The sequence below is a fragment of the Dromiciops gliroides genome, chromosome 1, assembly GCF_019393635.1.
Source record: "Dromiciops gliroides isolate mDroGli1 chromosome 1, mDroGli1.pri, whole genome shotgun sequence".
Lineage (NCBI taxonomy): Eukaryota > Metazoa > Chordata > Mammalia > Microbiotheria > Microbiotheriidae > Dromiciops > Dromiciops gliroides.
Window position 1 is genome coordinate 673799421 of NC_057861.1, and position 118653 is coordinate 673918073.

Below are 118653 nucleotides of genomic sequence, written 5' to 3' on the forward strand. Positions count from 1 at the left end.
ATGTCTAGATCTCCCTGAGGTGCCTGCTTTCTTTTTTTTTTTTTTCCCCAGGGCAATGGGGCTTAAGTGACTTGCCCAAGGTCACACAGCTAGTAAGTGTCAAGTATCTGAGGCCAGATTTGAACTCAGGTCCTCCTGAATCCAGGGCCGGTGCTCTATCCACTGCGCCACCTAGCCGCCCCAGGTGTCCACTTTCTTAAAGGGGCCACATGATTGTTCCTTCCTGGGAAATGAGTCCATATCTACATGAATGTAGCCCTCCTCTTCTTTCAGTTCAATACCCCTCTCTGTCAGTCATCTATGTCTCTGTCTCTCTTCCCTCTCTCAATCCCTGCCTGTCTCTGTCTCTTCAGCTCCCCAGTATCTGTAGTTAGTTTCTTACTTACACACACACACACACACACACACACACACACACACACACTCCCTTTTAAAGGCCAAACACAAGGATCTCCTTTAAGTGTGGGACCCAGCAGTGAACTCACCATCAATATGGTGTCAGAAGGACATCAGCGGGGCAGCTAGGTGGCGCAGTGGATAAAGCATTGGCCCTGGATTCAGGAGAGCCTGAGTTCAAATGTGAACTCAGGCACTTGACACTTACTAGCTGTGTGACCCTGGGCAAGTCACTCATTACCCCGCCAAAAAAAAAAAAAAAAAAGGGACATCAGGTACCGAAGCAAAGGCAAATTCATGCTTTGTTTCATGAGTTTCCCTCATCTAAGGAATTTCATACCTTTTTCAGGAGAGAGACAGAAGAGAAGGAAAGAGAGAGGGAGGGATGTGGGGAAGAGGAAGGGCTCCTCCTGAGGCTGACTTGGGCACATGTGTCAAAAAAAGAATATGATTTCTCTTTTTCTTCATGGAGAGGACTTGACTATAGGAACAACTGTTAAGGACAGCACTATTTTAGGCTGTATTTCCTTAACATGTGTGGCAAGCATTTAGCAGGTATTTGGTTTTATTGAGGGCTTTTGGATTCTGAGGAACAACTCTCTCCAGGAGGCTGAATATGGAAGTTTCAGATGGCAGATTTCCTGGGCTGGGCCTTTCTTGGGCAAATCCTCCTCCTCACCCTTTATAAGTTTTACTTTCGTTTTTGTTTTGGTTTTTGTATAAATTCTACTTTCAATCAGTTTCCTGCTAAACTCTGGGATCCCCATGTCACTTGGGTTCATTGTGGGGAAAATAATTTGGCCTGATCTCCTTTCAGTACACACTCTACTTCACAGACCAGGCAGGTACACAAATCAGATAGCTTTAGTTTAAACGTGTAAGCATACAGGGAAAATCATGAAGTAGAACCAAGTTTGTCTCTCAGAAGTAAATAACAACATCTCCCTGACTCAGGCATTAGTGGGGAAGAAGAGCAAAGTCTCTTTCCTCATCCCCACCCAGAGGAGACCCGCATTGCAGTGAGGGAGGTTTGCCCTGAGGTGTGGATGGGACTGTCCTTGCCTCCTAAGTTGTCATTTGCTAAAGAGCTGCCTCTAACCCTGTCCCTCGAAGAAGCTTAGCCTCCAGACTCTTCCTTTGTTGCTGCGCCTCACCCCCAGTTGGCTTCCCTACCATGGCTACTTCAATTTTATTACCACATTTCTCCTATTCGTCTCCTTCTCTCTGCTCACACAGATGCCACTTTGCATCTGGCCCTCCTCACCTCTCCTCCAATTATTGCAGGAACCTCCTGGTCAATTTTCCTGGCCCTCCAATCTATCTGTCCTTCACACCTACACTCTACTCTGGCTCTTCTAGTAACAGCTGCCTCAGGTAAGTATTATTGTGCCTGGGGACTGCCCACCCCTTGTGTTGGTCTTTGAAATATCTTCTTCACCCGTCTTATAGCAGGTGGTGCCCAAAGTGGCCCTTCAAGCAGCTGCTGTGCCACAGTTCCTCTTCTCTCTCCCCAGAAGGTCAGAAGCCTTATTCTCAGCTCGATTAGAACCACAGCGTGACTTGCTTTTTACCACTTCTCTGTCTCAGGAGGCAGGCAGAAGGCCTCCTAACAATGTCTGTGCCTTACCTTATGGATAAACATACATAAATCTTCCCATTGGCCCTTTGGATTTCTGTTATGCTTCATTCACTTCCTATAATCAACTCCCTACTGTGCAAATTCATTTAGACCTTGTATAAGCCTCAAAAAGCGCATCAACACCTGATGTGAGGAGAGGAACTAAAACTGCTGGCCACTGCTTGCATATCAGTAATGGTGGCAGCAAAGCCTTTGTCCCTCTGACATATTTATTCCTGTAAATACAATATCCTAGCCTGCAGAACACACTCCTGGGCCTGCAGAAGAGAGACTAGGCCCCCATGGGGGAAAGCTGTGGAATCGGAATACCAGCTGTGCCACATCCCGTATGACCTCAAGCAAGTCATCTCCTCATTCCCTCCTTTTCCATTTCAGGCCTCAGTTTCCTCCTCAGCAAATAAGGGCTTCAAATAAATAAACTTTAAGGGGTTTCTCCCAGCTCTAGACCCATTGACCCTGTAAGAGGGGTTCATGGACCTGGCACTGGTGTCAGAGGTCAGAAAGAAGTAACCTCGTTATTCTGTAGAGGAGGATAGTAACTGAAGTAGGTAAGGGAGCCAGATGCTTAACCTCAGGGATAGGGGAGGAGAGAAGAGGCTGATGTGACTCGGAAGGAGTCTACTGTGGGTTATTCTTTTTTTTTCTTTTTCTCTTTTTCTTTTTGGTGAAGCAATTGGGATTAAGTGACTTGCCCAGGGTCACACAGCTAGTAAGTGTCAAGTGTCTGAGGCCAGATTTGAACTCAGGTCCTCCTGAATCCAGGGCTGGTGCTCTATCCACTTTGCCACCTAGCTGCCCCATGGGTGATTCTTTATAAAGGCCTAGAGCCCTCCCAAGTACCCAGTTTGATCCCTGGGTTGCCAGGTTGGTGCAGTCCAGCATGTCAAGACCCATACATAACCCCATGTTTTGCAGTGGAAAAAGTCTCTGGTTCAGGGATGTTGCCTTTCATTCTTTTCTAAAATTGTAAGGTCCTTCCTTTCCTAGGGACAAGCCCTTTGTGCTTCTCAAATGAATGTCTGCTTGTTTCCACTGAAATATTCATAGCAACACTTTTGTGGCAACAAAGGATTGACAACAAAGATGTCCATTGATGAGAGAATGTCTAAACAAATTGTGGTACATCAATGTAACAAAATATTATCACACCACAAAAGTCATGAATATTTGAATTTAGAGAAGTATGTGATGATAGATATGAACTGATGCAGAGGGAAATAAGAAGAATCAGGAAAATAATGCACTCAATGCCTCCAATGATGTAAACGGAAAGAAAGACAACAAAACATCAGACTGAACTCTTATAGTTTAGACCCAGGCAAGAGGTAAGAAAATGGAGCCCCATCCCTTCTTTGCAGAGGTGGAGGAGGACTGTGGGTCTGACAGGTCCTGTCTGATTCTATTGACGTGTGGTTTAGTTTTGCTCTTTTGCTTTTTTTTTTTCCTTCTTGGTTACAAAGAATGACTCTGGGTAGTGTAAGAGAGATATGTTGGGCAATAAAGATGATGTAAGGACAAAAGATATAAAAAATTATGCTTGTGATGTGATGAAAAGAGAGGGGGCCCTTTTCCTACCGTCATCCCCACCCTTCTGACTATAGTTGGCACTAGATGAGGATCTTATCCTCCTGCAGTCAGGCTGGAACACAGAATATAGTAAATGCTAGAGGCCTTTCTCTGGATCTTTTAGCATTTTAAATTAAGTTGAACATCTCTTATTCCTTGCTATTCCTGGTTCATCTCCTTTTCTCGTCAATATGTCCTTGATGATATCTTCTAGGATATTTCTTACACAGAAGTCATCATTATTATATCCCTTAGTATGTGGCTCTAGCCCCTCTCCAGTGACTCTGGGTTCACAAGGACTGGGTCCAGTGTTGGGGTATCTGATCCCCAAGGGGTCATTAGCTCTGGTTACTGCCCCCACCAGGACTTCTCCAAGAAAATCTATAGGCTTAATTCATGTCAAGGTTTCTCCAGATTTGGTAACGGCATCCCCAACTCCCACATCAACATTCAATGTACAATGTGGATACTGGTTATGGAACTGCCTTTTTACTTTTACCCATAGCAAATGCATAAAATCCAAAGGATTCACATGAATGATTTCAGAAAGAAAAAATATTCAAAGGTGAAGACCCTTTGGGAGTTGCTTAGCAAACAATTCCCATTCACCTTCTACCAGCATTGAGCAACTCACAGCAGTATTGCAAAGGGTTGGCAAGGCCCAGATCTCCTGGTGATAGAGCTCCTGCCTCCAGCTGCACGGACCGCAATTTGTTTAGACATTCTCTCATCAATGGACATCTTTGTTGTCAATCGGTGTTCCTCTTCCTTCTCCAGAAAACATGCTGTTAAGGAAATCTCCTTTGAGGAGGCCTGTTGCCCAAACAATTAAACTCATTCATTTTCAGAAACTCTAGTCTCTGACCTGTGCCCAGAAAAGGGAACAAAAAGACAGAAGAAGACAGTCAGGAACTGAAGGTCTGGGAACACCTCATTCAGGCTCGCCAAATGCTTGTCCAGAAAGTCATCCTCGTCACTTGCATTTCCTGGAAGTCCAAGGCAGACATAGCATGAAAAAAGAAAGGGGATCTCTTTCATGGAAATGGGGGCAAATCGCCAAGGAGTATGTCCCACCTGCCCACCCCCCTTCACCAGTCATCTTGGAGGAAGCCACATTCCCTGGGAACCAAGAAAGGAGTTCACTGTGTCCTCTCAACAGGGGGGTAAGGCACATCTTCCTTCCATTGCAAGGTGTGATGGGTCTTCAGACAGAAATCATCATCAAGTTTTCAGGAATTCCCTGATCGACCCCCTTTCCATAACAAATATGCAGCAGCCTGCTTAGGCCCACCATGCATCTTTCCATTGATCTTAGATTTGGGAGAGAAGTGGAAGGGATTCAGCATTTACATAGCATAATGCTGTGTTAAGCACTTCATCAATATTATCTCCTTTGATCCTCACAACTTCCCTGCAGAATAGGTGCTATTATTATCCTCATTTTACAGTTGAGGAAACTAAGGTAAGCAGAGGTTAAATGACTTGCCAAGGGTCACGTGGCTAATAAGGATCTGAGGCTGGATTGAAATCCAAGGTCTTCCTAATTCTTTTTTTTACCCCCCAAGTCTGAATGATATAGCTTTATTAACAGAAAGAAAATTCTGGGAACAATCTTAGCTGATGTACATTTCAGATGAAAGAAAGTCACAGAAGGCAAAACAAATTTGCCTTAGGGGAAGAAATCCTAAACTTGTTTGGCTCAGTTTAAATACCTATTTAAAAAAACTTTTTGTATTTGTTTTAATTAGGAAAAGTACAAAATATATTTTTGTCATCATCATCAAACAACGATTAATTCTTCTGAGATCATATTGTTTAATGATTTCTGGCCGTATAGAACTGTGAAGGACCTTAGAGATAGTCCACCAATCCCACCCCCATTTTACAGATGAGAAAACTGAGACCCTGAAGTTGTGACTTGTCTAAGGTTACAGAGGTAGTAAGGAGGTGAGCCAGGATGAGAAGCCAAGTTCTCTGATTCAAAACTCTGTGGAGCAGTGGATAGAGCACCAGCCTTGGATTCAAGAGGATCTGAGTTCAAATCTGACCTCATACACTTAACAATTACTAGTTGTGTGACCCTAGGCAAGTTACTTAACCCCAATTGCCTCACCAAAAAAAAAAAAAGAAAAAGAAAAAAAAAAACTCTGTGCATTTTCTTATATTGTCATGATGTGGTTCCTATTAGCCCCCTCTATCTACTGCCCCAAGTGCAGGTAATACTGATGCTTCCCAGGTCTCCTAACTCCAGACCCAAGGCTTTTTCTCTCCACAAGCAAATTCTTGCTAAGTCTAACCTGAAACACCTTAGTCTTTCCTCTGGTCAGCCCCCAGGACCCTGAGTACTTAGAGACCTATTGTAGGAAGTCCTTGACAGAGCCTGGCTCTATGGAAGGTTGGGTGTGGAGCTGACAAATTGCAGTTTCAAAATCCCCCACTTATTCCCCAAACCAACTCACTTCTATTTTGATTTTCAAACCTAAATTATGCTTCAGTGTTTCCACAGAAACAAGTCTCTGATTGTCTGGCATGCCAAAAATTGTGTGTGGGGGTGTGGCACGCTCAAATGACATAAAACCATTTATAGCATTTATCAGATATTACTGAGGTTGACAGTTTTACATTTCAGGAACTTAACATGTCCCAGATCCCTTTAAAAAAAAAAAAGAAAGAAAAGATTTTGAGATACATTGTTCCAATCCCACATCCTCTGAGGCAATTTGTTCAGGTTTAAAAGGTTAGCATCACAGACAATCTGGAGGGGAACTTCTGATGGGTCACCACAGGGGCTGAGGTGGAGAGGCGGGGCTGAGGGAGGCTACCGTAGCCACTCCATCCCCTAAACCTCTTTATCCAGGTATGCATTTTGGACCGGGCTCAGTCGTAGGGAGGCATGGCCTGTAATAAGTGGAATCAGAGGCTCTCTTTGGCTCATTAAGCCTTTCACTCCCAAAACTCTGGGGATGATTTTCCTTATGGCTCACACCTAAGGCTTCCTTCCAAAAAGGGGAGGAGTAAAAAGACACTCAAAATACAATATGAAACAAGTATGGCACAGGCAAACTATTCTCTTACAAAAGAAGAATGGTAAGAAGTACACTCACAAGCATGCATTGGCAGAACAGGATTCAGTTAATTTATAGCTCCTCATAATTCTCCCGCAGGTTGATCTTAAATCTCATCAGTGCAGTGGCAAGATGACTGATCTCATCACTTACATTTTACCTCGGCATTGCACTTCCAGTACATGTCTGCTGGTAAAATGATCAGGCTGTTAAAAGATAGTTCTCTGGTTGGTGGCACACTTCCATCTCAAGGCTGTTGCCTTGTCACCTCTCAGGAAAGGAAACATAAAGGAAGACAAAGTAGCCAGGGTCGTTAATTCACAGCTGGAAAGGAAGAGAGAGCCAGGGAGTTAGTCCTTCCCATTTGTACATCCACTGAGTCATCAGGTCTCATTTAGAGAGCACTTTAAGATTTACAAAGTACTTTACATATATTAGGTTTTTTTTTTGGTGGGGCAATGGGGGTTAAGTGACTTGCCCAGGGTCACACAGCTAGTAAGTGCCAAGTGTCTGAGGCCAGATTTGAACTCAGGTACTCCTGAATCCAGGACTGGTGCTTTATCCACTGTGCTACCTAGCTGCCCCTCTTTTTTTTTTTTTAGTGAGGCAATTGGGGTTAAGTGACTTGCCCAGGGTCATACAGCTAGTATGTGTTAAGTGTCTGAGGTCAGATTTGAACTGAGGTACTCCTAACTCCAAGGCCAGTGCTCTATCCACTGCGCCATCTAGCTGCCCCTATTATTTCATTAGATCCTCACATCAATCACCCCTCCCAGATAGGTGCTATTATTATCCCCATTTTTAGGGGGCAGCTAGGTGGTGCAGTGGATAAAGCACCTGCCCTGGATTCAGGAGGACCTGAGTTCAAATTTGGCCTCAGACACTTGAAACTTACTAGCTGTGTGACCCTGGGCAAGCCACTTAATCCTCATTGCCCAACAAAACAAAAACAAAATGTTATCCCCATTTTAGTTCAGGAAACTGAGTTTAAGAAAAGTTAAGCCGGGGCAGCTAGGTGGCGCAGTAGATAGAGTACCGGCCCTGGAGTCAGAAGTACCTGAGTTCAAATCCAGCCTCAGACACTTTTAACACTCACTAGCTGTGTGACCCTGGGCAAGTCACTTAACCCCAATTGCCTCGCTAAAATAAATAAGTAAATTAATTAATTAAATTTTTAAAAAAAGAAAAGTTAAGCCACTTGTCCAAGGTCACACAGCTGAAGCACTCTATCTACTATGCCATGTAGTGTCCCCTTCTAGCTCCACAGCTAATAAGGGGACTCACTCCATCACCTCACAATGCAATGATTTATAAAAGGGCAGTAGCCCTTTTATTCACCCTTCACATTTCCAATTGTTTGCCTGGAACAAGGAATGGTGACTATGGGAAAACTGGTCTTGGCTACCTTTAAAAAAACCTTCACTTGACTCTACCATGCACACAAATAATCCTTTTGTCCAGCATTAACTCCTCCCTTTCACAAACACTCTCAACACTCATTGTCTCACTTCCTTTCCTCTCTTTTTTTAACCCTTTCCAATCTGACTTCTGATATTATCACACACCTGAATCTCTTCTCTCCAGAGTTATCAATAATCTAATTGCCAAATGCAGTGACCTTTTCTCAGTCCTCATACTTGACTTCTATGCAACATTTAGCACTATTGACCATCTTTGCCTCTTGGTTACTCCTTCTTGCCTGGATTTTTGTGGTAGTTCTCTTTCAACCATTCTTTCTCCTTTGCTGGCTCACCATATCATACCCCCTAACTATGGTTGTGCCCCAGCACTGTCCTTGGGTCTTTTCCTGCTCTCTTATTTGGTGACCACTTCATTTACCATCCCATTTCCTGATTTCCCCAGATCATTTAATTATCATCTCTGTACAGATGACTCCCAGAGCTATCATTCCAAGCCTAGTCTCTCTTCAGAGCTATAGTCCTGCATCACCAACTGCTCATTGGCTATTTCAAACTAGATATCTCTGTAGGCGTCCCATTATCCCCCACACAAAACAAACAGCTCTCTTCCACACTTCCTATTTCTGTCATCCTTCCATTTACCTAGGTTCACATCCTAAAAATAAATAAATACAAATAGGTATACCTAGGTTCACATCCTTGGTATCATCTTTGACTTCCTCACCCCCACCCCCATATTCAGTCAGTTTCCAAAATTTACTACCTCCATAACATTTCTCTTATCTGTCCTCTCCAACTGTGTTGCCAGTGTCCTTCTCTTTACTATAGTAGATTTTTGTCTAAAGAGTAGAACAGGGGCAGCTAGGTGGTGCAGTGGATAGAGCACTGGCCCTGGATTTAGGAGGACCTGAGTTCAAATGTGACCTCAGACACTTGACACTTACTAGCTGTGTGACCCTGGGCAAGTCACTTAATCCTTATTGCCCCCCCCCAAAAAAAAGTAGAACAGATGGTAGGAGAGGTGTTGCTTGGCCCTAAATGGGAGGTGAAGAAGACTCTATCCTGCTGGAAAGGTATTAATGACAAGGAGGATCACCTCCCTGAGAAAAAAGCAGCAGGCTTTGGATGGTTACTGGAGAGACAGGAAGACTCCTGGTGCAACTTTAATTATCAGGTGGCCTTTAAGGGAATGTTTGGGGAGGGGGACACAAATAGAGACTCTATCTAACTTTCTCATAATGCAGAGCTCAAGGTGACACCTGGGACAGGGGCCCCAGGTGTACTTTTACACAAGGTGCTTCCTTTAGAAAGTGTCAAGAAGATCAGAATTCTATAAAATGAATTCTAAGAGAATTAGCTAGATTTAGGAATCCTATTGTAAATCATTTTTGTGCAGAAGATGATCCTTTCTATAGAAAACTAATTACTTTTCTTTATGTCACTGTAGCCCATTAATAGAAAGTGAGATGTAGGTCCCAGTCGTTCTGCAGTGCCTGTCTCTCCTTCTCATCTGTTTCCCCATTTTAATCTTGGTGTTCTCCAGTTCTGGTATCAAATGAGATCATGACCATAAAAGCTCACTGTATGTCTTCAACCACCATATAAGTATGAACTATCATGACTATTTACTATTTACATGACTATTTATTGCCCCATTGGCAATAGTTGTCTTCTACCTCTGGGGGAGGGGGGGAAGCAGGAAGGACGATTTAAAAGCACTTCCATTTGTGCCACTGAGGGGTGAGGAGAAATGCTCAGAGATTCACAGATGGTTTGAATCAGAAAGCCTGGAGAAATCAGCCTAGCTCCACCTCGTTTTATAGAAGAGGAGCCTGAAGCACCATCCAGCTGGGACTCACCCCCAGGTCTGTGCTGCTTCTCTAGAATTTAATTTAATAACCCTTACACTCAGTCCTCAGCCTCTTTCCTTCTCCCTCTCCCCCTCCTCCTCCTCCTTCTTCTCCTCTCTCTCTCTCTCCTCGCCCCCTCTGTCTCTGTCTCTTTCCCTTGCTCTCTCCCTCTCTTCCTCCCTCCCCCCTTCTCTCTGTCTCTGTGTTTCTGTCTCTCTCTGTCTGTTTCTGTCTCTCTCTGTCTGTTTCTGTCTCTGTCTCTCTCTGTCTCTGTATCTCTCTGTTTCTGTGTCTCTGTCTCTGTCTCTGTCTCTCTCTCACTGGCAGCCCTCCATGGAGTGGTGAAGTCCTAACCTTCAGATGAAATTTCAGTGCCTTACATATCTTAGTTGTTCATAAATATTTCTTAAATGGAATCACAGAGAAAGCTCTGACTGTGTACCAAGCTTAAGCTTTGTAGGTAGGAAAATATTTTTCTGATCCCTGGCCTGTGAACAATTTAGGCTGATCCTCCAAATTGAAAAAGATACTTGTATGCCCTTCCCCTCCACCTTTTCCCCCATTGTTTCTTTTCCTTTCTTTTTATTTTTTGAAACTGAAGACATTATGACGACGTTGCTTGTTCTTGACAAGTCAAGGATCCAGGCATTTCATCCATCAGCCACCTTTGTTTCAATGTCTCCTCTGCTTAATCAGGAAGCTATGCCAGGGTAGCAGTGGCTGACTGATTAGCCCCTTGCCTCAAGTGATTTTAATTCCATTTTATCTTTCCTTTGTATGGCGCAGAGGCTACTCCTGCAATAGGCTGCCTTTGTGAGTGAGGCCAGGGGATCTCAGAGGGAAAGTTTTTACAAGAGTGCCATCTACTGCCTCTTCTTATCCCCTTCTAGGAGAAGAGAAAGAAGAGAAATCTATTTTCAGCCAGTGTAGGGAAGATTCAAAATGAAGGCATCACAGGGAAGCTAGGTGGCGCAGTGGATAAAACACCGGCCCTTGATTCAGGGGGATCTGAGTTCAAATTTGACCTCAGACACTTGACACTTAACTAGCTGTATGACCCTGGGCAAGTCACTTAATACTCACTGTCCCGCCCCCAAAAAAATATATTCTCAAAATGAGGGCATCAGTTTCTTATCTCTGACATGTTAGCAGCCACTTCTGATATCTTATGTTCTAAGGTCACTTCCAATTCTGATATTCTATGAATTCATTGTCTCTTCTTTGTCGATGGCTCAAATGGATGCATTTTTTAAGTTGCTTACCCTTAGATATGGAGACCAAATATTGGGAATGGCAGTCCAAAAAGGGAATTGGAGGAGGAGCAAAGAAAGGTGGGAGAGATTCATGATGGATCATTAGGATACTTAGGGATCAGATTCTAAACCTCTCTCCATTTATGTTGCCAGTATCTTTCTCCTTGCTGCAGTAGCTTTGTAAGTCTAAAGAGTGGAACAAGGGGCAGCTAGGTGGTGCAGTGGATAGAGCACCAGCCCTGGATTCAGGAGTAACTGAGTTCAAATCCGGCCTCAGACACTTAACACTTACCAGCTGTGTGACCCTGGGCAAGTCACTTAACCCCAATTACCTCACCAAAAAAACAAAGAGTGGAACAGATGGTGAAGCTTGCCCAGAAATGGGAGGTGAAGAAGCCCACATGTCCTGGAAAGCTATTATGACAAGGAGTATCACCTTGGGCTTGCAGCAGCAGCAGCAGGGAACCCTGGGAAAAATCAGCAGGATTTGGATGGTCACTAGAGACATAGGGAGGCTCCTGGCACTGCTTTAATTATCAGGTGGCCCATCTTATAAAGGAAACCGAGGCCCCAAGAAGTTTGCAGTCTAACCACAATGCCTTCTTCTATTTCTTCCACTCATTTATTTGGGGGGGGGGCAGGGCAATGAGGGTTAAGTGACTTGCCCAGGGTCACACAGCTAGTAAGTGTCAAGTGTCTGAGGCCAGATTTGAACTCAGGTCCTCCTGAATCCAGGGCTGGTGCTTTATCCACTGCACCACCTAGGTGCCCCCTATTCCACTCATTTATTTAGAATTTTTCCCCACCTTACATGCAAAAACAAATTGTAACAGAATGCCTTCGTATAGGAAGTGAAGCAAGAGGAGGGAAGGGTTTTCACTTTCCCCTCCCACCCGCACCTAAGCTTATGGAAACTTGAAGGAGAAGCACATAGTAATCTGCATGTGTTTACTCAGGTAGCCTAATAGGATCATAGATTCAGAGTTGGAAGGGACCTGATCCAGCACATTTTATGGATGACAAAAGCAGATCTTCTAGAGGTTAAGTGACTCCTATGTCAGGCAAGTTTTGAACTTGAGTCCTCCAACTCCAAAGGTCCCAGATTCTTTCCACTGTAACACCCATGCTGAGTTCCTGGACCTCAACTTCCTGCTTCCTTTTCTTAGCAGAAATCAGAGACTAGAGTTCCTAAGTAATAACTGCCCTGAGCTACATATGACAGCAACTTGGGCCTTGGTAGAATTCCTGAAGGATCACACAGAAGATGTAAATATGTATTTGCACATAGCTTAAGAGGTCCTAAAAGTGTGCTTTTCCAGTCATGAGGATTACTTTATTTTTTTGGTGAGTTGTTTCGGTCATGTCTGACTCTCTGTGACCTCATTTGGGGTTTTCTTGGCAAAGATGCTGCGGTAGTTTGCCGTTTCCTTCTGCAGTTCATTTTACAGATGAGGAAACTGGGTTCAGTGACTTGCCCAGGGTCACATAGCTAGTAAGTATCTGAGCTCTGATTTGAATTCTGGTCCCCCTGACTCCAGGGCTTCTCTCTATCCACTTCGCCACCTAGTGGTTCAGTTACTTCATACTCAAGCCCAAAGTTAAAGAGTTACCAAGTTGAAGACTTCCAGCACCAACATATGAATCAGAGATTTATACAATAGTAAGTCAACAGGCTTTGAGTGTTTAGCAGGCACTGAGTTATGCCACAGGACACAGAGAAAGGCAAAATCAGCATCCCTGCTTCCCCCCAAGGGGGAAGACAACATGAAAACACCTTCATCCTGTAATCTCCAAAGGAAGGCTGGGGGGGGGGGGAGTAGAGGGAGAAAAGACTGGGAAATGCCCCTTACAGAAGGTGGGATTTGACCTTGAAGGATGTCAGAGAAGCCATGAGGCACAGGTGAGGAGGGAGAACATCCAGGTATGGCGGACATCCAGTGAAAATTAACAAAGAAGAGAGATGGAATGTGAAGTTCCAGGAACATCTAGGACATGGAAGAGAGCGAAGTATGTAACCCCAATCTCAAGCCGCATCGGGATGGAGCTGGCAGTCTCCTCCCATGTTTGTTTCTTTCAAGAGTCTTTTCCTTCAACATTCTAAAGTGAAGTTGGCCTCTTCCATCTTCTGTCTCAAAGCTAGAAGCCAGAAGTGCCCAAAAAGCCTCAAGACACTGAAGAGACTCAAAACCATTAGAGGAAACTTAGAGCAGCAGGTCTAGAGACTTGAAGAGGCTCAGAATAGAGTCTGAGGAGCCTGGAGCTTCCTTCCCTCCTCCTCTCACCAACTCTACCCTGTCCCTCACAAAGGCACAAGCCACCGATGAGGAGAGAGTCCTATATCAATAAGCTTCAAGACTCTTGTTACAAGAACCTGAAAAGGTAGGAAAAGGGCTAGGTTGTAAAGGGCTTTAAAAGCCAGAGGATTTATGTTTGATCATGGAGGTACTAGGGAAATGTTATAGTTTATTGCGTAGGGGTTAGGCCATAGTCAGCCCAGCACTTTGGGAAGACCACCTTATCAACTGAGTAAAGAATAGGCTGGAGTGGGGAGACATGTGAGGCAGGCAGGCCAACCAAAAGGCTCTCTCAGCAGTCCATGGGTCAGGTGATGAGGTCCTGTGCCAGGGTGCTGGCTCTGTGAGTGGAGAGAAGGGGATGAATGTGAGAGGCATTGTGAAGGTATAAAAGACAAGACTTAGTAACATCCTGGAAATGTAGGGTGATTGTGAGCCTGAGTGATTGGGATCACAATAATGATGGTAGCTTACATTTATACAGTGCCTAGTATGTACCAGGCACTGTACTGTTTTATAATTATCATCTCATTTGATCCTCACAATATCCCTGAGCGGTGCTATAACTATAGTACTCATTGTACAGATGAAGAAACTGAGGCAAGCAGAGGTTGTGACTTGTTCAGTGTCACATAGCTAGTGTTAGAGGCTGAATTTGAACTCAGGTCTTCCTAACTCTGGGCCCTGAACTCTATCCATCATGCCACCTAGATGGTGGTTCATTCAACAGTAATATAGAAACTAGGAAGGGGGGCGTGGTTAGGAAGGAAAGATAATGAGTTCTGTTTTAGGCATGCTGAATTTGAGGTGTCCAGTGGCTAGTTAGTGATGTGAGACTGGAAGTCAGGAAAGAGGTTAGGGCTGGATAAATAAATCTGAAATTGTCCACAAAGAAATGAAAGGTAAACCCATGGCAATTAATAAGATCATGAAGGGAGATAATAAAGAGGAAGAAGAGAAGAGGGACCAGGATAGCGCCCACAGTTATTGGGTTTGACAAGGATTAAGATCAGGCAAAAAGAGACTGAGGAGTGATCAGACAGATAGGAGGGGGACCAAGAGGGAGCTGTCACAAAAACCTAGAAAGAAGCGGGCAGCTAGGTGGCGCAGTGGATAAAGCACCAGCCCTGGAGTCAGAAGGACCTGAGTTCAAATCCAGCCTCAGACACTTGACACTTACTAGCTGTGTGACCCTGGGCAAGTCACTTAAGCCCCATTGCCCCGCAACCTCCCCCCCCAAAAAAATAACAAAAAACAAATGTTGAAAATTATCTCTACATGTAACTAGAAAATAAAATATTTTTATGATTAAAAAAAAAGAATTTGCATCATACTTTCCTTTTACTAGAGTGTAAGTTCCTTGTGGGCAGGGAGTATCTACTTTGTATTCCCAGTGCTGAATGTAGGACCTTGTACAGAGAAGAAATTAAATATTTGGTGAATCAAACTGAACTTGGATTTGCAGGCATATGACCAGTGGAGACTGCCCCTCATAGCTGCTGTTTAAGTGACTCACAGAAATGGTCAGTACCTTCATTTTGGAACATATGTATTATCTTAATTGCCACAGCACATAAGGGAGATTAGCAAATTTGTGGATTGTGGGCTTGTTTATATTTCTATTCCCAGAACTTCATTCTCTTTTATGTGGCTCTTTCCATGTGATTGGAATAAACACCAGTAGTTAGCAATGGTCATCTAAATCCCTTTAGATACTCAACCCTGGACTTAGCTTCCTGCTGGTTCAAGCTTTACAAGAGCCACGTGCAACTGAGAAATAAGTTTTCCCCCTCCTTGTATTTCCTCTGGTTCCCTCGGGTTTGTGAGCTTCCAAAAACAGCAACAAACACCACATTACCATATTGCCAACACACTCAGGAAGGAAATGTTCACACCCAGAAGCCACAGTGGAAAGTCACAGAGTCCCAGACAGGTACAAAGAGCCTTTGATTACACCTGATAATTTCTCCCCAGTGCTCCCCACCAAGGGACTTGCTACATTGGCTGTGGAGGAAATGGTGACATTTCATTTGCCTTTTGAGCTTGGATGTTGTTCTCTGTAGGTTCAGGAGAATGGGAATCCTGAGATGGGATCATGGGGCGTTTCCCCTCTAAGGAGGAGAAGACCTATCCTCTTGCTATTTCTAAGCCCTTGGATGCATTTGCCTCTTTGGTTCTGAGGGTTGGGGATGGGGAGTGGGGAGGGCATCAACCCTGCCCTGCAGGTTCAAATAATAAAAGGGTGTCTGGAAAATTGTTTCTGTCATGGGGGAAATTGGGGGGGGTCCTTAGGTATTCCTCTTTAAACAATTACATCCTCTTGTACACAAATCCAATTAGAATAAAATAATCTTTTATTTAGGCACTAGAGAAAGGAGACCAAGATAGAAGTCAAACTTGGGGGGGGGGGTGATGGTTCTAGTAGAGACATGATTCTCCGAGATAGCTATCTCCTTGAATAGGAGAAAGGCAAAAGCTTTTATAGAGGGTCAATGGGGGTGATCACTTGAGGGTGGAATGTCCCTTATTGGGGGTGAGTTGGGAGAAGTCAGGTGAGAGGCAGTTCTGATTTCTGGAGCTATCTCTGTCCCTTTGGTGCCACTCAGGCAGCAGCCACACCTAATGGGCTTATTTCTCTATTGCTTCTCAAGCTGTGTTTGTTCTTCAGTTTAGCTTCTCAAGGAGAGTTCCCCCAGACCCATGTCCTTTAGTTTATCTGGCCAGTTTAATCTTTAATCGTCCCAATTCCCAACCCCATAAGTTTCCCTTTTCTCCTATCCTCTTTTACTTAAGAACTCAAGGAAAACCCAGCAACACGACATCATCCCCAATGGGATGGGCCCATAAGCAGTATGTAGAAAGCTGGGAAGAAGCTAGCTCCGCCTAAAAGGACATTGACTTGAGATACTCGTGTCCAAGGCTTCACTCAGGCCTTCATAGTAGTCAACGTTTCCTTACTCCTGATTCTCTGCACAGGTAGTGGTGGCACTTCCATCCTGTTCCAAGAGTCCCAGTGACCTTTGGGTTTGTTTTCAATTTTAACTTAGCCTGAACTTTCCCACTGAAACACCTGGCCCTGCTGTGATACCACTACTCTCTATGCCCCCAAACCTCCCAGATGCCTGGGAGAAGGGGCCAAGGACTTGAAGTTAAGCTAAGAGGATGGATAAAGGCCTCAAACTGCTAAAAGGGCCTCAATTGGAACCACTCCTAAGGATCCAAGTTTAGGAAAGAGTAGGTAGGGCTCCAATGGGAGAGTGAGCATAGGCCACTGTGCTTTCCAGGATCTGTGGGTGCTTCTGCCTACCTAAGAGGTCTTTATGGGGTGGCCATAAGCAAGAATACTGGACTTGGGAATGACGAGACCTGCTTCTGAATATAAGTTGAATACTTCTGCAAACATTCTTTTGCCTTACCCACTTTACAGGAAAGGTAAACTTTAAAGTTGCTAAAGAGATGTTAGGTGTTAATGATTGATCCTGGGGGGAATGAAGGAATCACTAGCTCTGACACTGTTGAACTCAGAGGCGAAACTTTTCTTTGCTACAGATTCCCAGAGGGGAAATTCCCAAGTGCTATTTCCCAGGACATATGTGACTATCTGAATTTATCAACGTTTTCTTCCCAAAGGAATTCGCAGTTTTGATCTATTTATCCAAATAAACACCCTTCTGTAAATCTGTTTTTGTGGGGGTGTGGGTGGGAGCTACACATGGAGCCTGGGTCTGCCCATGGATTGGGAGCATTCGGTGAATCTGGAGGACAGACCCTCTGGGTATTGCTATTCCTTGTTTCATGCTGGTCTTTGGGGTGCATTGTGAGTATACTCTGCCCAATGCCTCCTGCCTTGGGGAAGAGGAAAGGCCCCCCCGAAAAGCCAGACTCTCATTTCTGTGTTCTGGACTCACACCCAGGCTCTTTCCCTCTCTCCCTGGTCCTGTCTACTCCCTTTCTCACCATCAGAATCCAATGGGGCAGTGCTTTGCCCTTCCTTGCTCTTTGGGGGGAGGGGCGGCAAAAACACTAGCCTGTATACAGTGGAGGAGCCTGGCACCAACTAAAGGCAAAGGCTGAGCTTCTTTGGGCACTTTGCCTTTAGATTTCCTGAGCTCTGTCTCTGCCACCCCCAGCCCGCCCACCCGGTGCCTAGAAGACTTGCAGATCTGCTTTTTGGCTTGCTGTCCTCACACCATCCCCTCCCATCCATCGCCCCCAGCCCCCCAACAAGCTTTTACCTTACAACATTCCTGAGCTCCAGGACATCCCCTCCCCATTAGTCTTGCCTCACATCTCTGAGGCCCATAGACAACTCTGCTGTGACCTTATCTCCAGGCTGGCCACCCATTGGAACCAATCTCCCTCCCTCCCATATACCCACATACATGGGCCTTGAGAACTGGACTGAAGCCAGAGCTGCCCCTGATGGCACAAGTGCACCTGCTAATGAGGCGCATGTGCCTATAACAAAAGCATGTCTGGGTACACACCATGAGCACATGTGTTTGCCTGTCCTCACTGTGACTGCCAGTCCCTCTAACAAGGAATCCTTTACCTCCTTCTCGGGTAGCGCCTCATTTCACTTACTTCCAGAGCACGCCATATGCCCCCTTAGTAAGCGGCGAGCTCCTACAGGGTGAACATTCACTTTCATCATTGTGCTGCCGATGCAGTGGCAGCGCGCTCCCTATGGTGGGGACCTAAGGAATATCTGCTGAATCTGGACCCTGCGGTCAGCCATTTACTATTTCGATGCCGCCCTCGGGGTGCCGGGGAGTCCCTTCCCATTCTGGCCTCCCAAGGTGACCATTCCAGCTTGGGGTCACTCACTGTTCCTGCTCCCAGGTAGTGAGAGAAAGTGACGCAGCAACGCGCTCAACAGCCAAGTTGTAGCCTCAGAAAGCCCGCCCTGATTGCTTGGCGATCTTTTTATTCTTTCACACATGAGAGATGGCCTGGTGAGAAGTTGGGCACTGAGGTAAGTACACTGCCAGGGCAGGGGCCCTGATGGGGAAGGCCTAGGTCTAGGAAGGGTAGAAGGACCGAACAGAGGAGACTCAGCTCATGTTCAGTCTTACTTGGTACCCCTGTGACCTTGGGCAAGTCACCCGACATCTTGGGGTCCAATTAGCACTCTTCCAGCTCTACATGCTATGATTCTAACAGTCTACGGTGGGGGATGGTGGTATATGGGTCCTGGGCAGCTTCTTTTCCCTTCCCCCAAAGAGCCAGGACAGGACTCAGCAAGCCCCACAGGCAGGAAACAAGAGGGGATGGGATTAGGAGCCCTTCTGCCCAGCCAGCCTCCTACTGACAGGGCTGTCTTGGGAAGGGTTCTCTCAGCCACTTTCCTGTCTGCTCAGACTCCAGACTAGGGGGTTTCCTCCCCACCTAAGGAAGCAGGATAACCACTCTGTTTCCTATCCTGGGATCTCTGTGCCCTCCTCTCTAGGCCCAGAAAGGTGGGCATGTTACCACTGAGAAGACACGCTAAGCCTCAGAACACTGCTGAGCTTCCATGTCAAGGTGCTGGGCCTCAGTTTCCTCAGTTCTAAATGGGGTCTCTTCCAGCTCTAAATGCCATGATCTTAAGTGTGCACCAGGCTTACTAGGGATGCAGCAAACTGGGAGACAGCTGGCTCACAGGCCCTCAGGCACTGGCTGTATTTATAATCGATTATTAAGGAAACAGATTTTAAGATGTTGAGGAAAGTAAGTAAAACCAAGAGTAAGAAAAACACTACTGAAAAAGAAATGTAAAACTAAACTTGGGTGGAAGAAGGTTAGGGATGGCGAGACCTGGGAAAGAAAAGGTGCAGGAACTCACATGACAGTCCGACACCCTTTTAAGGAGCTGGTTGTCAAAGGCCCCGGTGTGTTCCTGAGCCGCCTTCCCAGCTAGTACTGACTGAGCACTGCAAAAATCAGGGGGGAAAACTGAAGCTAAAATGAACTACTCTTACTTAACATGGTATTTAAAAGAGGTCATCAAATTATAGTCCTCTTCTAAATCCAGGACGGTTTCTATGATATTCTGGTCATCCAAAGTTGGCTTTAGGCAGCTTGCTTCTGCTTCTGTGGCCTTGTGTGGGCTCTCATCCATGAAGAGGGCCAGGACTTCCTCTTTAAAGGGGGAATCTTCTGAGCGACTGCAAACCCGGTTTAACTCATTTTCAAATTCTAGCTTTCCAGCCAATTCTTCAATAGTTCGGATGCTTGTGTGGTCTTAAAAAAAAAAAAATTCTGTATTCAAATGTGTACAATAGGCATTCAGAAATTCTTCACTGCTAATTAAGAGCTCTGAGTGGTTTTGATGACCTGCTGGGATGGTGAAACACACCTGGCCAGCCTTGGCCCAGGCTCTGGAGCTGTTACAGTTAGTGCCAAAATACAAGGGAGTTTTTGCTTGGCACAGAAAAGACACCAATGGGCTATTTAGAGTCACTGACGTTTCTGAGGGTCATTGTGACCCCTTTTCATGGATTTATATCGACTTAACCATCTACATTTGAGAAAAATGGGCTGCCATTTGTTTGTGAACTGCAAGGACAGAATAGGCTGGTCCAGGGATCACTCAGGGCAGAATCATGTCCTGGGGAAGTCTGTCTCTGTCTACTTCCTGGCTTCTTTCTGTCCCCTTCTTCAGTCCTCTCTCCCAACACCTTCCCCAAGCATCTTTCCCAGGGCAAGGCCTCAGACTCCAATATGGGGCCTCCACAAAACTCCCAACCCTCCTGCCTCACTGCTTTTCTAGGGTTGCAGGATTTAGAGTTAGAAGGCACCTTAGAAACATCTAGTGCAGTGGTTCTCAGAGAACTTTGTGGGACTTACACTGGCAATCCCATGCACATGTGGGAGCATACCCCTTGAGAAAGGCTGATCTAATCCAATTGCCTCATTTTACAGTGAAGAAACTGAGATGTAGTGAAGTGAGTTGGTGTTGAGTTGGAAAGACTTTTTTTTTTTTTTGTGAGGCAAGTGGAGTTAAGTGACTTGCCCAAAGTCACACGGCTAGTGTTGTGTCTGGGGTCAAATTTGAACTCAGGTCCTCCTGAATCCAGGGCTGTTGCTCTATCCACTGCACCACCTAGCTGCCCCTGGAAAGACTCTTAGAGACCATTTAACTCCCTCATTCCTATAGACGAGGAAATGAAATTTGAGGGTTTATTTGTGGCATTCTTTTTTTATCTTTGTGTCTGTCCCACCGTGCAGTTGGTATACAAGGACTAGGTATGAGGCATGAGATTCAAACCCAGTCCTTTTGTTCTCTATCCAGGCCTCTTTCCTCTACACCAAAGCTTCTTAAACTGTGGCTCTCAACCCCATTTGGTGTCGCATAACTGAATGTCGGGGTCAGGAAAAATTTGACAGTAAATGTCTGATTTGTATACCTATTTTATAAACCTATATACCTGGGCTGAGTAAAAACTCCGGCCAAAAGGGGTTACAAGTGGAAAAAAATTTAAGAAGCCCTGCTCTAGGGGGCAGCTAGGTGGTGCAGTGGATAGAGCACTGGCCCTGGATTCAGGAGGACTTGAGTTTAAATCCGACCTCAGACACGTGGCACTTACTAGCTGTGTGGCCCTGGGCAAGTCACTTAGCCCTTATTGCCCTGCCAAAAAAAAAAAAAAAGCAGCCCTGCTCTACACCATCCTCAGTCTTTCCAACCTAATGTCTCACAGGGAAGTAGAAAAGCTGCCAGATCTTTTATCTCCCACGCACTACACCATACAGACCCCTAAGTGCTCTTTCCATGATACCACAGTCTCTAAGAGAGGAGGGGATAGACTAATTCAAAGCATAATGTGCCACCCTTTTCCAAATGAAGATCACCTTCATTTTGAAAAAGGATACGTGGTTTGTGAACAGGGTACAATAGAGAGCTAAATTTGGAACCAGAGAACCCAGATTCAAATTTGGACTCTGCCATTTACTAACTTGGTGACCTTGGGAAATCACTCAACCTCTCTGAGCTTAGCGTGTCAGTTTCCCAACTGGAAGGTGGAAGATGCATTTGGACGAGATGATGCGAAAGATCTCTTCCTTCTCTACCTCTATAATCCTTTGACCCAGAAGCAAGAATCACTTCAGGCCCTGTATGGAGGAGAGACTGTGGGCCTGGGGGTGAGGGCAGGAGAGGGAGGAGGAATAGGCTTCCTAGGGCTACTAGGATCATCTTTGCCCAAGGCTAGCTGTGTCAACTTCAGCCCCCTTGCTAATTAGCCAATCTGCTAGAAGCAGCATGTGGTAGTAGAAAGAGCATTAAATTTGGAGTATAAGAACTCTGCTACTTAACTACTGATGTAAATTTGAGGCTGACTTTATTTGTAGAAGGATCCTAAGTCATGTAACTGGTCATCCCCATGTTGCAGACATAAGACCAATTAAGTATTGAAATAAGAAACATGTTATTATACTAGAACCAAATGAAATCATTAGATTCTGTGAGGTTGAGAGCACATTGGTCGGCTGTGCTTTTGTGAAAGGAGAAATACAGCAGAGACCATTGGAAACCTATTATTTGTACTCTCCCATCTACCAACTTTTTTTATCTATCCCACACATGCTACAAGCAGTTTTCTGATTGTTACTCCCTTCATTAAAAACCATCAGTCAGTCAGTCAACAAGCATTTATTAATCAGTCATTCTCCACTGTCTACAATATAAAGGCCAAATTATCACCCTTCACAGTTCTCTGTCCTACCTGTGCAGCCTTGGAATCTATCTCCTACTTATTACTCCCCTTCACATTTCCCAAAGAGGCCCCAACACTTTTCTGACCTCTGTATCTTTGCTCATGCTGTGACTTAGACCTAGAATGCCTTTCCCCCATCTCTACCTGCTGCATCCTTTAAAAGTCACTGCCACCTCTAAAAAAACCTTCATGGATTTCCCCAACCAAGTAATCCTTTCCCCCTCTTATACCATGCACTTTATCTCTCTTACTGTACTCCATCACATTCTTCCTTTTATATTCTGGATACTGGAAATTTGTGGTCACATAATCTGCCCTACCTCAAGAACCCATCAAATTATTTTCCAAGTCATATTTCTGCTGCTCCTAAAGGACAAGGCTCCTTATGGCCTGATCAATGGCTTAACTGCATCTTATTCTTTTCAGTCTACAACTGTTAATCTTGAAATTAAAAACCAGGCTATGAACCTTCTTGATTGTCCCACTTTGCTCCTGAGAGCCAGAAAGACTGCCATCCTTTCTGAACATCAAGGAATACTCACCAATCATATCGAGTAGATCCTTTGTGATTTCTTGGTTGGAATTGTTGAGAGGAACGTTGGCTTCAACCTTCAAATATCTATCCACATCTTTCCTATGTTCCCCCGGGAAGGGGAGGGCAAAAAATGGTGATATTTTAGGTTCTTTTTCAATAATTTACTAAGGGGGGAAACCAGAGCTATCAAGTAGGGTGATGAGGCAAACCTTCTGGTGATCTTAAATTGTCAGTGATAGTCTGAATTGAACAAAAGAAGCCTTGGTAAATAAACAAAAGGGAAAGTATAACAAAAATCGATGTGTCATAAGAGTCAGGCTAGTACTGATAATGAATTTATTAATCCTAATACTTTTAGGAAAGTGTTGTCCTGGCAGTGAGGTGGGCTAGAGAGAGACACATGGGCATTAAGAGCAGTGTATAAATCTTTCAGGTCCTGAGGGCACCAAGGTTTTGTTTTGGCATAAGAGAGAAGATAGGGGGCAGCTAGATGGCGCAGTGGATAAAACATTGGCCTTGGATTTGGGAGGACCTGAGTTCAAATCTAACCTCAGATACTTGATGCTTACTAGCTGTGTGACCCTGGGCAAGTCACTTAACCCTCATTGCCCTGCCTCCCCCCCCCAAAAAAAAAAAGAATGAAGGAGAGAAGATTGAGGGGTATGGGGCAGATAGATGATGGCAATTCAGATAAGAGTTAGGAATAAAGGGACTTACAGGAACACAGGGGTAGGTGGGGGAGACAGGGCAAAGTAACTGGGGGCACAGACAGGTGTAGAGAAAACTTGGAGAAATGCTTTGAGAAACATTGACACTAAGGGGAAAAAGGAGCACGAAGATGAGGAAGAAAGCTCAAGGTATCTTTTGTGCTAAGAACAATATGGATAATATAAGTTTGGGAGAAAAACAGGTTGTGTGTATGTATTTTCTAACCTTTTGTTTCTGTGGCATGAAAAATCAGAGGTTTCAGATACTTACCACCCCTCTTTGTATTCAGACTTTCAAGGCAGGTCAATTTCTAGGATTCTTGAATAGCAAATTCAATTCAATTCAACAAATATTTATTAATCGCCTGCTATGTGCAAGGCCCTGGGCTAGGCTGGGGATACAAAGGCAAAACAATGAAATAGTCCTTGCCCTCCAAGAGTTTACATTCTCCTAAATTAGCAGGGCCAGATTTGGGAAGTTTTATTGTGTCTTTCTTCAATAGTCTATAGAGGTAAGAGTAGAAGGTTTAGACTATGCTCTCCAACACTAAATCCTATGGTCTTATTATATCTGCATTTTTTTCCAGCCTTTGCCTCTAGAGATACCTGAGGCCCTTTATAAGACATTCAATTTGTGTTTTTTGAAAGTAATAGTATCAGTTACAAAGAATCACTCAAAACGCTTAGACAGTTTTTTTTAAAGAATAGGTCTCCTCATCTCACCCAGGCTAAAAGTGAAAGGTGTACTCAAGATCCAATCCCAATATTGATTGGCATAGGAGCCTTAGCCTGCTCTGGTTTGCCCCCTGACTCCCGGAGGCTCACCAGATTAATGCTAAATTTAGTGTGGACACCTGATCAGCACCTGCAAGTAAGCTCTGGAGCTCTACCAACCTCAGGTTCCCTGATAGCTGGGATTACAGGCATGATATGGAGTTGGGACATATCATATGCCACAACACCCATAAACCCTTTCTTCCAGATATAAGAAAAATCTTAAAATGGAATAGTTAATGGGGCAGCTAGGTGGCACAGTGGATAGAGCACCAGCCCTGGATTCAGGAGGACCCGAGTTCAAATCCAACCTCAGACACTTAACACTTAATAGCTGTGTGACCCTGGGCAAGTCACTTAACCCCAACTGCCTCACAAAAAAAAAAAGCAACAATTAAAATATCAAATTAAAAATCACCTTAAACTTTCTTTTCTCCAACTTTCCCCATCTCCAGTGGCTCTCAGAAACTGCCTTTCAGGTACAAAAATCGAGGAATGTATCAACACATTTTCCTTGCTGGTCAAAGGTTTTCTTTTGGGGCATAAAGTATGTGGCTTCATATTTATTGGGATATGGTTTGGTACAAAGACAGGGTTCTCGTTTTCAGGAGCACAGGAAACAGGAGCAAACTGACCAGCATAGGAAGTGGTAGAAGGATATCTCCTGCAAAGAAGTTTATTCATCTGAATAGTGAAGGAAGAAGGTGAGGTATCCAAGTCTGGTTTTGGCTGACTTGGGCACTCTTGAGAATGGCTGATGCCTTCAAATGCACGGTCAATGGCTGCTGTCAGCTCCTTTCTGCATCTTCTTAGCTTTTCAGACATTTCACCTAGAAATGGCCATGGTTCTGTTATACAATGTGTCAAAAACATAAGAATACAGAAAATGGCAGGAAATACTTATCAAAAACCATAGCTACAACCCTCCTTCCCCCTCTCCTGTAATCACTGTTGTTTTTCCATCCATTAACATGGGCTTCACTGAGCACTCACTAAATGCTTGCCCCCACGGGCCTTAACCACTGCCTGTGCTTATAATTTTAATGGCACCAGGAAGGTCCACCGAACCCAAAACTTCTTTGTACCAAGTGGATGGCTCTACTACATGATGCTCAAAATCATTATAGAGTCATTATCGAATCACAGCTAAGGCCCAGTAAAGTTGAGTGACTTATACAAGTCACACAGGACTGGAACTCAGGCCCTTGTTAATGAGGAGGCTCCAAATGTGTACTTTCCCCAAGGAAAGTTTTCATTAAAACAGAAGACAAAACCTTCCTAGGACCAAAGAAATGAATCTCTGCCCTGCAGCAAATGGAATTTATCTGCAGCATCCCTCTGAAATCCTACCATCTCTACTTCCACTCACCAATAAACTGAGTGCTGCTGGGCCCTGGGCATAACACAGTAAGCCCTTCTAGCATTCTCAGCACAGAAATGTCTATCTAGTACCTCATCACCCCTGCCAAGGCTCAGATGCTGTACTAGATCTAGCTGACATCCATTAAGAAAGGCTGTATATGTGTGGATGTCTGTCTCCTCACTTAATTTGGGATTAGAAATCTCAAATATTTTCTGAAGAAAAAAATCCAGAGGCCAAAAGCACTTTTTCATATAGGCTTCTGCCTACATAGTCTTCTTTCCCTTAAGTCTCCCACTCCCTTTAACTTCTCCTTTTCTCTAATTCTCCATTACTGACTCAGAACCTGGGAGTCGCAGAATCTCCGAAGTGGTAGAGACCTCAGATAGCATCTAATCCAACTTCTGAATCATATTTCTAACAAGTGGTCCTCACCTCCATCCCCATCTAATCAGTTGGCCTGTCATTTCTACCTCTTACCTTCCTTTCTGTACCTTGTCCTTTCCCTCTTAGCCTGTCAGGCCCTCATCTCTTCTTGCCTAAATTCTGGTCTTCTGTGCCTCCCTTCTCCATTCTACTACCTCATTATTGAATTCCTCATTTTGGCATACAGGGTCTTTAAAAATCTGGCTCTAACCTACTTCTGCAGCCTTAAATTATATTACATATGTTCTAGAGAGCAGTCAAACTGGCCTACTCTATCCCCTTCTCATCTTGCCTTATAAAAAGGCCCTTTGCAAACCTTTGGTCACATATTTTAGTACTACCTCCCCACCATCATTTCTGTACTCTTTTGAAGCCATTTGTATAAAGCCTTCCCTGAGTATATTTCTCTATCTCCATCAAAGAGCTCTCTCCCCCAATTTCTCAAAGCTTCAACAGATCCATTTCACGTATCTTATTTTTCCTTATTTCAGTCATTCTTGTAGGCTTCCCTCCCATTAGATCGTAAATGCCTTGTCATCCTCGTCACCCACCAGTTAGTTAACAAGAATTTATTGACCACTATGTGCCAGGAATTGTGCATTATAATCGCTGGGGATCCAAAGAAAGGCAGTTCTCTGCCCTCAAGGAGCTCACAGACTAAAGGGGAAACATGCAAACACGTCAGGTACACAGTACCCTGCACAGAGTGCTTAATGGATGCTTGTGGACTTCCCTTGACTGGGAATGGATTCTTTAACGGGATTGAGGGCAGGCAGGGAGCGCTCCCTGGGAGCCCGGGGGGAAGTGCAGAGAACCCGATGTCACCTCCGGGCAGATCCCCCCTCTCACCCTTAGCAAGCCGAGTTCAAAACCCAACAAGCTCTTCCTGCCCAAACCCCTCCTGGGCAGAGCTCGGCCACGATAGTCAGCCCTTACCCCACCCCACCCCCCCGGACTCCCGGGCAGCCGGCCCAGGCCTCGCCCCTTCTCGGAGGCCTCTTGGGAGGAGCTTGAAGACCACCTTCAATTTCGGGAGGCCGTGAGTGGAAACAAAACCCTGAGGTCTCCGAGGGTCACAGACCCCGGGATCTAAGTGCCACCCCCTTCCCCGCACCCACGGGGTCCGGCCTTCCGCCTCCGTTACCTCGTATCTACTCGGCACGGAGCCTTCCCGGGCCTAGCTATGGGCATGGCATCGAGCCCCCGAGAATGGCTTCTCTAGCTCGTTTGCTGCCCCCCTTCCCGGGCCACTGGCAGCAAAGCGAGGGAGGGGCAGGGGGCCGGAGACCCCTCACCAACAGCTGGGGAATGGGGGATGAATACCCACGGGCCCCGCCTCAGGCTCTGACGAGAGCTCCCCCGGGAAGCCGAGGGGCGGGGCCCCGGACACTTGACCCCGCCTCCCGGGTTTGGGCAGGCCCAGCCCGGCTCTTCGGAAGTCTCCCTACCACCACCCCAGGGCCCGGCCGAGATCTGTCGGGGATCCAGAGTCCCGCCACAGCCGCCCCCTCCCCCACACTCACCCGCACGGCCCCGCCCAGCCCGCGCACGTCCCCGGCTGCAACGGCCGCCGCGTACGCGCCGCTCCTGTGAGCGTGCGAGGCGGCGCGCGGACCAAGCGCGCCCCCGGGCCCGCCCCGGCCCCAGCACAGGACGCCACGCCGGCTTAGTGCAAACCATTCGCTTTTATTCTTTCTAGCATAAAAACCCGGTGTTGCAGGCGGGCAGCATGGTCCTCAAGGGGTCTCGAGCTGCCAGAGACCCCGGCTCAGCCGAGGCAGGAAGGGAAGGGCTCCGGCCGCTCCCCTAGGCTACATTATGTCCCCTTAGGATTCAGGGCCCTGAGGGGCAATCGCGTTGTTTCACCACCGCGGCTCGGTCACGCGGCCGATCTCAAAGGAAGAAAACAGGCAAAGGGGCATTTCCCTTACAACCAAATGGCCCAGGCTCGGCAGAGGCATGTTTTGTTCTGGACCTGGCCGAGGCTGCGGGGTAGGCAGGTGGGAGGGCAGGGGCAGGGTCAGGGGGCCCAGGCCGGGTCTGCCCGGCCCTGAACACGTGGGATGGTCTACAAAGCAATACACCAAAAGCAATCGTGAGCTAAACAAACTACAATGTCAGTGCTTTGAAATAGTGAGTGAAGGGTTGGAGCCAAGCACACCTGGCCGGGAACGGCCAGCGTCCATTCATCAGGTGGGAAGTGGCAAAGTACCACGGGTTGGGCAGCCTCTTGGATTAAGCGCAGAGGTAAGAGAGCAGGCCCTAGTCATCTACCAACTAGGATCAGGGTTGGTCCACGTTCCTCTTCCTCTACAACAGCAGAAAACCAAATTCATTCGCTTGCCATTGGTTCTTTATATAGTTTGCATGCAAGGGACCAGCTCCTGATCGGGCCTATTTGGGGAAAAGAGAGCCAGGGACAGAACTAGTGATGTCAGTAGACAGAAGCCAAGATAGGCAGTCCTAGGCACAAGAGAAAGGCAGTGGCATTGGGAGAAGAAAGTGAGTTTGTGGACTAGAGAGCACACTGGATTAGAAGCTAATTTAAAGAATGCTGACAGGTTTTTGTTAGTAAAAGAAAAGACCTTTGGCATATGCATTTTAAAAACATGGAAACAAGAGTCTGTGTTCTATAAATTAAATGGTGACTTTGCCATCAAGAGGCAGAAATAAAATGGTGTCCAGTCCAGGTGCTTTCTGGAAGCCTCTGCAAGTAGAGGAAGCCAGGTGAAGCCAATGAAAATCAGAATACTGATCGACACCAAATGGCAGGCCTGAAATTCAGACATCAGGGAAAGACCAGAAAAGAAGGAAAAGGGTGCCCCAAACAAGACAAATGTTGAGAGTAAAAGGTGATCTGCGGTTTATCAGAGGAGAAACCCTCTCCTCCTCTCCAAGAAGAGTGTATCAGAAAGGGAAGTAGTGAAATAAATTTGTTTCCTATCCCCTCCAGCTGCATAACCAGAATGGAAAGTGGGTTGGCAAGAACTAACTTTCCTTTTACCAAATGGTTCCTTTTCAGTGTTGATGCAAATGACAAGAAATTCTTAGTTGCAGGCCCTCAGGGTGAGCAAGGAAGAAACAGTACCAAAATTAATGTTTCCGGGGAAAGACTAAGAAAACTAAGTCCTTGGCAGCCTTAAAGATGGGGAGATTGTTTTTTAGCTATAGCTAATAAAAAATCCAGCTGAATATAGAATCAAAATATTTCAATTCACTGAATACAGTAGTCATTAGCATCTAAAGATATCCCACACTAGGGGAGATGACAGGAGATTCAAATACATTTAAAATCTACACTTATTGAGAAAGCAGATGCATTCAAGTCATTTCATTCTGGAAATATAAGAGGGATCCGATATCAGAACTCAAGGGGAAGAGGAGGAATTTTTCAAGTAAATCTGTGTCAAGGTACAAGAATGGCAGATCAAAAAAGCACCCAATTTCACTTTTGGGTGCATTTCTTGTGGGAGAGGCTACAGTGGCAGCTGGCAAAGAGAAATGGGAAAGTGGAGCTCTGAGAACTCTGGAGTAGAATCTATTCCAGTCAATACAGAGGGCTCACTACTGCCAACAACCATTTGGGTGCACCAAAAAGAGCTACTTGGAAGATTTTCCTGGAGAAATATTCTCTCCCTCACTCCCTCCCCCCAGCGGCACTCAATATCATCTTTTCACCCCCCCCAACCCACTTCCCCAATCACATGTGGCTCCTCCAGCCTTGCAGCCCTTACCCTGTTGACCCCAGCTCTGTGGCATCACAGGTGTTTACAGAACTTTCCCACAACTTGTATTTAAAAATAATAATTCAGCCTCTCAACATAACCCTTCATGAGCAAACAGGGTCTTTTTTTTCTCTTCCGTTCCATAAAAAAGGAATTTCCTTTATGGATGGCAGTCTGTACATCTGGCAGCTTTTAGAGTGCAAGAGATGTTCCAGATGTGTCAAATGATATTCTTTAAGCTAGTGGCTGACTTCAGGCAGTTTCAGTTGGTATCCATGCTATACATATCATCCTCCTCCAGCCCCTCCTGGGAGCGCCTTCCTTTCTTTCCTGCATCAGAGGGGCCAGGGAAACCTGGGAGTGAGGGTGCCTTATAAAATTCATCATCCCGACGCTGGTAAAACAATACATATGCTGCTTTTGTCTGCAAAATAAGAAGAGTCAATCTGATAGATTTAATCAAATAAAGTCTGGAAAACCTCTTCTGACTATAGCTATGCATAGTAGCAACTAAAGAGGATTTTCCTCCTCACCTCTACAACAGATAAAGACCTTTTTGAAGGTATGCTGTCATTGCTCAGGGTATAAATCATCCCAAGTACAGAGATTCTCCAATCAGTTTAATTTAATAACTCTGAGCCACAGCCCTACTTTCTTATAGCTACTTCTTATTTCCTATCATGACATCCATGTTTCAAAAGTTTTCCAACTTTAATTCACAAAGGCCAATTGCAGGAACTTGGTAAACTGAATCTACTCAAAAGTACTCACCACGATTTGATCCTCAGAGGCCAGGGATACATTACTATCATCGAAGTAATACCATTTGCCATTCAGTTTGTTTTTTGCATATGCAGTATCTGTCAAGTCAGGGAAGAACATACTGGCAATTACTAAAGAGGGTACCGATGGTACATTAATCGCAACAAAGCTTTTTTTAAAAGCCTGAAATTAGCTGTTACTGAGACACACAGCAAATTGGAGTGATGTATAATGAACAGATAATATTGATTTTATAATCTGTTTCTCCACAAAGATTTGGCTTCAAGTAAATCATCAAGCAATGGAGCTCTTGGTGACTTAAGTTTAGATTTCTGGAAATTAATCCCACAAACATAGATAGCTAATATCAGGCGATAGCTTGTCAGAATATAACAATATTTCAGACTGGCAGGGCTCATAGATAGCAGCCAAAAGCTCATTGTCAGGTTAAGTAAAATATTGGTATTTAAGAAAGAAATGGAAACTGAGCTAAAATCTGTCTCTTTCCAAAAGCCACCAATGCTATTTTATTCACGTCTATCTGAATCCAGCACCATGTCTCACTCACACATGGTAACCCTAGTTAGTACTTACACAGTAGACCCTCAGTATACTCATGCAAGGAAGAAATGTTTCCCAACCAAATCCAAATGGGGCATATTGAGTTCTTTGAGCTTTACTGGTCTAGTATAGAAGGATCCCACTTAAGAGACAAATGAAGTACAACAGACTTCTCTTACTTGATGTCCTCACCACCAGTTGCATTGTACCAGATTAATCTTTCTAAACTGTAGTTCATTTGTGAGGTATTTAAGAACCTGAGCTAGGGTTGATAGAATAGAAATAATTATAGCTTCCCTCAAAACATACCTTTCATTATACTTCTCTAAACCAACTCTCTATGATCTAACCAAACTGGTACAAAATTCCTCATACTTTTCTGCCTCCATGCTTTTACTAATGCTATTTTCCCTGCCTGGGATGCCCCCTTTTATTTCTCTACTGAAACCCTGACAGTTGGGTCTTCACCTCCTTCGTAAAGCTGTGCCTAAGTACCCTAGATGAAAGAAATCTCTCCCCTTCCTCCGTACTTTTAAAGTATTTATTGCTGGACTTCATCTGGCACTTAGCCTAATACCTTAATCTTCCCCTGTGTGGGTGTGTGTAGCTCCTGATGTGCGTGCATAACACGCACACGCTGGCACACACTGTCTGTACAATTTGACTGTAAGATCTGAAAGGTAGAAATTATGTAATACTTCACTGTAATCCATAGAACACCTAATACAGTACATGCACATAGGAAGTGTTCAGTTAAAACATGCTAATATGATGAAACTGAAAAATTAGAGAATAACATGGAATTTGGTACTTACAGTGGCCCACACCCATGGCTCCATAATGATTGGATACTGCAATAAGGTCATAGACATAAGGGCCAGCTGCCGGGTCACAGACAAATTCAGACATATGCAAGTCTCTGAAGACAATACATAAGACATCCCATAAGTATATGAAATTACAGGTAAAATCTGGCAGGTATTAGGTATATCAAGATTTTACCATATATCAAGCTTCAAATATGAAAAGTCAAGTTAATAAACAAATTGGAAGAGCTAGCTAGAAATCAGATTTTTATAGGTAAAGAGTTCATGTTGGGGCAGCTAGGTGGTGCAGTGGATAAAGCACTGGTCCTGGATTCAGGAGGACCTGAGTTCAAATCCGGCCTTAGTCACTTGACAATTACTAGCTGTGTGACCCTGGGCAAGTCATTTAACACCCATTGCCCCGGAAAACAAAACAAAACAAAACAAAACAAACGAAAAAAGAGTTCATGTTCAAACAAAGGACAGAGAGAGGATTACAGAATATAAAATGGACAATTTTGACTACAAAATTTTTTAAAATTATCTCACACACACAAAAACTAGTTAAAATTAGAAGGGACAGCTAGGTGGTGCAGTGGATAGAGCACTGACCCTGGAGTCAGGAGTACCTGGGTTCAAATCCAGCCTCAGACACTTAACACTTACTAGCTGTGTGACCCTGGGCAAGTCACTTAACCCCAACTGCCTCATTAAAAAAAAAAGGGGGTCAGCTAGGTGGCACAGTGGATAGAGCACCGGCCCTGGAGTCAGGAATACCTGAGTTCAAATCCAGCCTCAGACACTTAACACTTACTAGCTGTGTGACCCTAGGCAAGTCACTTAACCCCAATTGCCTCACTAAAAAAAAAAGAAAAGAAAAAAAATTAGAAGGGAAACAGCCGGGGAAAAAAAAAACTTTGCAAGTCATATCACAAGATTGAAAAAAATAGAAGATAAGATATCTGCTATCAACAACTAACCTGGAAAACAAGTCAAGGAGACATAACTTAAGAATCAATTGGGGGCAGCTAGATGGCACAGTGGATAGAGCACCAGCCCTGGAGTCAGGAGTACCTGAGTTCAAATCTGGTCTCAGAACATTGACACTTACTAGCTGTGTGACCCTGGGCAAGTCACTGCCCCATCAAAAAATCAACCCCCCCCCCCAGAGTTGGACACAAATGAAAGAACTGAACAACAACAATAGGCTTAAAACCAAGAATAATTTACACAGTACAAAGCTGACTATGAGCCTACAAGGGTGGGGTGGGTGTGGGAAATGGACCTTTAATGAAACAGAAGACTTTCAAATATTTCTGATTTAAAGATTAGTGCTGAGCAGGATCTTTGAAATGCAACAAAAAACCAAGAAGAGTAAATTTATTTGATAATGTAGAGCTAATATTCAAATAAGGAGAGGAAAAAACAAGTATTCCTTCAGTGCCTTAATGTCTTCTAAGGGTATTGAGGAAATTTAAAAATAAGAAAACCAGAGGACCTGTGGGTGGATTCCTTCTGTTCTGAGGGTTTTAAGAGTAGAAAGAAAGAGATGGTAAAGAGGATAAACTAATATAGAAAGGAGGAAGAAGGTAGAACTTGCTATTTCTCATAACTGGGGTGTACAAAGAGTAAACAAAGACAGAGGAAAAGGTGGGGGAATGTGGGCAAATAAACCTTGCTTTTATCTGAAATGGACAAAATGGTTGAACACACACACACACACACACACACACACACACACACACACAGGCGTAGAAATACATCAAACTCAACAGGGAAACAAGCAGAGATAAAGTAATGGGGAGTGAGGGTGGGGAGGGGATACTAGGGATGAAGATAATTCAGAAGATGAGGGAATCCAGAAGAGGAGAGAATATAGCCACAGGTAAAACAAACTTGATCCTAAGGAAGGAATTAAAAGGGGGTAAAAGAAAAGCAAAGAACTAGAATCTAAGGCAGTGCTCAACAAATTGGGGCACTACCTTAGACTCTAGTCATTTGTTATTCGCTTGAATTAATAAAATAATATTGAACTATAAGAAATGAAGAAAAAGACAATTTCAGAAAATCCTGGGTAGTAGTAACTGATTCAGGGTGAAGTAAGCAGAACTAGGACAACAATTTATACAACAGCACTATAAAAGAAGACAACTTTGAAACACTTGAGAATTCTGATTAAAGCAATGTCCAAGTATTTTCCCAAAAAACTGATGATGAAGCACACTACAAGTTCCAGTCTCCTGAGAAAGAGGTGAGGGACTCAAGATGAAGAATGAGGCAAATGTTTGGACATGGCCACTGTATGAATGTTTTCCTTGACTATACTTATTTGCTACAAGGTGATTTTTTTTTTTAAACTGGGGAGGGGTAGACATGAGGTGTTCGAGAAATCAATAGTGATGAAAAAAAAAAAAAGGGCCAAAGAATAGTTTTTGAAATGCATAGAAGAGAAATTCAGAATAAACAATTCTGAAAGCAATGTGTGAATTTTATTATATACCATATATTATATACCATAAGCTATATGAAATGGAGATTCATATACCATTCTCTGTGCTCTGTTGTCCATAAGAAAATGTTCCTTTTTTGGTGCTTTCAGTTAAGAATGGATTCAAAATATTCAGAACAAATGCCATTCCTCAACTGATAAAACAATCAAATGATATGGGCAGTTTTCAAAGGAAGAAATCCAAGCTATTAATGTGAAAAAAATGTTGAAATAATTGGAGAAATATAAATAAAAGCAACCTGAAGATTCCAACTCACACATATTAGACTGTCAATGATGTTAAAAAAAAAAAGATAAATAATGAAAGGGTTTTGGGAAAACAGGCATGTTGGAGCTGTGAATTGGTATAACCATTCTGGAAAGGAATTTGGAACTATGCCCTCCAAATAAGTAAACTGTACATATTGATAAATCAGTAAGAAGTAGGCTAAAATTCTAGCTCTGACATTTACTAGATATGGGACCATGGGAAAATTATTTCCTCTATCTTCAGTATCCACATCTGTAAAATGGAGGTAACATATTATACTACCTCCTCCCCTCACAGGACTTTCAAGTCTAGATAAATGTTATATGTGATTATTATCATGCTGGGTCAAAATAAAAGAATGGGAGCTAGAAACCTGGGCTCAGATCCCAGTATCTTAGTCAGATGACACTTTTCATGCTTCAGGTATTCCACCCTGACTGTACCAGCCAAAAAGAAATAGTAGAAAGGAAAAAAAAAAATCTAACAATTTCCTGAATATAGGGGTTCTGTAAGGACAGATTAAAGTATGATTCAATTACAGTCACAGCTAAGGACACCTTTGTAAAAAAATGAATATAGGGGATGGCTAGGTGGCGCAGTGGATAAAGCACCGGCCCTGGATTCAGGAGTACCTGAGTTCAAATCCGGCCTCAGACACTTGACACTTACTAGCTGTGTGACCCTGGGTAAGTCACTTAACCCCCACTGCCCGGCGCAAAAAAAAAAAAAAAAGAAAAGAAAAGAAAAAGAAAAAGAAAGGAAAAAAAAAGAATATAGGCCATATAGTAGTAATACTTTGGCAACAAAATCCCTTGCCTAGCAGTATTGCTGCAGGGTTTCCTATATGACTGGTGATTTTTGCTTGATATAGATGTTAAATAATCCTACCTTATTGGAAATTCAACGACTGTGTCAAGTTTATCCCTCCAGTATCTGTTGTATGAAAATCGTTTGAGATGAACCACCAATATTTTTGGCAAGGACCACAAGTCAAATTTCTTTGTGGCCTGCTGATGTTTCTTACAGTTAGGACAGTACCTGAAGAGGAAATAAATATGCTCATTTAACTGACATCACTCAATGGCTATAGAGCCAAACTGATTTTATCATGAAAGCATTCAGACAAACTTTCCCTTACTACCATAGTCACAACCTTTTCTTTATAACAATGAAGATTGCTGGTCCCCCCGCCCCTCCACATACATACCCTCAAAGCACTCACTATTTCTATTCCACACACAGAGAAGTACAGAACAGAGAATTTTAGGAAATAGCTAAAGGAACTAAGATCTTTTATATCAGGAATATTGGCCAATTCCCTTTAGTAGTTCTTTTCTGCTCAAGAACCAAGCTGTCTCTAATACATAAAGCATTACTTTGGTACCACATCAAAAGTAGTAATTTTGCTATTTCCAACTCTGGAAAACACAACCAACTAGTGTAACAAATATTACTTGCCCACAAGTTATCTTCAGACTGGTATTTACAATACCCAATTTAAAAGAGAAAATTACTTGAATAGTTTACTGATGAATACAATGGCTCTGGCTTTAAGCAGTGTGGTTATCACCTCCAGTGACACAGACTGCAACCTTGATGCATCTTAGCAAACAGCCTTCATGAACCACTGCATGCAACCTGAACATTCCTCAGTCACTCCATGGCCACACTAGTGAGAAACTGCTCCAATCCCAGTAAGGCTGATCTTTGGGTTACCGAGTACATAGCTAGTTCTGTCTTGGTAGGATTTGCAAGAGTATATCCTCCGCCATCATATCTAAGATTACCGTATGTCACAGTGAAGCACCAGAGGATGCTGGTGAGGGATAATGCACATACATGCATGCATACATGCCCCTACACATTCACATGTAGTCACAGACATGCTGTACACTCCTCTTTCTTTGATCTTTTCCGTACATAAATGTGCTTAATGAACCACTAACCAAGGATCATGCTCCCCAAGGGTTTCCATGGTAGTGAAGAGCTCTATGCAATCTCGGAGGGCCACTGTGGTTTTCTTCTTCTTCTGGGGCTGGAGCATACTGCTGTGTTTATCATAAGCCTGTTAGAAACACAATGTTAAATTTGGTGCCACAAGGTTTTCCAGAGGCAAAAAGAAACTCCAATCAGACAAGGCAATATATTTTCCTTTTCAGATTTAATAGAATGAACTGCAGAAATTTTGATATTGTATTTTCATCATCAATTTGAAGTCCACATTTAATATGCTAGCCAATGTGAAAACGTATTGAGTTGCTTTACTCTCATTTGAATTGCGATGGCAATGATACCATTATCCAAAGATGAAAAAGCCCTTTTCCAAACCTAATTGCTCCACCTAGGCTTCTTTTCCAACATTTATGGCATAAAGCCTGAGAAACCCATTCTACATTGACATATCAGTTAGGCAAACTAAATTACCTACCTCTGATTCTTGTTCATCATAGTGAAGACACCGGGTTTCGGTGTCCCAATCAACAGCAACTGTGGAACGAGCTGTGGAAGAGAAGGACAAGATTTCCATTCCCTGCTCACTGGCCAGCAAGAGAAGAGGCTGCTTGGGTGGCTGCTTTCCAGGTGATGGGAAAACAGAGAAGGATCAAAGTCAAGATCTAACTTTGGCACCAGCTACTCCCTGAAATTTCTCATAACTAGGTCCCTCCCCCTCTGGCCTGCCCCTAAATCAGTCACAGAAGGGAGCTTTCTCATTGCTCTGAATATTCCTTTCTAAACGTCTGTCCAGGTCTTCACATGATCTGCATGGAAAATCAAAATGCCTGACTAGTACAGGTGAATGGCACTTTATATATGCATGCCAAATAACCTTAAAGGCCAGAATACTGATGGCCCATTTCTTTAAAAAAAAAAAATCATGATATTATAGTAAATTGAAGCTTACAAAGTGCTTTTTAGCAAAATAACACTGTGAGGAGGTGTAATATGAGCATTCTATCATTCCACAGATGAAGAAAATAAGACAAATATGTCAACTGATATTTTCCCTCCCCCGCAATTCATACGTTATTAATGGTTCTATAAACACTCTCTCAAGGACTTTCCAAATATGGACTTGTCTCCTATGTACTCATCTCTGGTTATATATGTTGTCCTAGTTGTTCACTCATTTAGCAAATATTTAGAAATCCAGATTATCATTCTTATTACTAAGTTATATGACCAATCAGAATTCTTTTTCAAATAGGCCATATCTTGTGAATATCCTTGTAGGAAAAAAAATTACACTATGAGACTTTTTCCTCAAATGAAACAGGAGCAATTTCCTTAGAAAAGATCCAAACACTGGAAGAAAGATGGTGCTAACACAGAGATCATGACTTGTTCCTTCTCTTAAGAGGGTATTAGGTATAGGAGAGACAGGTTCTTTGTGGTCCTTAGCAGTAAAATGCAAGGGTCATAGAATTCATAGCTAAAAGAGACCTTAAATGTGTCTAGTCCAATCTCCTCATTTTACAGATGAGAAAATAGACACCAAAAGAAGGGAAATAATACAGAAAGTCATACAGATAGTAATAGACCCTGCATTCAAACCTAGACTGTGCCTTACAAGTAGTATAGCCAAGAGTTAGATAAACTCTTGGACATTCTTCTAGAAGTTCCATTACTTAGTGAAGTTTATGATGTGTCTTCACTACTGTGAAATAACACACACACATACACACAGACACACAGTATTTTTCATCAGTTTTCAGATCTACAAATAAGCTATTAAATAAGTTCTAAAAGTACAGAGAAAATGCTTACAGTTCAGTTTGAGGAGTTTCCCATCTGCTGCAAGAGAATTGATGTCAGTGGTGCCATAGGAATTCACCAGGCTGAAGGTAAAAAGCCTTTTCTTGCAGTGCTGGCCTCTGACTCTCTTTGGCACATTCTGACAGGACTCATTTCCCAATTCATGTTCCACACAATCTTCTGATGCACAGGTCTCTGTTTCTGTAACTTGTCCTTTGCTTTCGTCTTGGTGTTCCATTTCTTCTTCTCCTGATACAAATACAAAATGAAGTCTAGCTTCAATACTTTAGGGCGTTTTAAAATTTTTGTTTAAAGCATCTTGTCTAAAAATCACCAGTAGCATTATCTTTCATAATATTTACCTGTACATAAAAGCAAATCATACTTTATCTTAGATTTAAATACCATCTAACTCTTTCAAAATCCACCTTCATTTGGTACTCCCCCAGGTATGTGAAGCAGGTATGGCAGATACTGTTACAATCATTTTAGAGATAAGGAGACTAAGGCCCAGAAAGCAGGAAAAACCTGTTCCAGGTCACAAAGCCAGATGCAGGGCCCAATCCCACCATAAGATTCAATGCTAGGTCAGCACTCCTTCTACCCAGCAAGAATGCCACCAGCTATGTACAGGGCGTGCAGCGCAAGTCAAATTACTTAGCAGAAAAGAAATGCAGATACCCTTTTTTCAATGACTTTGTGTTTGATTAATGAAAGGACCTGGATTGCAGTTCCACCTTTGCCAGTGACTAGCTATGTGACTCTGGAAAGGTAACTTGACCCCTTAGACCTCAGTGTCTTTATTTATACAATGAGAAGAATAGTCTTTTCTAGGAATAAGGTCTTTTCTAGCTGATAGTCTGATTCTACGACTTCCAGGGAAGAACGGATCCATGAAGAAGGAAAATTAACTTGACTCTGAACAGGTCTTAAAGTCTATAGAAAAAATCAAGAGTGTAAGACTCAGAAATGGGGCTGTTTCTTCCTAGCCAAAGTATTCTGTCAGTTTTAAGTCCTATGTCTAATAGCCAGAAGCATTCAAAGTGCTAAGTTTCTTTTCTTTTCTTTTTTTAATCATAAAAGTATTTTATTATTTTTCAGTTACATGTAAAGATAGTTTTCAACATTTGTTTTCATAGGAGTTTTAGTTCCAAATTTTTCTCACACCTTCCCTTCCCTCCCCCCTCCCCAACACAGAAAGCAATCTAATATGGGTTATATATGTACAAGAAAGTGCTAAGTTTCATAGCATAACAGAAGCGAAGTATATGCTTCCCCCTATTTCTAAGGCTATCTGGTCACATACAGGTCCCCAAAGTCACTAGCACTTACTGCAGCTAGTCATCACTGCTGAGAATTTCAGAGACAAAGGACGTACATACAAACACAGAACATCCACTAACCTAGAATAGCAGGGAATCAAAGATTCTAGTGAAATTAACACCAGTCACCTAGGAGCATAACAATAAAGAGATTCACACCTTTTCAAAGATTGCTGGCTTGTGAACTACTTCCTCCACTGACACAGATCACAAGCCTTCCATGAACTCACTTGTAATAATAGTAATTGTAACAATAATAGTAACTGAAATTTCATATAGGGCTTTAAAGTTTATAAAGTCTTTTACAGAAAATATAACATGTTCTGTTTGTTTTTTTAGATTAGGCAATGAGGGTTAAGTGACTTGCCCAAGGTCACACAGCTAGTACGTGTCAAGTGTCTGAGGCCAGATTTGAACTCAGGTCCTCCTGACTCCAGGGCCGGTGCTCTATCCACTGTGCCACCTAGGGGCCTCACAGAAAATATAACATGTTCTGTAATGGAGTTCATCTCTTGACTTGATTGAGCCTCACAACCACCCTAGGCAGTCCAGTCAGTAATACAGGTGTTATTACACTCATCTTACAGGTAAGGAGACTGAGGCTCTGCCAAGTTAGGTGTTTTGTCCATATTTATACAGCTACTAATTGTCTAAGATGAAATATGAACCTAGGTATTCCTGATTTCAACTTCAGCATCATCCCCTACAACGCCACGCTGCTACCTTTTACCTTTTTTTTGTTTTTTGCTGCTCTACCTTTTGAAAGCATAATGTAGCCCCCAAAATTCATCAGTTGATGGTCAACTGTCTAGAGCTGGCTGAAGAAAGGCTTGCAGTCTTGCCCTTATGCTTTCTAGCTCAGAAATATCTTGCAGAGCTTATGTTCTATATAACCCTATGAGAAGCAAGGGCCACCTCTACAGCAGAGGAAGACACTGGAAGATAACATCTGTGAAGATGGCAAGATATCAGAGTAAACAAAATGAACGCAACATCACACCACTTAAAATACAATTTAATCTTTTTCTAACTTAGAAGGTACTTTTGGATCTAGCAGGACCCTTTTCTAACTACTTCCTATTGTTGGAGATAGAAAAAAAAAGCTGTTGTTTGCTTAAATAAGCTCTGGATAAACAGGAGTTATGTGCTTTGAAGAAAACTGTACTTTTTTTCTTTTTCTTTTTTTTTTCTGTGAGGCAACTGGGGTTAAGTGACTTGCTCAGGGTCACACAGCTAGTAAGTGTTAAGTGTCTGAGGCCAGATCTGAACTCAGGTACTCCTGACTCCAGGGCCGGTGCTCCATCCACTGCGCCACCTAGCTGCCCCTTAAAACTGTACTTTTTTAAAAAAAAGGTATAGAGTTCCCCTACAGTGGGGCCCTGAAGTAAAAATCCCTAAAGAAAAGATTATAGCTTTAGATTAGAACACTAATTCCATCAGTCTGAATCTGACACGCCTGCCAGGGATTTCCTTCTATAGCAATGGAAAGGTTAAAAGGTTCCAAGAACAGGGTGTCTTGCTTCTCAGTTCATGACTTCTTGAGGAACTGTCTGGCTGAACCAAATGCCACCTGTGGTTTCATTGTCAGATTGAGAGATGACTACAGAACAGACTTTGTTTCCATCTCCATCTCCCAGGGCTTGCCTCCTTCCTAGCACAAAGTGCTGCTGACTCTACATCTGTGATATAAATCAAGGGGCTAAAAGAGAGCATTATGAGAAGTAGATGATACAAGACTCAAAAAGGAAAGAGTTTGGAGACCAGGAGATTCATTTTGAAAAGTTGGGATGGGGCAATGAGGGTTAAGTGACTTGCCCAGGGTCACACCTAGTAAGTGTCAAGTGTCTGAAGCTGGATTTGTACTCAGGTCCTCCTGAATCCAGGGCTAGTGCTTTATCCACTGTGCCACCTACTGTCTCTCTCATTATCATTTCTTTTTTTTTTTTTTTAGTGAGGCAATTGGGGTTAAGTCATTTGCCCAGGGTCACACAGGTAGTACAGGATTTTTAGGTAGATTGATTGGCATGGCACTGAGTCATTTTTATTACATTATATATTATATTTTATTTATATTTTATTATATTATATATATTATATTAAATCTCTTTCTTGAGATTTTCCCCTTTTGTTCTGATTCTTCTCCCCCACTCCCCAGGGCAATTGGGGTTAAGTGACTTGCCCAGGGTCACACTGCTAGTGTCAAGTGACTGAGGCCAGATTTGAACTCAGGTCCTCCTGAATCCAGGGCCAGTGCTTTACCCACTGTGCCACCTAGCAGCCCCTCTGATTCTTCTTTCACAACATGACTAACGTGGAAATAAATTTAACAAGATTGTACATATATAATCCATATCAGATTGCTGGCTGTCTAGGGGAAGGAGGAGGCATGGGAGAGAAGAAAAATCTGGAACTCAATCTTATAAAAATGAATGTTGAAAACTATCTTTACATGTAACTGGAAAAAAATAAAATACTATTAAGGGGAGGGGCAGCTAGATGGCGCAGTGGATAGAGCACCGGCCCTGGAGTCAGGAGTACCTGAGTTCAAATCCGGCCTCAGACACTTTACACTTACTAGCTGTGTGACCCTGGGCAAGTCACTTAACCCCAATTGCCTCACTTAAAACAAACAAACAAAAAAACACCAAAAAAAAAAAAATACTATTAAGGGGAAAGAGAAAGCTCCATTTATTTCTATGCACTGCATCTACTGAGATAATTACATGACTACTTTTGTTATTAATGTGGTCAATTGTACTGATAGTTTTCCTAATATTTAACCAGATTTATATTAATGGTATAAATTCCACCTGGTCATAGTGTATTACTTCTGTGATATATTCCTGTAATCTCCATGTTAGTATTTAATTTGTTTAAAAATGTTTATATCAGTATTCATTGGGAAAATTGGTCTGTCATTTCCTTTCTGTTTTTACTCTTCTTGGTTTAGGTATCAGCATCATATTTTTGTCTGAGAAGGAATTTGGTAGGAATCCTTCTTTGCTTATTTTTCCAAATAGTTAATATAGTATAGGAATTAATTGTTCTTTAAATGTTTGGTAGAATTCACTTGTAGATCCGCCTGGTCCTGGGAATTTTTGCTTAGGGAGTTCACTGATAGTTTATTTGTTTAAAATAGGGTTAAGCATCCAGTTTCCTCTTCTGTTATTTGGATAATTTACATTTTTATAAATATTCATCTATTTCACTTAGGTTGTTAGATGTATTGCCATATATATATAAATGGGCAAAATAGCTCCTATAATTGCTTTAATTTCATTTTTATCAGCAATGAATTCACCCTTTTCATTTTTTATACTGGTCATTTGTTTTTTTTTTTCTTTTTTAAAAATCAAATTAATCTGGAGTTTATCTATTTATTGGTTTTTCCATATAACCAGCTACAACTTTTATTTATTTAGTACAATGATTTTCTTACTTTCTCCTTGGATTTTCAGGATTTCCAACTTGGTGTTTAATTGGGGATTTTAAGGATTGTTTTTCTTACTGCATGCCCAATTCATTGATATGATATTTCTCTATTTTACTGATGTAGATTTAGAGATATAAATTTCCCTCTGTGTACTGCTTTTCCTGCATCCCATAAACTTTGATATACTGTTTCATTATTGTAATTGTCTTTAATGAAATTATTTCTGTGATTTGTTTTTGATCCACTCATTCTTTAGAATTAGTTTAATTTCCGATTAATCTTTACTCTGTCTCCACAACTTTATTGAATATTTTTATTGTATTACGATCTAAAAAGAATACATTTAATATTCCTACTTTTCTGCATTTGATTGTTAGTATTTGATGGCCTAATACATGGCCGATTTTTGTGAAGTGCCATGTACAACTAAGAAAAAGGTATGTCTTTCATATCAAATTTTTCTAAAATTCTATTCATCTCCTAAAGTTTTTTTCTAATTTTTTTGGGTGGGGCTTGATATATCTAGTTTTCTGAGAGGAAAGTTGAGTTCACCCACATCTCTAACAATTTTTTTTTAAGTGAGGCAATTGGGGTTAAGTGACTTGCCCAGGGTCACACAGCTAGTAAGTGTCAAGTGTCTGAGGCCGGATTTGAACTCGGGTCCTCCTGAATCCAGGGCCGGTGCTTTATCCACTGCGCCACCTAGCTGCCCCCTTATCTCTTTTAATTAGATCTATTTTTGCTTTTGGCTGAGATGATTGCTACCCCTGCTTTTTAAAAAAACTCAACTACAGCATGATAGATTTTGCTCCAGCCCCTTATTTTTACTCAGTATGTCTCTCTGGTTCAAGTGTTTCTTGTAAACAGCATACTGTTGAATTCTGGTTTTTAATCTTTTTTGCTACTCACTTCTATTTAAGAGTTCATCCCATTCACATTCAGTTATGATTACTGTGTATATTCCTCTAATTCCCGTTTATCTTTCTCTTTTTATGTATCTGTTTCTCCTATTTTGCTTCTGACCACTGCCTCCCCCAATCTGCCCTCCCCTTCTATCAGACCCCCTTTCTCTTATCCCCTTCCCCACCTACTTCCCTGTAGGTTAGGATAAATTTCTATACCCAACTTAGTGTATGTTGTTCCCTCTTTGAGCCAATTCAGATAAAAAGTTCAAGCACTGATTGACACACTTCCCCTACTCCACAAAAGTTCTTATTTTTGTACCTTTTTTATGTGAGATAATTTCCCCCATTCTTCCACTCCCTTACCTCATCTTTCTCACCCTTTTTAAAAAGTAATGAACATTTAGGGGCAGCTAGATGGGACAGTGGATAAAGTACCGGCCTTGGATTCAGGAGGACCTGAGTTCAAATCTGACCTCAGACACTTGACACTTACTAGCTATGTGACCCTGGGCAAATCACTTAACCCTCATTGTCCTGTAAAAAGTAATGAATGTTTCAATTCATACTTTTGAGCTAATTTTTATCCCTCCTTCCCTCCCTCCTCCCTGAGGTAGTAAGCAATTAGATATACATTATATATGTGCAATTATGTAAAACATTACCACACTAGTCATTTTGTACAAAAAAACTTGAATTAAAAAAAAGAATGAATGAAATTGAAAAAATAGCATACTTCAGTCTGTGTTCCAGCAATATCAGTTCTTTCTTTGGAGATGGATTGTATGGTTCATCAATGGTCCTTTGGGATTGTCTTGGATCATTGTATTGTTGAGAATAGTCAAGTCATTCACAGTTCTTCATCAAACAATATTGTTGTCTCTGTGCACAAAGTTCTCTTGGTTCTGCTCGGTTCATTATTCATCAGTTCATACAAGTCTTTCCAGGCCTTTCTGAAATCATCCTGCTTGTCATTTCTTATAGCACAATAATATTCTGTCACCATCACATACCAGTTTGTTTAGCCATTCCCCAACTGATGGGCATTCCTTTGATTTCCAATTCTTACCTACCACTCACCCATTTTTTTAATCATCCCATTATATTGAAACTCACTCCCATGCCCTCTATGTATATTCCTTCTAATTGCCCTGATAAAAAGGTTCTCAGGATTTACAGCTATGTTTCACAGACCGTACCAAATCTCTTATGATTTTTCTTTCGTGTTTACTTTGTTTTTTTTTTCGTGTTTACTTTTTGATGCTTCTCTAGTTTTGTATTTGAAAATCAAATTTTCTATTTTGCTCTGGGGTCTTTTCATCAGAAATTCTTTAAAGAACTCTTATTTCACTGAATATCCATTTTTTTTCCTCCTGAAATAATATACTCAAGTTTACTAGGTACATGATTCTTGGGTGCAATCCTACCTCCTTTGCTTTCTGGAACATATTCTGAGCTCTCCAATTTCTCAATAAAGAAACTGTTACCCACAAATAATAATAATAATAAGAAACTGTTAGATGTTGTATTATCCTGATTGTGAATCCACAATATTTGAAATGGTTTCTTCTGACTTCCTGCAGGATTTTCTCCCTTTCCTGGGAGCTTTGGAATTTGGCTATAATATTATTGGGACTTTTCATTTTGGGATTTTTTGAGAAGGTGATTGGCAAACTCCATTTCTATTTTACTCTCTGGTTCTAGGATAACAGGGCAGTTTTCCTTGATAATTTCTTGAAACATGTTGTTTAGGCTCTTTTTTGATCATGGCTTTCAGGTAGTCCAATAATTCTTAAATTATTTCTCCTCAATCTATTTTTTCAGGTCATCTGTTTTTCTCATGAGATATTTCACATTTACTTCTAATTTTTTGTTCAAAATTTTTATTGTTTTATTGCTTCTTGATGAATCATGGAGTCATTAACTTCCACTTGTACAATTCTAATTTTTATTTATTTTTTACCTTTTTTTGTTAGCAGGGCAATGAGGGTTAAGTGGTTTGCCCAGGGTCACACAGCTAGTAAGTGTCAAGTATCTGAGGCTGGATTTAAACTCAGATCCTCCTGAATCCAAGGCTAGTGCTTTATCCACTGCGCTACCTAGCTCCCCCAACAATTTTAATTTTTAAAGGAATTATTTTCTTTAGTGAACTTTTGTACTTCTTTTTCCATTTGGCCAACTCTTGTTTTCTAAGATTTTTTATTTTAGTATTTTTTGGTGCCCCTTTCACCAAGCTGTTGACTCTTTTTAAAATTTTTTTTTGCATCACTCTCATTTCTTTTCACAATTTTTTCCTATTTTACTTGATTTTTAAAATCCTTTTTGAACTCTTCCAGGAATTCTTTTGGGGGTGCTGTCCAATTCAAATTTTTCTTTGAGGCTCTGCATGCAGCTGCTTTGATTTCACTACCTTCTTCTGGATTTGTTTCTTGATCTTCCATCTCCATATTACTTTTCTTTTTATTTATTTATTTTTTTAGTGAGGCAATTGGGGTTAAGTGACTTGCCCAGGGTCACACAGCTAGTAAGTGTTAAGTGTCTGAGGCCGGATTTGAACTCAGGTACTCCTGAATCCAGGGCCGGTGCTCTATCCACTGCGCCACCTAGCTGCCCCTCCATATTACTTTTCTATGGTCAGATTCTTTTTTGGTTGTTTGCTCATTTTTCCAGTCTATTTCTTGACTTTTCCTCTGATGTTAAAGTTGGGTTTCACTCCCTGGGTTGAGGGGGCACAGCCCCAACCTTTAGATTTTTTGTGCTGCTGTTTTCAGAGCTAGTTCTAGGGGTCTGAAAGTTTTCAGTTCTAAGTCTGGCATGATCTAAGGAGATGTGGTCATTGCTCTCCTGGCCTTTGTTCTGGCCCATGAGCCTCCACAAGCATTCTTCTATACCCCAGAACCACAACCAGGGCCCCTACTCCCCTGTGACTACAATTGATAGTACTCTTCTCCACAATGGACTTGAAACAAGGGCCTCATGAGTAAATCACAAGCTCTCTTCTTTGCCCTGGAACTGTGACCTGTACTCCTGCTCTTCAAGGGCCATAAACATGAGTATATTAGTGTTCCATTTTGCTCTGGGACTGTGACCCAGAACTGTGTATGGGCAATGCAACAGGGTCACGCACCCAGTTCCTGCAAAAGATCACTTGTAACCTTCTGACTGCTTGTGAGATGTCCCCCTACCGTCTGTGGGCCGAGGGCTCCAGAAGCTGCTGACCTGTTTACGTAGCCATCCCCAAGTAGCCTTTGCTATGTTCCTGGGGCCAAAAGCTACCTGGTGAGATAGACTTTTCCTGCTAACCTCGTAAGACCCAGAGAAAAACCCCAAGAGAGCCCATTTTTAGAATTTTTCACCTAGGGCTTTCCCCTGAAGGACTACATCCAAGGACCTAATTCTCCCTCCCAGCCCCAATTTCTTTTGGGCTAAAGATAAACTCTCCCTCATGCTGTTGAGGAAACCACAATTTTGTTCATCTATCTTTAGGTGTATTTTGTACTCAGTGTGATAATTTGGAAATAATTGGCAATATAAAGCCAGGCCTATCCCCCTAAGGAACTTAAATCCTTGAAGAATTCCTTTTTTTTGGGGGGCGGGGGAAAGGGCGGGGAGCTCTCAGTTTATGCTGAGAGGGGAATATGAGAAATCTTTCTTCAAGGTAAAGCTCTTAGTTTATGCTGAGAGGGATTGATACAATTTCTGTGAAGCCTTGAGCCTTAAAGAATTTACTTTCTCTAATGAGGCTCCTGGTTTCAGGCCAGGAGGATGCTTAAACCTTGAAGAATTCCTTCTTCAAGGGGGCTCTTGATCTGAAATTGAGAAGGAAACTTGCTACTAAAGGGTAGAGAAGCTCATCATCCCAGCTGAGGAAAAAGGGAGCAACCAAAATATAGTCTAAACAATTTTTCTTAGGAGCTCCAATTCAGGTGTGTCTCCTTTTTTGTTTCTGTGCCTACAGCATAGTCTACAGAGACATCTAGTGACCAAACTGAGAATAGCAACCCACTTGTTGTAAAACTTAACGGGGGCTTGTGACACCCCACAAAAGTCTATCAGTCCTGTGTTTGAGTATCTGTGTGTGCGTGCATGAGTGTGCATGTGTGTGAGTATAGAAAATTATGTGCATTGGAGATAAGGAAAAACCTTGCAAGAAAATGTTTCTCTGTGTCTATATCTTATGAACTAACTTTTTTCCCTGGGGAAGGAATAGGAACATTTCAGAGAAATTTTCTAAGTCTTTGGAAAGATAGTCTCTTTACTATTAATTTCAAAATTGTGTTTTCAATGTTTTTATAAATGCTGAAATATTTTAGTGAGTGCTGCTTTGTAGAATTCGTTTTAAGAAAAAGAAAAAAATAGTACAAATAAAAGATAAATAGATTTGAGAACAGTGCCTTATAACTTTTTCAATGCTTCCCTTCTCCAAATTGATTAAAAAACACAAAAGAAAACTCCTGGGACTCTGGATTGCTTTAGGGTCCCACTCCTTTTGTTGATCCTTAACAGGATCATCATCAGGAGGATCTTTATCAGGAGAAGATGATGTTTAAATTTCTTTAACTCAGGGAAGCAACTTGAAGGTGAGTGAAGCTTAAATCTTGGTTAATTTTTACTTGCTTTTAAGTAGCTTGCCTTCAAGCAGTTATGTCTTTCTAAAAACTTTAAGAATTGGTCTTGAATATTAGAAATTGTAAATCCCAGTTTAATAAGTCCCTAACTGAAGTTTGTGTATTATTCTCACTTGTTCTGCCTACCCAAGAATTTTGGTAATTTATCTATTTCCCCAAGGACCTCCTAGCCTCCTTTATAATAGACTGTGTAAAAATGCCAGGCAGTATGCAAGACTAGATCCATCCAAACCCATTACTGCTAATAAAAGTTCTAAAATTTGCTTTTGTTAGTCAATCCCTCCCAGAGATCAGATGGTATTTGTATGTTTTCAGCCCTCATTAGCACAAAGAACCAAGACCATAAAGAAAGAAAATGAATTTCCTATTTTTTATCCTGAGAACCTGCCACATAACACAGTGAATACTTAATAAATGCTTATTGATTAATTATATAACCATGTTTTCCATATTATTATTCAAGTGCAAAAATCTTACTGTATGACAGTCACTATAATCATTTAGTACCCTCAAAACTCATACATATGTTTCAAGATAGATATGAAAGTGTTATTTTATTTTACAGATTAGGAAACAGGCTTGAGGTTAAACAACTAACTTATTTAAGCTCATATGGTTAACAAATAATAAAACTTAGATTCAAGGTACTGCTTTTCAGTACACTATGTAATGACTGTTTTGACTTCAACTGCTCATTTTATTTGTCTCCATGTCTATGAGATTTAGATTTTCCCCAAATACATAGCAGATCTGACTATAAAAGTCCAATAGCTATTATAATGGATTTGATGGTCATTCATCATTTGAAACGCTTACCAAAAACTTCTTATATACAAGGCCCCATAACTAATCATAGACACCTCCCTATCTGTCTAGCTTTTTCTAATACCAATTTTTTCCATTCATCCTATACTCTGGTCATACTGGATCCTTCTATATTCTCCCACATATGTACCTTTCATCATGCTTTTGCTCCCTATGACTTCTTTCCCCATCTCAACCTGTTGAAATCTTTTCCATAAAATAAGTCATGAGATGACTTCTTCCAAGTCTTCCTTGATTCCAACTGATAATGACTCATAACATGTTGTTTTATGCCTTTCTAATACACTCATATTACTGTGTATTGTTGTTACCTGGGATTTCATCTTACCTTTCTACTAAACTGTAAGCTCCATGAGAGCCAAAACGCTATCTCATGTAAAGTATGAAAAGCATATGCAATACCTAACAGAATGTTCTGTATATAAAATGCACTTAGTAATGTTTGATGAATTGAAATGACGTTTTAGATTTATAAGACTGAAAGCAAAATTAAGAACAAGCTGGCATTCCCAAGTAGATCATAGAACACAAAGACTGATAAGGGATAAATATCACCTATAAATGTTGGTGGATCATTTAAGCAAAATCTAATTACTTTTCCCAGCTCCAACCCTTCACCTCTACTAGTTACAATAATAGATTAGAAATGAAAGACGTACTACAAGACTGTCAGACTCAGTTGATCTATTACCTAGTTTGAGTGAACTATTTTATCTATTTTTTTCCTTGTTAAAAGGGGTGGCTTGTTGTAGAGAGGGTGTGAGCTCATGTGCATGTGCACACACTGTATACATACATATATATATGTATATATGTGTATATAAATATATAAAAAAGAAAAGGTGATGTAAGATTTTAAAAATCAATTAAAATTAAGCTTTTGGAAAAAAACAGGTTGAAAAGAGTTATCTGGATTTCACGAACCAAAGCTATTACATTTAATGAGCACTTACCTTCACAAATGCCATTGGAACCATTGCAGGTAGCACTGTCCAGGTGAGGTCTAGGAGAGTCATCTGGTAAAGGATATTTTATGTAGCGGCTAAAAAAATGGCAATTTGTTAGTTGCTACATTTGTAGTATATGTCTATACTTGAATGCTTGATTGTCGACCATTTCATTTAAACCATTGTAGCCCTATGCCTCTGCTCAATAGTGAGCATGAACCAGGCTAAATCAAATTCTCTTCTTAATAGCTTCTAAGGCACAAACATGTTAAAGGTCCTCTGGCAGCCAAGTGAAAGCATTTCCCCAGAATATCTGGCCTAAGTTGAATCTCTCCGAGATGGTGTCTTTATCCAATCTTACTGGAGTAGACTTGTTTTTTATTAAAATACTTGAAGACAACAGCCTGAATACTTTGCAGTACTGTAAAAAGAGGTTAAGAGGAACCAGACTGTGGAAGTTTCAAACAACAGACTAAGTGAGTTGCACTTTACTTAGAGATTAGTTCAGGTAAATGACGTTGAAATGTCCAGAGGTATATACAGTATGAAGATCTGAGGCAGACATGTTGTTTCAGTAAGAGATCTATAGTCTTACATTTTTAAAAAGCTCAGTAATTTCTAATAACCTAATTTTACATCTTTTATATAAACAGCTACAGGGAGAAAAAGACTAAATTTTTAATTATGTTACCATTTCCCCCCAAGTCCTCCAAAAAGATTACAATCTAGAATTTCTTCAGTAACCCAGGAGAGTCTTTAATCAGGATAATGAAGTAATCATGGATGATTTTATCAGCTACTACCCTAAGAAAGAGACAATCATCTACTTTTTATCTTAACCTGATACTTATCAAACACTGTACATGCAAAAGTGATCTTCTGCCACAGAAGAATTCCCTGGGTTATGAAGCAAAAAAGGAAACCAAGAAATAACCCTTTTTTTTTTGGGGGGGGGGCGGGCGCGGTGGCAATAAGAGTTAAATGGCTTGGCCAGGGTCACACAGCTAGCGAGTGTCAAGTGTCTGAGGTGGGATTTGAACTCAGGTCCTCCTCCTGAATCCAGGGTCGGTGCTTTATCCACTGTGCCACCTAGCTGCACCCCAAGAAATAACTTCTAAAGTTTTTACAACTGACCACTGAAAAACTTAAGTAACCTGGTTTCCTATCTTCCATTATGAATACATTCATCAACACTTATCTTCCCATGACAAGTGATGGAGACTTTCTAAAATGTACAAAGCAGGGGGCAGCTAGATGGCACAATGGATAAAGCACTGGCCCTGGATTCAGGAGGACCTGAGTTCAAATCCAGCCTTAGACACATGACACTTAACTAGCTGTGTGACCCTGGGCAAGTCACTTAACCCTCATTAAACTCAAAAACAAAACAAAACAAATGTACAAAGTATCTCAAAGAGAAAGATTAGAGTAGCTAACCCTTTCCCAGCTCATCATCATTATAACATTGCTGTTACCATATGTAATGATCCTCCCAGTTCTCACTTCACTTTGTACCAGTTCATATAGGTCTTGCCTTGTTTTTCTGAAACCAACTCATCATATTTTATAGCACAATAGCACTCTGTCACAATCATATGCCACAACTTGTTCCACCATTCCCCAATTGATGGACATCCCCTCAATTTCCAATATTTTGCCATCACAAAGAGCTGCTATAAATATTTTTGTATATACAGGTCCTTTGCTTTTTCTTCGACCTCTTGGGTGGTGGTGATAATCCACAGTTGAGAATTATATGATTAGAAATAATAAAAGGTCTCAAATCTCAGATTCCAGGATGATGGCCAATGAATCACTAAAATGGTAGATGGGGGAGGGGGAGGGGGCCGTCAAGAGACCAAGCCATAATGAGAGTAAGAGTTGGTTTAGGGGGATTATGTGGGAAAGGTGGAAAAACAGGAGGTTGTGGGTCAGAGAATAGTACTTCAAAGTTCAAGAACTTGGATGGGTTGCAATTCCATGGTGAAATCTGGATGTAACTATGCCATGCAGAAGTGGGACAAAGGTCTCTGAAACTGATAAAGTTAAACAACTGGTTTCCTGCCTTTTCTGCAAATGTCCTACCTCCCTTTACCTTCTAAATTCTAGTCAATCACGTCTTTATAAACGTAGCTCAGTAACACCTCTCCACAAATACTCTCAAAGCTTTGGATCTCATATAGCATTCCTAGCACACCTCTCCAACGTACCATGGTATTACTATTTTTTCCCATTATATTTTATGTGTACATCACATCCCTATCCTAAGCTCTATAAAGCAAGGATTGGATCTTGTTTAGAGACTGTAGCTATCCAAGCACACTGATTTTCACACATTAGGTGATTAATAAATATTGGTTTAACTAAAAAAGAAAGGATAAGGGATTTCCCAGCACTTAAAAAGTACAATAGGAGACAACCAAGACTCTGGTCTATATATATCTACAGGTACCTAGTCTCCCTCTTAGAAATGATAAAATGGATTTACATGACAATTAAAATACAAACTAAAACATCAATCTGAATGATCAATACATACCTGATACGCTCACAGATAACCTGGTACAAGTAGTCAAGAGTTAATTTGTGCTTTGGGACAGAGATTAACAATGGTTGTCCATACAGAACAGTCCCAGAAGATGTGCTTGTCTGCCTGACTTTCCTCTCTCTGAAGTAAACTGGAAAAGTGACACATTCTGATCCATCATCTGTTGTATTGCAGACTTCATACCTGCATTGATCACAAGAGAGAATAAATTCAACACATGGATCCTGAAAGCATACATTTGAAGGCTGGGAGCGTGACTCCTTAGAACAGAGCATACTAAAGATGAAGCATGCTACCCATTTCCTGATAGAGAGATGAAGGTCTCAGAGAGCAGAACAAGACATTTATATAGTTTTGAACATGGGCAATATGGAAATTTGTTTTCCTTGACTCTATATGTTTGAAACAGGTCTTGTTTTTCTTTCACTCTCAATTAGTGGGAAAAGTTGGGCTAGGAGGAAGAGAAGACAAATTTTTGCTGAATATATGTATGTAAAGTATGTATATAAACTTTTAAAAAGAACATATTATTTTTCAGCCACTATTGTAATTCAGGACAGATGCAAAGAAACAGTCCTTAAGAAGAGATTGTAGAGGTCAGCTTATAGAACTTGAAGACTTTTTGTTGGTAAAAGTCTAGCAAATTCTGAAGAAGCCTCCAAACTAAAGGCCAGAGGAGACCCTCTGGCTTCCACGATCACTATCTGTACAGTTTTTACTTCTGACACAATCACCATCTATAGCTTTTCCAAGCAATAAAGGAAAGGTAAAACAGACAGAGGGGCCAGGAGTTGCTTCATGAACCTCTCATTTTCTCAGTAGGCTACAATTCTACTCAAATACTGAGGTCCCGGGGGCAGCTAGGTGGTGCAGTGGATAAAGCACTGGCCCTGGATTCAGGAGTACCTGAGTTCAAATCCGACCTCAGACACTTGACACTTACTAGCTGTGTGACCCTGGGCAAGTCACTTAACCCCCATTGCCCTGCAACAAAACAAAAACAAAACAAAACAAATACTGAGGTCCCAGGATCCCACCTCCTCCCACATAAGAAGACAACTCTCTTTGACCAAAAAAATTTTAGTGTAATAGATTTACAATATTAATGATCGCTCTTGAAAAAAAAGGAAGCAAATGTAATGGTTTGCTTTCTTTTAAAAACCATATTATTATGTGCTTAAAAAAAATCAGTGAATGAAATCAATACTTACAAACCTATGAAACTGTCCTGAGCTTGCCATTTATCTGACTTAGTGAGATATACAGGAGTAAGATTTATTCATATTTTATCATTAAATGTTAATAAAATTATTGATAATTACTTGTGGTTTTCCTTCTTCCTCCAGAGGTAAATCTGGCCTTATTCATTCAATTGTTGAAACCCAAAATCAAAAATTCTAACACAATAAGCAAACTCAACAAAGAGTTCTGGTTACAATCTAAGCAAAAAGGAACTCAATGTTAATTTGATTAAAAATTCTGTCTGGGTGTGTTAGAAGACAGTATCTTCATAAATCAAAACTGACAGGCTTCTCTGAAAAAAAGGCCCTCCTCAAGCAGTTTGTTTGACCAACAACCTGACCATCTGCTTTGACGCACACTATGTACACAAAGCTCTAGGAACCCTTAGCTCAATACATTTGTTTCAGCAAATAAATTTTCAATCTTGAGCCCCAGTGATTACTGCTTCTTTACAGAAAAAAGCTTAAGAAATTTTCTTGGGGGCAGCTTAGGTGGTGCAGTGGATAAAGCACCGGCCCTGGATTCGGGAGTACCTGAGTTCAAATCCGGCCTCAGACACTTGACACTTACTAGCTGTGTGGCCCTGGGCAAGTCACATAACCAACCCCCAATTGCAATAAATTAATAAGTAAAACATTTAATTTAATTTAAAAAAAAAAGAAATTTTCTCTAAGATAGACTTCTGTAAAGGGAGGAGAATATGTTCTGTGCTGTGTATTTATCTGCAGGAATATTCAAAGCAGAAGCAATTTACTATGTACAAGTTAATGACTATTCTTTTTATTCTCAGAGAAAAAGACAAGGATTGGGCCCAATTCAAACTTTTCTAACTATGGTATGTAGCTGATTTAGAAAGGCAGGGCAAAAAATTGGATTGGCCTAGTTTTTCTCTTCCCCCAATATCCATTGTAAAAATGAGAATAAGTACTATATTTAATAAAGCCCCCATCATAAATCATGTGTATTGAGGGAGAAACAGAAGAGCAGTTTCAAACCTATAAATTTTCTCAATTTTGGCAGTAGAGCAAATGGGATTTTTTGCTCAAGGAAGATATTCAGGAATCATACCTAGTCCAACTTACTAAACTGATAGATTAGGACATTAAGGCCCACATCAGTGAAATGACTTTATGAAGAAAAAAAAGTAAGGTTGTGGCCAAAACCAGGACTTTCAGTTAAATGTTCTTTCTACTCAGCCATGATTCCACATCTTCATCTTTCTTCATTTCTCTTCCTCTGGTCAGATTAATAGCAATACAACCTTCTAGCCATCATGCTAACAATGCTCTTGTCCTGGTGGACTCTGTAGCACCCAGCAGTGCCTTGGCCTCTATCTGCAGCTGTCCATCACTGCACCAAAAACACACCCACCGTTATACTATCACTTGTCAAAAATGCCAACAAATTAATTCTGATAACAAACATGAGCACAATCACAATCAAAACTTTTGGCATGTGTTCTTTGTACAAAAGCTTATAAACAGCTGGATACTCACACAAAGATGTCATCCCGGGTCATAATATGATTTAAACCTTCATCCATTTGGAAAATTTTGTGGAACCGGTGATTATACACATCTGTGACCACCATCTAAGAGTCAATAACCACAGAAAGATTATAGGCTTGGGAGCCTACCATTAGCTAACACAAACATAAAATAATAATACTCCCTTCTCTCTGTAAGAACATTATAGCTTATAAAGCGCTTTCACATCCATTATCTCACGGATTCTCACACTAACAAGGGGTGAAGTAGGCTGGCCAGGAGTTAATAACCTCATTTTATTTTGTCCAAGGTGACCCTTGGTCTAATTCCAATTCCATATTCTTTCAATTATACCATACTGCTCCAAGGAAGAAAATGCTTTCAAAGTCTGACCACCGGGGGAAGCTAGGTGTCACAGTGGATAGAGCACCGGCCCTGGAGTCAGGAGTACCTGAGTTCAAATCCGGCCTCAGACACTTAACATTTACTAGCTGTGTGACCCTGGGCAAGTCACTTAACCCCAATTGCCTCACTAAAAAAAAAAAAAAGTCTGACCACCAGAAAAGGGGCACTTAAAGGGCACCGAGCTATGGGAACCAAGGCCAGTTCACTTTGACTCCCCATTAAACACAGCTCTATCTGGAGGTTCTTTCACTACCACCCTCAGCAACTACCCTAAGCCCAAGATAGTGACTTTACCCAAAGAAAAATGAATGTTTATATGGGAAAGGTTTTGTTTATGAAACCTAAGTGACAATGTATAATCAATATAATAACACTTGTTTTCTCAAGAGGTAGGGAAAGGGGAGGGGGAGGATGGAAGGAGAGAATGTGGAACTCAAATTTTTAAAAAACAAATATTAAATTTTTTAAAAGGTAATTGGGAAATATATAACAAAACATACAATTTTTTAATGAAAGGAAAAAATGAAGTGATAGCCTATTTCCTCTTAATTAAACACAAGATGCCTAGCCCTATGAGTCTAATTAAATCAGCAGAAAGCTCAAAATAAAAGGTAATACAAGTTTTCTAATGCTTCCTCACAAGCATGGGCATTACTACTGCCCCTCACAGTAACTCCAGGTGCTGCTGATGGACAGGACCACCAAAGTTCAGGTATCTGGAAAGGGCCTCAAAGATCCAGCCCTGTAAATTGCAATCTAGAAGCAGTTTAACTATAACTACTATGTTTAATTTTATTAAACCTTCTTACGTTTTCAGCAGCAATACCAGAGAGCTTTGAGAGAGCCTCACACAGGTCAGACACAGCCCCCATCATTGGTACGGTCACTCGATACTATAAATAAGAATAAAAAGATTCAGGGAAAAAGCAGGTGAAGGGCAATCAAAGAGGAGAGACAGGTTTGCAGGGCCCTGGTGTCACTAGTTTCCTGGCACAGCTACAGCACCATTCAAGTCAGAATAAGGGCATGGGGCTACAAGAGTTACCTCCACCCTCTGCAGCCTCAGAAAGTTAACCAAGAGAACAAGTCAGACAAGTCTAGCCAAAGCCAACAACTCACTTCTATAATGAGGGTGGCAGGCAATGTGGAAGTTGTGTTATCTTCTTCCCCACCTAAAAGTTAAACTAGTTTGTCCTTAATATTTGTAGGGTAGAATAAAGAAGGGACTGGGGAGTTCTTCAAGATTTACTGATTTACAGAGTATGAGTCTGAAGGACCTAACCTACAAGTCTAACCTACTCATTTTATAGAGATGAAAACAGAATCCCAGAGAGATGGCTTGTCCAAGGTTACTTTGAAACTTAATGGCACCACTGGGGCAGCTAGGTGGCATAGTAGATAAAGCACTGGCCCTAGATTCAGGAGGACCTGAGTTCAAATTCGGCCTCAGAAACTTGACGTTTACTAGCTATGTGACCCTGGACAAGTCACTTTAACCCTCATTACCCTGCCAAAAAAAAAAAAAAGAAAGTTAATGGCACTACTAATAAACCCAGGTCCCCTGTATCCTAATCCAGTAGGCTTTCCAAATTCTTATTACTTTTAGGCATTGTCTAGTCATAAACCTTATAAAGTGCTCTGTACTTAACATCACAGGCTCAAATTTAGAGCTAAAAAGAATACATGAGGTCATCTAGTCCAAGTGTCTCATTTTACAAATGAGAAAAGCGGCTAATCCAAAATCATGTAAGTAAAAGAACTGAGATTCAAACCCAGGTCCTTGTGACTTTAAATCAAACATACCTTTCAGTAAACTACATAAAAAGTCTTGTGATATTATATCCTACATTATAAGTTAACTACATCTATATGTATGTATCCTGTTCCCTATATGGGATAGAGTTCCATGAGTTCAGGGAATTTATCTTAATTATTTCCCCAGAACCTAATATGAGGCTTAAACTTTGTTGATGATAAGATAACTGTTTCCTCCATTTTATAGAAAGAGGCACTGAAAAAAAAGTGATTACCTTGTTTATGGTCCTATTGAGCCACAAGCAGAATAGGACCTCTGCCAGAAGATCTGCTAATCCAATCTTACTTAAAGTATCTGATTCACTAAATGAATCTTAGGCACTGCTACCACTACCACTACAACTGACATAAAATTCTCTTCCTTTAGTTCTCCAAAGTTCTAATTAAAATTCCTTAGATAATTTTAGCTGTCAGCATGGTATGTAAGCAAAAACAAAAATGTGAGATCATAAAGGAGTGTAATCCAAAAGTCAGATGTGTCTGTTAACATGAGGTGTGCACTGTTCCCAATATCTCCCTTTCCCATCCCAAAGACCCAGTGAACCATCTTTGGGCCTCAGGTCTGATACATTCCATGATAGTGGAATTTTAAATTTTCAAAAATTAAAGTTTCTAAAGCGACTTCCAAATAATATATATTAACTTCAAGTGCTTAGTGTAAAGATCCAGCTTTAAGCAAGACTTAGGCTCAAAGGCCACCTATCTTTCTTTCAAATACATACCCAGCACTCGAAATTCTAAAAGCACCCAGAGACTAACACCACTTCAGAACTAGAAACTGAGATCTGAAAGAAGACTAAGTGAGCCACATACCTGAGTTGGTCTACACTGTGGATCTGCAGAAACCAAGAATACCTCCATAGTGCGATCTTTCTTCAGGGGCAAGGGAAGAGTTAAATAACAGAATGGGTCAAAAGTCACAGAAATTTTAGAACATTCTGGGCAGACCAATGTGGATTTGAAAAGACCATGGAAAGTGTCCACTATCACAGAATCATTCCTTAACCTGTGATTCTCCCATGCTTCCTTTGCTACCACCTAAAAAGAGAGAAAAAGAGACCAAATAAGCAAGATTTCTACTTCACACATTTCATTTATAAGATTCCAAAGCAACAATTCAAGACAGACTATAAGCCTATCTATGGAAGCAAAACAACATTCTGTTTCTAAAATAAGGAACAGAACTTGTCTTTATTAGCAGGCCTTAACAAGCCAGAACGGTCTCCTATAATCCCCTTTCCCATTCCAAGGACCCAGTGACCATCTCTGGGCCTCAGTTCTCTTCCTTTTAAAATGAACTATTTGGCAGAGTGGTCTGGGCATCAGGAAACCCCAATTTCAAATACTATCGCTAATATTCTGTGTGGTCCTGAACAGATCAGTCCACCTTCCTCAGCCCACTTCCGGGTCAGTAAAATGGGGAGGAGAAGGAGAAGAAAAAGAGAAGGAGGAAGAAGTCAGCACCTCCCTAAGAGGGCAACTAGGAAGCTCAAAGAAAATAACCTCTATAAATGCCAGTCAATAACTGAAGAGAAAGAACCTAGAAGGGCTTCTAACATCTCTGCCAGCTACAATCCTTATGACCCTCAGAACACATGACTAGGGCAGGCTGTCAATTCCTGGATTCACTTGTGTGCCCTCTCACCAAGAGATGGGAGCCACTCTGACAACTCCAGTATCTGAATGGTGAGAGTCTGTACCAGATTGCCTTGAACAAAAAGAATACCCTACTGCAACCTTTTAATCAAGTCTTCCTTCCTTCAAGAAGCTCTAAGTGCTTTGCTGACTTGTCACTGATGTTTGGTAGTAAGGGATTAACCAGTATCAGTTTCCTATTTTATAGCCTAAAAGAACAATGCAATGCTGAAAGTATTTAGTTAACAAAGTAACTCAACAGTGGAGTTGGCAGCTAAACTTGGATTTTAATAATAAAAGTAGTAATAACAGTAATTTAGCCTTACATCTATAAGATGTGGCCAACAAGACATGATTCCAACATTCTGTTACCATCCCTAGGAAAAAAATGGTCCTAAAAGAACTTCCATCTAGCAAGATCTTGCCACCTCCAAGAGGTCCCATCTTTCTAAGATCAAAAGAATTCATCAATCTGACATCAAATATAATACCAAGTCAGGCCGGCCATTGGCATCCTTTAGCTCCAAGTATGGTTTTTTCTTCACACGGTTCAGATCCTCATGTAATCCATCCAGAAGAAAGGCCAATAACTCTTGAGAATCCTGCTGCTGGTAACCTGAAAACTGAGGGGCAAAACGACCAACCTGGGTCTGAAGAGAAACAAATATTTTTTAAAATATGTTAATTAGCATGCTGCCAAAGGAAGCTCACCAGGGCACTCCATTATAGGACAATCCTCCCCCTCCCACTCCCCTTCCAAGCTGACATAAATTCATTAATGATCACTTTGGCGGTCCAGTCATTCAACTGCTAAACAAAGTTGTGATTTCACTGGGAGAAATGCTCCATCCACAATATCTTCTATGCTTTAGTAGACAACACTTAATGAGATGTTGTGGCCAAAAAAGGCATTATCCAATTGGCTAATTTTTCAATAACAAGACTCTTTGAACTTGGCTATATTGATCTTCAGATGACAAATATGCAATTCAATCCTGGGTTCATCTAAGAAGGCTTTCAAGCTCAAGAAGACTTGTCAGAGCTTATGCTTGGTTGGTAAGGACCCATGCAATCCCCATGGCACAATGAGGTAGTACAAGCATAATTTGATGAAGGAAATGGAAACATTATACATAAATAACACCATCAACAGACACATGCTACAGAAATTACAATCAGAGACAGGCCTCAGAATTAGCTTCTGGCAGAACCCAAACCTCTATTTTACATATACAAAACAAGCTAAGGACTAAACTAAGCAGATGTTCTGGTGATAGGAGACCCCATTCAGTAGAAACCATGCCAAAATGCTTCATCTAATACAAAATTAGTAATAAAATTTTGGGTGACATGATCAAAATAAGTTACAAGGGAAGATGTTTGATTTTAAGTCCCATGTTGTTATGAGTAAGGATAATGTCTTATCGCTTCTCCTCACCAGCCTGGTTCTAAAGTTCTCAGAAATGCCATACAGTCAAACTGATCCAGATTAGGGACAATCTCAAAAGAATGATTTGTGGAAAGAGAAGATTGGGGATATATATCTTTATTTTCCTTCAAATATATCACACCGGGGGGCAGCCAGATGGCACAGTGGATAAAGCACTGGCCCTGGATTCAGTAGGACCTGAGTTCAAATCCGGACTTAGACACTTGACACTTACTCACTGTGTGACCCTGGGCAAGTCACTTAACCCTCATTGCCCCACCCCCACAAAAAACACCCCCCCAAATATATATATATATATATATATATATATATATATATATCATACCAATATACCATCAGATATGATGATATATTTCCTTTCCATCTATCATACTTATATTTATCTAAATCATCTTGAGATTCTTTTTAACTTTACCCTGAAACTCTTTATAAATATAATAATACACATACTTATTATCATAAACTATTCTCTAGAGGACAATGGGGCTCAGGAAAGACAATAGCATTGGTTTTTAATTTCAACAAGAACACAGTGGTAACTATGCCAGGAATGTCTATCTTCCCTTCCCTTTTCTCTTGTTTCTTTCATTCCTTCTCATTCTTTAAAGCCTAACTCCAAAGCTACCTAGTTAGAGACGTCGGGGAAGCTTTGTAGGGTCTCCAAGTCAGGAAAGATCAGACTGAAAGTTACATGGGTAAGGGTAGCAACTCTGCTTTTTAAGCTTGTATTTTATCTCTGCTCTGATCCAAGCGTTCATTTTCTAATGGTACTGTACACTGCTTTATTCTGTTTCTAAGTTTCTAAGGTAGATGCTAAATCCATTGTTTTTTCTTTTACTTTCTTACAGATATAAGTATTCAGCACTACAAAATGCCTCAGTATTATTTTGCAAATATCACTCATATTTTCATATATGGTATCTGATGTTATCTTTAATCTATTGTTTTATTTCATCTTTCACGTAAGCATCATTTAATAAATAATTTTTTACTTTCCATGTGGATCTGCACCAGGGGGTTCTTAACTTTTTGTCTGTTGTGGGCCTTTTTGGCAATCTAATAAAGTCTATGGACCTTCTAAGGAAATTTTTAAATGCAAAAAACAAAATATATAGGATTACAAAGGAAACCAATTCTATTGGAAAAGTTATCAAAATACTTAAAAGACAAGTTCAGAGTCCAGGTTAAAAACTCCCAGACCTATATCATTTATTTAAACATCTCACTTTATTCCATTATGATCCATATATGGAGTGCAAAATGTCTACTTTTCTGCATTACAGCTTTGAGACCTAACAATCACTTTTTGTGTTCATCCCATGTATACTTTCCAAAGAAAACAATATGCCTGTTTTTCCCCATTGAGTTTTTATGTTTTTCTCATTAAATTTTGTCAGACCTAGTTTAACATGCTATTCAGCTGTGTAAGTCCTCCCCCTCCCCCATGTTGGATTTAATTTTCTGATATAATACAGTGTAGAAATCTGTTATCTGCTTTTACAAGACTTGAATGTTTTCTTTATGTATTTTACTTCAATGCCTCTGAGGCATTTTCCTCATGGTGGAGCTCTCCACAGCAAGTTTCCAGTAGGTGGCGTCATTCCAATCATTACAACCCCCTTAACCACCACTACCCCTCCCGCTTCCCTCCCCCAACATGTTCCAGCCTTACAAGGTTTCCTAAATCCCTAAGAGACTTTTGGACTCAGAACAGGCTGATTCTCTAATATCTTATATCACTGCTCTTTATTTATTTAGTCAAGGAGGTCCTTGATTAAGAATATGTGACTTGGGGCAGCTAGGCGGCACAGTGGATAGAGTACCGGCCCTGGAGTCAGGAGGACCTGAGTTCAAATCTGGCCTCAGACACTTAACACTTACTAGCTGTGTGACCCTGGGCAAGTCACTTAACCCCAATTGCCTCACTTTAAAAAAAAAAAAAAGAATATGTGACTTACAAACACCCTATTGATTACAAGCAGTTGATTCTGCTACTGATAACATTCTTTACTGGTGAAGCCTTTCCTGCAATTGTTGTAGGAGCTTCTACCTAGTCCCCCAGACCACATCTTTACTGACCCCAACACTGAGAAAGGAGCAATCCAGTTCATGGAGTCTGCATTTCACTGTAATTCTTTATTGCTCTCTGGATTCAAAACACAGAGATACTAAAAATACTATTTCAGCTCAAATAAGGCTTTTGATCTGAGAACCTAGCTACCATGTAAAATCTATTACAAATCCCAAAAAACCAATGGACAAAGAACTTTCTGAAAACCTGATTTGTAAATTGCTTCCCTCACAGAAGTGAAGGAGTGAGAGAAAGTAAATGCTTAATCATTAAAAGAAAAGTTTTAACTTAAAAACAGAAGGAAAGAAAATTAAGCAATGTTCAGAAAGAAATGTCTACCTACTTTGAACATCCGAGGGGCCACATGGGTGTTCCTCCCAGACCACATCTGTTTGATGAGTTCAGCATAGGCCTCAGCAATTTCCCCTTTCATGCCCAGAGGATTATCTCGGTTGATTTCAGCCTCGTATTCATCTTTCAGAAAGTATTCAGTCAATGGTGCAGTGTTACTCAAGCACTGAAAAGAGGATTTTTGTCAGGGCACACACACCCTTATTAAAACAAGTAAAGATATAAAGAATAACCTAGTACATTAACCAATAACATGTACAGAATAACCAAATCCTGAAGTAGCCATTATTATCTTTCCAAAATAAATTTTAGAAGTTTTCAAAGGGTCATGATAAGTATCCACAGACTGTGCTGATACAGTTGACAGTCTTAGACTTACTTAGTGTTCTTAAAAGTTCTCTCACCACGCACCACCTCATCCCATCACAATTATTCTGTGCTATGGTTAGCAACAGAGCCAAGCCCCAGATGCCTTGACTCTTAGTCCAGCATTCATTCCATTAAGCCAAGTGAATACAAAAAAACCTCCCACTATTATTAAAGTATGTAATTCTTCCTAAAAGACTTCATGCTTTTGGAAATTCAAGATTAAGTGAGCTACTTAAACTCACTTTGAGTTGATAGCCTTTGACTTTCTCCCTAAATCTATGATATGTCAGGGCCTCTAAGACTTTCAAAGGTAGCAATTCTGAGCCAGGGCTTCCTGAAATAACTGGCATGCTGTATATTATTACCCAGGTGTAAAGTCTATGTGTAGAGCAGAAGTAAGATTGCTAAAAACCACCACTATTTCCCCATAGTGAATTCTGAAGGCCACAGGGCAAGTGCACCAATATTCCGAGGGAAAGTCTAACCCTTAGAAATAGCAACATTCATAATTTATACACACACACACACACACACACACACACACACACACACACACATACGTACATATATATATATAAAAATGTCATCGCTTGTCTTTTTCTCCCAATACAAATTAAGTTTGAAGAGGGACCTACTCTTTTCTATCTTTTTAATCTTTCCCAAGCCTGCATTCCAGCCATTGGTTCTTAATAAGAATGAATGAAACAAAGGAAAAAAAATCTGGTACCCTAAAGAATCATTACATCCTCCTATATTAAAATATTTTGGCATCTATGGTTGGCACCTAATAAGTCAGAGAAAGACTGGTGGAGGAATGATTAGGGCTCTTTTAAACTTGAGCTTGGGAACCTGTAGAACAGAAAACCAGAAGTTGACTATGGAAAGTGTAACAGGTTATTATGCACCACAGCTGTCACAACTTCCAATAATTTGGAAATTCCTCGGAAAATTCAAGTTGTCTTTGACAACTAGATAATTCTTTAGAAGGAGGCTTTGCACCTCTACCTGCAAAGCAGAATTCATGAAGCAGGTGTTCCCCAGGTTTCCAAGTCCACAAAGCCCAGGCTGAGTGTGAGATTGAGACTCTCGGCAACTATAAGAATTGGAGAAGCCAGAACCTCTGGAAGAAAACAGAAACACTCATCAGAAATAGAAGAATATACTCAACAACAAATGCATACAGATGACCCATTACAGGGTTCTACTCATTCCACTCCACCTCCTATTAAATTTATCTAGCTAAGTACATCAAACCTCATTCAATAGCATCACAATCAAGGAAGAGGCCATGTTAGTGCTTTATTCTAAATCTGCCCTTTAATGGAGGAACTGAACAGGGGCTAGAGCTGTCATTTCACTACATACAAAGAACACCCAGGTGAGGAAATTCCCTCTTAATAACACATGATGGGGGTAGCTAGGTGGTGCAATGGATAAAACACTGGCCCTGAATTCAGGAGGACCCAAGTTCAAATCCAGCCTCAGACACCTGACACTAGCTGTGTGACCCTGGGCAAGTCACTTAACCCTCACTGCCCTGCAAAAAAAAAAAAAAATCAAAAACAAACAACACATGGTAGCACCTTCTCCAACACCTGTCATCTTAGATGATGGTCTCAAGAAATGAAAGGGTAAGGTGACTTGGTCAGGGTCACAAAGCCAGTAGGTGTCTGGATGGGATTAAAACCTGGGTCATTGTCACTTTGAGACCAGTCTTCTATTCACAATGTCACCACATTGCCTCTCCCTTTATGGAAAGGTCTAAAGTCTTCTCATCTTGCAGAGGGAAGTAAATAGTAATTTTGAAAAGGGATGAGTCTGGCTAGATACTGGATACCAACAAGATAAGTTTGCAGCCAATTCCCACACAAACTTTGTGTCCCCCCCACCCCTCCTCCTGTTCCACCCCAACCCCCCCATTTTTTCTGAACTAGCAGCCATACTCCTCTCTGTTCCCTACCATTCCATAGTTATTATGATGAAAGAAAAAGGTATATTACTGGGATAAGAGGGGAGGAGTGAAACATGACTAGAGAAGGGTATCCCCCTTTCTGTGATCTTTGGTTACTTAAAGCCATAATTATTAAAAAATAAGATTGTAACAGGACCTCAACACTAGTCACTTACAGAGTAGGAAAAAAATAATTGGATTAATATTGTTAAACACAACCAGGAGGGTGGGGTTGGAGAAAGGTACCTACAGTGGCTATAAAACTGACTACAACAGGGCAAAAGGTCCCACCCCCAAAACAAGCCACCAAGAGGAACCAACAAATCCAAAGCCCATCCTAACTAGGGCAGATACAGGTGGACAGAGATTCATTATAAGCCAGGACGGTCAGGAAAAGATGCCAAGGAAAGAGAAGCAGTGAGAAAAGTCCCGCTCTTACCCCCTGCTGAGACCGGAGCTGTGCACGCCAGAAGAGTTAGCACTGTCACCATTTGTAATGGGAGAAGCAGACATGGAGGAATAGGAGCTTGCTGATGATTTTGGAGAGGTAGTAAAAGCTCTGCTAGTGCTTGATCTGGGAGAGAGGAAAGAAGCAGGAATAATGCTACTGACTTTTGGTAGTGCCTTGGGGTACTTTTCAGGGAAGAGGGAACATTCCCTAATGTTCAATTACTTTTCATGAAAAGTTCATTTTCATGTAACTTCAAGGCAGGTTCCAGTTACATAAGAGTCAAGAAATTCACAAATTTCCTATCTCCTTGACCTTGCATATATTTGGGTTTCCCTATGTAGTCATGCACAACATGTTCAGGATGAGAAATCATCTATGCTTTGGGCATAATTAAACAGAATTCCTTGTGAAAGAGAGAAAGAACAACAGTAAAAACTTATAGTAAAGTATTTTCCCAAAAAGCTTGAACAGATAAGATAACTAGATGGTGAAAATTCTGTCCAGCAGAATAGAAGTTTCTCAATAGCAGGAAATGCTTTGTTTTTTCTCTGCCTTCCCAGCACCTAGCACTGCCTGGTCGGGCAAATGGTAAGTGAATAAGAAATGGCTGTTAAATTGAACTGTATAAAAAGACCTCAGTTTTTAGATGAGGAACCAAAAATAAACAGATCTAAAATCAGTATGAGAATGATAGGAATTGTTTCAATTTTATGTTGTGATTCTAAAAATTTGATATTTTTCATTAATGCATAATTTGGATTTATACTTACTTCCAAGTTGGTTAAATCCAACAATCACCAGGATGTTCTCTATCTTAATTAAAAGTTATATAAGGCATTTAAGAGCTAGTGGTTTTTTAAATCTTCTCTTAGAAATATACAACTGTGATGTTAGCTCAGAATATCAAGTTTTCATAGGTTAGACAAAGGAAGTGATTAAATAGCTAAGACAGTCAACATAAAGCACCCAATATAATGGTACCTGATCTGAACTAGTGTTCCTTTTGAAAAAATAAAAGCTATAAGGGGCAGAGTTAAGGAGGTAGTCAGTGTCTACACTAATAAAATGAGCATACCTTGGAAAACATAATCTACCGAGTTATTTAAGGAAATAAATCTCCACTAACAAAAAAGTGCAGTTTGTTCTTATATGTGTGTGTATGTATATGTATATATTGTGTGTGTTTATGTGTGCCCAGCCTTTTATGCTGTAAATTAGCTCAAGTACTTAGCTGCCTAGATAGGGAAACACATCAAATGAGGATCTGGCAGTCTAGAACATTAAGTTCTGGATAGTTAGCAGCACATAACCGAATATGCACCATTAAGTTCTACCCATCACCATCACTGCAACCACTACCACATTCCAATAATATGACAGAATCAGTGATACAAAGACCAAAGCCAAAGGGAGAAAGAGAATACAGTGAAATGCAAACTCCAAATTACTTTTCATTGTAATCACTACCTATCCCATACAGTACTTGTGTGGCTAAGGTATAAATTGCAAAAGTTAAAGATGAATATAATTACCAGTACAAGAAATCATACAATCAATCCAATTATTGGACACACATGTCCAGTCTTCAAATATGGCCAATCTCTTTACCAGAGATAGCTATGGCACAGCAGAAAAGCACTGAAAAACGGGGTAAAAAAACCACCCCTGTATTTTTGTCCTGATCCTGCCACTTTACTGCCAGCATAAACCTGGGCAATTGATTCACTTCTCCCCTCTTGAAGACTAGTCTATAAAATAAGGGGCTTGAATTAAATGACTTCTGTGAAACCATCAAACAAATTCTATGCTTATTTCTTGCTGACAAATAATGTAATAAAAGTTCAATTCAAAGGATAAATTGTTCAGAAAATTCCAGATAATAAAAAAGGGAAAAGGACCCACATGTACAAAAATATTTATAGCAGCTCTTTTTGTGGTAGCAAAGAATTGGAAATTGAGGGGATGCCCATCAATTGGGGAATGGCTGAACAAGTTATGGTATATGAATGTAATGAAATACTATTGTGCTATAAGAAATGATGAGCAGACAGATTTCAGAAAGACCTGGAAAGACTCACATGAACTGATGCTGACTGAAGTGAGCAGAACCAGAACATTGTACACAGTAACAGCAACACTATGCTATGATTAACTATGATGGACTTAGGTCTTCTCAGCATTGCATGATCCAAGGCAATTCCAAAAGACTCATGATGGAAAATGCTCTTCACATCCAGAAAAAGAACTATGGAGTCTGAATGCAGATTGAAACATACTATTGTCGGGCAGCTAGATGGCGCGGTGGATAGAGCACCGGCCCTGGAGTCAGGAGTACCTGAGTTCAAATCCGGCCTCAGACACTTAACACTTGCTAGCTGTGTGACCCTGGGCAAGTCACTTAACCCCAATTGCCTCACTTAAAAAAAAAAAAAAGAAACATATTATTGTCACTTTGGGGGTGTTTTTTTTTCTTTCTTGTGGTTTTCTCCTTTTGTTCTGATTCTTCTTCCACAGTATGATTAATGTGGAAATATGTTTAACGTGATTGTACTATATAACCTATATCAGATTGTTTCTGTCTTGGGGAGGGAGGAGGGAATGGAGGGAAGAAAAATTTGGAACAAAGTCTTACAAAAATGAATGCTGGGGAGCAGCTAGATGGCGCAGTGGATAGAGCACCGGCCCTGGAGTCAGGAGTACCTGAGTTCAAATCCGGCCTCAGACACTTTACACTTACTAGCTGTGTGACCTTAGGCAAGTCACTTGACCCCAATTGCCTCACTTAAAAAAAAAAATGAATGCCGAAAACTATATTTACAAGTAATTGTAAAAGAATAAAATACTTTTAAAATGGAAAAAAATTATTTAAAAAATTTCCAGAAAAAAGAGCTATCACCAGAGTTCATAATATAAATATATTTCCCAAAAAAGATAAATAAATCCTGGAACAAAATCTCCAAGTATGAAAATAATTTTTTTCTGAGAATTACAAAGAGGGGAGGTGCTGGACCAAGAAGTTCTTCTCTAGATCCTCCAAGTCTCTTACGTAGGATCTACTGGAGAAAACATCTACACAACATTGCATGAAGGGTATACTTTTAAATTGTAATCATGCCTAGTCTTGCCAATACTCGGAAATCTTAAAGTTACCATACATGTCAGAGACCCGCTTAAGCCTCACTGTGCTTGTGTATTTGGTATTTTATAAATTTCTATAAAGAAGACAAGTTAAGGTATCATTTAATAAAGGTACAGTTCTCTATAAGTGCTTGGGTAGGTCAAGTTTATGAGAACCTGATTGCACTCAAAATTCCTCTAGAAAGCCCAAAGCACACTTGTTCATGCACCACATTGAATGTACCGTTTATGAGACTAGGACCCATACTCATCTCTTTTTCTACCCTGATAAACTTGAGTAAATTCCTTAAATAGATACATGTCAGATTCAGATCAGTCTCCTGTCCAAGAAACTTGCTTAAAATTCTAAAAATAATCCTACTGTAGAGGATCTATCTTAAATACTCAAAGCATTCTATCCATATATTTTAAGTTCGAGAAAAATACTGTACAGGGACTTCCCAATTTTTCCTAATACTATGTAAAGAAAATAACAACTACCCTTCCAAATTCCATAATAACTAATTTGAGCAGAGCTTCTTTCCTTGAAAGGGGAAATCTGCATTAGTTCTACCTAGGGCTCACAGCATTGAGCACAAACTTTTTTTTAAAAAGAAACTCATATGCCAAACCAATTAATAAGATAAGGAAACCCACAAGAGAATGATTACAAAAAGATTTCTGACCACCACTAAGAGTCAAAAAAGAAAAGGGATCTCTCCCCTACAAACACAACCCTCTTCCAAACTTGCCTCTTTCTGTCAAAGATATCACCATTCTTCTAGTCTCCCAAGTTTACCACCTCAGCATTATCTTCCATTCTGCCCCCTCCCTCACTCCATATATCCAATCAGTTGCCAAATCTTGCTATTTGTTTCCTCAAACATTTGTCACACCAATCCCTTCTCTTTAATTATCCAACCCCAAGCATTCATCACTTAGACTACTGTCTACAGAGACCTAAATAATCTCCCTAGTTCCAGTCTCCCCCCAACTCTGGTCCACCCTTTACAATGCTGCCGAAGTGATTTTCCTTAAGCACAGATGTGACCCTATCACTCTACTTCTCAATAAATGTTTAGGCTTCCATTATCTCTAGGATCAATTTTAGGCTCTTGTTCGCAACTATGTTCCAACCTGCCTATGTGGCCTCAGAGTTTATCATTTCTGTCTTGCCCCCTCTGATTCAGCCAGTTTGTTCCTTACAAACAGAACTTCTCCCTCATTTCCTTATCTCTTCACTGCCTGTTCCCCACCTCCCCCCAAGGTGCTCTCCACATGTAGTCACTTCACAAGTTTCAGCTTAGGTACAACCCTGTACATTAAGCCTTTACTGATCCTCTCAACTGGTAATGCCCTCCCTCTCTACCTTGTTCTTATTTAGTTTTATTTTCTTATATTTATTCTGTATATGCCTACATAAGTACTCTTTTCCTTAGGTAAACTTAAATTCCTTGAGAGTTAGGAACTGTTCTATTCTTTCTATGCCTAGCACATAGAAGGCACTTAATAAATGTTTGTTGACTGAGAAAAATTATTGTAACTACAGAAAAGTTGGAAGACTTCAACACAAAAGGTATAGTACTAACCAAAATCATTAAAATTCAGGGGGAAAAATAGAGACTTGACCTAAAAAGTGGTTCCCAATAGACACAGCGGTCAGGGATCTGCAAGTCACTTGTACATATAAGAAATAATATCACACGAAAGAAAAAAAAAGAGATAATATCATACTCACAGAAATTTTTCTACTTCCCCTCCCTGTCACTAGGATATAGTGTTAACCATACTAATAAAACTAGCCTTGTACTATGATCACCAAAGCTGTTGCTCACCCTAGAGGAACCATAGCTTTAAGGCTACATAGTGAAGCTGAGTAGAATGAAGCAGTGTTATTGACTAACAAATCTAATGCAGCAGACAATCAAAACTGACAAAGCTACATGATGCTATCTCAATATAGACCAGGCTGTTTTCTTCCTAGAATGTTGTTATTGTTGCTCTCCTAATGAGCTACTATGAACTCTTTTCTCATATAAGAGATCCTCCCCCCCAATTGTAAAGCATAAAGAGTAGGTAAGTTGGGCCTCACTCAACTGATCTGTAAAATTGCATCTCAAAAGACATCAAAAGCACCTGAGGCTATACTGAGGAGTCCTGCTGATTCCATGAAGATAAGAGCCCCACAGCTTCTCCTTTCTTTTGCCTATCATTAAATGGGGCACCTTCTTCCTTTTATCTGGGCCAGAGAGAAGGAAAACCTCTAACCCAATAGAAGTTTTTGTCAAAAATCTGGATAATGTTGGCAAAGGAGGGTACAACAGTTGCCCCACAACCATCCTCATTACATATACCTTTTCTCCCAGCTTAGAAAGAAAAATCAACTTTTCTCCTTCCAAGGATGTATTCCACGCTAAATATAAATGCACCTATAGCCAAAAAATTTTCTTGGCAAGCTACAGAGACAACTATTAACAACTGTCTAGTCAAAGGTGATACTTTGATGGCAGAGTTAAACTGCTGTTGCCTGTAATTCAGCCAAAAACTTGTGCCCACTGAGCTCTTTTTCTGGGCTCCCAGCCAGACTAATCACAAAGAGGGGTAATAGCACATCACTAAAAGAAGAGAAGCCTCAACAAAGTTTAGTGCAATAGCTTCCTTGATACTGTGCTCTTCTGACTAATCCTCAATGAAAAAAGGAGGATGCCTGTTATGCCTCATACCAAAAAACAGGTCCTGAGCAAGTGAATATGTACTTCAGAATTTCAGGAAAGTTTTCCCCTGATTCACAGAAAAATTCTCTAGCACAGAAAACTACTTTAGAAAGGAGTTTCTCACTTACTTGGACTGAAGTGTCTGTCTAGGCCATGTGCCATCTTCATTTTGGGGCTCAATGACTAGTATCTGAATGAAAAGGAATAATACATTTATTTATGCAATGGAAGCAATCCTTATTGTCATACTACCATTACACATTTTCTGTTCTATACAAAGGAACTCAAGGCTACCAGGATCTAGTCAACTTTGCAAAGAGGACAAGTTCTTAACATTCCACAATATATTTATTTACACATACCAGAAAGTAAGATGCAATCAATTAACAAACATTTACTAAGGACTTATGTACAAGGTACTGTGCTAAGGAGATTTTTAAAAGGGGATGACAGGGGGCAGCTAGGTGGTGCAGTGGATAGAGCACCGGCCCTGGAGTCAGGAGTACCTGAGTTCAAATCCGGCCTCAGACACTTAACACTTACTGTTGTGTGACCCTGGGCAAGTCATTTAACCCCAATTGCCTCACTAAAAAAAAAAGGGGGGGGGGATGACAGCACCCCTGTCCTCAAGAAGCTTACATTACAATGTGTAAATAATTAGGTACCAAATACATAACATAGAGTAGATAGAATGTAACTTCAGAGAAGGTTCTAGAAGCTGCAGGAAGTAGAACAGCTTCCTAGACACAGACAGTAGCATTATGCTGAGTCTTCAAGGAAGCTTGAGATTCTAAGTGGTGGAAGTTAAGAGAAAGCATTCCAGACACAAGGGACAACCATTAAGTTCAGAGCCACATACCTGCCCCTGGTATAAACCAGCATCTTGCACAGTGTTGTCTGGCTTGCTGAGCTGCTCGTATGTATTACTCATATACTTGTTCCACAACCTTGTTTCCCTCTCATCAGGAATGTTAAATAGTTTCCGCATTTCCTTCTCAATGGTTGCTAATTAGAGACAAACACAGAGTTCAGCTGTTTTTCTACAGTTAAGTCTAATGTAACAGCAAGAACTAGGTCTGAGGAATTGAACAAGGCTTAATTAAAGTCCCACAATGCCACTAAAATAAAGATAAATCATTTCTAGCCAACATTTTCAGGTGTTGTCATAGTATTCTGCAGCTGAAATTCCTCCTGCCTAATCCCAGAACTATTGATGAGAGTCCTGAAAAAAACCATCATCCATGTGAGTCCTCTAATACAGACTTCTTGGCTCTTAGTACAAAAAGCAGCAGTTGGCTGGCACTACAAATCTGACCACAGCTGCCAGTTGCTTCAGCTGGGCTGACTTTACAACTAGATCTTTCAAATATGTTGGGAGCTGCAGTCTCACCCCTAGGGAATTGCACTCAGGTGAAATTCAAACTTCAGAAGTTGGCTAAAGGGCATCACCAAAACAGACAGTGTTAAAGACAATCCAATGTGAAATGATGCCTGTGCTGTTCGGAGCAGTACGTGTGTTGACTGGTTTTGTTGAATTTTTTTCCCCCTTTTAAATCTTTGTTGCAAGGGAAGAAGGGGCAAGAGGGGAGGAAGACAGTAGGCACAGCAAGGCATATTCAGAAATAAAAAAGCTATTAAAAAAAATATATATATATATATATATAAACCCAAAAAGCTAAGATGGGTAGCAGGCTGCAGTATGAAAGAGAAAGCGAGCAGCAAATGTTGCTACACTACATCCCTAATCCCCCCTCCCTTCCAGATGACTCAATACCATACATGCCATCATAGTCAATTCAACTTCTTTCCCTACGTTTTCACCCCAGAGCTGGTGCCTCTTACTACCATGAGCCTAAATGAACAGGCACTATTTCTAAGGTCCTGCTGACAGAAAAGTCATGGCTAGTGCTCAGGACACACCAAGGCCAAGATAATGGTAGCTTTTCAGTTCAAACACCGATGTCCATCCCCAACAGGAAACAGCCCTAGTCCAAGCGTGGGAAAGCCACCAAACCGTAATAAAATACACTGTGCCCTTCTAAGGTTTGGAAATAAAGAAAAGATTGTAAACAGGGAGAAACTTCATTCCCACTCACTCCCAATGACACTGGGTATGAACTGAACCCTACCTACCAAGCACAGCTTAGTATAGTAGATGCTCACCTATGGTATCTGCTTTGCTGAAATGGCAACTCAGCATATTGTTGGGGTCGCTGTTTTCACAGAGCTTCAGTTCCAGCAAATAAACCTCTACCTTGCAGTGTTTGACAAACAGGCCGTGTTCCACAACCTACAGACAAGAGGCAGCAAGGTGAAGGAGAGAAGGGGATTCCATATCAAAGAGAAGCTACACACAAAAAAATTAAAGAGCAAGTCAACAGGTTAACACTGAAACATGAGAGTGGCCTTCCCTGAGTGGCTAGGCAACCAGATTTACAGATTAAAATAAAAGACATTGCCCAAAACACCAACAGAAAGTCTACCCCACAGGTTAGGCTCTACTAAGAAATGTAAAAGAATGCACTGCCTTCACACAACCAGGACCAAAGAGGCAGCAGTCACACCACAATCTCCTAAAAGAGAAAGTAGATGTGACAGGGGCCCAAAGGCTACACTGGAAAGTCAGGTTAGCTTCTGGATGGAAGGATTCTTCCCTGAACTTTACCCAAAGTCTATTTTAAAACAGTAAACATTATGAGTATTCTATAACATTACTAACACAGTAAAGAGACATCTGCCACATAACGAAGATTCAAAAATGAATTCATTTCTGTTACAAAAGAAATAATTACAAAAACAAAGAATCATCAAATGTACCTACCTATAAAGTTCTTGAGTCATCCCATACAAGGGATGTACTCCATGCTTATAAGTCTGAACATATTTACAAATTGTTGTAGATAATGACTACTGTCAAAGCTAATATCATAGCTTACAACGGATATGAAGTTAAGTCAAACTACTACCTGTTTTTCTTTCTTGAACCTACTCCACTTCTCTCTGGAACCTACTCAAGATCAAAGATTTACGGCTGCTGAAAAAGCTATTCCTCACCCCAAGTGACGATGCAGAGCAGCCTAGTCTAACCACTACTCTCCTCTCCTAGCTAGTTAGGAAAGGGATATGCAAAGCCAAGAGACTAGCACAATGCAAAAACACCATGTGGCACTGGAGTGAGGGAAATTCTTCTAGGCTGGAATAAAGCAAAACTGAAAAAATGCAGAAACCCTCAAAATGTAGGATCTCAGTGAGACTTAGTTTTGGTAGAACTCATGACAACTCTTGAGTCCCCATATTTAGAGGTCAAGCCTTCCTAGGATCAAGATAACTGATATATGTGCCTACTGAACCACAGGCATTTGCCTGTCCCCCAGAGGCTCAAACTTTCCTTAGCTATAAAATCATTCATGGGTGTTGCCCAAATCTAGTCAATGAAAAATACAAGGATCTATTTTTTTTAAAAAGGGAAACGAAGTGCAAAGTATTGAAATATTTACTTCAAATCAATCTTTCTCTACTATAGCTCTCCTAAATCCAGGCTACAAGTATGCTTAGACAAATGCTATACTCACCATAAACTAAACAGCAATCATGCTGTTCTGATGCCAGTCACACTGACTATAAGAATAATGCTACTTTTGCTACTGTCCACTTCTACAACTTCCCCCCCAAAAAGCTGAATGTGGAATCATTTCCAGATGTGTGCTTGGTGGGAAGTGGTCAATCAAAGGCCAAAAGCACTTTCATTCATCCCAATTAGGCCTTTTTAGCTCAAGCTGAAGGCAGCACAAGCAGGCATCTTTTGTCCTCCAAGCAAACTCTGTGAAGGACAGAAATACCACACTGAAGAAGGAGGCTATACAAGCAAAACAGTCCCAAACACTCACTTTTCTGACTATAGGCTGCTGCCCTTCTACACAGCCATACCAATTCACTAATTTATTCCAGGCTTCAGTAGGAACCAATACATAGTCTAGTTCATCAATTAAATGTTCCTTTAAGGTCTGACTTTCAGGATCTGAAAAGAAAAGGAAAAAACAATAATGAGATATGCAGCTCTTCTGGTTTCTGGATACTCTGATGAACTTTCAACTTCATCCACTAAGACAAATTAAAACCACCCTCCATGTTTTCTCATTCTAAGTGATTCTTGTGCTTTTCCTTCTTTAAAACAAACAAAAATGGGGCAGCTAGATGGCACAGTGGATAGAGCACCGGCCCTGGAGTCAGGAGTACCTGAGTTCAAATCCGGCCTCAGACACTTAACACTTACTAGCTGTGTGACCCTAGGCAAGTCACTTAACCCCAATTGCCTCACTAAAAAAAAAAAAAACAAACAAACAAAAATTATGAAAGTGACAAGCATCCATGGCTTTACATAAACCACCACAATCATCATCATTTGTTCCCACAGTCTTCATAAAATAAAATTTTTAGACAGAAACAAAACTTTTAAGTCATAAAAAGTCAATAATGCACAAGTAATTCAAACACACACTGTCAAACTTAAGATGAAAGACGTAAGCAGTAAAAACTGATGAAGATCATTCCTCCCTGGTCTAGGGACCAGACTACAATGTCCATATTCTATCACCACCTTCTGAGTCTATAATGTTCTAAAGTCTATAATAGCTGGAGATATAGAAAACACTGTATTAAACTGATTGTGGTATAGGGGATAGAGTGCTGAAAACCACCTGTACTCTTGCCAGCTGTGTGACAAGCCATTTAACCTGAGACTCAGTTTCCTTATTAGTAAAACAAATGTAAAGCTTATTTTACAGGGTTGTGAGGCTCAAACAAAGTGTTTCTATAAATCATTCACAAACTTCAAAATGCTGTACAAAATCCAACTGACAGCAGTAAATGCCTGTTCCATGGCCAGATACAGATAGGTGAGCTGGATGAAGGAAAGACAAAGATGAAAGCACTTGCCACCAAACTGATGTTTTATCTGAGATGAGTACATAAGTAAGCAAATACCTGTGTACAGCTACAGAACATACATAGATAAACACTGTGAAGAAAACTGCAATAGCCCTACTTAATTTAATCAGTATTTATTCAGGTCATTGTGATTTAATGGGTACCAGTCATTGTAAGTAGAATAGAGTTGTTTGATTAAGTTGATGTTGTAAGAATAAGAATTGTAGAGACAATTAATCCATTATATATTAATGATACTGTATTGGATTTATCAGATAGATTCATGCTACCTTAGGCCTGTTGTAAGAACGTATATTAGCTTAGGTAAAGAATTAATTGCATTAGCAATGTCCCCCTCCCCCACTCCTAATTATGTTACTTGAAATAAAGTTCATAAGCCTCAGTAATACCCCATCACCCCACCCTTATGAATCACTTCCATCCACTCCCTGGTGACTTTTGCTTCAAAACCACACCTTCTGTGGACATTAGACTACTGTTGGTCAAACACTGGTCTTATGACTTGTGGAAAACACTGAGATGTTGACCTTTGGAAAGCCCCTGCTGAGACTGTCAGCAATTGATGGCCTATGGATGATGACCTGCAGCCTACTGACAAAGTAGTTATGATTGATGGACATATTTCTCTTAGGCCAATCAAAAGACTTCCCCACTTCTGGAACTGAATAATCATGGGATTGTACCACCTCCTATTTTTGATACTCCCTCAATGACTATAAAAGCCATTTTTCCTCAAGCAGAGGGGTGACTATGAGGAAGGTCTCAGGCCTAAATGATTAGAGACCATTGGCATGCCTAATAAAATGATCATGCTCAGAGCTGTTTCAATGATTTTTGTTACAGACTGGAGTGTTGTGGCTCATAGCATGTATATAAAGCATGCACAAAATATACATAAAACTGGCACAAAGGTCATTTAAATAAGGAAAGTGCTAACACCTGAGGGAATGAGGAAAGGCTCCCCGCAGAAGGGAGAGCCTGAGCAGAACTCTGAAGGAAAGCAGGAAATCTAAGAGACAGGAAGGAGGAGGGCATTCCAGGCCCAGGAAGAGCCTGCACAAAGGCTCCATGGGTAAGTTAGTTATCCTCACACTGAGAACTAAGTAAGAGAGGCACTGCAGACCATCAAAACAAGTGTAAAAGCAACTATGAACTGGTCTGTATTTGTGAAATTATATTTCACTGCATAGCTGAAGAAATATCCTGTACTAATTGGATCAAAATGGCCAGTGAGGTTAAGAAAACAATGTTGGGGGCAGCTAGGTGGTGCAGTGGATAAAGCACCAGCCCTGGATTCAGGAGGACCTGAGTTCAAAGTCAGCCTCAGACACTTGACACTTACTAGCTGTGTGACCCTGGGCAAGTCACTTAACCCTCATTGCCCCGAAAAACAAAACAAAACAAAGCAGTGTGAACAGCACCTGGAATACATGAGCCTAAACCCCACCCCACCCCTAGTAGCAGGAGGTTTCCTGGGCAATCATTAAAGTTATTCCCTTCTCCCTCCTGGTGCCTTTCATCTGGACACTTGCTAGTTGTGCAATCCTAAGCACATTTCCCTTCTTTGGGCCTTATTTACTTTTACTTTTTCCTATAAGATGGTGAAGGAGAGAGTAGATTATATTTAATTCAAAAATATTAAAGAATACATGTATGGTCCTTCTGCTAAGCACTAATGATACAAAAATGAAAAATGATGATGACCAATACAAAGGAATGTGTGATAAAGACAAGGCTGAGATCAAAAGTGCTCTAAATAAAATTCAAGAAGAGAGATCACTAACAGCTGGGGGCTTTGGGGAAAGTATCTTGGATGAGGGACCACCTGAAGTATGCCTTGAAGGAGGAGGATTTCAACTGGCAGAAATTAAGACTGAGGGCAGGATGAGACTGGATAACCTAGTTCAGCTGGAACTTAGAATAAAGAGGAAGAGCATGTGATAAAAGTTAGAAGTGATCTGGAGTTAGACTGTGGAGGAGCTTGAATGGCAGCCTAAAATGTTTTTATTTTATCCTTCAGGTCAACAAATATTTATTAAGTACTATGTACCAGGCACTCCACTAAGCACTGGAAATAGGGAACAATTAAAAGGAAGTCCCTTCCTTCCCCACATCCCAGGTAACTGCACTATATGACTCCTCAATGATCAGTGAATAATTCAATAATTATTTACTGTGAATAATTCAATAATTTCCATCTGACCCACTTTTATGTACATTTCCTCCTGCTCTTTGAAAATTCTCACATCTACCAAGAAGATGTAAGTTAAGTAGCAGGATTCTTCATAGGGTCAGAGCAAGGAAAACACAACAGAACTTAAGGTTTGGAGGAAATGGGGAATAATGGTGCCAAGGAGAACCCCACATGTGTATAGTATATCTTTTTTAGCAGAGGCTTTCTCAAGACCCAGAAGGTATTTAAATGCTTGCTTTAGTAATGATAACTGACTTTATTTATGCTGGCATTTCTATAGCAGTTTCTGAAGAGCTCAAAATATTTAATTATTTCTTCCTCATCTTATTGTAAAGTATACAAAGAAGTATGCACAGTATTATTTTTTTTAATTTTAATTCATAAACTTAAAAACATTATGAATACGAGCAAGCAGTTATGGGAATTAATCCCAAATATAAAGTCATAACATCTGAACTATTTTACAACCTGATTTTATTTCAAATAATATTATAAGTTTACTATTTGTTGCACCAAATTGGATGGAACCTTTATGGAGGATATATAGAAATACAAGAATCATACAGTATGACTAGGAGCAACAGGAGCTAAAGAGTTCACAATAAGTTCTCTAATCAAATGAACCATATAAGGAACAAAATGATCGTCCATTCTGTGTCCCTTTCTGATTTCTGAAGCCCTTGCTCTCCTGGCTGGGGACCGTACTTCCTGGGCCACCACCACCACCATCACCATCATTGTCGTCGTCTTGCAACTCCTTAGTCAACTAAATATTTAGATTCTTATGAAGTCATAAAATATTGGATCCAATGATATATATGTATGTGTGTGTGTGCGTGTGTGTGTGTGCGTGTGTGTATATACATACACACATACACACAATCAGCAGCTGCATTTCACAACTTGCTTCCCATGACCTTCCTCCCCCAAATTATTGTTATTCTTTAAACAAAAGCTCTGGGCCACTATTTCAGAAAAGCCCCAACTATATTTTGCTTCATTCCCTATTTTCAAACCATCTCATATCCTCTCCAACTACTCCTTCCCACTCCAGTTCTGAAACTAGGAATCATAACCAATTCTGTCATGTTTCCTGGACAGAATGTTTCAATCTACTCCACTGTGGTGTCACTATCCCTATAGCTTTCTTGTTCAAAGTCACCTCTTCGCCATTACAGTGTAAGCTCTGTAAGAAAGGGGACTGTCAAAAAAAAAAAAGGGGGGGGGGGCCTGTTTTGTCATCTCCAATGCTCATCACAGTTCTTGGAATGTAGTAAGCATTTCATAGATTATTTTTCATTCATTTATTCAGACATTATGGACAACAAAAAGCCAAGTTTCAGTTCACTCTAGCTGGGATTCAACCAACCACACCTGATGTCAAACTCCCTAGCCAGAATATAGCAAACTGTTTTCATTAACACTAAGTCTTATGATACTGCAATCAAGAGAGAGATATCAAATTGGGATTCTCAAAGCAGTTTCTTAGAGCATGCCCTTTGCCCACCATGGCCAAAACCACACAATTTCAAAATATAGATTTCCATTCTACAAGTTTCTAAGGCAGAGGTAAATGGAGAAGAAGAATAATAGACAAAGCAGCAGCCTTACCACAAGGATTCAATTTAAAGAGACCAGGAGAGGAAGTGGAGGAAAAAAAAATAAAAAGGGAATCTTAACTATGAAACCCTGCTTCTGCCACCAGAACACATAAGTATATGAGCATGTGTATGTGCACATTCTTGCATACACAGAGATATATATGTGCACAATGAGTGCTGTTTTCTTCAAAGTTTCCTAATTTTGATTTTATATTTCAAAACCACTCACATGACCCCTGGCACTAAGCAAAAAGGTTTGATCATTAGGGTGACCAACACCATGAAGATCTAGTAAGAGATGTGTTGTCAACAGAAATATCCCATTCCTATGTAATCTGTCCCAAAACCCTTATTCATCAAATTCAATGATCTGTCAGCTTCCACAAGTAACATCACTCAGTGTTCAAGCAGAAGCTGGAGAGCCATGTTAGTGACAATGTAGAAAACATTCCTGCTTCCAACACAAGGTGGGACTAGATACACTGTAAATTCCTTCACACTCTATAAGGCTATCTTGTGTGTGTGTGTGTATATATATATATATATATATATATATATATATATATATATATATGTACATGTCCATACACACACACACACACACACACTGGGGGGGTTGCAGGCAATGGAGGTTAAGTGACTTGTCCAGGGTCACACAGCTAGTAAGTGTCAAGTGTCTGAGGCCAAATTTGAACTCAGGTCTTCCTGAATCCAGGGCCAGTGCTTTATCTACTGCGCCATCTAGCTGCCCCCACCACCACACACACATTTTAAAACCCTGTAGCTAAGATGTCTTTTTAAAAGAACAATAATATACTCTCATGGAAAGAACAAGACCTTGAGAGGAAAAATCCCTAATAAAACAAAGTATTCTTTTTTTTTGGGGGGGGGGGGGGGGTTGGTGAGGCAATTGGGGTTAAGTGACTTGCCCAGGGTCACACAGCTAGTTAAGTGTTAAGTGTCTGAGGCTGGCTTTGAACTCAGGTCCTCTTGAATCCAGGGCCAGTGCTCTATCCACTGCGCCACCTAGCTGCCCTCAAAGTATTCTTAAGAGCATTTTTTGTGGTAACAAAAAATTGGGAGGGAAGCAGTCCACTGATTGCAGAATGGCTAAACAAACTGGTATATGAATGTACTAGCATATTCCTACAGCATAAGAAACAACTAATATGATAAACTGAGATGAGCATGGGAAGCCCTATATGAAATACTGCTGACTAGAAGAATAATATTTCCAATAACTCTATGACTTTATCTCAGAAGAAATGATAAAATACACCTCCTTCCCTGTCTCATTAGAAAAATGGATCTAAATCTCCAAAATGTTGGTAAAAGTGTCAGTCATAGTTGTCCTGTTGCTTGGTTTGGATTCCTTGTTTTTTCTAGATTACAATAGAGGGTTAATTAGAAAAGACATATAATGTACAAAAGACATGAAAATTTTATTCTGAAACTGCTTTAAAAAAGAGAAGGCTGTTCCATAGTGATAAAAAGATAAGCATGGTATGACTAGGGAATAACTGAACAAAATCAAGGCTCATGAATATAATGCAATGTAATGCCCAGTGAGGAAGATGGCAGAGTAGGTCAGAAAATTTTCAGCTCTCCAAATTTCATCCACAAAAAAAGACATAACATTGCCTCAGAGAGAATGCAGAGAAGCAGAAACAAACAAATGTGGGTAAAATAGCTATACTTCAAAGATAACCTAAGAAAACCCCAGCAAACACCAGACCTCCAGGGGCAGAGATTTGGCCTTTGAAAAGTGCAAATACCTCCAGGCTGGCTCTGCAGAATCTACAAACAACAAGCCTTGGGGGCAGTTGGGTAGAAAGGTAGTCTCAGCCTTGGCAAGTTTCACCTCATCGACACTGTGGGGGTCAGAAGACTGAGTAGAAGACTTCCTCATGGAGAGACACTAGTAAGCACAGCTGTGCTGACCGGACACATCGGGGGCTGTGACTACAAGAGGACCTAACACAGGACTGGTAAGTATGGTAGCAGAGGGGCAGAGACCCTGTTAGCTGGGGGGAATTGCAGGAGAATAAAGTCCCTTGTTTTCAGTTCCAGGTCAGAGAGAACAACTGTAGATTGCAGGCACTGGAGAGACTGAAATGAACAAGAGCATTTGAGGGGCAGTGTGGCTGGGGGCCCTAGCCATGGCTTAGGAGTAGAGAGGAGAGCCCAAAGTTGGGACCTGGGACAGACCTAAGAAAATAACAGTAAGAAGACTCTAAGGCTTGAGGCATCATTCCCCATACCCTCCGAACTAGAACTTGATTATACTATATATAGCTACTAAAAACAAACAAACAAAAAACAGCCAAGCAAAGGAGAAGGAACCCAATCATATGAATATGAACCACAGGATTCATATTCAGAGGAAGATAATGAAACTAAAGAAGCTACTCCTTTTTACAGTGAGAAACACATCAAATTATCCCAAGCACAAAGAGTTCTTGGAAGACCTTAAAAAGGACTTTAAAAAAACAAAGAAATCAGGGAAAAAAATAGGGGAAAAAAAGAGCAATCCAAGAAAGTCAAGAAATTATGAAAAGAAAGCCACTCAACTTGAAATAAAGAACCAAAAACTAAAGGAAGAAAATTTCTTGAAAACTAGAACTAGGCAAGGGTAAGCTAATGCTATTCTAAGACACCAAGAAATAATAAAACAAAGTTAAAAGAACAAAAAAAAATAGAAGAGAATGTGAAACATCAGAAATACAATTGATCTGGAGAATAAATCAAGGAGAAATAATATAAGAATAGTAAGACAACCTGAAAATTACAATTTTTTAAAAATCTTGATACAATAGCACAAGAAAGCATCATTTAAAAAAAAAGAAAGCATCATTGAAAATTTCCTTGAGGGGCAGCTAGGTGGCGTAGTGGATAGAGCACTGGCCCTGGATCCAGGAGGACCTGAGTTCAAATCCAGACTCAGACACTTGACACTTACTAGCTGTGTGACCCAGGGCAAGTCACTTAACCCCAACTGCCACAACAAAATAAAAAAATTAATTAATTAAATTAAAAAACAAAAAAACCCGAAAAACGAAAATTGCCTTGAAGTCCTAAAACAAGAAGGCAAAGCAGAAATAGAAAAAAATCCACCAATTACCACCTGAAACGGGGGGAGGGGGAGGGAGAAGAACGACAATGAGGACAAGGTTATGGGCTGCTTTGGATAGTCTATCATGTGTAAATTGGGCCCTGGTCAATTCACTATTTGAAGCTCTTTAGCCTGGTTTCGATGTGGGCTTTCTGTTCACACACTATTTTTACTGCCCACATGCCAAATCACACCTCAAAGTCAGAGAGATAAGGAAGGCTCTCATAATGCTAGCTAACTGGGCTATTTGTTCCATTTAGAAAGCAGCTCACTCTGAAAACTATAGTTCCCCAAAGACAAGCTTTCAGGTGCAATTTTCAAAGGTTTTAGTTTTTGTTTCTGATTTTTTTCTCTATCCTTTTCACCTCCTGAAAATATAACCCTGGAATAAGCATGGGAAAGGAAAAAGGAAAAATGTATAATATGTCTGTCAATCCCATTCAGCCAGAAAAAAGTAGCTCAATTTCATTCTGACATTTTGCCAAAGTTTTCCCTATATACAAGACTTCAAAACATCAATTTCCAACCTCTGATGCGAGCCTCATTTCTATATATATATCCAAACCAAAGGAAGTCTGGTTCATAATCTAAATGCTACTGGTAGCAAACACTCTCTCTCAGTCTACAGTCCTGCTTGAACATTCCAAAAGGCAATTTAACATTTTACCTGAAAAAAGTCCGGAGTTATCTATTGGGCCAGGAAACAGGTTGTTTTCACCCACATTGTACATATCCCAGCTATCAAAGCCCACATATTTCTTCCACTGCTTGAACCACCGGCTGTCAATCAGATACCTAGAAAAATAGACAAAAGTTGACTGATGTAGAAAAGCTCCAAGAGGCAAAAGTTTCTCCAATGCATATGTATACTCAATAAATATGGATTCAGTCACTTCCCCAAGCTATCCCAATAAGGAGAAAGTTAGGGCTTGAGATGAGCAAAATGGGTCCAATCTGTGGTGGTAAAATGAAGTATTTACTCAAGGTAACATTTTGACCTGATCTATACTAAAGTTGTTTTGCCAATGTGAGTAGCAATAAGTTTCTATTTTTCAGTAGGCTTAACTATACTGTAATATTTCTGATAGTCCTTCAAGCTCATTCAAATAGAAGCCTACCCATACGCTGCATTAAATAAGACTTTTAGTATTTATAGAAATGTGCCAATTGTGCTCCCTTTCTCCTGCCAAGCTATAAAATTATCACTTTACATTCAATCTGCTACTTTTTATAGTTAGGAAAATGTTAGCAAATCTGGGGCATGTGTGTATTTTGAGCACTTCCAATAAATATTACAACAAAATGTGGAGAGAAAATTTTCTGTAGAGCCGAAAAACGCAAGTTTCTGAGGTATATCCCCCAGTATTTACTGAAAGCTAATGAGTTCAGGGAAGAAACTGAAACCACAGAACTACTTATATCCACCTAGATCCATGAAAAACTCCCTTTTCTAGGTCCTAGTACATTCCTATATTCCATTTTCACTAATATAGTCAATCAACTAATAGTAACTACCATGTACATGGCTCTGTATTAGATCCTCATACATATCTCTTCAAGCAAATTCAAAGTCATACAATGGTAAAGTTTAGAATATAATCCCAAACTTCAGCTGTCTAACCCCCGACTTGAATTATGACATCTGTATATTCCAGAAAGTAATGAAGAATTTGAATGATTATAAATACCCTCATACGAATTATTCTGGAATCAATTTCTTTGTGTCAGACAATGAAGCCCATGACACTGCTATGGGCCAACTGAAATTCCTCCCCAATGTTTTTGGAAATGTTACTGTTTGGTTAATCAGTAAGCTCCATGAGAGAAGGGTCTATCTTTTACCTAAATTTTGTATACTCCTTCCATTAAATATCGGAATGCTCTAGAAGAGAGCAGAAGATTAAGAAATGTAATGTACTTTGCCCATCATCCTACCACCTCATTCACTTCTTCTGAAAAATGAAAATTTGTATTTTTAAAACTTTTCTGTGATTCTAACAGTATGAAACAGAGCATGCTTTAGAAGGATTTTATACATCTTATACAACTCACAAGCCTCATCAAAATCTAAGGTTTTGTCCATATGATAAATTTCCTCTCCTCAAGGAAATAATGACATGCCTTGGTTCACTTTCTATCTCTCCAAGGTCTTTAGAATCTGTTCTGAATTACTACTGTGCAAACAACTTCTAAATGTATCTATTCCTGGAGCTAGTTTGGTTGGGCCCTGCTCCTCTGAGTAACAGCTTTCTGAAACCTCTCTCATTTAAATATAACTTCAAATAGTGTCACAATTCAACAAACTCATTAAGTGCAAAGTGAGGGCAAGTTTGATTGTGCATTGAAAACTAGTAGACAGATTGAGAGCCAAGGAGTCAGAAGAAACAGAGAAAGGCATTCATCCACCAACATTTACTAGCTCTGTGACTGAGCAAGTCACCTAAATTCTGAATGCTCTAGGCAACTCTCTAAATTGCAGAGGAGTTGTCCCTCTTCGTTGGTAAGGAACACAACACACTTTAAATCCCAGGTCAAGCTCAAGGCACACATCCAATATGTGCAAGACATATTCCCACTCTCAACTTTACATCACTTCCATTCCTTTTTACTGACAAAATTTGAGCAATTTAGCTTTTCAGTAATAAAAGCTAATTGCTTTTTAAAACAGCTAGCATTTATATGGTCCTTTAAGGTCTACAGAGCACAATATATGTTACCTCATTTGATCTTCCACATTATACCATCATTCACTAATCACACCATCAAGACCAAAAAGATTCATGGCTCCATTTCTTCCTCAAAATAATGGAACACCAAATCCCAAGTAAGCCTCGGTCACCTTACATCTAGACTACTACTCGGTTCTTCTTCCCAGACACATTGCTTTCCAAAATGCAGCTGCCAAAATTATCTTTGGTCCTATTAAGTCTCTCTCCAAAACATTTCATAGTTCCCACAATCCTTCTATTAATGCAAGTTATTTGTCTTGGGCTTACAAGTCCTCAACCAATCAAGTAGTGGAGACATCATCTTTCATCTTTCCCACACCCTCCTATCAAAGAAGTTTCTTCATTACTTGCTCTCCTTATTCCAGCTCGCACTAGCAAGAACACCTGTCCATGCTTACTCAAAATCTAGTTCCTCATACACTCCCTTGAAAATTCACCTCAAAGCCACTTTCCTCCCGGGTGCTCATGCCAATTAGGAAGAAGCATAGAGAGTTACCACCCTCTACAGTAGGGTACCTCCCAGGGAAGTTTCAGCATTAAAGGGTACAAAATCACTCAGCAGGAAGAAATTTGGGATAGGACAGTAAGGAAAATGGAGATCTAAAACATGATTAGAAGTGAAAATGTGAAACCTTCGAGAGGAACAAGAAAACGTGGGGTATGTCGAATGGGGAAGTCAACAAGCATACTAAATGCCTACTATGTCAAAGAAGGGTCAGGTAAGAGGCTTCCACGAAAAGGTTTGAGGGCACTCACTGAAGGGAAAGATTTAGGGCAGGGTCAGAAGAGCCCCCCTGGACTTAGAGAACGGAGGAGAAAAGGCCTTTGAGGTCTGTCCTGGGCTAGAGACACAAGGGAACGGTGGGTCGGTGGGTGAGGTTAACAGGAGGCTAATATTGAAAAGATTCCGGAGCCAGGCCTGGGCCGGGGTGGAACCCGGGAAGGCCACGGGGCTGGACTGGTGAAAGGGAGCTACGAGACTGGTCTTGGACAGAAGGGACGGCAGCGACTAGGAGGGAGGCCGGCCAGGGAAGGGGAAAGAAAACCGCAGGCCGGGCTTGGGCCAAAGGCCTGGGGAGGCTGCGAGACAGGGCCTGGTCAGCTGACGGGGGACCACGGGAGAGGCTGCCAGGTGCCGGTGCCAGGTCACACGCCCTCTTTGGCCGGAGTTCGGGCTCTCACCACTGTGCCCCTCGCTGAAGCGCCGTCCTCATCAAAGTTCCGAGCTCAGATTTCTGGGTCTCCGCGTCCGGCCGCTGCCCGCAGCCTCCGCCTTCCGCCATCTCCTTCCCCAGCTCCGGCCCGGCCGGCCCGGACATCCGCCTGGCGCACAGCGCGCCCCGCGCCGCGCCCCACGCGCTATACGCACGCACGCGCGCACGGAGCGCTCCGCCCAGTGCCTTCCGCGCGCCCCGCCTCCTTCCGCAGCTGCGCCCCGCCCCGCGCGTCAGCCCGACTCACCACGCCCGGTCCGCGTGCCCCGGCCCCGGGCGCGCGCCTCTAGGGAGGGGCTGGGGGAAAGGAGGAAGAGAAGGAGAGAACGGGACCGCGCAGGCAGGGCGGCTGGGCGGAAGGGCGGCGACCCCGGGCGAGGAGCTGGGCGCCCAGCCTCAGGCTCCGAGCCACACCCGGCCCCTCCCCCACGGCCCGCTCCTCGGCCTTCCCCCACCCCTTCCTGGTCTCCAACCGACGTTTCCTCTCTCCCTTCCCCCCAATCTTATGGCTCGGTTCCTCACCAACTTAGGTACCCTCCCTTCCCAGAACCACTTAGGGTAAGTTCCGGAACTGCTTCGGGGGGCCCCTTAGTTTCCCCATCTGTAAAATACGAAGGTTGGCTTCAGTATGCCCCCGAAGTCACTTCCCGCCGTGACCTTGGATGACTGCTGAAGAGAAGAGAAAAAGAGAAAAAAAAGCAAATGTCCGCTGGGGTACCCATCTCATGGGCTTCCTTCCAGTGCGCGTGGCATCCGACCTCGCCATCCTGGACCCAAGCAGGCAGCGGCTTTGCAGTCACCACCATTCCCGCCCCCCCGCGGGCAGGTTGGGGCATTAGTGTTTCCCTGGGCCGGCTGGAACTACCAGGCCGCCGTACGTGGCGGCCCCTAAAATGTTTCAGAACCGCTTTGGGCGCAAAGAATACATTGGAAGGAGCTTTGCTTGTCCTTTGCCGGGTGATCAAAAGGAAGAGTTAGAAAACACCTCTGGGCTCGAGATGAGAGCAGGGTACAAGGGACCACCGTCTTTGGTATGAGCAAAGGGGTGGCAGACCGAACGTGCTCGGCAAGGTATCAGTGGAAGATTGTCTCGTCTGCGTTTTAGCCTAGCCACTTTAATGCAAGGGGGTTAAGTAAGCATAGGAGAGAGGGTAGATGAATGGGCTGTATATGTGCATCCATTTGTCCTTGTTTAAGCTTCTGCAACACTAGGTAGTGAAGAGATTTTTTTTGAAAAGGAAAAGTTCCTGCCCTCAAGAACCTTAAAATGTAGCAGAAGAAATAAGAGCGAAATACAAAAGCCCTCAAACCCAAAACTTTTATATGAGGCAAAAGAGCCACAAGAGTGGAATTACAGCTGTGCAGTTCCTGGAAGGCCTTAGAGGAGGGAGCCTCTGAGCTGGGCCTTGAAGGAGAGGTAGAATTTCAACAGGTGGAAATGGGAATCACTTAGAATCTGGAAGAGTTCTCAGGTGACCTCAGAGGTCATCTAAAGCCAACCTACACGTTTTACACATAGGGAAACTAAGATTCAAAGCAATTAAAAACCGAGGTGATTGAGGCAGCTAGGTGGTGCAGTGGATAAAGCACCCACCCTGGATTCAGGAGGACCTGAATTCAAATTCGGCCTCAAACACTTGACACTTACTAGCTGTGTGACCCTGGGCAAGTCACTTAACCCCTCATTGCCTTGCAAAAAAAAAAAAAAAACCGAGGTGAGTAAGGGCTTGAAGAGAACTTGAAAATCATCTATGTCAGGGGTTTTCAAAGAGGGGAGTCTTTGAGATCAAAACTATTTTGATAATAATACTAAGATGTTTTGGTTTCTAATACAGCAGATACAAATAGAAGCTACATTTTTTAAAAGTTCTTTAACATCCTCAATAATTTTTAAGAGTGTAAAGGAATCCTAAGACCAAAAAGTTTGAAAACGGCTAAGCTAGTAGCCCAACCTCTCAGGTCATCCATCTGTGAGAGAAAACTGAGATAAAGAACAATTAAACACATCCTCTATAGCTGATAAATGGAAGAAGCAGAATTTGAACCTAGGGTCTTTGACTCTGTGCTAGTCAATAGAAAACAGTAGCCAAGATATTACAAGTCCAGGGAACTATTCAATAATATAACAACTAAAATATTACACTCAAAAGAGGATAAATGTAATGTTTATAACTAATAAAAATAAATAGCACTGGGAGTAGCTAGGTGGTGCAGTGGAAAAAGCACCCACTCTGGATTCAGGAGGACCTGAGTTCAAATCCAACCTCAGACACACACTAGCTGTGTGACCCTGGGCTTAACCCTCATTGCCCCCCCCAAAAAGAAATATAAATAGCATGGCCTGTATCACCAACATATATATACAAACACATACATACATATATATACATATATATGTGACAGGTATTCTTGTAAAAAAGTGAAAATGCATCTATAAGAATTAGTTGTCAAACTGTAGCATATGATTTTGATGGAATATCATTATGCTATAAGAAATGACAAGCAGGATGACTTCAGAAAGGCCTGGAAAGACTTGTATGAACTGATATATAGTGAAGTGAGCAGAACCAAGAGAACACTGTGCACAGAGACAGCAATATAGTTTGATGAAGAACTGTGAATGACAACTATTCTCAGCAATACAATGAGCCAAGACAATCCCAAAGGACCAATGATGAAACATACTATCCACTTCCAAAGAAAGAGCTGATATTGATAGAACACAGACAAAAGCATGCTATTTTTCACTTTCATTTTTTTTCCTTTTATTCGAGTTTTCTTGTACAAAATGACTAATGTTTTACATAATTGCACATGTATAACTCATATCTGACTACTTACCACAGAGAGGGCGTAGGGGAGAGAGGGAAGGAGAGAGAAAATTTGGAACTCAAAAGTATAAATAAAAATGTTTATTATTTTAAAAATAAATAAAAGATAACTAGAGGGAAAAAGAATGAGTTGTCATTAGTGCTGTTATTAACATAACAATGAAAGAGAATTGGGATTGCAACATGAGTTCTGAATCTCTGTTCCAGAAGAGTATCTGAGATGAAAGGACCTCTCGACTTCTTTTTTTTTTTTTTTTTGGTCAGGGCAGTGAGGGTTAAGTGACTTGCCCAGGGTCACACAGCTAGTAAGTGTCAAGTGTCTGAGGTTGGATTTGAACTCAGGTCCTCCTGAATTTAGGGCCAGTGCTTTATCCACTGTGCCACCTAGCTGCCCCTCCCTTTTCTTCTACCAACCATTTCTTCCTAAATCAGTTTCTTCTCCATCCCATTTATAGTGGCAATCACAGACTCATGAGACAAATTCCTGGGACTGCCCTTCAACATAAGGACAAAACAGAATTAAATGCACATTTCAGAAAGTCTGTATTGATCAGTTCTTCGAGATACTTAGAAGTATTTACAATGATGTACCAGTTGTGTCTTCTTCTTTTAAAAATAATGATTTAGATAATAAGTATGCCAATGGTTTACATCCCAGGATTGAATCAAAATTTTGTGAATGGAAGGAATTGCACAGAAACTGGTCAACAAATAAGCTCAGATAGCAAATAATGAGCTTGATGATGGCCTGAAAACAATAGCTTGGGTTTATGTAGTGCTTTAAGTGCTTTCTTCATATTAACACTGTGATTGAAGATTTATGTGATTTATAGCCCTCCTCAAGAGCAGCTGATCACTTTCTAATTGAAGCTGAGATGTACATAAGAGACTTGGGAATCAACAAATATGGCCAGTATATTGACCTCAGGGCTTGTGCATTCAACAAGTCACAGACGGTATTAATTGATGCTCTGTGTGAGAAACTACAGATTTCTGCTGCCCCATATATGGACCACATTGACACAAGTTCCAAATTCTTAGATCAAGGGTTTTCAGCCTTGGGTCCACAGACAGATTTCAGGAGGTACATGTACTTGGATGGGAAAGAAATTATAGCTTAACCTTCACTAACATCTAACTGATATTTAGCATTTTCTTCAATTTAAAAAAAACAGATTCTGAGGAGTCTATAAGTTTCACCAGAGAGTCAAAGGAATCTATTCCACAGAGAAGGTTAAGAACCCCTGCACAGCATTCTCAGGTAGTAGCTAACTTGACCAATATAATAAAAAGAGCAAAAGATTTGGGGTCAAATTAGAATTTTGCTATCTACTAACTATATGACTTTGGGTATGTCATTTTCCTTCTTTAGGCCCCAGTTTCTTCATCTGTAAAATTAATGGGTTCAGAAGGGGGAAATAACCAAAACTGAACACCATATAATTATACTAACCAAGTTTGGCACTGAATAAAAGATGAGTATAAATGCATTTTCCTTCTTTGTAGGGGTATTGGGGGAAGGTGTCCATGACTGTGGAACACAGAATATAATATCTGGGTTTTTTATGTATTGATCAATTTGCTTAATTTAAAAAATTTTTTTCCTCTGTGGAAAAATAGATACACTAATGTATTGTTATTATGGTTGTGAATGGGTCCAGCCATTCTGAAGAACAATATGGAACTATGCCCAAAGGGCTATAAAATTATGTATATCTTGGGGCAGCAAAGTGGCAGTAGATAAAGCACTGACCCTGGATCAGGAGGACCTGAGTTCAAATCCAGCCTCAGGCACTTGGCTAGCTGTGTGACCCTGGGCAAGTCACTTAACATTCATTGCCCTGCAAAAAAAAATTTTTTTTTAATTATGTATATCCTTCAACCCAGCAATATCTATATCCCAAAGAGATCAAAGAAAAGGGGAAAGGGCCTAAATGTACAAAAATTTATATATCAGCTCTTTATTGTGATGGCAAAGATTTGAAAATTGAGAGGATGCCCTTCAACTATGTGCTGTGATGGAATACTATTGTCTTACAAGATAGGACAGAGCAAGATTGTTTCAGAAAAAACTATTCAGAAGATTATATGAACTAATGCAAAGTGAAGTGAACAGGAGAACATTGTACACTGTAGCAGCAATATAACAATGATCAACTGTGAAAGACTTCGTTACTCTGATCAATACAATGATCCAAAACAATTTCAAAGGGCCCATGATGAAAAAATGCTATCTACCTCCAGAGAGAGAACTGATGAACTCTGAGTACAGATTGAAGCAGACTTTTTTTTTCATTTTCTGCACATTTTTTGTTTTCAATAAAAACCTGCTTTTTATAAATAAAAAAGGTTCCTGGAGTTGGTTGTTTTGTTTGTTGTTGTTGTTTGTAACATGGCTAATATGGTTTGCATGACTACACATGTGGAACTGATATATCACTTGCCTTTTCAATAGGTGGGGGAGCAATGGGGGAGAGGGAGAGACTTTGGAACTAGAAAACTCTAAAAAAAAATGCATGACCAAAAAATTTAAAAAATAAAGGCCTAGCATTCAGAATGAGGGAAATGATAGTATTATTTTAAACTGCTGTGGTCATAGCATAGCTAGAGTGTTGTGTCTGATTCTGAAACCATCAATTTGAAAGGACATTAACAAACTGGAATACATCCAGAAGAAGAGGGACTAGGAGTGTAAAGGGTGAAAGATTAGAAGACAATGCCACATAGCAATCTGCAGAAGGGTTTGCTTAAAGAAGGATAAGAAACTAATATAGTTGTCTTCCCATCAACATTTCCGGAACAACTGATGACAGTAACTGCATCAGAAAGTGAAGACAGACTATATTTGAAGAAAGGAGATTTAAGGCTCTACAAGGAATCCAGTAGAACATCTACACCATACTTAAGGGGAATTTGAGGACTCTGTGTTACCCCCTTTCTTTGTCACATGTGCTTTTTTTTTTTTGGCAGGGCAATGGGGGTTAAGTGACTTGCCCAGGGTCACACAGCTAGTAAGTGTCAAGTGTCTGAGGCCAGATTTGAATTCAGGTCCTCCTGAATCCAGGGCCAGTGTTTTATCCACTGCGATACCTAGCTGCCCCCATTACATGTGCTTTTTTTTTTTTTTTGTGGGGCAATGGGGGTTAAGTGACTTGCCCAGGGTCACACAGCTAGGAAGTGTCAAGTGTCTGAGGCTGGATTTGAACTCAGGTCCTCCTGAATCCAGGGCCAGTGCTTTATCCACTGTGCCACCTAGCTGCCCCTACATGTGCTTTTAAGTGAAGACCACTCCTTGTTGAGCCTGCTTTTCCCTGGACTATTTATATTCTTGTGGGAGAGTGTTACCAACTTTTGGGGAGTTATTTTGTACCAATTATACTACTGTAGTAAATACCCATTGATAAAAGATAAGTAAGTCTGGATAATTTATTGACAATAATTGATAATCATGGGAGGAAGACCTTATGGGGAGGGAACTAATAAGCTATATCATTAGAAAGAATAAAAGAACACCCTCTCAACACCCTTAGGGTTACCCCTAGAACACTTGAGGAGAATAGTAGCCAAGCTTTGAGGACCTATTTTGTCAGTGGGGATTAAAAGAATCACTCCAGAGAAGCTACCACCATTCTTCCACCCAGGCTTACAACCTAGGTGTCATCCTTGACTCCTTACTCCCACTCCCTATATCCAATCTCTTGCCAGGGCCTGTCAATTTTATCTCTGTAACATCTCACAAATACACCCTTTCTTTCTTCTGACAGTACCACCACCCTGGTGCAAGCCCTAATCACCTACAAGCTGGGTCTTTTCCCTCAACCACTGCCATAGCTTACTTGTTAGTCTTTCTACCCATAAGTCTCTCCCCACCTGATTTCATCCTCCACTCAGCTTTCAATGTGATCTTCCTTAAGTATAAGTCTGACTATGTCACCCCCCTAATCAATAAATCCAATGGCTCTGTATCTCCTCCAGGATTAAAAATACTAAAATCCTTGTGTTCAAACGCTTTCATTACCTGCCTTCTTCTACCTTTCCAGTCTTCATTACTCCTCTCCACACTCTACAATCCAGTGACAATGGCACTTTCTCTGGCTGTCCTCCATGCTGGAAGACATTCCCTCCTCATCTCCACCTCCTGGCTTCTCTCACCTCCTTCCAGTCCTAGCATTTGCTTACCCAGAAAAAATTTGTCAGTATTGTGTCTCGGTTTCATGATGGCATGCTTGCCCCAGTTCTACAGGAAGTCTTTACCAACCCCCCACCTTAATTCTAATCTCTCTGTCGACTATCTCCAATCTATCCTATGTATAGCTTGATTGTAGATAGTTATTTGTCTGCTGTCTCCCCCATTAGACTGTGAGCCCCTCGAGAGCAAGGACTACCTTTTGTCTGACATAGTGGATACTTGATAAATGTTCATCGACTAACCTAACATCAACAGAAGGGACATTTTTCTAATGATTAGAAACCCAAAAATGGAATAGATTACCTTACAAAGGTAAGTCACCCTTAGTTAAGGGATTACTGTTCAGGTAGAGTTTGCACTCAGTGCTTCTTAGGCCCCTCTGGACCCTAAGATTCTGTGTGGGACAGAAAGCTTTAGATTGATACTTTTCAGGCATGGCAGAGCCAAAAGAGCCTGTGGGGGTTGGATTAAATGACCTCTGAAGTTCCATCCAACCCTGCACTAGGAAGGAGCTATCATCGGTTTATAAGGTCTGTTATATAAGAAATAAATTATCTAGGAAGGTGACTGAGGAAAAGATGACAAATGAATGTAATTGAGCATAATTATAGAAAAGCAAGTCCATTTTTTCTGTTTCAGGAACTTGTGCCCTGGGGCAGATTCCATTCCCTTTCGCTCACTATAATCCTTATCTCTGTGGCACTGTACTCTGGAATAAACAGAGTTTTGTGTTTGGGGAGGGAAGGCAGGGTGCCATTTGGGGGGAGGAGAAAAGAGTTATTTAGTTCTCTTGACCAATTCTAGTATCTCAAAAATATATGTATAAGCAATTCAGAAGGGTACAGGGAAAAGAGAATTGATTCAGAGGACCCAAGTTCAAATCCCTTTTTTTTTTAAGTGGGGCAATGAGGGTTAAGTAACTTGCCCAGGGTCACACAGCTAGTAAGTGTCAAGTGTCTGAGGCCAGATTTGAACTCAGGTCCTCCTGAATCCAAGGCTGGTGCTTTATCCACTGCACCACCTAGCTGCCCCTCAAATCCCATTTTTGATGCTTACTCCCTGTGTGAGTGACCATGGCCAACTTTATGGTAAAGAGGAGGGGATGTAGAATCATCTCTGCCTGAGCAGAGTAAATGGCACTCCAAATGTTTTACATATTTCATCTGTTAGCTACCTGTTTTTAGAAGTGCCTATAGAACAATAAAATAGTTTACCTGTGGGGGGGGGGAATGAGGAGGTTGGATTGGTTAGCCACTCAGGTCTCCTCTATTTTTAGACCTAGAGCCCCATGATCATAAGTGCCAATTTGCACATAGTGCTAAAATGAGAGACCTGTATCTAGGTTTGTTTTTTTGTTTTTGTTTTGTGAGGCAATTGGGGTTAAGTGACCTGCCCAGGGTCACACAGCTAGTAAGTGTTAAATGTCTGAGGCCGGATTTGAACTCAGGTCCTCCTGAATCCAAGGCTGGTACTCTATCCACTGCACCACCTAGCTGCCCCTGTAGTTTTTAATAAGCATGTGATGAGTGGATGCTATATAGTGCCTGCCCTCAATGAGCTAACAAACTAATTCAGTCAAATAAATACAATAAAACATTATTCAAGAATCCTTGTCCTCCAATTGTTAGCTCTACCCATCCATTTGTATTTATTTTATATATCCTGTCTTTACATGTCAGTGAACAGTATTGTAACCTTCAAGTAGAATATAAGCTCCTCCAGGACAGGGTCTCACTTTTCTATCTCTAGTACCTAGCACACTGCCTGACACATTAAGTATTTAATCAATGATTATTGATTTACTTAGAATTGTTTAAAATTGATATTTGTATACCTGGCACTAAACAGTGCTTGTAATAGAGAGCTTCTCTGGTGCAGGGTCTGATTTTTGAAGGAAGAGATAGAAGTGAGAAGGAATGTAGTCCAGGCATGAGGTAAAGTTCGACCTTCACAAAGGCACAGAGCTGAGAGATAACACATCAAATTTAGGTATTAGCAAATAAGCCAGTTTTCCTGGAATATGGAGTGTGAAATAACCTGGAAAAATTAGGTAATTTGTTTTGTTTAACTATTTTATAAGGACTTTGGTTTGGTTTTTTTTTTGTTTTTTTTGGTTGGGAGGAGAGGCAAGATGGGAGGGAGAGAAGTGGATTTTGGTAATGAAAAAAATTCATTTTAATGAAAAGAAAAGAAGGAATCCTGGAAAGGTAAACTAGAGTCAGATTGTGAAGGGTTTAAAATGCAAAGCTAGGGGAGAAAATGTCAAGCTAAGGAGTTTGATGGCTAATATGGAAATAAGTTTTGCATGACTTCACATGTATAATCAATACCAAATTGCTTGCTGTCTCCAGGAGGGGGGAGGGGCGTGAGGAAGGGAGATAATTTGAAACTCAAAATTTGAAAAAAAAAAAAAGATTGTTAAAGATAGTCTCACGTGAAATTGGGAAATATTTAATGAATAAATAAAATATTTTTTTTAAAAGCTAAGGAGTTGGCATTTTATTCTACAGGCATGAGGAAGCCACTTGAGGTTCTTAAGCAGGTGATTTGTTTATGCTGACCTGAAATTGATGAGTGACTCCAAGTCTACTGTACTTTCTCTTACCCCAGGCTGCTTCTTGCACTACTTCTTTGAAAATAACACAAACATGAGAAGAGCATGAGTGATCATTTACCATCTCTTTATTGTCATGGTATCTGCACTGTTGTGATCACTGGGGCCTCCTTGGCTGTAGAATTTGCTGGAGTTCCCTGCCAGAGTATAAGTCATAGGTTGAGAGATGGAAGAAACCTTGAAGATCATATAACCCAACTCATTTTTCAAGGGAAAAAACTGAGGTGCAACCAGCTGGGTGGTCCAGTGGTAGAGCTGGAGCTGGAGTCAAGAAGACTTCAGTTCAAATCCAGCCTCAGACACCAACTGTGTGTCTCTTGGCAAATCACTTAGCCTCTATTTGACTCAATTTCCTGTCTGTAAAATAGAGATGATAATAATAACACCTATCTCCCAGGATTATTTTACAATCAAATGAGATAATAAATAATAGTAAAGCACTTAGCATAGCACCTGGCACATAGCAGGCATTTAATAAATGCTTGTTTTCTTCCTTCCTTCCTTCCTTTTTCCTTCCTTCCTTCTTACCTTCCTCCCTCCCTCCTTTGTTCCTTCCTTCCTTTTTCCCTCCCTCTCTCCCTCCTTCCTCCCCTCATTCCCTTCCTTCCTTCTTTCCTTCCTCCCTCCCTCCCTCCCTCCTTCCTTCCTTCCCCATGATCTCATGTTGGATGTAAGTAAAAGAGTTAGAACTCAAATTCAGGTTAGGTCCTCTGCTTCTAAATCTAGGGTACTTTCTACCCCAGGCTGATTCCTTGGATAAGCTCTCATAAAATATCATCCTTAATGCCCTTTGCTATAGATTTTAGCTCTTTCTTCAGTGACCATGGGAAGGAAATATATATATATATATATATATATATCAGGAAGCATTTATTGAGCATCTATCATGTACCTGGCACTATGCTAGACAACAGGGATTCAGATGCAAAGTTACTCATAACATACTTATACTTACACTTACATGGAGGCGGGGAGACAACAAGTACATATGTGATCATATACAGAATAAGAGAATAAATAAATACGAGAGATAAATAAATACAAGTTAGTTAAATGGAAGGCATCTGGGGGAGGGAGTCAGCCAGCAGTTGGGGTGAGAATCAGGAAAGGCTTCATGTAGAAGAAGGTAGCATTTTGGAATTTAGTTTGGAAGGAAAAGAGGATTTTTGTGATGGGAGAGCTAATTTCAGGCATGGGGGACAATCTATGCAAAGGCATATAAGTGGAAGATGGAGTACAATGTATGAGATGGAAAAAAGGTCAGTTTGGTTGCATCACAGATTGTGGGAAGTGGACAATACAATACAATACAATACAATGAGTCTGGAGCAAGGTTGTAAAGGGATTTAAAAGCAAAGGAAAGGAGTTTATATTGGAGCTTAGAGGTAATAGGGAACCAGTAAAGTTAAATGAGTAGGAAAGGGACAGGGTGAGATGTATGCTTTAGGAAAATCACTTTGGTGGCAGTGTGTAGAATGGATCAGAGTAGGGAGAGACCTGGGGCAGGAAGGTAAGTTGTGAGGCCATTGCCTCCTAATAGCTGAAAGGTGATAAAGGCCTGAACTAAAGCGGTGGCTGTGTGAGTAGGGAGAAGGGGTCAGATGCAAGAGATGTTGTAGATGTAGAAAAATCAATATTTGTCATCTGACTGGATATGTGGGGGGAGGAACAATAAGTAGCATGGGGGGAGTGTAGTGCTGAAGTTACAAACCTAGGAAACTAGAAGAATGGTGGTGCCTTTAATGGAAATGGCCGGGGGGGGGGGGGGGGGGCAGCTAGGTGGATAAAGCACTGGCCCTGGATTCAGGAGTTCCTGAGTTCAAATCCGGCCTCAGACACTTGACACTTACTAGCTGTGAGACCTTGGGCAAGTCACTTTAAAAAAAGATGATGATGGGGCAGCTAGGTGGAGCAGTAGATAGAGCACCGGCCCTGAAGTCAGGAGGACCTGAGTTCAAGCCAGCCTCAGGACACTTAACACTTACTAGCTGTGTGACCCTAAGCAAGTCACTTAACCCAATTGCCTCACCAAAAAAAAAAAAAAAGATGATGATTAAAAAAAGAGATGGCACAGAATAGCTTCTGTGGGGAGTGAGATTGGGAATGAATTATGGGAAAATTTAAAATTGCCTTGCTGCAGTGAGAACCCAATTAAGTTGGAAAATATGAATTTATTATATACCCAGCTAACACAGTTGTGTGACTTCTATGATTCCAATCAGAAGGACATGAATAAGAGCACAGTAGCTGGATGATGGAAGCAATCCAAAACAGAGATTTGGTAGGGGATGAGTGGTGATAGGACAAGAGGGTAAAGGATTTGGGGGTAAAAAACATTTTTACTTGAATTGACTAACTTATAGGGTTGAGATTGCAAAAGGAGGAGAGTAAAGTCAGAGCAGGGGTAGTGGCTTGAGAAAGTACTTAGGAGCACAGAAACTAGAGGTCATGGTGAGGATGAAAAATAGGTTTAAGGAGAGAAAGAATGATAGGAAGTCATGGTCAAATAGAAAAATGTCAGTTTTTTATTAAGGCAGTGGAACAAATCTAGGTGATGGTGAGATCCAGGGTATGACAATCTTTATATGTAACTGAGGTAGAGTGAAGGAGGAGGTCTTGAGAATTAAGGACACTGAAGACTTGGGAGGTCAAGAAGTTTGAGGGAGCATTAATGTGGAAGGTGAAGTTCCCCTAGTTTAAGGGCAGGAATCAGAATGGAGAGAACTACAGTGAGCCAGACACTGAACTTCCAAAGAAAGAAATGACCTAGGGCCTGTATTCAACAAATTAGCCCAATGTGGGTTTGAGTAGAAAACTTTAATGTAGTAAACTTGAAAGGGGAAGTTGTTTCTGGATGATGGTGGTAAAGGTAGAGTCTGGAAATAGCCCTGAGGAGCCAGCTACCATATTCTGCCTCTCCTACTGGGACCACTAGGTACTGACGACTATTTGTCTGCTCTGTTGAGAAAGGAATATAGTAACTTTATAAACTACCTCTGCCTGTCCAGAGTTTCTGCATCACAATGGGAAGCTGGCCTATAGCAGCTCCAGATAAAGCTGGATGACCCTCAGGAGGCTTGACCAGCAGTATCACCAGAGGACATTTGGCTCAGATTAACTGAGGTGCTACTCTCTTTATCATCATATCTTGCCCACGGTTTCATAACACCTGAGTGGACATTTGGACTTATGTCCCAAGGTATCTTGGCTATAGGCTATAGTAACAGTTACTAGCCTTTGAATCAGATGTTAGTAGCCATGTGATTCAGTAAACTAAATTCCTTTCTCTGAAATGGTTTCTTCATTTATAAAATGAGAATAATGAAAATAACTTCCTGTGTCATGAGGTTGTTGTAGAATGGTAAGCTATTTGCACCTTTGTGAAGAGAGATGGGGGGGGGCAGCTAGGTGGTGCAGTGGATAAGCACCCACCCTGGATTCAGGAGGACCTGAGTTCAAATCTGGCCTCAGACACTTGACACTTACTAGCTGTGTGACCCTGGGCAAGTCACTTAACCCTCATTGCCCGAAAAAAAAAAAAAAGAAGAGGGATGGGGCAGCAGTGGCCTCCTCAGAGGCCTAGTATTCTCAAGATGAACCTGGGTAAGAACCAGATCAGAAGCATGATCATACACTTCTGACTTTGAGTCCATTACTTTCTTCATCATACCACCTTGCTTTCTCTCAAATTAGAAAAACAAGGCTGTTGAAAGCTTCAGATATTGAAAAAGTATGAGTCCAAGGACAGAGTGTAGTGGAAAGAAGCTTTGATCTTGGAGCCAGATGGCCTAAGTTCAAGGTGCAGTTCTGCCACTTCTTACCTATGTGACTTTGGGGCAAGTCACTACACCTCTGTGAGTTTCAGTTGAGTCATCTGTCCAAGCTAGGGGTTGGACTAGAACATTTCTAAGGTATTTGCAGCTCCGTGATTCTTGTGTGACAGCACTCTGGCCTAGGCAGATGGGTTAATTATAGCTTCTTGGGCAAAAGGGGGTCATGACAAGGTACAGGAACATTCAGAAATAAGAACTGATAACTTCAGTGAGCCCAGGCCACCCCACTAACTTGAACACTTATATACATGACAATTTCACATTAGCTATGATGGGAGGGAAAAAGGCAACAGGGCAGGTAATGCAGAAATAATTCAACATTGATCTTGACATGCCTTACTGTAATTTTTCTCAGGTTGTTTTGTATTTCTAATTAAATTTATTTTTTCTACCTCTCCCCTCCCCCACTGATTAAAAAAATACACCTTGTAAAAAATAAATATGGTCGGATAAAGCACCGGCCCTTGGATTCAGGAGGACCTGAGTTCAAATCCGGCCTCAGACACTTGACACTTACTAGCTATGTGACCCTGGGCAAGTCACTTAACCCCACTGCCCGGCAAAATAAATAAATTAAACAAACAAACAAACAAATAAATGAACAAATAAATAAATATGGTCAAGCAAAACAAATTCTCACATTGTCCATGTCTAAAAAATGTGTCACATTCTATGTATTAGTGCATCTTTTTTTGTGTGTGTGTCAGGAGGTGGGCAGCATTCTTATCACTGGTCCTCTGGAATCACAGTTAGTCATTGTGCTGATCAGAGTTCTTGGGCTTTAGAAATTGTTCATTTTTTACAAAGTTATTGCATAAATTGTTCTGTTCACTTGGCTGCATTTGTTCATGTAAGTCTTCCCAGATTCCTCTCAAACTATCTTTCGTTATTTCTTATACAAAACAATACTATTACATTTATATTCTTTAATTTGTTGAGTCTTTCTTCAATTGCTGGGCATTCCCTTAGTTTTCAGGTTTTTGTCATGGTGACAAAAAGAGCTGCTAGAAATATTTTTGGTACATATAGGATTTTTACTTTCTCTTTCTTCTCTTTGGGGTATAGGCCTAGTAATGATATTGCTAGGTCAAAGAGTATGCACAGTTCTAATTAAGCTTTACATTGCATATCAGAGAGGCAATATGAAATGGGTGGGGCATCCTTGGTAGATTCCTATCCTTCATCCCTGTATGGTCATCACTAGAAGTTAGAAAGTTTAGGTAACTCAATAAGCCCCAGCCAAGTACTGTGAAAATATTTGAATGACTAGCCTAATTTGGGGCTAATCTGACTGGAGGACTAATCTGGGGACTTTTGACTAACTGGCTATCTGACTGCTATTAATTTAGCATGGGCGTTTATAAAGTTCTACCACCACTGCTCCACTCCCAAAACGGATAACTAAAGATTATGAAGCCTCTTAACTAAATAATCAAAGCAGAGTTTATTTATGAGATACAATTTAAAATTATGAATACAGGGAAATAAAATGTACAACCTGACTGTGTTCCTGTTCTGGTGCTTCCACCTGCTGCCCCTGGAACTTTTTGAATACAATAAGGGCAGTTGCTGCCTCTTGCCTTAGGGTTTGTTCCGATTTCCCTGCCCTTCTCTTAATCTTCTCTCCAACCTATACCCTGTGCTAACTGCTTCTGTGCTCTCCGCTGCCTCCTGTTCTGTCTGTCAGTCAGGCCTCCTAATCTTGTCCTTCAGCCTCCTCCTCTTGTCCAACTGGTCTCCCTGCTAATCTTGTCAGATTCCCTTAATCGTGTCTGCTAGCCTCTCCCGGTGTAACAATGAACCTTCTTCTAAATGGAAAGCCCTTTCTCACTTTCTCTAGCATCCTTGTAGCAGCCTCCCTGTCTGTCTTCTCCAACCTTTGCTGCCCCTCTAATCTTGTCAGCTGGCCTCCAGTCCTCCTGTCAGCCCCCCTGAGTCTAATCCCCAGGTCTATATATATCTTTCTTTTCTCCACTCAAATCTTGGGGCTTTTTGCACCCACACACCATGCTAATCCGTCAGTCAGGGCTGCGGCTGGGGCTGGGGGGATGCTAGAGCATCCTGCGCCTTAGCACAGGCTACACCAGAGCCCTGGCCTGGATGAGCCCGGGATCTCTGGGATAGTTTCCGCTCAGGGTGGAGGAGCTGGGGCTCTCTCCCCCCAGCTGTCTGACCTGGCATCTTGTACAGCAGGGCTTTTGGGCTCAGCTGAAGCAGAGGGGGAGGGGCACCAGCACCTCCTACACAGAAGAGACCCTGAGGGCTTAAGGCTTTCTAATCTCAGCCTAAAGGTAGGGTCCCCAAATCAAAATAAATTTCCACAGATAGGGGGGGATTTGCTTGGATAGAATATAGATGAGACTTCCCAGAGCTGTTCATCCATCTAACAGGATCAGCCTGCTTAGAGACAGCTATAGTATCCTGGAAAGATCACTAGATCTACACCTAGAAGGCCCTGGTTCAAACCCTGCTCTGCTGCTTACTTAGATTCCCCATGATCTCTAGCAAATTCTCTCCTCTATGGATGTAAATTTCCTCACCTGTAAAATGAGGGCACTAGTGTGCCTAGAAAACAATTTTAGAATTTTTCAAGAAAAATGAATAAGCTGTTCATACCCTTTGACCCAGTGTTCAAACCATGAAGTATATTCCCCAAGGAAGTTAAATACTGAAGGATCTTATATATATAGAAAAAAATTCATAGTAGCTCTTTCTGATAACAAGAAACTGGGCATCCGTTGACTGGGAAATGGCGAACAAATTGTGGCATATTAAAGTCTTGAATATTAGTAGAAAGTATCCTGGATTTGGAATCAGAATACTTGGGTTAAAATCCTGAATGTGACACTTACTACCTGGGGTCTCTTAGGCAAGTCACTGAATTTCTGGGCACCTCAGTCTCCTCTATAAAAGAGAGGGTTATCCTAGGTGATTTCTAAAGTTCCTGCTGTAAATAGAAATAATTTATGATTATTTCAATAAACATGAGGAATTCAGAGAAAACATGAGAAGATGTATATATGAACTGATGCAAAGAAAACGAAACAGAACAAGAGAATGAAAAAAAACCATAAATGAAAAACAACACCAAAAGGCTGCTGAACTCAGATTAAAGGTAATTACCAATATTGGTTTCCAGGGGACCTATGATGCAAATTTTTCTTGATACATAGATGGAAGGATTATGGGTAACAAATGGTTGCAGATGATATCACTGCTCTATTTTGTGATAAGGGAAGAGGTGGGGGGGGGGGGGTGAAGGGAGAGAAAACATAGCAAGAGGTCTCTTTTGTATAAAAAACAAAGGGCCTCAGTAAAACTTTTAAAGCATCGGACAGGTTGGACTAGATGACCAAAAAAGATCCTTTCAGATCTAAAATCTCATTATCTAAGAAATATACTATATCCTTGGTATATGTCCTAGATACAATCTTCTTGGGAAAGTTACCTAAAAGAAGGGCCCCTTGTATCTAAAATATGGTGATGACTCTGCATTCCACTTTGAGACAATTGAGGAAGTTGAAAGAAGGAAGTCATCTGTTGGGGGACAGTGGTGCAAGAGGTGGGTGGCCTGGTATGACTTTATCAGCTTTAACTTCTCAAAAAAGCAACTTGACCAAATTTCTTTTCTTTTCAAATGAATTGAAATTATTGAAATCTTTTGTTTTTACATAGCCTAAATTTTCTGCTATATCCTGCTCCTTCATCCTCCCAAATAGCCATTCTATACAACAAAGCACTTTTTTTTTTGTTTGTTTTGTTTTTTTAAGTGAGTCAATTGGGGTTAAGTGACTTGCCCAGAACAAAGCACTTTTTCAGAAAAAAGATAATGAAGAGGGAGAAAAAAAAGCAATCTATAAAATTTTTTTTTAAATCTCTCAATATATGCAATATTCCCTGTGCAAGGATCATACCCTCCGTCCCTCCAAAGGAGTTTGGGGACATGTCTTATAATCTCTTCTTTGGGGCCAAGCTTGTTCTTTGTACTTTTAAAAATAAGTTTATTTTTCCCCCAATTACAAGTAAAAACAATTTTTAACATTCTTTTTAAATTGTTGTTTTAAGTTTTGAGTTCTTGGCTAAAAAGTCTATCCTGTCTGAAAGAATTTCTAAAATGGAAGCTTTCAAATCCTATTTGAAGACCTTATTTGGTCCCCAAGAAGACAGGCTGAATAGCCAAAGAAGTCACTGACACCATCTTGGGAGATACAGGGGACATACAGGCAGAGGTGAAAGGCAAAACGGTACAGAGGTCCCTAGTTGCTAAGGTCACTTAGCAGTTGAGTAGCAGTCCTGTCCTGGCTACTTCTCTTAGACCCCAAAATTACAATCTTGTGTCTGGAAGAGCTCTTGAATGCCTTCCCTGAAACAAACCCTCTGTTGTTAGCACATCTCAACCCCAGAAGTGACTGTGTATAGGTGTGTGTATGTGTGTGTGTGTGTGTGTGTGTGTAGGCCAGCAACATGGTGCAACTGGGGGAAGGAGTGCTAGAGTTAGCATTGGAGAGCCTTGTTTCAAATACTAGTTGTGCCATTTACTACCTGTGTGACCCTGGACAAGTCACTTAACCTGAGGATTCAGTTTTCTCACCTATAAAATGAGGACAGTGGACTAGATAGATGACCTTCAATATTCCTTCAAGCTCTAAATGTGATCCTATGATCTGTTACACATTCTCCTCCCACCCACTCTTCCCCCAAAAGGATATAAGCTCCTTGAAAATCAATGTCATTTTTGGTTTGGGACACAACTGTAGCCTTAATAAATGTTTATTACATTTAATCGGGCTCTTTGCTTCCCCTTACAATTCTGAAAGATAAGGCAGGGTAAATCAAGGAGTCCATTTCATAACTCATAGATTCAGAGGTGGAAGGGACCAGTTCACTCCCTTTATTTTATTTTAATTTTTTTTTTTGTAGGGCAATGAAAATTAAGTGACTTGCCCAAGGTCATACAGGTAGTGTCAAGTGTCTGGATTTGAACCCAGGTCCTCCTGAATCCAAGGCCAGTGCTTTATCCACTGCGCCACCTAGCCGCCCCCTTCAACTCCTTTATTTTAGGAAGGAGGAAACTTAGACACAGAGAAGTTCTGAGACTTCCCTGAGGTCATAAATCAGTTAAGTGGCACAGCTAGAATTTCAGCTTAAATCCCCAGATTCTAAATCCCCAGCTTTACCTCCCTCAACCTCCCCGATCCTTAAATGCATTAAGGGCTGTGGTTTGAGGTTTAGAAGGTCAGGAAAATGACCCCTGTAAAAGGGGAAGGGGAGATCTTTTCAAACGTACTGGAGGATTAATCATCAGATATCAACTCTTAATTATTAAATGGAAAGCCCTGGGGGAAAGTTCTGGGGGAAGAGGGAGAAAGCTTTGGAATACAGTCCTGGCACAGACTCAGGAAAGCTCAAGCCAGCTCCAGTAGGTACCTTTCCCTTTTAATTGTAAATTTGAGATGACACAAATTAAAGAGGAGGGAAGGGAGAGCAGACACAAGGCAAAGAATCCTAGGGGGGGGGGGGAGAGTAAGGTTGTGAGATTCTTGGAGAGGAAGGGTAACTAAGCAGATTTTGTTCTGAGGCTCCTGGACAGTGGGAATGGAGAAGGGCTTTGAAGGGGTGGGAATTGAAGATGAAGGGTGTTCTAGGAGAAGAGCCAACTTTTTTCATAGGATGTTAGAACTGGGACCAAAGATCAGAAATACTGGGCAGGTCTCCTGAGTTGTTTGGGGTCAATCAATCCCATATAACGTTTACTTTATGCCAGGTGTTGTGCTATCCTAAGGATACAAAGAACAAGCAAAAACAATCCTTGCCCTCTTTGGAGCCCACATCTTAATGGGGGAGACAAGATGTACATAAATTGGTATCAAGCATGACACATACCAAGTAGATAGAAAGTAACTGTATAGGACAAGGCACCAGTAGCTTAAAGGGACCAAGAAAGGCTGCCTGTTTGCCTTAGGTCTCAGAGGCAGCCTGGGGTCTATGAGGCAGTGGGAGGAGTGAGAGCATTCCAGGCATGGGGGACTGTGCTGGTGCCTTGATCAGGTGATGGCAATGAAGATGTATGAAGAGGTAAAGGAGTAGGAGCAAGAGAGTTAGTGTCACAGGGGAATGGGGGGGGGGGCCTTAGGTATTCCTCTTTAATGAATTACACCCTCTGGCACACAAATCCTAATTAGAATAAAATAATTTTTATTTAGGTGCTAGAGAAAGGAGACCAAGAGAGGGGAAGATGGTTCAGGAGACGATTCTCTGAAATGCATTTCTCCTCAGGTAGGAGAACGCCAGCAGGTGTGAGGCACATTTCCTGACACATAAGTGCTTAATTGGTAGTTTGGCATTAGGACTCCTGCTTCCAAGGTGGGGTGGGGGCTGTTATAACAAAAGCACTGAGCCAACCTTAAATTGTGAGTCATCATACTTGCATACATATTATATTCCCCTGACTAGAGAGCGGAACAGAATTTTACTCTGCCCGTGCCTCACTATATATGACAGATGATAAATGAGCTTGCTGGCTGACCCCTTCTTCCAAAGCAAGTTCTCTCTGGCCAGTGCTTAACAAGGAAAAAGGCAGCACTTAAAAGGGTGTTCTATACAATATAAAAGAAGTCTTTAGGCTCTCTAAAAAAGGTTATCTAAGGCTAACAGGAGTTTACTGCTATGCTTAGCAGGATTGGATTATCACTTTTTATCGCAACTCTACACCCTCTGCAAGGGAGCTGAGCCCTTTTTTTTGATGATAAAAGAAGGGTGACAAGGACCAGGGATGTCATGGGGAATATCATGAAAAGAAAAAGGTAGAATTATACTTATGTTATTCTACCACTACACCCAACCAGGACTCCCTGATGTCCTTGCCTTGGTCTGTATGATGGGAAATAGAGTATTCAGGACAGATGGACTGTTTGATCATGTGCTCCCAAGAGAGTCTGTAAGACTCAGCATGGAAGTGGCAAAGAGCTCTGGTATCTAATTGTACATGATGTGGCAGGACAAGAATTCTAGGTTTCTATTAAGAAAGGCCATGGCCAGCTGAACAAAACAGTGTCTGTGATCTGAATAGAAAGAGGCAGAGAAGAGAGGCCAGTTCCATTTACTGAAGAGGCAGTGTGGTAGTGATGGTGATATAGTGGGATCAGCAGATGTGGGTTGGAAATGTGGCTTGGCTACTTAGTAGCCAGCCTTGGTTACTTACTAGTTCTTGGGCAAATCAGTTCTCTCCACCTATAAGATGGAGGGGGATGGGGGCAGCTAGGTGGCACAGTGGATAGAGCACTGGCCCTGGATTCAGGAGGACCTAATTTCAAATCTGACCTCAGACACTTAACCCTTCCTAGCTGTATGACCCTGGGCAAGTCACTTAACCCCAATTGCCTCACCCCCCCCCAAGAAAGAAAGAAAGATGGAGGGGGATAGTCTAGATGGTCTTGGAGGTTTTCAGCTCTCATCTCTGCAAAGAGACAACATACAAACAGATTCAGGAAAGGAAGGGAAGTCAAAGGTCAGTTCTAATAAATTGAAAGAAGCACTCAGTTTTACTTTCAGACACTTTATTAGAATGGACAAGGCACTTGAGCTACTGAGAGTAAAGGCAAGGCAGGCCACTAGAGTCTCATGGGGATTTTTCCGAGTGACATCAAGTGTTCTTTCTCCTTAAAAGGTTTTAAAAGGACACCATCATAGATAAAACCCACATGGACCATTAGCACCCTTCTGCCAAACCTCCAGACAGCCCATTTCAGAGGAGGACATCAGGAATGCTCTGAGCAATAGCTGCATTCTTCTCAAACACAGGGCCTTATACCTCCTTGGACACCCTAGCCAGGAGCTCCTCGATATCCTTCTCAATGTTGATGGTTTCAAATCGCTGCTGTACCTCTTGACTGGCACACCATCGGGACACCACCAGGAACTTTTCGAAGTTCCAAGAGATGTCATTCCTGCACACTGGAGACCAGATGATGAACTTTGGGTCGGTCATTAGAGAGACGGCATCATCACTCGGGGTTGGCAGTGCCTCCCGTAGGAAGGCAAAGAGAGGGTGAGCCTTCTCTCCATTCACCTCACACTTCTCAAAGAGCATGAAGTTGGGCTCAAACCCATTGCCTGGTCGGACAAATTTCAAGGAATTCAGGATCTCCTCATTCTTGCCATTCTCCTGGTAAACCAGACACCAGAATTATATTGTGGAGGGAGACTAAAAAGTTAGCCCAGGGTTCTCTGAGTCTCTGTTTGGGGGAAGTCTTTATAAGGCAGAACAATGAAGGATTTCTTTTTTTTCCTGATGAGTCATTACGATCCTTTCCTGGCAGAAGCTAGATATTGCAAAATCCAAGTTGGGACCCCTATCCCCACTAAGAAAAAAGTCTCAGACATCCTTATTCTTAGCTCACAGCTTAAAGAAAGTCCCCAGAGGACATTCTCAGAAAAGGGTGACTCAAGAAGATAAGCAGTTGGCCTGTTAATTTCTCTTTACATACTCTGTTCTAGACAAACAGGCCTGGCAATCTTTATTCTCCCCATTCTGAGCTTTGACTCTGGCCACTCCTACCCCCATTCCCAAATCTCCATCTCCCTGAGGTTCATTCAAGGCCTCAAGGGGTAAGAACTCCTCCATGGCTGCCCCCCTCCAATAGTCTCTCTTCAAATGGAATCATTGGTCCTGTATTTGCCTAAAGGAAAAAATGTACTTGTTCACCATTTTCTCTTCCCCCCACATTTGAATTCTTTGGAGAACAGGGTCTGGGTCATACCTCTTTTGTATATTCACCCAACAGAGTACAAGGCTTTGCCATACTGGAAATGCTTTAATAACTATTTGCTGAACTGGATTTACAATAGGAGGCCCCAGGCCCTGGCCTGCCAGGGTCCCTCCCACCCTCAAAGGATTGGCCTCATCCTACAGCATTACTTCCTAACAAGACTTCCGAGATGCCTCCCAATGTAGTAACTGCCTTCTCCCTCAGACCTCAGGCGACAGTTTAATTTGTGACTGTTTAATGGGCTTCTGTATTACTGGGTAATAGTTATCTCCGTTTTAAGTTGATGGCTTCGCTCCCTTTTGAGGGATTGGTGCTGAGTTTTATTCTAACCTCCCATTTCACCAAACACCGGGACTCAACTCAGTGGGACAGGGGTGAGAAGGCACCTCCCCTCACTCTTCCATGGGAGTGTGGGGTAGGGGTTGGAAAGCTTTTGGCCCTTCCCACAGCTGCCCAAACATTTCCTAGTATTTCCTGCCAGCTTTAGTGAGATTTAGAGGATGATGGGAAACCAAGCAATATTTATTTATATTTGTTATGCCTACTGCGTTCTGGGCCTCTGATGATTGATGTTTGGGGGGGGGGGAGAAGCAAATTAGATTCATGTGTGGAGCTCACAGTCTAGAAAAGCTGGCAGAGTGACCTCGGGCAAATCACTCACACTTTGGGGGCCTCAGTTTTTCCATCCGTAAAACGGGGATGTCATTTGCACTACCTATCTCTCAGAGTTGTTAGGAAAATAACTTCTACCTTCGAGTTGTTAGAAGAGCCTGAGCCTGAGCCTGAACTCTTCTCTGGTATGGAAGCGAGAGAGTAAGAGGGAGCCGGACGAAGGCAGTAGGGAGGTTTTTTTTCCGTCTGTTTGTTTTGTAACCTCTGCATCCGTCTCAAATTCCCCTTTCCCAGGACGGAGGAGTCCTCCAGGGCACAAGCCGATATTGATATCGGCTTGCAGGTTAATCGAGGCGTTCCATAATTCGCTGTCCCATTTCATCTGTGCAAGTTGTAAACTAACACTTTACAACAGGTATCGCCATCTCCATTTTACAGGCGAGGAAAGGAAAGGCTCAGAGAGGTTGGGACTTGCCCTGGGGGCACACAGCGAATGCGAGGGAGGGAGCCTCCTTACTATTGTGTGGTTTCGGAGCAATTTCCTTTCCCTTCCAGAGGCTCTCTGGGCAGGAAAGGGTTGTGGTCGAACTGACTGTAGAGTCCACCCTCCCCCACCCCCCGCGCCCCTGCTAGGACGCCCTGCTCACCTGGTGGCCGAACTGATTGCAGGGAAAGCCGAGCACCACGAGCCCGCGAGCCCCGTGGCGTTTCTGCAGCTCGTTCATCTGCGTGTAGTCGCGGACCGTGGTGCCTCAGAGAGACGCCACATTCTCGATGAGCAGAACCTTGCCCCGCAGAGAGGCCAGGTCCACCAGCTCCCCGCTGCCCAGCCGGCGAGCTGAGAAGGCGTGCACCCCACGCGGGGCGGCGGCGGCACACATGCTGGGGCCGATCGGAAGGCAGGCACCGGTATCCGGCAGGAGAGATGCGGACAAAGTCGAGCGCCTGGAAGCAGCGGTCTACTGGGGCCTCCGCAGCCACGCCTTTTAAAGAGGCGATGGGGAAGCTATGACGTAGAGCGGAAGCCTGGGCCCCGGCCTCGGCCCCAGCCCCTGTCCTAGCCCCAGGGGGAGGGGTAGTCGGGCCAACCTCCAGTCACCAGGTGGGGGAAGGGCCCGCGAATTCGCCCTCTCCATCTGTGTTACCGGACCGACCTTTGTGCCTCTCCTTGAAACGCCAGCTCCAGCCTCCCAGCCGAAGCAAGGAAGAGGAAGAAGCTCCTCTTCTTCCTAGACTCACCGGTTAAACTATTAGAGCTGGAAGGAACATTAGCAATCATCTGCGCCACCACCACTTCTTTCATTTTTATGGAGGGGCAAATTGAGGCCCAGGCTATCAAGCCCACTAGACATCAAAAGAGAGCCCATGACAAACCTCATTATACCTGTCTAAATGCCTAAATCTGGCCACAACTCCTCTATGGGGCTAACGATAGCTAACATTTATTAACACTGTGTTGTGCCAGGTGCTTAAATATTTGCTCATTTGATCCTCCAAAAAAAAAAACCTCTGAGAGGTAGGGGCTATTATTATCTCTATTTCACAGCTGAGGAAACTGAAGCAAACAGAGGTTAAGTGACTTGCCCAGGGTCACACAGCTAGTAGGTGTCTGAAGCCACATTTGAATTTGAATTCAGGCTTTTCTGACTCCAGGTTCAGGGCTCTATCCACTGTAATACCTCTCTAATTCACTTACTCAAAAGAGCAAGTGTTATCACTACCACTATAAGGCCATGCATGAGGTAGTGGCAAGTACCATTACCTTGGAGTGCCAGACCTCAGTTTGAATCTAAGTCTTCCACTTAACCTGGGTACCCTTAAACACTTAATCTCTCTGGTTCTCTGTTTCCTCATTGTAAAATGAAGGAGTTGGACTACATGGCCTCCAAAGGTCGGTCCCTTTTAGCTGTATGGTCCTATGAAAGAGCAGAGACAACCTTCTGGTTCCCAGAGTTTTTGTCTATTTCACGCCCCCCCCCCTTACCCACATACCAGGATTCTGGGAAGGAAGATTGTGTTGGATCCATCTGTGAGATCAGAAAGAAGTTTCTACTATTTACTGGTTGTGCAGTCTTGAGTGACAAGGCCCTTCTGTTTTTCTTCCTGCATAGTAATGATGATTTTTAAAAAGTTTGTCCCATACCCTTTGTTTCAAATTTCTCTCAATCAATAAGCATCTATTAAATGCCTAGTATATGGCAGGCACTAGGCATTTAAATAAAGATTGAAGCAATCCCTACTCTTCAGAAGCTTACATTTTACCTGGGGAGATGTGTGTGCCCCCTTTGTGTATACAGCATAAATATAAGGGAATAAAGGCAAATAACTACAAGGTAGCTATGTCCAAACAGGGAAGGAGAACACTAGCAGTTGGGTGATGTGAAAAGGCTTCCTGTACAAGGTCGGGCTTGAGCCCCACCTTCTACATGAAGAATGCATTCCAGGCATAGGGGACAGACAGTACAAAGACAGAGAAACAGGAGATGGAATGAGGTACAGCAAGAAGATCTTTTTGGTTGGCCTCTCACAGTCGAGTGAGAGAAGTAATATATGAGTCTGGGAAGATAGGGTGGGGCAACTTGTGACGGGCTTTCAAAGTGAAACAGGAAAAAAAAAAGTGAAACAGACAAGCTTACATTTGATTGTCGGTAATAGAGAGATAATGGTGGTTAGTGAGTAGGGGAATGATATGGTCAGATTTGTGGTTAAGGAAAATCCCTTTGTTGTCTGGGGAGGATGGATTGGAATGGAGAGATTTGAGGCAGGGAGTGCAATTAGGAGACTGTTGGAACAGTCCAGGGGAGAGGTGAGAAGGAATTAGCCTAAAGGTGGCAGCTGTGTGAGCAGAAAGATGAGTGAAATGTTGTGGGCCAAGAAACAGCAAGATTTGGCAACTGATTAGATATATGGGGTGAGGGAGAGTGAGAAATGGAGGACAGGCACCTGGTGGCATAGTGAATAGAGTGCTGAGCCTGGAGTCAAGAAAATTTGTTCAAGAGTTCATATCTGACAGCAGGCACATATTAACTCTGTGGCCTGGGTTAAGTCACTTAACCTCTATCTGCCTCAGTTTCCTCATCTGTAAAATCGGGATAATAATAGCACCTATCTCCCAGGGTTCTTGTGAGGATCAAATGAGATACCATTTGTAAAGCACTTAGCACAGTGCCTGGCACATAGCAGACAATATATATATATATATATATATATATATATATATATATATATATATATATATTCTTATTCCATTCCTTCTGGGTTATGAACTTCCAAGAAGAACTAGAGTGCATTGGATAGAAATAAGGAAATTGGGTAGAGGGTTGGATTTAGGGGAAAGAAAATGAGTGTTATAAGGGGAACGGCTTCTTTTCTGTCAAATTGCATTTAACTTTTCTATTTCAACTTTTCTTGTTCTTGTTCTGTGAGAAAGCCAGGGGTAGTATACTCAGGGATCAGACTACATGTTCAGGCTTTGGGGGTAAAAGTGGCCCCTTGGAGGATAAAAGGCAGAAAGGGTTGTCTCTATGTGTGTGACAGCGACAGAGAGAAATAGAGTTTAAGTCAGTGTGAAGGTTATAGGACTAAGTATTCTTTCTTGTCATCTATGTACAGGTTAGGAGCTGACAACTCACTTGTCATTCATTCTCCTAAACATGGCCACTCCAGACTAATCTAGCAACAGAGCTTCAGCAGGCAGGCTGATGCCGACAACAGTGCCATTGCAAAAAAAGAAGAAGAAGAAGAAGAAGAAGAAGAAGAAGAAGAAGAAGAAGAAGAAGAAGAAGAAGAAGAAGAAGAAGAAGAAGAAGAAGAAAAGAAAAAAAAGACTGTTCTAACAGATCAATGCCTCACAAAGCTCAGATGCTCAATTGTGCTGGGCAGATGCCACCAACAAAGGAGCTGAAATTGCCTTTTGTCAATCAGTTATTGGTTGACAAACATTTATTAAGCACTTACCATGTGCCAGGCACTAAGCCAGAGATGCAAAAAGCAAAGCAAACCAAAAGAGTCCCTGCCCTTAAAAAGCTCTCTTCCTCTCTCCCTTTCCTTCCCTCTGAGCCTCTGGGGATACATAGCCATGCTGGAGAAAGCCTCTTGAAGGAAGCCAGGGGACACTAAGAAGCAGAGGTGAGGAAGGGGTGCATCCCAGCCCTGCTCAGTAGCCAATAAAAATGCACAGAGATGAATGATGGAGTGTTGTGTTTAAGAAACAATGAGTATGTCAGTGTAGCTAGATCATATGGAGGCAAGTCAGGAATAAGAAGACTAGAAAGGTAGGAAGAGGCTAGTTTGTGAAGAGCTCTAAATACAAAAGGACTTTATATTTGGTCCTGGAGGTAATAGGGAGACAGACATGCTGGAGATGATGAAATATAGAGGAGTGACACGATCAGATCTACTTTAAAAAACAACAACAACAACAACTTTCAAAGGGTTTAAAAAAAAAAAACTTTTATTCAAAACCCTTTAAAAAAAAACCTCAGTGGATAGAGCACTGGCCCTGGATTCAGGACTACCTGAGTTCAAATCCAACCTCAGACACTTATTAGCTGTGTGACCTTGGACAAGTCCCTTAACCCTCATTGTCCAACTAAAAAACAAAACAAAACCAAACCTCATTTATTTTTCATATTCTTTTTTTTTTATTTTGAGTTCCAAATTCTCTCTCTCCCTCTAGCCCCTCCTCTACTTATTGAGAAGGCAAGCAATATGACATCAATTATACATGTGACATCAGGCAAGTCAGGTCTACACTTAGGGAACATCACTTTGGCAGCTCTGTGGAGGATAGGCTGAGGTGGGGAAAGACTAGGGAGAATGGGTGGTACATTTGTAAAACCCTGGTTTCCTGGAAGGAACTCTCAGGAAGATTGATTTAGTTCCTAGCTTCTGATATGTTTAGGACTGTAAAAAATCACTAACAAAGCAGAAAGGACCCCCCCTTTAACATCTGCATGGAAAATACACTGGGTCTGAGCCCTGATGGCATATCTGTCTGTTCCATTCTTTGTTCCATTTTCTACTGGAGGCCAGGAAAAGGATTGTTAAGGACAGTTGAATATTTGGAGCTAAGAAACAAATTTGAAACTTTCTTCCAAAGAAGAGGAAGGTAGACATTCAGAAGAGGAAGAAACAATTGCCAAGGAATGGTGATGGGGTCACATTAGATACTGTCACATGAAAAGTCATCTATAAGGATCAGAGGGGAGAGAGATGAGTCACAGTGGTCAGAACTGTAACTAGGACTTCTTTAATCTGTAGCAAACATTGGCAGTTGGTTATGGTAGTGACAGAGAGAAAAGTGTAAATGCAGGTAGGTGCAACTCTGCTGGGAGAGGGGCAGTCTATTCTCCAGAGAGTCTAACCCTCACCCCTTAGAGGGAGTGGGCCCTGAGACCTTGGGAGGATACAGTGACTAAGCAGTTGTTCCACTGGCTTTGATCCTTGCTTGAGGGAACTATCCAAGCTCTTGGGGGAGAATCGGACTCAAGCCAGTACAAAGTTAGTTTAGGTTTGGTGTTTGAATGAAACGAGACATTCATAGATTGTTCAATAGTTAACAAAAGTGTCAAGAGAAATCATAAAAAGAAATGGGAATGATGGGGGTCTAGAAGTATCACATCTCAAACCACACAACAATTATTAATATTTTTTTTGGCGAGGCAACAAGGGTTAAGTGACTTGCCCAGGGTCACACAGCTAGTAAGTATCAAGTGTCTGAGGCTGGATTTGAACTCAGGTCCTCCTAAATTCAGGGGCTGGTGCTTTATCCACTGTATCACCTATCTGCCCCCACCACACTACAATTATAAAAATTATTTGTACTGGCTAATTATCAAAACAATTTGGTACTGATTAAAAAATAGAGATCCATCAGTACACAACACATGGAACAAATATATGTAATAACATAGTATGTGATAAACACAAAGACACCCCCCCCCCCTTTTCTCCCCACCAGCTACAGGAACAAGAACTTGCTATTTGACAAAAACTGCTGGGAAAATTGGAAAGCAGTACAGAAAAAATTAGATTTAGAGCAACACCTTGCACCTTATACAAAGATAAGTTCTAAATGGGCATGTGACCACTGTTATCAAAGGTTACATAATAAATTCAATACCATGGGGAAAAATTGCCTTTCAGATCCATGGATAAGAGAAAAGTTCATGACCAAACAGGGAATAGAGAAAATCACAGAAGATAAAAGGAGTCTTTTTTTTTTTTTTTGCAGGTCAATGAGGGTTAAGTGACTTGCCCAGGGTCACATAGCTAGTAAGTGTGAAGTGTCTGAGGCTAGATTTGAACTCAGGTCTTCCTGAATCCAAGGCCGGTATTTTATCCACTGCGCCACCTAGCTGCCCCTGAATCATTTTGATTATATAAAATTAAAGTTTTTACACAAACAAATCTGACCAAATGAAGATTAAAAAATCTTTACAGCAAGTTTCTCTGATGTTTCATTTTTCAATATCTATGTGGGACCAATTCAAATTTATAAGAAAAAGAGCCTTTCCCTTATTGATGAATGGTCTAAAGACATGAATAGACAATTCTTAGGATGAAACCTAGGCTATCACCATCTGAAAGAATGCTCCAAATCACTAATAATTAGAGAAATACAAATTAAAGCAATTCGGAGACTCCACCACACTTCTCGCGATGGCAAAGATGACAAAAAGAAAAATTATAAAGGTTGGAAGGGCTATAGGAAAACAAGTATGTTGATGCATTGTTGGTGGACCTCTGAATGGGTACAATCATTCTGGAAAAGAATTTGAGATTATACTCAAAAAATTGCTAAACAGCATATGCCCTTTGACCCAACTATGCCACTGCTAGGCCTATACTACTCCACAGAATTCTAATAAATAAGAAAAGGTCCTTTATGTATAAAAAATATTTATAGCAGCACTTTTTGTGGTTACCAAAAAATGGAAGGGGATGTCCATCTATTGAGGAATGGCTGAATAAGTTGTGGCATATGAATGTGATGGAATACTGCTGTGCTATAACAAATGAGGAAATAGATCATTTCAAAAAGATAAGGAATGACTTATATGAACTGAAACAAAGTAGGCAGAACTAGAAAAATAATTTATACTATAACATCGATATTTTTAAAATGAACACTTTGGAGAACTTTATAAACTGAAGAATGAATTAAGCAGAACCAGAATTTAAATTTAAATAATTAAACAACTTTGAAATTTGTAAGAACTACAATCAGCACAATGGCTATTCATGATTCCAGAGGACTCATGATGAAACATACAATTCATTACAGAGAAATAATGGATTTAGAGTGCAGAAAGATATATATATATATATATATATATATATATATACATACATACACATATATATATTGTATACAGCTATTGAGGAAATTAGTTTTGCTTGACTATGCATATTTGTTACAAGCAAAAGTTTTTTTCTCTTTTTCCGGTGTGATGAGGGGTGGGAGGGAAAGAAAGGAGTTTGTTTTTGTTTTTTTGGAGGGGTGGGGCAAGAGGGGTTAAGTGACTTGCCCAGGGTCACACAGCTAGTAAGTATCAAGTGTCTGAGGTTGGATTCGAACTCAGGTCCTCCTCAGGGCCAGTGCTCTATCCACTGAGCCACTTAGCTGCCTTTTTTTGTTTGTTTGTTTTTGTTTGTTTGTTTGTTTTGAGGGGTAAGGGAGCAGAGTTGAATATAGATATGAAATGTTGTGCACTTTCAGATGAGATCATTGTTTTACTTTGTTATAAGAGGGCCCCCTCCTAAAGTGGGAGTAATCTGGAAATGTTTGTAATGTAAAAACCAAAGTACATTAAACTTTAAAAAATAATCCAAGGGGGCAGCTAGGTGGTGCAGTGGATAAAGCACAGGCCCTGGATTCAGGAGTACCTGAGTTCAAATCCAGCCTCAGACACTTGACACTTAACTGGCTGTGTGACCCTGGGCAAGTCACTTAACCCCAATTGCTTCACCAAAAAAAAAACAACAACCCTAAACAAC

At 41.3% G+C, this 118653-nt stretch overlaps 3 protein-coding genes across 5 annotated transcripts; all 3 read right to left on the reverse strand.

Moving 5' to 3' along the window:
- Positions 1 to 18194: 18194 nt before the first annotated feature.
- On the reverse strand, positions 18195 to 27548 carry C1H3orf62 (chromosome 1 C3orf62 homolog). 2 transcript variants are annotated; one of them, XM_043976312.1, is made up of 4 exons: positions 27503 to 27548; positions 24612 to 25023; positions 22720 to 22811; positions 18195 to 19706 (listed from the first exon to the last, which is right to left on the reverse strand). In XM_043976312.1, the coding sequence occupies exons 2-4, from the start codon at positions 25016 to 25018 to the stop codon at positions 19441 to 19443; spliced, it is 765 nt and encodes a 254-aa protein (XP_043832247.1). In that variant the 5' UTR covers positions 25019 to 25023; positions 27503 to 27548; the 3' UTR covers positions 18195 to 19440. The 2 variants fall into 2 exon arrangements, with proteins under 2 accessions (XP_043832247.1, XP_043832242.1); XM_043976307.1 differs by lacking the exon at positions 27503 to 27548 and adding an exon at positions 27124 to 27418 and having other exon boundaries at positions 18197 to 19706.
- A 97-nt stretch (positions 27549 to 27645) lies between these two features.
- Positions 27646 to 87936, reverse strand: USP4 (ubiquitin specific peptidase 4). 2 transcript variants are annotated; one of them, XM_044003895.1, is made up of 22 exons: positions 87774 to 87936; positions 84530 to 84657; positions 75896 to 76026; positions 74172 to 74298; positions 72868 to 73013; positions 72137 to 72198; positions 66166 to 66300; positions 64781 to 64895; positions 63399 to 63572; positions 60026 to 60184; positions 58713 to 58937; positions 56894 to 56977; positions 55689 to 55783; positions 52942 to 53133; positions 50409 to 50497; positions 38358 to 38594; positions 37021 to 37091; positions 36539 to 36657; positions 35481 to 35630; positions 31843 to 31946; positions 30476 to 30564; positions 27646 to 30128 (listed from the first exon to the last, which is right to left on the reverse strand). In XM_044003895.1, exons 1-22 carry the CDS (start codon positions 87908 to 87910, stop codon positions 29967 to 29969), a joined length of 2931 nt encoding a protein of 976 aa, XP_043859830.1. In that variant the 5' UTR covers positions 87911 to 87936; the 3' UTR covers positions 27646 to 29966. The 2 variants fall into 2 exon arrangements, with proteins under 2 accessions (XP_043859830.1, XP_043859841.1); XM_044003906.1 differs by lacking the exon at positions 66166 to 66300.
- Positions 87937 to 108811: 20875 nt separating this feature from the next.
- On the reverse strand, positions 108812 to 111631 carry GPX1 (glutathione peroxidase 1). Its single transcript, XM_043977426.1, has 2 exons — positions 111300 to 111631; positions 108812 to 109436 (listed from the first exon to the last, which is right to left on the reverse strand). The coding sequence occupies exons 1-2, from the start codon at positions 111531 to 111533 to the stop codon at positions 109077 to 109079; spliced, it is 594 nt and encodes a 197-aa protein (XP_043833361.1). The 5' UTR covers positions 111534 to 111631; the 3' UTR covers positions 108812 to 109076.
- Between the last annotated feature and the right edge of the window lie 7022 nt (positions 111632 to 118653).

Bases quoted from the DNA above. Each gene is read 5' to 3' on its own strand.
- C1H3orf62 (XM_043976312.1), bottom strand. From the start codon at position 25,018: ATGTCTGAAAAGCTAAGAAGATGCAGAAAGGAGCTGACAGCAGCCATT. The intron at 22,812-24,611 runs GTGATTTTTAAT...GGGGGAACATAG, and splicing joins TGGAGAAAAGAAAGTTTAAG to GAAAGATGTGGATAGATATT. The intron at 19,707-22,719 runs GTGAGTATTCCT...TTTTTTTTTAAG, and splicing joins GGATCTACTCGATATGATTG to ACCACACAAGCATCCGAACT.
- USP4 (XM_044003895.1), bottom strand. From the start codon at position 87,910: ATGTCCGGGCCGGCCGGGCCGGAGCTGGGGAAGGAGATGGCGGAAGGC. The intron at 64,896-66,165 runs GTAAGAGCGGGA...GTTTTCTTCCAG, and splicing joins AGCTCCGGTCTCAGCAGGGG to AGGTTCTGGCTTCTCCAATT. The intron at 30,565-31,842 runs GTAAGTACCAAA...CTGACTTGACAG, and splicing joins AGCCATGGGTGTGGGCCACT to ATACTGCATATGCAAAAAAC.